The sequence below is a fragment of the Pseudorasbora parva genome, chromosome 2 (genome assembly GCF_024679245.1).
Source record: "Pseudorasbora parva isolate DD20220531a chromosome 2, ASM2467924v1, whole genome shotgun sequence".
Lineage (NCBI taxonomy): Eukaryota > Metazoa > Chordata > Actinopteri > Cypriniformes > Gobionidae > Pseudorasbora > Pseudorasbora parva.
The window spans coordinates 59,821,261-59,965,439 of record NC_090173.1 but is presented as its reverse complement, the minus strand read 5'-3'; the positions used below and the strand labels follow the sequence as shown (position 1 = coordinate 59,965,439).

General features: G+C 40.6%; 3 protein-coding genes across 6 annotated transcripts; all 3 read right to left on the bottom strand.

The window, feature by feature from the left end:
- Positions 1-32,329: 32,329 nt before the first annotated feature.
- LOC137047635 (gastrula zinc finger protein XlCGF8.2DB-like) lies at positions 32,330-56,394 on the bottom strand. 4 transcript variants are annotated; one of them, XM_067425462.1, is made up of 4 exons: positions 45,810-45,927; positions 45,355-45,470; positions 39,438-39,585; positions 32,330-33,298 (listed from the first exon to the last, which is right to left on the bottom strand). In XM_067425462.1, the coding sequence occupies exons 3-4, from the start codon at positions 39,520-39,522 to the stop codon at positions 32,562-32,564; spliced, it is 822 nt and encodes a 273-aa protein (XP_067281563.1). In that variant the 5' UTR covers positions 39,523-39,585; positions 45,355-45,470; positions 45,810-45,927; the 3' UTR covers positions 32,330-32,561. The 4 variants fall into 4 exon arrangements, with proteins under 4 accessions (XP_067281563.1, XP_067281554.1, XP_067281546.1 ...); XM_067425453.1 differs by lacking the exons at positions 45,355-45,470; positions 45,810-45,927 and adding an exon at positions 56,297-56,394; XM_067425445.1 differs by lacking the exons at positions 45,355-45,470; positions 45,810-45,927 and adding an exon at positions 48,564-48,839.
- Positions 56,395-58,801: 2,407 nt separating this feature from the next.
- On the bottom strand, positions 58,802-61,525 carry LOC137047543 (uncharacterized). Its single transcript, XM_067425306.1, has 2 exons — positions 61,100-61,525; positions 58,802-59,706 (listed from the first exon to the last, which is right to left on the bottom strand). Exons 1-2 carry the CDS (start codon positions 61,438-61,440, stop codon positions 58,812-58,814), a joined length of 1,236 nt encoding a protein of 411 aa, XP_067281407.1. The 5' UTR covers positions 61,441-61,525; the 3' UTR covers positions 58,802-58,811.
- Positions 61,526-66,553: 5,028 nt separating this feature from the next.
- Positions 66,554-143,912, bottom strand: LOC137089649 (zinc finger protein 850-like). Its single transcript, XM_067453217.1, has 14 exons — positions 143,854-143,912; positions 142,658-142,737; positions 138,845-138,990; positions 133,774-133,839; positions 124,776-126,284; positions 92,845-93,759; positions 91,985-92,061; positions 89,484-89,669; positions 89,073-89,153; positions 88,275-88,565; positions 87,868-88,038; positions 86,957-87,137; positions 81,810-81,953; positions 66,554-68,294 (listed from the first exon to the last, which is right to left on the bottom strand). Exons 3-14 carry the CDS (start codon positions 138,927-138,929, stop codon positions 66,712-66,714), a joined length of 5,289 nt encoding a protein of 1,762 aa, XP_067309318.1. The 5' UTR covers positions 138,930-138,990; positions 142,658-142,737; positions 143,854-143,912; the 3' UTR covers positions 66,554-66,711.
- Between the last annotated feature and the right edge of the window lie 267 nt (positions 143,913-144,179).

Genomic DNA, 144,179 nt, shown 5'->3' with positions numbered 1-144,179 from the left:
TCATGAATGTGACTGACTAATTGACATCTACACACATCTGACACATGTTTTAAAGTAGCCACTTTGCACATTTGTTAAATAAACATTAGAATTTATACATCTGTCTGAAAACTCTTGATTTTGTCTGATCTTGTACATTTTAGTGTACTTTTTAGATAGATTGGGGCCATATGGTGTTTTAATTAACACTTATAGTCCCAGTTTCACAGACAGGATTTAGATTAAACCTTAGCTTAATTAGGGCATTTAAGTAGCTTTTATGAACATGCCTTAGAAAAAACATTTTGGTGTGCATCTTGAGACAATTGCACTGATATATTTTACATATACATCAGTGCAAGTTGCTATAAGTTAAAACAGCTCAAATATGCATTTTAGATAAGCCTTGTCTGTGAAACCAGGGGTAAGTGGTAATTTAACACTGCGTTTTCTACTATGTAACGTAAAGCTTATTGCTATTTATGGGAGGTGTGCTGCAATGTTTTGTTTTTAGCAGGTGGCTAAAAAGATTCCTTGAAGATTCTTGGGATATGAGAATTGATGTTCATATAAATAAGAATCAAAATGAGTTTTTTTTTAAAAAGAAGTTATAAAATAGTTGCACTTAAACCAGACCCAGGCACTGAGAAGGTGTTTGACACGTAGTTTAAACATACTTACCAAACCAAAGGTACAATCTTAAAGGAGCCTTTGGACTGGTTTTAGCTGCTGTTGACACAAGAAATAGAAGAAACATATGAGTGTGTTTTGTATGAATTAAAATGTTCATTTGTTGTTCATAAATTAATAAAGAGTGGTGCAGGGATGACTTCAGAACCTGGAAGTCTAATTTGCCACTGGTTTCCTCGAGATTTTCCTATTTTTGCTAATATGGGCTCTTTTGTTCAGTGACAGTCTTTTGTTTCAGAGCCTTGTTCTTATAAAGAAATGTATTATTGACAACAACAACATTAGTAATTATAACTTCACTTTGTAGGAAAAGTAGCGCATTGTCTCTGCCCAACTTCAAATGTGCTGCACACCGCCAGGCGAAATGGGGTCTTGGGTCTTGCGCATCAACGCGCGCGACCGCCCACTCCCCGTTGACGTCATTTTTTTTTTTTTTTTGATGAGAGAGCTCGCGCGCTTGCGGCCAAGCCTGATAAGACATTGCGCTACAAAGTGAAGTTATTATAATTACTATTGTTGTTGTTGTTGTCAGTAATACATTTCTTTATGAGTAATAACAAGGCTCTGAAACAAAAGTGCGTCTCGGTCTGAGCACATTTGCTTTATTAGCAAAAATGACGTCACGCATATTTAACGGCATTTAACGGTAACTTACTGAATGGTTGCAAAAACAGACGGAAAGTCATTAATCAAGTGAGTGGAAAAGGAAGTCCGTCGACTTTTTCACCATGTAATCAGTTTCAAATGAGAGAACTACCTTTAGGCTATTTATTTTTAGTTGTTTATAATAGCTGAGGAAAACAACCTTTTCACATGACGTATCCTAATGTCATTTATTATTCATTCTGGTCATATTTTGAAGTGTCATGTTTTTAATTGTATATCTGCTGTTTTAAATGTGATTAAAATAAACATAAGTATAGGTAGCCAACTTTACCTCAGGGAAATCGCTGGTCGGTGGTCCTCTGTGGCAATCCAGTCAGAAGAGACGTCCGCTATGCGCGCGCTGGGCACCGGTCGCTGCTTATATACCCTCTGCCAGGTTCTTTCGCGGGCTTTTTTATAAACTGTAACTTTACAAAGTTTATATATATATATATATATATATATATATATATATATATATATATATATATATATATATAAATATATATATATTTTTTTTTATATTAGAGATAAATGTTATATTTAAAATTAGTCACGTAAGTTATATGTAGGCTATGGCATAATTAAAACATTTATATTTATATAAATATATTTCGTTTATTTATAGACGCAGTATAGGCATATTTACATATTTTAGCAAGCGTTTTATTATGTTACCAAATGTTCTAAAATGGGTGTAATAACGATTCGGTTTTGATTTAATTAAAGAGCAATGTTTGCAAATTTAAAATGATTCAAGAAATACAACTTATGATTATTAAATCTGAAATCAAACATTCTGTAAGACAACATTAAATATAGAGTTTAGAGTTTGCCCTTGCAAAAGTTTTTAAACATTTGATTTAATTTACCATTTGTTTTTAGGACTGCGTTTTTGTAAATTAATTAATTTAAAAAAAAAATAATTAGGAGTGCAAAACTTACAACAGAGTAAACACAGAACACAACAACAACAACAAAATAACGCAGCAGTAATAGTAACAGCAATAAAACAAAAACAAGCAGAACTGACAAAATAATAATGTCAATATTTATGTATAACAATGATCCTAAAGATGGTGATCAGTTGTGCTAACAGCAATAGTAATATCAATAATAATAACAGTAGTGGTACTAATACGGAAAAAAGGGGGGTGATTATGACAATTGTTTTGACAGAAAAAAAGTTAAAACCATCATAATAATAATAACAACAATTGTATCAATAATAATAATACCAACAGTAAAACTAATAATATGGCCATGATGATAAAATTTTGTACTGACAGTAATATAATATTACTATATATATATATATATATATATATATATATATATATATATATATATATATATATATATATATTACTATAATATAATAATATTTCCCCCCCCCCCAAAAAAAATCACTGACCCTAAATGCCTGACCCAACATCTTTTATATATATATATATATATATATATATATATATATATATATATATATATATATATATATATATATATATAATTTTTTTTTTTTTTTTTACTTTTTATTAATCAAAGTATTATAAAAAAAAGTATCACATGTTATGAAAAAATATTAAGCAGAAGAACTGTTTCCAACTTTGAAAAATGAATTCTCACAAGAGAATGATTTCTGAAGGATCATGATCACTGAAGACTTAATGAGCAGAAGAAACTTCTTTCAAAAACATTACAAATAGAAATGTATCCAAACTTTTGGCCTGTACTGTATGTTCAGTGTGGATTTGATTTAGTTATATTTTAATATTTTAGGTAATTATTAATATCACTTAGGACTGCGGTTTTAAATCTATATCTATCTATCTATCTATCTATCTATCTATCTATCTATCTATCTATCTATCTATCTATCTATCTATCTATCTATCTATCAATCATAGTATTTTTGGATTCCTACTAGACGGTAAATATATATATACGGTACCTTTTTTTTTTGTTTTTGTAACAGATAAAACTTGTTTGTAAAGGCACTGAGTATGCCGGGGGAAAATACTGCCCATTCCAAATCAGTACGACGTTCTTTCTGTAGAACATAAAAGAAAATAATTTGATCATGACGATCATTATTCTAATTATATGGCTATATTAGGACTATGTGGTCCGAGACAGATTGACGCGCGTCTTGGGCTACATTTAGACTAAATCAGACGGACCAAACTGATACCAATTTTCAATTTTGGGCTAAAAGATGGCCATTACTTCATTTCCGGAACATTTTAATGATTACATTATGAAAACTTTCAGAAAATACTAATAACATTATAAGAACGTTCTGAGAATGTTGTTCTAAGAACGTTTTCTATCAACATAATGAGAACATTCATTAAGTATACAAATAACGTCATAAAGACGTTCCAAGAACGTTATTCTAAGAACGTTTTCTCTCAACATTAAAAGAACGTTAATAACGTTGCTAACGTTATAATAACGTTCCAAAAACATTATTTTAATAACGTTTTATACTAACATTTACACAACCTTTAAAGAACGTTAGCCAACGTTCTGAGAACGTTCCCTGTTAGCTGGGCTGCCAGATTTAGAATTTGTGACCTATATAGGTGTTAAACGTTTTTTATTTTATATATAAAAAAATGTATATTATATATTGCGTTATAATACTAATAATTACGTTAGGACGAATCCTGCGTCCATAGCAACGCTTTGTTTTTTATGGCAACGGTGTGTTATACTACTTATACACATGATATGTAAAAATTGATAGCCTGAATGCACTGTAAGTCGCTTTGGATAAAAGCGTCTGCTAAACGCATTAATTTAATTTAATTTAATTGTCATTTTTATTTAATTTTAAATTTAATTTTAATTAATTTAAATAATTAATTTTAATTTATACTTAGCAGCGTCTGTTATCAAGAAATAATACATTAGAATTCAAAATATATAAATTAAATGAGTATAAATTAAAATATATATAATTTAGTATTATTTACTAATAAATAATTCATATTATAATAATTGTAATTTAGTATTATTTTTACAATTTATTTTAAAATGTTGAAGTGCAAATAAACACAATAGGTCATATTTCCCAGTTGTAAAATTGTCGTGTTTTATTCATCTTATAAATAGGCGAACATTTCTCATGAAAAATCGTTTATTATTGTAATGTGTAAGATAAAGATGTATAAACGTCTTACCTGTTTCTTCTTCTCAGATGTGCAGAACCTGACTCATCCGATTGATTTTTTTCTTCATGGTAAAAAATAAATAAATAAGTCTTTTCCCAGAATGAGGTTCAAGCAGCTGCTTTCCTGAATCGCTCACGCAGTTTTTATTTTTGTGTTTATATATATATATATATATATATATATATATATATATATATATATATATATATATATATATATATATATATATATATATATATATATATATATATATATATATATATATATATATATCAGAGTTTCCGCTAGAAAAACATGGTGCCGGTCAAAGTGACCGGCAGAGGTTTCGTTTTCCGGACATTTTGATGATATGCCGGTCAAAAATTCCTGAAAGCAGTTTGTGTAACTTAAAAAAAAACACATAATCAGGCCGTATATGCAACATGTTTATTAGCCTAACTTTCAAATAGACGAAAAAAAAAACATGAACGTCCGATTGGCGTCAATCAACCAATTTTTTTAACTCATAGGCGTAATTTGCGGGTGGGACAGGTGGGACATGTCCCCACCACTTTTTTATCTTGCTTCACGGATTAACCTAACTAATTCAAACAAAACATCTCTGGTTAACTAGAAGGGTATAATTTCATTCGTTTGTTAATAAGAGGCGATCGCTCGTTGCCGCTGTTATCAGTGCTGCAGATTTCTCTCGCGGCTCATGTAGTCTTCAGACGAGCGCTTTAATCTAACGCTTAACGCCGTTGCAGAGACTTTCTATTTGCTCCGGTCAGATCGCGAAACAAAATGCACAAAAACTGTCCCTGCTCTTGATGTACAGCCACTGATGATATTCGGTTTTGATGAGAGAAAAAATAGACCACGAGGGCAGATTAGAAACGAGAACTTCTGACAAGTTTAACAGACTAGACCAGGGATTAAGCAGTGTGCAAATCTATTTGCCTTTATTCACGTGAAAAATCTTGGCACAACACTATTGTGTTTAGATGCAATAATTAAACGCAATTAATAAATTTAATTATAAACTCAGTATGTCTCATTTAGTTGGTAACATTTCAATTGGCCACCGTGTGAAATGACAAAATCATATAATAGAATATAACAGTATAGCCTATACTGAACTGTAAGCAGGTAAGCACTACAAGATGTTTTTGAATGCATTAGAGAAAACGACAAAATTACTTATTCACAAAATTACGTGTGTGAATAGGTGCTACCTGTTTAAAATGTGCTTGCACCCGATCAGATTCAGTAGAAGGTTAAAAAATAAATAAAAAATCCCTTCAACTTTAACGTCCCCGCTCATGCCCATCGCCGTGATCATCTGTATCCAGCTGGTTGTTTACCGTGTGAGTTCTGAACACTGCACCATGTGCTAATTTAAATCTTTTCGTTTCTACACATATTAGGCTACATATTCCTCATGTCTGTGAGGCAAGCCTGCCGAGTTTCAGTTTATTTGAGACGCGCTTCAGTTCATGATGAAAGCGATGGCTTCCGCGACCTAGTCTACTTATTTATTTCGTATTTATTAAATACATGCAATTAACCGAAGAAACCTTTATTAAAATTAAGAGACAATTTGTACAAAACGAAAGAAAGGCTTTTTACAAAACAAAACTTAATATTAAACTAAATATAACCACCAAAATCATGTCTGACCCATTCGCATCTTTGCACTTATCATAATCAGATGAAATCTAAAAATAATATTATAATATTTAAACATAAATATGAAGAAAAAAAAACACTGTTTAAAGGCTACAACAAGTATAGTAAGCTACAGATGTATGTCATGTCTGAGCTGGATTTGAACGAACATCATTTTACCGGTGGGTTCATGAGCGCGCCTGCGGATTATTGAGCTGATCACGCCGGCTCCGCTCCGCTAATTAGTCTTTAAAGGCTCGTTCTCGATACTTACACGGGCAGGGCCGGTCTCTCCCCAGATAGCAAGCGGATGTGGGCCACTTCAGGCAATGATGCGGCACTGCAGGCCTTCTTATGGCCCGGATAAAATGTATGTGAGCCTGATGTGGCCCACAAGTAAAATGGCAAATATGGCCCAAATATTTTAAATCACATGTGGGCCTTTTTAGGCAAAGATGCGGCACTCATGGCAATGTGTAATCTGAATATGAGCCTAAAGTGGCCCATATGATAATTAATGAATATGGCCCAAATATCACAAACCAAATGTGGGCCACCTATGGGAAAAATCTGGCAAAACCGACAATGACTAATCTGGGTGTAAACCAAATATGGCCCGCATATGTTGCAGCAAATGTGGCCCAGTTATGTTATAACATATCTGGGCCAGTTTTGGCACATATGAGGGACAGTAATCACTGGCAAATCTGAATGTGAACCTAAAGTGGCCCACACTTGGCAAAGAAAATAAGGCCCGGATACTTTACATCAAATTTGGGCCACATTTGGCAAATATATGGCAAAGTCAGCACTCGCTAACCAGGGTGTGAGCCTAAACTGGCCCACACATAGTGCAGCAAATAAGGCCCAATTATGTTAAAACATATCTGGGCCATTTTTGGCAAAGGTGAGGGACAGTAGTCACTGGCGAATCTGAATATGAACCTAAAGTGGGCCACACATGGAATTTGCAAATATGGCCTGGATACATTATACAAAATTTGGGCCACATTTGGCAAATGTATGGCAAAGTCAGCACTGGCTAACCAGGGTGTAAACCGTAACTGGCCCACATATAATGCAGCAAATGCGGCACAATTAAGTTAAAAACACCTGGCCCAGTTTTGGCAAAGATGAGGGACATTGATCACTGACGAATCTGAATGCTAACCTATTGTGGCCCACACATGGCAGAGCAAATATGGGCCGAATACATCACAGCAAATTTGGGCCACATTTGGAAAATGTATGGCAAAGTCAGCACTGGCTAACCAGGGAGTGAACCTAAACTGGCCCACATTAAGTGCAGCAAATGAGGCCCAATTATGTTAAAACATATCTGGGCCAGTTTTGGCAAAGGTGAGGGACAGTAATCACGAACAAATCTGAATGTGAACCTAAGGTGGCCCACACATGGTATAGCAAATATGGCCCGAATACATTACATCAAATTTGGGCCACATTTGGCAAATATATGGCAAAGCCAGCACTGGCTAACCAGGGTGTACACCTAAACTGGCCCACATTGAGTGCAGCAGATGAGGCCCAATTATGGTAAAACCTATCTGGGCCAGTTTTGGCAAAGGTGAGGGATAGTAATCACTTTCAAATCTGAATGTGAACCTAAAGTGGGCCACATATGGCATAGCAAATATGGCTCGAACACATTACACCAAATTTGGGCCACATTTGGCAAATTTATGGCAAAGTCAGCACTGGCCAACCAGGGTGTGAACCTAAACTGGCCCACATATAATGCAACAAATGTGGACCAGTTTTCTTAAAAAATATTTGGGCCAGTTTTGGCAAAGATTAGGGACAGTAATCACTAACCAATCTGAATGTGAACCTAAAGTGGCCCACACATGGCATAGCAAATATGGCCTGAATACATTACATCAAATTTGGGCCACATTTGGCAAATATATGGCAACGCCAATACTGGCTAACCAGAATGTGAGCCTAAACTGGCCCACATATAATGCAGCAAATGTGGCCCAGTTTTGCTTAAAAACATATCTAGGCCAGTTTTGGCAAAGGTGAGGGATAGAAATCACTCGCAAATCTGAATATAAACCTAAAGTGGGCCACACATGGCATAGCAAATATGGGCCGAATACATTACACCAAATTTGGGCCACATTTGGCAAAAGTACAGCAAAGTCAGCACTGGCTAACCAGGATGTGAGCCTAAACTGGCCCACATATAATGCAGCAAATGTGGCCCAGTTTTCTTAAAAACATATCTGGGCCAGTTTTGGAGAAGGTGAGGGACAGTAATCACTAACAAATCTGAATGTGAACCTATGGTGGCCCAGACATGGCATAGCAAATATGGGCTGAATATATTACACCAAATTTGGGCCAGATTTGGAAAATATATGGCAAAGTCAACACTGGCTAACCAGGGTGTAAACTTAAACTGGCCCACATTAAGTGCTGCAAATGTGGCCCAATTATGTTAAACCATATCTGGGCCAATTTTGGCAAAGGTGAGGGACAGTAATTACTGGTGAATCTGAATTTGAACCTAAAGTGGCCCAGACATGGCATAGCAAATATGGCCCGAATACATTACACCAAATTTGGGCCACATTTGGAAAATATATGGCAAAGTCAACACTGGCCAACCAGGGCTTGAACCTAAACTGGCCCACATTAAGTGCTGCAAATGTGGCCCAATTATGTTAAAACATATCTGGGCCAGTTTTGGCAAAGGTGAGGGATAGCAATCACTCACAAATCTGAATATGAACCTAAAGTGGGCCACACATGGCATAGCAAATATGGCCCGAATACATTACATCAAATTTGGGCCACATTTGGCAAAAGTACAGCAAAGTCAGCACTGGCTAACCAGGATGTGAGCCTAAACTGGCCCACATTAAGTGCTGCAAATGTGGCCCAATTATGTTAAAACATATCTGGGCCAGTTTTGGTAAAGGTGAGGGATAGAAATCCCTCGCAAATCTGAATATGAACCTAAAGTGGGCCACACATGGCATAGCAAATATGGCCCGAATACATTACACCAAATTTGGGCCACATTTGGCAAAAGTACAGCAAAGTCAGCACTGGCTAACCAGGATGTGAGCCTAAACTGGCCCACATATAATGCAGCAAATGTGGCCCAGTTTTCTTAAAAAAATATCTGGGCCAGTTTTGGCAAAGGTGAGGGATAGAAATCACTCGCAAATCTGAATATGAACCTAAAGTGGGCCACACATGGCATAGCAAATATGGCCTGAATACATTACACCAAATTTGGGCCACATTTGGCAAAAGTACAGCAATATCAGCACTGGCTAACCAGGATGTGAGCCTAAACTGGCCCACATATAATGCAGCAAATGTGGCCCAGTTTTCTTATAAACATATCTGGGCCAGATTTGGAGAAGGTGAGGGACAGTAATCACTAACAAATCTGAATGTGAACCTATGGTGGCCCAGACATGGCATAGCAAATATGGGCCGAATACATTACACCAAATTTGGGCCAGATTTGGAAAATATATGGCAAAGTCAACACTGGCCAACCAGGGTGTAAACCTAAACTGGCCCACATTAAGTGCTGCAAATGAGGCCCAATTATGTTAAAACATATCTGGGCCAGTTTTGGCAAAGGTGAGGGACAGAAATCACTTGCAAATCTGAATATGAACCTAAAGTGGGCCACACATGGCATAGCAAATATGGCCCGAATACATTACACCAAATTTGGGCCACATTTGGCAAAAGTACAGTAAAGTCAGCACTGGCTAACCAGGGTGTGAACCTAAACTGCCCCACATATAATGCAGCAAATATGGTCCAGTTTTCTTAAAAACATATCCAGGCCAGTTTTGGCAAAGGTGAGGGACAGTAATCCCTCGTGAATCTGAATATGAACCTAAAGTGGCCCATACATGGCATAGCAAATATGGCCTGCACATAATACACCAACTTTGGGCCACATTTGGCAAAAGTACGCCAAAGTCAGCACTGGCTAACCAGAGCGTGAGCCTAAACTGGCCCACATATTATGCAGCAAATGTGGCCCAGTTTTATTAAAGAAATATCTGGGCCAGTTTTGGCCAATAGGGACAGTAAATCTGATTGTGACCCTAAAGTGGCCCAGACATGGCATAGCCAATATGGCCAGAATACATTACACCAAATTTAGGCCACATTTGGCAAATATATGGCAAAGTCAGCACTGGCTAACCAGGCTGTAAACCTAAACTGGCCCATAAATAGTGCAGCAAATGAGGCCCAATTATGTTAAAACATATCTGGGGCCGTTTTGGCCAAGGTGAGGGACACTAATCACTGGCAAATCTGAATGTGAACCTAAAGTGGCCCAGACATGGCATAGCAAATATGGCCCGAATACATTACAGCAAATTTGGGCCACATTTGGTAAATGTGCAGCAAAATCAGCAGTGGCTAACCAGGGTGTAAGCCTGTTAATAGTTAATAACATTTACAGCCATGTTTGCCAAATATACAGTACAGTTGACATGTAGCCTGACAAGCCAGACCCACATCAAGATGTTTGGTCTGGAAACTCATCATTGACAGCTCAATCAGAGGGGCGGATAAATGGCTGTCTGTCAAACTCCCTCTGCACGCGATAGGATAGCGCTACAACTAACCAGAGCAACGAAGGTGAAGCAGAGCTCGTTGATAGATTAAACATTCGCCGTATCCGATCGGCTAAACTCCGAACACATCATCCCTTCTTAAGAATGACTTCAGTGCTGTTCTTTGTTCTTTTCTCAGAGAAAAGCTTAACTCCAAGTCTTCCAGAGTCGCGGTCAAAGCTGATTCGAAAGACCGCCGTTCGCCAGCTTCTGTGTTTACTAGAAGCACGCAAGCGCAACTCTGGCGTCATTATTTTAAGCCCCGCCCACCAACTCTATACACGATGTGATTGGCCTGACCAGAGTTTGGCGTTTACAGCTCAGAAGGGTATTGAGAGTTGCTAGACGACACTCGCGGCAGATTAGATTTGCTGCCGCTAGGGTGTGTCTAGATTTCTAGGCTAGTTGACATGGAAAATATGCCATAAATATAATTACAGTTAATTTAGATGTATAGCTAAAAATGCCCACATTTGAAAATATGGCATAATACTTTGTAACGAAATTGGGCTATGTTTGATAGGATGCAACTCTTAATTGTACAGTTTAATCTGGACAAAAAGACTATATCAGTTGTGGATTGGCCTGCCTTGTGATAAAAAAAGTACATAACTTTAATTGTGTGTGTGTGTCTGTGTGTGTGTGTGTGTGTGTGTGAGGTGTGTGTGTGTGGGCATGTTTTTGTTAAATATCAGGACACTGATTAAATGTGTATTATGACATGGGTATGACACATGTGGGAGAGGGTGAAATATGAGGACATTACCCATGACCCCATTTTTCAAAATGCTTATAAATCACACAGGATGAGTTTTTTGTTGTTGTTGAGAAAATAAAAATGCAGAATGTTTCCTGTGATGGGTAGGTTTAGGGGCAGTGTGTGTGTGTGTGTGTGTACTTGTTTATAATTTATTGTAGGTACCAAACAATGTAATATAAACCTGAGATCACCAGCCAGCGGTCCCCACAATGTAAACGGATACATAAACATACTATGTTTTTGAAAATGTAAAACTGCAGCATGTTTCCTGTGATTAGGGGTAGGGGCAGTGTAGGGGGATATAATGTACAGTGTAAAATCCATTACGCTTATGGAAAGTCCCCACAATTCACAAAAAAAACAATGTGTGTGTGTGTGGTCTAGGTAAACCCTATGTTATGGGGACACAAAAATGGCAATATTTGAAATCCTTGTCCATGTGGGGATGTTTTTGGTCTCTATGAAGAAAACTAAATTAAAAATTATGCTTTTTGAAATTTTAAAAAAAAGTTTAGATTTCTCTGTGAAGGGTAGAAGTTTTAGGGGTAGGTTTAGTGTAGGGTGATACAATATACAGTTTTTACAGTATAAAAATCATGTTTGTGTGTATACTGTGTACACACAGACAGCTACAGGTTGAAAATATGTGTGTGTGTGTGTGTGTGTGTGTGTGTGTGTGTGTGTGTGTGTGTGTGTGTGTGTGTGTGTGTGTGTGTGTGCGTGTGCGTGTGCGTGTGCGTGTGTGTGTGTGTGTCTGATTATGAATTGTTTGCAACAGGTCAAATTTGTGAACTGTTTTTAATGGTCCTGACTTGAATATTTGGCTGAGATACATTTTGAGTTGCTGTATGTGAAAATCTTTGTCATGATTTTAAGTAGGACATATTCCTGGGTCAACATATGTATATATTTATCCTGGAACACAATTCCTGTCATGAAACATAGTCCTAACCCCCTAACCCTAACCTAACCCAGAGGGAAATGATAGGTAAATAACTAGCACCAAACCCTGCATTTAAACATAAACTTGACATAAACTTTAAGCTTGTCACTGAAATATGATTTGTTGATTGGAATGCAGGATTAACAATGTTATAAATATCCAGAAACAGTCTTGTTGAAATCACATTCACCTGTAAATGTATGGAACTGTAAGGCAGTGTCATTATAAACCGCTTCAAGTGACCCTGATATTCTAAATTATTATAAATAAAATACTCAATTTGTCTTTCATTTTTGCTAAATATTGACTTAAATATTGAATATTATCTGTATCATTTATGTCCTGTCCTATAACCTGTCAGTATATTGATTGAGGCATTTAAGAGTAGGCTAAATGAATGACAAATCAGCAAAACCTGCTATGAGAACATTTTATTGTTATTTTGAAGGCAAATTTTTTCAACCCTTTTTTTTGTTATGCTTTCATTACAAAAAACATTTTTTATCCCTTGCTAGAATATATATATATATTTAAAATCAACTGGTTCGAGTTCCTATTTCCGGCCCTTTAAATTTAAAAAATAGCCGCGGAAAAGGCGCCCAAAAGACGGAGCTGCAGAGGAGGATTTTTGTTTGGAGATTTGACGGTGGAAAACGGCAAAGAAAGTTAAGGTAAGATTTAATAAAAAAAATATTGCTTCGTTTTAGGGATTGCTTCGTTATATTCAGTTGGAGTAACTTACTGCATGTTATGTGATATTAAAACGTTAGCTAATGAAAGCTACAATTGTTAGCTATCAAACATTAGTTATTTTGTCAATTCAAAACTTTTGCCATTACCTGAAGGATTTTGTAAGTGACATAACGTTAGCAATTCAAGTTGATTATCGTTAGTTCACCTCTCTTTCATACATTTGTCACGTGATTTTTGATAATTACTAACTGCTAAATAAATGGTGATAAAATATTAATATCTGTCTGTTTCATTGCTGTACTAACGTTAGTCTATGCGGCTCTCACGTGACAAAAGTATGAACAAGGCCTAACGTTACCAGAATAACCTAAATGAATCATCTGTTTCTCATAATTTGTTATTTTGCCTGCAATATGTATAGTTTTTATTATCATTATTTTATTATTTATTTTAAATATGAAGTTGTTATCAAAGTTTGCGCTACTTGAGGTGATTGCTAAATGATTTAAAGATCCAAGTCAGTAAAATGATCTGATCTTCCCATCACTAACGTTACAAAGAAGTTCTTCGAACTGAAAATCACATTGTCTTCTGCTGAAAAAAAAGCATAGACCAGCATGATTTCACTTTCACTCACTGTATACCAACCTGCAGTCAGTTCTATATGGTCAACGTATTTTCCCAATTATAATGTTATAATTATAATGTATAATTTTGAAATTCATCTATGTATAAATTTGACATTAAACTGCACTAACTAGTTGTATTACAGAAACAACAGGATCATAGAGCAAGCGAGTAAGCTGTAGAATCCCACATCAACAGATGGCTTCAAATTGCAAGTGAGACAGAGGGAGAAGAGAAAAGGAGTAACGAAAATGGACACGCAAGTAATTTACACGGTCTATTTTACTAATTGTTTGTAATCATTTGGAGTAAATCCGGGACTACACTTCACTTCACTTGTTAGGTCTATCTCATCTATTTCATCTTTGTTAATAAAAATTAGAAGAAATATGCAATAAAAAACAGTAATAGAAACTATATATATATATATTAGGGATGCAACAATACAGTTAGTCCACGGTTCAATACATAACCTTACTTTGGTTTTTAACCATGGTTTTCCGGTTCGGGGTTTTTTTTTTGTGCTCTTCTATTCTTAGGTGACAGGAACAGAAAAAGGTTAAGGAGAAAATGGTTTTTATTGCAATACTCTTTCTTTATTTTACTTAAAAGACTTGAAAACCCTTACTTAAACTTAAAACTTTACATAAAAAAATGTATACACATTCCCAGTGTATTGTATTAAATAAAATAAATATATATAAAGATTTACAGTGGCAGCTCAGAGATGTACAGTAGCATTTAAGTATGAAATTGAATGAATAAATGTAGAGTATAAACGTAAATGCGGGTAAACACCCTTAACTTTAGTGCATATGATTGGATATTTGCTCAAATCAGCGCATAGACTCAGGCAAACCATTAAAAAAAGAGCAGAATAAATAAAGAGGAATATTCAAGGGGGTAATCTAGCGCTCGGAAAGCGTTCCACCCATAGGGTGTTTAAATATTTTCTCCCGTTGCTTTTGGCTCACTATGGGCTTCTCCCCATTCTTCTCCCTTGACTTGATCAGACCATTGCTAACCAAGCCATCACCGGCTGTTAGCATCCCATTGACTCCCATTCATTTTTGCGTCTCTTTGACAGTGAATAACTTTACATCAGAGGCGTTTAAAGACTCCATTTGTCCATTGTTTATTTCTAAAGAAACTCGACAATGTATAAAAGGCTCCATTACCTTGTATCTTACACTATTGCCCCGCAGAAGCTGTTTTTGTAAAAATAGGCTAACTATTGCGTCATAACCAACGCGACTCTGTCGCACAGTTGAGAAATTACCGTATAGACCTGAGGAGACGCTCGCAGGCAATCTTTTACTGTCTATGAGACAGTCAGGGGGACGAGGAGACATAAAGTCTGATAAAGTCAAGGGGGAAGAATGGGGAGAAGCCCATAGAGAACCAAAAGCAACGGGAGAAAATATTTAAACAATGTGATTCAGATTTCACTTTCCACATCTACTAGAAGACCTACAGCTGTCAGACAGGGGGCTCACGTCACGTCTACGTCGTCAAGCTCAGTCTGACCCTGCGCGGTTCGCTCAGCCATCAGGAAATGAGTGCTCCTTTACTGATCTCACTTTCCGCCATCGAAGTCAATGGGATAGCTCTGTCCATTTCTTTTACTGTCTATGGGAATATTTCAAACGGGGGGAAATGGAAATAATTAATTAAATGCAAAACCGGCGCATATTGAACCATGAATGCGTACCTAACGGTTCAATATTATATTGAGTATTGTGGCATCCCTAATATATATATATATATATATATATATATATATATATATATATATATATATATATATATATATATATATATACAGCTCTGGAAAAAATTAAGAGACCACTGCAAAAAAAACTAGTCCTCAGAGTTGGGGAACATTGTCAGAGCAGAAGGAAGCATGTTTTCTTCTACACTCTAAACACGCTGGGTTACTAACAACCCAAGTTGGGTTGAAAATGGACAAACCCAGAAATTGGGTTGTTTGAACCCAGTGAATGGACCCTTTCAAACAACTCAATGTGTGGGTTTGTCCATTTTCAACCCAACTTGGGTTGTTATTAACCCAGCATTTTTTTGAGCGTAGGACAACCTTGTACGTGGTTTAATTCATGCGTCCTTCACAAAGACAAGTCTGCCCAATTCAAGCATTGCTGAAGCACTCCCAGATCATCACCGATCCTCCACCAAGTTTCACAGTGGGTGTGAGACACTGTGGCTTGTAGGCCTCTCCAGGCCTCCGTCTAACCATCAGAAGACCATGTGTTAGACAAAGCTGAAAATTGGACTCATCAGAGAAGATGACCATACTCCAGTCCTCTACAGTCCAATCCTTATGGTCTCTTGCAAACCTCAGCCTGGCTCTTCTTTGCTTCTCATTGATGAAGGGCTTTTTTCTACCTTTCCACAACTTCAGCCCGTTTCGAACTGTTCTCGCCGTGAACTTCACCCCAGCTGCCTTTTGCCATTCTTTTTGTAGGTCACCTGAGGTCATCCTATGGTTGTTGAGTGACATTCGAATGAGTTGGTGGTCATTCCAGTCAGTGTAGAGTCGTTTTCGCCCTCTGCCAGTCTGTAACTTTGTTGTCCCCAATGTCTGCTGCTTGACGTTGTTCTTATGAACCGCCATCTTTAAAATTTTAAGGATGGAAGCAACCCGACGCTCACTGTATCCCTATGCCAGTAAAGCCAGAATATACTTGTAGGCTTCCATACTTGTAGAGATGCTGATTTAAGAAAAAAATTGCAGTGGTCTCTTAATTTTTTTCTCTCCCAGAGCTGTATAGATATTGTAGTGTTTTACTTATCTAAACTTTTTAGAAAGAAAAACAAATAATCAAATAAAATAAAAATCAATGTTTAGTCTTTAGTGTGTTTATTACAAATTAATTGTACATTATTAAAGCTACAAATGTAGTTCAGTTAAGAACAGTGAGTGATTACCTTTTTTCTTTTATTGTTTCATTAACATAAATATAAAGACCTAATTCACAGATCTAATATAATGTTAGACATCATTTCCCCAACTGCTCCCCAAATGTTCACTTAAAACTGCATTAAGTTAGCCTGACAAGCCAGAGCCACATCAGGAAGTTAGCTCTGGGAACTCACCATTGACAGGGCTCAGTCCGAGGGGCGGGATAAACGGTTGTCTTTCAAACTACCTCTGCATGCGATAGGATAGCGCTACAACCAACCTTCTCGGAACCTTCTCTGCCGTCATTATGTTAAGCCCCGCCCACTGGCTCTACACACAATGTGTTTGGCCTGACCAGAGTTTGGTTTTTACAGCTCAGAAGTGTATTTAGAGTCATGGCAAATTAGATTTGCTGCCGCTAGGGTGCGTCTAGATTTGTAAAAAATAGCATTATGTAACATTTGCAGTAAGATATCCCAAAACCACTAGGCCAATACTACATATTTTGTTCAGTTGAGAACCTTCAATATCCCAAATGTTTCCAACTATTTGTAAATCGTGAGAAAATTGCTATTTTAACCAAGGAACCGGGACGTGTGAGGGCGTCGCCTAACGATGTCATCATATCTCTTAACCCTCGGTTTCTGGTTTTATTCTGCTGATGCGCTTTACTCCGACTGTAGTGTTAACAAGTGTCACAGCAGCCGCTGAGTGAACGCACAGAGTAACGTCATAACATAATTTAAAACTCACTCAAATGTGTTATATGATAAACAGAGCTGCGTTACCTCATACTCATTACCAGAAAAGCAGAAATGGTGCCGGCGACTATGGCATAATCAACGTTTTTCGCGCTGCTCGTGAGGCTTTTGTTGTTCATCTCATTAACAATCACTCCAGCAGCCTTGCTCAGCTCCACAACACTCGCTCCTGCTCTGCTTCACACTGCAGTAACGTTAATAGGGATGTAATGATAAATTGTTATATCGCATTAATAAAATGTGACGATATGTATCGTTGATGGAAACAATATGATTTGCAATATAGTTGTTTTATTCAAGGCTCAACTTGCTGTAGTAAGCCTATTTATAAGGTATAATTTACCCAGACACAAATTTACAAATGTACCTCAAATGTAAATTCTGTCATAATTCTCACCATCAAGTCGTTTTTCGTTTAACTTCCAAACACAAATGAAGATATTCTTTATGAAACCCATTTTTAAAGTCCATTACTCTCAAACTTAAACGATGCAAAAAATAAAGTAATCAAGAGGTCTAATCCAAATCTTCTGAAATCTTCAAGTCTTCTGAATAGACACAATGGCTTTATGTGGTGAAAATATTTAAAGCTACACTGTGTGATAATTTCCCCCATCTAGTGGTGAAAAGGTATAAGACCAACCAGTGATTATTAGTTTCTGTTCCTCTCAATTGTTTTAACTCCTACAGTGGCCAATTTAGTCCAAGATTAACATGGCATCCAGTTCAACCTCGTCCATGAGTGCCATCGAGTGTTAAAACGCGAAAGGCGAAGCTTGAATTTACGGGTATGTCCCTCTTTGGCTAATGTACTTTAAGATGGAGGGGCAACATGACGACCGGCATTCGAACCCCTCACCCGTATGTATTTTCAATGGCATATTATAAACTTACGAGAATACTTTATTACTTGAAAGAAGTGCATTACATCACATTACATACATTAATGAGCACATATTTTTGAAAGAACTAAGTGTTTTTAGCTAAGAATAAACTAAAAAAGTTACACAGTGTAGCTTTAACACAGTGAACATTCTGTAGTAAACACAGACGTTCAAATGATTGCGGAACGTGCGAAAACAACATGAGAGTGAGTTAAAATTCTTGGATGAGCTAAACATTTACAGTTTGAGAGCGGCCATTTTGACACACTTTCTTGCGATTAGAACTGTGATTGATTGCATTGATCATCTGAAATGCATGCACTGCTGGAATGACCCTCTTCAAAGTGAGAGCGCAAAACATTATTTAAAGTGGCACTCTCCAAAGTCAAAGCGCAAACACCATTTAAAGCGGCAATCCTTAGTAAAAGCGCAAACATAATTTAAATCACCAGATCACATTTAGTTTTAGTAGTATGATTATTCAAAGCAGTTTAGATGGTTCATACTTATACTGCATTAATAGCAGGAACAGCAGGACATAGTGAGCATGAGCAATGCTGCCTGCATTGAAAGTGCGAGTAATTCGTGAGGGATTTTTGTTTTTTAATTTACAGAGTTTCAGTGACACTATTACATTAATAATCTCATTACATAGAATCATACAATGACAAAACATAATGTTAAATATAATTAATAATAATGCAATGGGGGAATATTTGTGGGTCCTGATAATAATACACAAATAATAATATAATAACAATAAAAAAGTACAAAATAAAAACAAAAACTTTATTTCGGCTTATCGGGATACATATCGTGTCGGGAGTTCAGTATCGAGATACATATTTAATCGTGACGAGTGTATCGTTAAACCCCTAAACGTTAATAATCACTCCCATGAACATGATTTCTGAGTCCTATCCCGATTTTTTTCCTACCGGCTGTGAGGTGAAGACCACATGTCCCAAGATCTTTCCCAAAACTGACCTGATTGTCGCTTGTGCAGATTAATATTAAGATCTGTTTGATCTTTCTGAATTGTAGAAATTAACCAAATGATACAAGGATCAGCAGTTGTTTCTGCACTGAAAGTAAATCCAGACACGATTAAAATCAACGTTTGGGAAGCCAAATTTTCAGTATTTTTTACACAAAATAATAAATCATGTCAATAAAACCCTAATTTTAGTGTTTAGGATGTTATAATCTATATACATAAAAGTGACATACACATTTTTATATAAATATGGCAGCGATAAGGTACAGTAATGGTTTTATTTGGTGCATTATTTGCTAACAATCTTTCATTCTTATCCCGAGGTTACCATTGTCAGCTGGATCTGCTCCAAATCCAGATCAGATGGTGGACCTGCACCTAGACATCAACGCAGCCCTAAATGTCAATAGATAACATGTCAACTAGACAACTCCTAGAGACGGATCCCCTGTGAGGAACTTGCTAACAGCCATCAACACAGATCCTCTGTCCTCTGCACAGACCCCTAAGGCCAGCTTCAACTCCATGTCGGCATGTTGTATCCTGATCTTCAAGCTGGTGGATCTAGATGAAATATTCTGAATTATTGCAATCCATAGTCTGACTTGTAATGCAGCCTGAATCATATTCACACCATGTTCGTTGGCCAGAGACAACTGGTCCCCCGACTCAGCCTGGTTTCTACCAAGGGGTTTTTCTTCTCCATTTCTGTCACCTGATGGATTTTGGGTTCCTTGCCACTGTCGCCTTAGGCTTGCTTAGTTTGGGACGCTTAATATTCTACAATAGGGGTGGGCTATATACTGGTAGATATGATTAACTGGTAGAAATGTATCAACTGCTACTGATTTTGGACCATCATCTCTATCGGAGTTACGTTGCTGTTCTGCTTGTGTGGTAATGAAATCTTATCATCTGCCTGCATTTTTAAGCATTATGGTTAAAAAACAAGGGATTTTAAACTGCTAAAGTGCAGTAAGCAGTGAAAGACACCTCATTTGACGACATGTGCACGCTGTCAGAGAGACTGTTTCTAAGCACAATTTTTTTGTATCATTGGCAGCAAGAATTACAAAATGTCTATGGTATTTCTAATGTCTATATAATATTGATTTAATTGCACTGATGCTATTGGAGGAGAACTGAACTGCGCTGGATCATGTTTTCTGCAAAGCTGCTTTATAGCAAATTGAACTTATTTCATAATTGATGAACCTTACACAGTTATTGAACAGAACTGAATCAACACTGACCTGACTTCAGCTGTGACACTATTTTCATTTTAGGGCTGCTTTACTGCAGAATTTAACTCTGTTTGAATAATTAAATAATTATTTTCATGTTTATTCCTGTAAATCTGCTTTGAAACTTTATAAAGCATTAACAAAGAAAGGTAACTTGAATTGTGCAATGGCCTGATTGTGGACCAGATTTGGCAAACAGCATGTGGGCCACATGAGGATTGTGTAAAAGACCAACTGTGGCCCACATTAGGGTCAGTTCTGGTTTATATCGGCCAAAGCAAGGTATTAGATCTGGGCCGGACCTAGGCCAGAATTAAATTTAACTGTGAGCCATATGTGGGCCATTTCGGCTTCATGTGTTTTGTTCATGGCTGACATGTGGCATTGCTATTGCTTGATTGTGGCCCAAATCTGGGAAACAAAAGTGGACCACTCAAGTGCCATCATTTCACACGGTATGTGGGCCAGAGCAAGGTATTAGATATGGGTCGGACCTGGGCCAGAATTAAATTTAACTGTTAGCCAGATGTGGGCCATTTCTGCTTCATGTGTTTTGTTCATGGTTGACATGTGGCATTGCTATGGCTTGATTGTGGCCCAAATCTGGCAAACAAGAGCGGACCGCCCAAGTGCTATTATTCCATGTGGTATGTGGGCCAGAGCAAGGTATTAGATCTGGGCCGGATCTAATACCTACACATGAAGCAGAACTGGCCCACATCTGGGCAACAGTTGTGGGCCAGTTCTGCTTCATGCGTTTTGTTCATGGCCGACATGCGGCGTTGCTATGGCTTGATTGCGGCCTAAATCTGACAAACAGGAGTGGACCGCCCAAGTGCCATCATTCCACGCGGGTAGTGGGCCAGATGAAAGTGTCAAGTGTGGGCCGGATCTGGGCCAGAGCAATTTTGCTATCTGGGCCAGATGTGGGCCAGTTCTGCTTCATGCGTTTTGTTCATGGCTGACATGCGGCGTTGCTATGGCTTGATTGTGGCCTAAATCTGACAAACGGGAGTGGACCGCCCAAGTGCCATCATTCCACGCGGGTAGTGGGCCAGATGAAAGTGTCAAGTGTGAGCCGGATCTGGGCCAGAGCAATTTTGCTATCTGGGCCAGATGTGGGCCAGTTCTGCTTCATGCGTTTTGTTCATGGCTGACATGCGGCATTGCTATGGCTTGATTGTGGCCTAAATCTGACAAACGGGAGTGGACCGCCCAAGTGCCATCATTCCACGCGGGTAGTGGGCCAGATGAAAGTGTCAAGTGTGAGCCGGATCTGGGCCAGAGCAATTTTGCTATCTGGGCCAGATGTGGGCCAGTTCTGCATCATGCGTTTTGTTCATGGCTGACATGCGGCGTTGCTATGGCTTGATTGCGGCCTAAATCTGGCAAACGGGAGCGGACCGCCCAAGTGCCATCATTCCACGCGGGTAGTGGGCCAAATGAAAGTGTAAAGTGTGGGCCGGATCTGGGCCAGAGCAATTTTGCTATCTGGGCCAGATGTGGGCCAGTTCTGCTTCATGCGTTTTGTTCATGGCTGACATGCGGCGTTGTTATGGCTTGATTGTGGCCTAAATCTGACAAACGGGAGTGGACCGCCCAAGTGCCATCATTCCACGCGGGTAGTGGGCCAGATGAAAGTGTCAAGTGTGGGCCGGATCTGGGCCAGAGCAGTTTTGCTATCTGGGCCAGATGTGGGCCAGTTCTGCTTCATGCGTTTTGTTCATGGCTGACATGCGGTGTTGCTATGGCTTGATTGTGGCCTAAATCTGACAAACGGGAGTGGACCGCCCAAGTGCCATCATTCCACGCGGGTAGTGGGCCAGATGAAAGTGTCAAGTGTGGGCCGGATCTGGGCCAGAGCAATTTTGCTATCTGGGCCAGATGTGGGCCAGTTCTGCCTCATGCGTTTTGTTCATGGCTGACATGCGGCGTTGCTATGGCTTGATTGCGGCCTAAATCTGGCAAACGGGAGCGGACCGCCCAAGTGCCATCATTCCACGCGAGTAGTGGGCCAAATGAAAGTGTAAAGTGTGGGCCGGATCTGGGCCAAAGAAATTTTGCTATCTGGGCCAGATGTGGGCCAGTTCTGCTTCATGCGTTTTGTTCATGGCTGACATGCGGCGTTGCTATGGCTTGATTGCGGCCTAAATCTGGCAAACGGGAGCGGACCGCCCAAGTGCCATCATTCCACGCGGGTAGTGGGCCAGATGAAAGTGTCAAGTGTGGGCCGGATCTGGGCCAGAGCAATTTTGCTATCTGGGTCGGGTGCATGGGCTCGGGTAGTGTTGGGCTTTATTTTTTTGAGCCGATCTACGCTCTAGTTCTGGCGAAAAATGTAGTGCTGTGCCGGCCTGTTGTCATAAATTGTTCTCGTGATGGAGCGGTAGTGGAGCGCTCTCGGAGCGAGTAAAAACCACAACACTCCGACTTTTTAAAAAATCGCTCCTCACTCCATTCAAAATCTCGCCGCTCCACTCCTCACTCCGCTCCGCTCACATAGGCCTACTCTGCTTCGCAGGCTGCCGAGAATTGCAATCCTCCATAGCCACGGAGCGCTGTCATGACAGCGAGGGCATCACGTCGCAGGCTTACGGTATCGATAAGAGGCAGTTTTAATCTGACAATTTGACCGAAAAGATTTCATTTTGTCGGACATTTAATTTTTTTCCCGGCCAATGTCCGGTAATTACCGGACAACGGAAACCCAGATATATATATATATATATATATATATATATATATATATATATATATATATATATATATATAACTCACTATTCTAATTCTATTCTTAAAAAAATCTAACTACCTTTCTAATTTTCTAATCTTTTTGTATTCTATTTTATTTTCATTTATTATGCAATTGTATATGTATGTGTGTGTGTATGTGTAAAGATAACTAGCTTGCTCTATTCTTTTTTTATTTTTTTATTATTTTATCTGTTTTCTTTTTATCTATTATATTATTTAAAATCCCATGCTACGTGTTGTGTGACCATATAATAACCACTTTGGGAACGTTCTGTTAACATCCCAAATGTCTTCTTTGTAACGTTGTTGTGTGACCATATAATAACCAATATCGAACGTCCCCCTAAAGTAATAACGGGAACGTCATTATATGACCAACAGAGAACCGTATGGGAACGTTCTGTTCACGTCCCGAATGTCCTCTTTGTAACGTTGTTTCATGACCATATAACAACCAGTATGGAACGTTCCCCTAAAGTAACTTTGGGATCGTTATTATATGACCAACAGAGGACCATGCGAGAACGTTCTGTTAACGTCTCAAATGTCCTCTCTGTAACGTTTGCTATGTGACCATAAAATGCCCCAAATAGAACGTCCCCCTAAAGTCATATAAGGAACCTTGAACTGCAGCACTTTCATAACCAAAGGAGGACGTTCCAAGAACGTCCCTAATGTTCTGTAAAGGTTCGGAACTTTCGTTACCTTTAGATAACTTTTAGGGAACGTTGCACAAGGTCGCGAGAACGTCCCCTCCTACGTGGGTCTCTAGGGCAAGCTAGCATGTTAGCTTAGCACACCAGCAAAACAACAATTTATACGATTAAAATCATGTTTATTGAAAACTTGCTTCATATCACTTTATAATTTATAATTCGAGTGTTTTATATAACAATATGTGATCTCATGTAGCTTGGGGTCAAAAAATCTGACAGAAAATATACAATGCTAAAAGCTATGTGGAATAGCATTGCATTATAAATATCATCTATTATGAAACCACCCAACATGGCATAAAGAACACAGACCAACCATATATTGCCGCGATTGTGTGTTTATTGTCTTAAAACGTGTCTATCTGCATAAAATAGCGATCTGACGATCTCATGAAGCTGTTGGTCATGTCAGATACTTCCTGAATGTCACATGGTGTGTCTGTTCTTCATCTATGCATATGGGAGTGAATTTTCAGTAGTACAGCTTTCCAGCGCCCTCCGGCTGCCAGAGTGAATTGAAAACACAGCATATCAGAGTCTACTGCTCTCATAATCATACATCCGCGGATTTTGGATAAAGATTGAATAAATAATACTTCTCTGTATAGAAATTTGACTCAAACATGTGAGAATCTATCAATATTTCTCCACATCTGCACACATTTGAAGTAAAAGCCCTGAGGGAAGTTGTTTTGTCGAGTGTCTTCATGACGACCAAAGAGCAGTATTTTATGAATGGGAGCAAATGACGCGCATATTACAATCAAAAGGTAGCGACGCCCAAGATCATATTCATAACTCCTGGCACATATTAACACATTACGGTCACTATAAGACTTTGAGAATAAAACAGAGGTACAAAAATTAAACTTTAGTCTTAGATCTTTTTAATGATGTATAGTTTGTCATGGTAATTACTTACATCTGATAGTAATTTTGAGCTAATTTAAGCAAAGAGAGCTTCAGCACGTCCTCGTCCTCGTGACGGTTAACAGGTTAAAGGATCATAAAAACGGTTCCGATCAGCGTACCAACAAGTGGTATGAACGCCTGGACACGTTGTTAGGACACAGGCCGGCTTTTTCTGGTGCAGCCGTAACAAAAGACTCGGCTACTGCGTTGTTGGAAACCATCCAGGAATCCGAGGACCAGTGGGTTGAAGGTAAATATCAGATATTTATATCATCTATTAAACTCGTTGCAGTCTTTAAACACTTTGCAGTAACTTGTTTTGTAACTTGTTTTTTCAGACGTAACAAGTGGCCCCAGTGAATTGCAGGCAACAAAGACCAGCGTGTTTTCCCCGGCTATCACCAGTAGCCCTCACCCATGTCTCCTGCCAAGCTGACAAAAATATATATATTTAAAAACTGACCTGTAACTGATTTGTAGTCCTTAATAGTTTAGAGTTGTTGCGTTGGTTTTGATTGTAAACTAAAAATTGCACATGATAAAAATGTGCAAGCTGGGCACGATTTTCAAGTATATACTTTATCGGTGTGTTTCTTTGGAAAACTTTTACTTCACTACATTCCAAAGCATAATATATAATGTCATACTTTTTACTGCACTACATTTCATAAATAAAAGTGGTTGTTTTTTTACCTTTAACTCCTTATTGTATTAAACATAGTACTTTCTTACTTGTACCCAAGTAAAGAACACCGATAAAGTACATATACTTGAAAAATTAAATTACTTGGAAAGTAAAAATACTCCACTACTGTCTGCTTCTGTTCAAATGAAGATTTTGTAGTGGAAACACTGTAAATAATTAATTGATGGTTTCTAGTGTTTCATGGTTTACTTGTGTATTTATTGCTATGTGTTTCTGTACACTTGTTCTATTTAGGGAAAAGGAAAAGGGATTCTGACTTTGTGGATGCACTGAGGGACATGAAGGATGCTAACCGGGCCGTCCTGCAGCGTGGACAAGAACATTGTGACCAATATATGCAGCTGTTACTTGAGAGCCAGGCTGAGGAGAGAGAGATGAGGAGTCAAGAGTTGGCATTCCTGCAGTCGGAGGCAGAAGAAAGCAGACAGCAACAGACGGACTTTCAGGCCGGGTTTCTGTCGGTTCTTGGACAGTTTGTCCAGTCTTTCAAAAAGTAGCTCCAACGACCAGCCGCTTGATTTTACACCCACCGTCTCTGATTGACCTTTAAAACACTATTTTCTATATTGTATAGTTTTGGCACAGGTCTTGGACAGTTTGTCCAGTCACTGAAAAATACACTTATTTCATATTGTTCCTTTCACATTTGTATTTTATTGCTGTAGTAATTTTTTGTCTTTGCACACTTATTGTACAACCCCAAATCAGAAAAAGTTGGGACAGTTTGGAAAACGCAAATAAAAAAAGAAAGTAGTGATTTCTAAATTTACTTTGACTTGTATTTCATTGCAGACAATATGAACACAAAATATTTCATGTTTTGTCTGGTCAACTTCATCTCATTTGTAAATATGCATCCTTTCCTGTCATTCAGACCTGCAACACATTTCAAAAAAAGTTGGGACAGGAGCAATTTAGGACTAGTAATGAGGTAAAAGGGTTAAATAATGATGTGATTTGAAACAGGTGATGTCAACAGGTGATTGAAATTATGATTTGGTACAAAAGCAGCATCCAAGAAAGATCTAATCCTTTAGGAGCAAAGATGGGCCGAGGATCACCAGTTTGCCAACAAATACGTGAGAAAATTATTGAAATGTTTAAAAACAATGTTCCTCAAAGAAAGATAGGAAGAGATTTGGATATTTCACATTCAACAGTGCATAACATAATTACAAGATTCAAGGAATCTGGAGGAATTTCAGTGCGTAAAGGACAAGGCCGCAAGCCTAAGCTGAACAACCGTGATCTCCGATCCCTCAGGCGGCACTGCATCAAGAATCGTCATTCATCTATAAGCGATATCACCACATGGGCTCAGGACTACTTTGGCAAACCTTTGTCAAGTACCACAATACGTAGTTACATCCACAAATGCCAGTTAAAACTGTACTGTGCCAAAAGGAAGCCTTATGTTAACAGTGTCCAGAAGCGCCGTCGACTTCTCTGGGCTCGGAGGCATCTGGGATGGACCATCACACAGTGGAAATGTGTACTGTGGTCAGGTGAATCAGTATTTTTTGGGAGGAATGGACGCCGTGTGCTCCGGACCGAAGAAGAAAAGGATCATCCAGACTGTTACCAGCAACAAGTCCAAAAGCCAGGGTCTGTCATGGTATGGGGTTGTGTCAGTGCCCTTGGCAAAGGTAACTTGCACTTCTTTGAAGGCACCATTAATGCTGAAAAGTACATAGAGATTTTGGAGCACAATATGCTGCCTTCAAGAAGATATCTTTTCCAGGGACGTCAATGCATATTTCAACAAGACAATGCAAAACCACATTCTGCATACATTACAAAGTCCTGGCTGCGGAGGAAGAGGGTACGGGTACTTGACTGGCTTGCCTGCAGTCCCGACCGGTCTCCAATAGAGAATGTGTGGCGCATTTTGAAGCGCAAAATGCGGCAACGAAGACCCCGTACTGTTGCCCACCTTAAGACTTGTTTGCAGGAAGAATGGGACAAAATTACACCTGAAACACTTCATCACTTGGTGTCTTCAGTCCCTAAACGTCTTTTAAGTGTTGTGAAAAGGAATGGGAACATTACAAAGTGGTAAATGCTTTACTGTCCCAACTTTTTTTTGAAATGTGTTGCAGGTCTGAATGACAGGAAAGGAGGCATATTTACAAATGACATGAAGTTGACCAGACAAAACACGAAATATTTTGTGTTCATATTGTCTGCAATGAAATACAAGTCAAAGTAATTTTAGAAATCACTTCTTTTATATTTTATTTGCACATTCCATACTGTCCCAACTTTTTCTGATTTGGGGTTGTATTTAAAATTTATAAGATCTAATTTGTGTAAAATAAAGTTGAATTTGTGTAAAATGTCATATTCCTGACAGTGTCTCTTCATTTTCATGATAATTTTAGCACTGATGTTAATGTTTCGAAGTGCATTACTAATACACTTTATATTCTATATATAGTATATGCTTCAAGATGTAGTACAACATGTATAAAGACACATACTGTTTGTTACTATGTTCTAATTTTATTTATAATGCAGGAAATAGTGACTGGCTATTTTTCCATTTTAAACCCCATTAAGCTTAACCCCTTACCTGTCATCTTCCGATACGGTATTCAGAGTATACACATAACCAATATATATTTTGAAAGCCAACACTTGAGAGTTTACAGCTGAATACTCAGAATTACTCAGACAGCTATTAATATAGAGATATGTATAGTCTGAAATATAAAAATAAAAACAATATTTTAAATACTTTTCTTCATGTATAAAAATATTATGTGAATGTAGTATAAGGACTTATAACTGCAACTAAATTGAAGGCACGTGTGTTCATGCTTTATTTAAAATCTGAGGCTGTCATGTCCAAAAATGTTTTTATGAAACATTTTCTAAGACCATGTCTGGACTGTTTTTTAGATGTCTTTTGTCACATAAGTTTGTTGGCCTGAAGACACGTTTGCACTCTTTTGTCTAATGTCTGGCGAGGAGAACAGCTCAATTAATGCTACATTGTGCTCACTAAAGCGATCGTTTCACACTTGAATGTCTGAGGCGTAATCCTCATTATTGTTTTGTTATGAATCTTTTGTTTTGTAACAGCCATTATTCAAAACTATTATAACATGTATGCCTTCTTAAATGGCCCATTATCAGCACAATATTTTATTTAGTAAGCTACAATTATCTAGAGTCTTTCTAAAAGAAACCAAATATAGCCGGATATGATCTTGGAATCGTATGGAGTTAATATTAAAACCGGGTGAAAGTGCACATTAAAATATGCAAAGTGCAGTTAATGTGTTTAACACTCTGATAAGCACTAATGGCGTTTTATGTTTATGACAAAGCCATGTAAAAAGAAATGCTAAAAATACAACGTGGCTTTATTATATAAAAATGTGTAATGTATTTGAAAATATTTCTATAATATAAATCTACAAATCTAAATCTGATACCTTGGTTTTGTGTGTTGTCACAAGGACATTTTCATTTTCAGAAGGTCACAATCATTTTAAAAGCATAAATTGGGGGTGACTGTTAACAGAACAATAATGAAAAAACAAACCATGATGCAGCAGTAAAAAAAATTATTAAAATAAAGTGGTACACCTTAAACAATGCATAACAGGTGTATACAGCATAGAAAATGTTTTTTTTAAGTCTTTTTTTTTTAAAGCCTTTAAAAGGTTATTTTTCGAATAAAAACAAAAAAACTGTTTATTCCTATAACTTGCGTTACTACATTGCAGTCAAAAACTTCATTAGGCCTGTACGTGCGTCAAGACCCTCAGCTTCTACAGTGGATGACAGAGCTCCGTCAGGGTGGTTTAAAGTACTCGTAACCCATTCTTCTCTGAACTCGTCACCATTCATTTCGCAGAGGTTATGCAGAATACAACATGCTATCACCAGGGACTTGACCTTGTGTGTACTGCAGTCATTTCGTTTTAGCAATGCCCTCCATCTGCCCTCTAGTCTGCCAAAAGCATTTTCAACCACCACCCTGGCTCTGCTTGTTTTCTGATTGTACACAAGCTGTTGGGGTGTCAGTCGTCCGTTGTCCGTAAAAGGTTTCATCAGCCAGCTCTTTAAAGGATAGGCTGCATCACCAAGGACATAGTACCTTTTTTGAATGGGTACACACTGTCGGTAGTTTGTGTCATGTCTCTCCAGTTGAGGTTGCAATCGACGACACAGGTACAGAAAAGTATCCTTAGACATCCGGAAATTCTTTATCCACTGAGCTTCTGTGAAAGTTGGAACCACGCTGTCCCACCATTCCGTTGTTCTATTGTGTAACCAAAAACCGATGGCGACACACGACGCATTCGATAGTACTCGCATATCTAAAACACAATGATGGCAAAATAAGTTGATGCAATTTATAATAACATTTTTCACAACTCTGGTTAAAATTTTGCTGTATTTTAGTTTCTTACCAGTCTTGCTTTTTCTGTCCGATGGCGCGCGTTCGTCTCAGCCATCTCACGTTCAATGACCGTAATAGCTGATAACATACATTGTCTTATTTTAAATCTAGCTTTACTAGCTTTCAGAATACGCTTTAGTATCAGTGCTTGTCTCTTTTACGCCGTTTTGTTAATTACCTCTTTAGTAAACCAATACATAACCAACAAAAGCAGCACAGCTTGAATCTCCTCCATACTTGTTATTGTTGCAGTGTCGCACAATAATGATTACTGTCCGTTAGTGACTGGGAGATTCAGTCGCGCGCAGTCCCACGTCACTGGGCTAATTTGCATAAACTTCACGGAACTTTAGACGGGTGGAAATGCAGACAGTAGCGGGGGGGGGGGGGGGGGGGGGGGGTTAGGAGGTGCCCCAGCGGCGGCAGCGACCCCCATTGGCTTAGGTTGTTCTCTGTCAGCCCATAGACAATCTCACCTGTGTCTAGGGTGCCTAGAAATCTAGATGCACCCTAGCGGCAGCAAATTTATCTGCCCGCAAGTGTCGTCTAGGAACTCTCAATACCCTTCTGAGCTGTATTCCTCACAATCTGGACGGGCCAATCACGTCGTGTATAGAGTCGGCGGGCGGGGCCATAATGACGACGGCCAAGTTGCGTTTGGATGCTTCTAGTAAACACAGAAACTGGCGAACGGCGGCGGTCTTTCGAATCAGCTTTGACCGCGACTCTGGAAGACTTGGAGTTAAGCTTTCCTCTGAGAAAAGAACAAAGAACGGCACTGAAGTCATTCTTAAAAAGGGAAGATGTGTTCGAAGTTTAGCCGACCGGATACGGCGAATGTTTAATCTATCAACAAGCTCTGCTTCACCTTTGTTGCTCTGGTTGGAGTAGCGCTATCCTATCGCGTGCAGAGGGAGTTTGAAAGACAACCGTTTATCCCGCCCCTCGGATTGAGCCCTGTCTATGGTGAGTTTCCAGACCAAAAATCTTGATGTGGGTCCGGCTTGTCAGGCTAACCTTCAACAGCATCAGATTTTTTCTGGAGCTTTTGGGAAAGTGCGTTCAAGAGTCACAAGAGCCATTTGGTCTACTTACTTTTGGTACAATATGGAGACAGGCTAATTACAACAAAACTTAATCACTAAAATCCATCGTACCTCTTCAAAGCTGCAACATAGCAGTGCTTAGAATTACTCTCAGTGCATCTAGCCATAACAATTTAATGTTCAACTACATCTGTGACCTCCAGGGCTGGCACACTGCATTCTCAAACGTTTCACTCTTCACACTATCCTAAGACTGAAATCACATTTTCAAATAATCATAATTTTATATTTCTCTTTTGCCCCCACAATGAATTTATATTTTCATGAATCTATAAATTTCCCCTAAGACTGAGTCTATGTAACTCACAGCACCAGCCAGAAATGACATGGTGGTGCCAGATTCAGATAAGCGAGTTGAATAATCTCCAGAAGTGACCAACACCTGCTCCGAGTTCAGCTTTGAGAATGTCTTTTGTCTGCAGTTCTACCATTTCACTTTCTACAGCAGCACGCTGAGTAGGGCAGAGCAGAGTGAGTTGGAGAGATGACACATCGATGTGGAAGGGGTTTCCAATAAAGTTGAAAATCTCCTCATTCACATCCTTGAATCTAGATTCAAATCCCCCCATCAGCTCTTCCAAAACATTCACATATCCTCTGTGGCTGAAGTGCTGTTGCAGAGATGGGTCATTTGTGATGACAGCTCTGAGTTTGGGGAAGTTAAAAAAATTCTCTGTCAGGTATGTACAGGACATTTATTTTGTTCTGAAATGCTCTGATTGCATTCGGCATGTTGCTTAGAAGCTTATCTCTTCCTTGAATAATAAGAAACTAAGGGATTAAAAATATTATTTTGCAAGAGTATTTGGGAAGGAAGAACAAACTTATCTGTGAAAATTCTACTATGGATAGACCCCAAACAGATTTTTATAATAAGTAAAAACAAAAACAAAAAAACAAGTCTTTTTAACCTTCGGGGGATGTCAGATAGGATTTTAAAGGAACCTCAACATTGCCAAAAGGTTTGAAAATCAATTTATTACATTTATTGTTGAATCAATTTATGGAATCCTCGATGAATGAAAGTAGGCTATCACTTACAAAAAGGAATTGTACCGACTCAAAACTATGAACTATAGTGTAAATACAACCTAATTATAATAAATACAATTTCAGGGAAGACAATTGGACTGCATTTTATATGATGGGGGGGGGGGGGGGGGGCTAGAGAATGGGTAAGGGGCGCTGGCCCATAAAAGGTTGAGAACCACTGCCTTAAATGATATCTTTAAATCTGAAACCCTTTCCCTTTCCACACTGACCACATATGAATGGCTTCTGTCCAGTGTGAAATCTCATGTGGTAATTAAGGGTTTGTTAACATCTTAAACTCTGTCAAACTGGATCACATGTAAATGGCTTTTCTCAAGTGTGAACGCTCATGTGGACTTCAAGGTTTCCTTTATGTTTGAAACTCTTTCCACACTGTTGGCAGGTGTAAGGCTTCTCTCCAGTGTGAACTCTCATGTGCCTTTCAAGGTTTCCTTTATGTGTGAAACTCTTTCCACACGGTTGGCAGGTGTAAGGTTTCTCTCCAGTGTGAATTCTCATGTGGACTTCAAGGGTTCCTTTATGTTTGAAACTCTTTCCACACTGTTGGCAGGTGTAAGGCTTCTCTCCAGTGTGAACTCTCATGTGAATTTTAAGGCTTTCTTTTCGAGTGAAACTCTTTTCACACTGTTGGCAGGTGTAAAAGCTCTCTCCAGTGTGAACTCTCATGTGGGCTATAAGACTCCTTTTTTCACTGAAACTCTTTCCACACTGTTGGCAAGTGTAAGGCTTCTCTCCAGTGTGAACTCTCATGTGACTGTTAAGATTTGCTTTATGTGTAAAACTCTTTCCACACTGTTGGCAGGTGTAAGGCTTCTCTCCAGTGTGAATTCTCATGTGGATTATAAGGTTTCCTTTTTCACTGAAACCCTTTCCACACTGTTGGCAGGTGAAATATCTTTTAGTTCCTGTCTTTTTAGCTCTTTTTTGCGAGGAAGTCTTTTTAGCCTGTGTCGATCTTTCTCCAGCCATGAAATCATGTTTATCATAAAGGTCTTTCTCTTCTTCCCTTTCATTAAGTTCATGACTTGCCTCTTTCAATTCCATGTGATCTAGGGCAAAAACAAACATAAAAAAATGACATTTAAAGCATTGATAGCAGGGTATAGGGTAGTATATTACACAGTGGGTACAGAAATTATTCAGACCCCCTTACATTTTTCACTCTTTGTTATATTGCAGCCATTTGCTACAATCAACCCAGCACCCAATATTGACAGAAAAAACACAGAATTGTTGACATTTTTGCAGATTTATTAAAAAATGAAATATCACATGGTCCTAAGTATTTAGTAGAAGCACCCTTTTGATCTAATACAGCCATGAGTCTTTTTGGGAAAGATGCAACAAGTTTTTCACACCTGAATTTGGGGATCCTCTGCCATTCCCCCTTGCAGATCCTCTCCAGTTCTGTCAGGTTGGATGGTAAACATTGGTAGACAGCTTTTTTCAGTTTTTAACAAATTTCCATGTGTGCGCTGAGGAGAGGCTTCCTTCGGGCCATAAAGCCCCGACAGGTGGGGGGCTGCAGTGATGGTTGACTTTCTACAACTTTCTCCCATCTCCTGACTGCTTCCCTACAGCTCATTTACCATTTACATTTAATCATTTAGCACACGCTTTTATCCAAAGCGACTTACAAAAAGGGGAGAGCAATAGAAGCAACGGAACAAACAAGGGCAACAACATGAATGTGCTGTAAGAAGTCTCAGTTAATCGAGCACAGTACACAACATTTTTTTAAGACAAACAAACAGAAAATTTAATTGGATAGTTAAGTTCTATTCTTTATTGGTCAGGTGCAGTTGGAAAAGATGTGCCTTAAGATGCATTTTGAAAATGGCTACAGACTCAACTGCACAAATTGAGATCGGCAGGTCATTCCACCAGGTGGAAACGATCCAGGAAAATGTTAACAATTCTGTGATTTTCTGTCAATTTGTGGTGCTGTGTGTACATTAATGAGAAAAAATTTACTTAAATGATTTTAGCAAATGGCTGCAAAGAGTGAAAAAATTAAAAGGGTCTGAATACTTTCGGTACCCACTGTATAACCTATCCTATCCTAGGGATCAGGAATGGGCAACTTTGGTCCTGGAGGGCCACTGCCTTGCAGAGTTAAGCACGTTCTCCTGTCTGTTTTCCCACATAGCCCACTCTGAAATTAGCCCGGAGGTCCTGTATGTTGGGCCTAAATGTCCTGTATGTGACTTTCCTTGAACTGTTTATTGACTGCTATGCTGATCTAACAACTGACTAAGGGTTGTATACTCAATTTCATTATTTAAATGTAGACACACACACAATAGAGCAATGTCGTCGTCATGTTCATGCGTTGCGGGACACTGTTTTCCCCAGGCATGTCTATGGGCAGTGAGATATAAACGCTTAGCAATGACAGTGTTTAGTTTGTTTTGCCAATCAGGTGTGTGTGAGTAAAACACCTTTAAATCTGTCAGGAACATCTGTGTGTATGCATCTGTAGATTATATAGCAAACAAATCATTATATTAACCTGTGATACTGTAATGGGAGATGCGAGTTAAAAACAGTAGTTAATTTTTTCAGGATTATTTGATGGTTAGAAAAAAAAAACAGCATTAATCTTAAATAGAAAGCTTTTGTAACTGTTAAAATGTCTCTCTTGACACGTTTACTGCATTGTTGCTGAAAAAAAATATTATTTTCCTAAAGGTGGGGTAAGTGCTTTCTGGTAACCGTTGTTGATATTTCAAATCACCAAAACAAACACGGCCCTACCCCCAAAAGGGTCTCGGCCCCATTTTGATAGCTCCGCCCCACACATACGTTACCCAGGCAACGATTAAGTCAGAATCTGTGTAACTAATACAGGTCGAATATTCAATGAATAAGTCACCCCTTCCATCACAAAAACACAAACCGTTCTTGTGAACAACTCGATAGAACATGAGCACGACACTCCAACTGACGACATATTACAATTATGACCAGATTAGAGTTATAGCGATCACAAAAACACAAACCATTCTCATGAACAACTCGATAGTACACAAGCACAATAGTGCAGCTAACGACATATTACAATTATGACCAGATTAGAGTTATAGCGATCACAAAACACAAACCGTTCTCATGAACAACTCTACAGTACACGATAACTACAGTCCAACTAACGAACATATCACAATTATGACCAGATTAGAGTTATAGCGATCACAAAACACAAACCGTTCTCATGAACAACTCTACAGTACACAATAACTACAGTCCAACTAACGAACATATTACAATTATGAGCAGATTAGAGTTATAGCGATCACAAAACACAAATTGTTCTCCTGAACAACTCTATAGAACACGAACACGACAGTCCAGCTAATGAACATATTACAATTATGACCAGCTAAGGGTTATATAGATCATGAAAAGAGGAAACAAACATATATTAGGAGTATAGTATCTTTACTTGTCAGACACATTATGTGAGCTGATGCTTGAAGCACACAGGGAGATTTAGATGCTCCATACGGTGTGGAAATGAACGGGTCTTTATCATCGCTGAAATGAGCCAACACAATATGATCGCAAATGGACAAACAAGCGAACATGATACACGAGCATATTCAAGTAAAAGCCAGCATATAATAGGCTAGTTCTCGCCTATTGTCCGTCATGTGTGACTCGTGTGTTTTGAATAATGACGTGCACAAAGCGAGAGCGAGCGCTCTTCTCACCATCATTAGTAGACACGCCCCTTACCTGCTGATTGGCTACAAGTTTGATATTGCACTCGGCCCTTTTTCTAAAACGGTTTTGAAATAACACTTACCCCACCTTTCACTTTTCTCAATTATTAATAAAAACTAATACCCCCAAAATTTGAATGGTAGTGTGTATAATTCTACAAAAGATTTAGATGGTTTGTGTGTAACAATTGACATTTATTTCTATGACGTTAAAATATTTTTTTACTAAATTGTGGATTAATGAGTTAAGCAAATCATATGTGTTTATATTATGGCTGTCAACATTAATGTGTCAGTGCATGTGATTAAGTCCTCAATGCGTTAAAATAATTTAATGCAAATAAATTACAGAAGTACAGGTGCTCGTCATATAATTAGAATATAATCAAAAAGTTTATTTATTTTACTAATTCCGTTTAAAAAAGCAAAACTTGTATATTATATTCATTCATAGCACAGACTGGTATATTTCAAATGTTTATTTCTTTTAATTTTGATTATTATAACTGGCAACTAAAGAAAATCCCAAATTCAGTATCTGAGAAAATTTGAATATTATGAAAAGGTTCAATATTGAAGACACCTGGTGCCATACTCTAATCAGCTAATTAACCCAAAACACCTGCAAAGGCTTTAAATGAGCTCTCAGTCTCGTTCTGTAGGCCAGTGGTTCCCAAACCTGTCCTGGAGGACCCCCAGCACTGCACATTTTGCATGTTTCCCTCATCAGACACACCTGATCCAACTCATCAGCTCATTAGTAGAGATAGCAAGACCTGAAGTGGGTGTGTCTGATAAGGGAGACATACAAAATACACAATCATGGGGAAGACTGCTGACTTGACAGTTGTCCAAAAGATGACCATTGACACCTTGCACAAGGAGGGCAAGACACCATGTGGTAGAAAAATGTGTACAAGCAATAGAGATAACCGCACCCTGGAGAGGATTGTAAATCACAAAACCCATTCAAAAATCTGGTGAGGATTCACAAAGAGTGGACTGCAGCTGGAGTCAGTGCTTTAAGAACCACTACACACAGATGTATACAAGACATGGGCTTCAGCTGTCGCATTCCTTATGTCAAGCCACTCTTGAACGACAGCCATAGTCAGAAGCGTCTCGCCTGGGCTAAAGACAAAAAGGACTGCTGAGTGGTCCAAAGTTATGTTCGCTGATGAAAGTAAATTTTGCATTTCCTTCGGAAATCAAGGTCCATGAGTCTGGAGTAAGAGAGGAGAGGCACACAATCCACGTTGCTTGAGGTCCAGTGTAAAGTTTCCACAATCAGTTATGGTTTGGGGTGCCATGTGATCTGCTGGTGTTGGTCTACTGTTTTCTGAGGTCCAAGGTCAACGCAGCCGTATACCATGAAGTTTTAGAGCACTTCATACTTCCTGCTGCTGACCAACTTTATGGAGATACAGATTTCATTTTCCAACTGTATTGGCACCTGCACTCATTGCCAAAAGCAACCAGTACCTGGTTTAAGGATCATGGTATCACTGTTCTTAATTGGTCAGAAAACTTAATCCCATAGAAAATCTCTGAGGTATTGTGAAGAGGAAGAAGCGATATGCTAGACCATGGCTATTCAAATCTTACCCTGGAGGGCCAATGTGGTGCAGAGTTTTGCTCCAACCCACACACACCTGTGATTTTCTAATGATCCTGAAGGACTGATTAGCATGTTCAGGTGTGTTTGATTAGGGTTGGAGCTAAACTCTGCACCGCATTGGCCTTCCAGGGTAAGATTTGAATAGGCCTGTGCTAGACCCAACAATGCAGAAGAGCATACACTATCAGAGCAACCTGGGCTCTTGTAACTGATCGACTCCATGCCACGCAGCATTGCTGCTGTAATTCTGGCAAAAGGAGACCCAACTAAGTATTGAGTGCTGTACATGCTCATACATTTCATGTTCATACTTTTCAGTTGGCCAAGATTTCTTAAAAAAAGAAAACTTTTTGTATTGGTCTTAAGTAATATTTAAATTTTCTGAGTTACTGATTTTGGGATTTTTCCTTAGTTGTCAGTTATCATCAAAATTAAAAGAAATAAACATTTAAAAATAAATAATATAATTAATAATTTAATATACAAGTTTCACTATTGCCAAGGTCCATGTGGAGGGTTGATCATGACCATTTCAGTGACCTGTTGCACAAAGCTGGTTTCAATTGTTACCCAGGTAAATTCGAGTAAGTTTGAGCAAACGCTGGTTTTTCGGGCTCAAGAAGGTGGATTGTTTTTATCAGTGTTCATCACCATGGTAACTGACACTACACAGCTAACCTGCTCTGGAGCAGGTTTTATTCTGGGTTAGAGATCGTAAACCCAAACTGGACCAATCAGCAGCAAGTAAAGATGCAATAAAGCCACACCCCCTGTATTACATAGAAGGGGGGAATCTCCTCAGCCACCACCAATGTGCAGCATCCACCTGGATGATGCGACAGCAGCCATATTGCGCCAGAACGCTCACCACACACCAGCTGATTGGTGGAGAGGAGACCGAGTGATGAAGCCAATCATTATATGGGGAATATTAGGAGGCCATGATGGACAGGGGCCAGTGGGCAAATTTGGCCAGGATGCCGGGTTACAACACTTACTCTTTATCGAAGGATATCCTGGGATTTTTCATGACCACAGAGAGTCAGGACCTCAGTTTAACGTCTCATCCGAAAGACGGTGCTCTTTGACAGTACAGTGTCCCCATCACTATACTGGGGTGTTAGGACCCACACAGACCACAGGGTGAGCGTCCCCTGCTGGCATCACTAGCACCTCTACCAGCAGCTACCTGGTTTTCCTAGCTGGTCTCCCATCCAGGTACTGACCAGGCTAAGCCCTGCTTAGCTTCAGCAGGAAACCAGTCTTGGGCTACAAGGTGATATGGCTGCTTGTTTATAATGAGAACTTTAGAAATAAAATTTTGCATCTTTTTCCCTGTAATTGGCTATTTGCCACACGTGTCACACTTTCAGGTGCATGCGCTTTAGAGTTAATCGCGAACTCTGGATTAAACCTGAGTTGACAGAGAAAGTTTATACCAAGCTTTGAGACACAGTTGAACTTGATCTAAACCAGGTTGGATTTATCTGGATTTGTCAACTCTAAACCTACTCTGAAACTCAGAGTTTGTTCAGCTAGCTTTATGCAACAGGCCTCAGGACAGACAAGCAGAACAAGACAGTGGATTCAGTCTATTAAAGGTGTTTGTCATTCCTGAAACTTTGCAGAATGAGTGCAAAAGCATGAATAAGACCATTCTTTCACATTGGGAATGTAGTTCAGACGACAGAAAGCGAGCAGTGCAGCCATTACAGTGTGATCGAAAGCAGGATTGAGGACATTCACAAGACATTCTTCAAAAATATCCTTTATTTCTGTAGAGATGGAGATTTGAATAAGGATCGAATGACTGAACTCGAGTTCAGCTTTGAGAATTAAACCAACCTGTTAGTTCCTCAGTTTCTTCTTGTTTCAAACTGAGTACATTTTCAATCGTCATTTCTTCATTCTCCTCTTTAATAAATGCCATCTTTATGGTAGTGAGTAATGTGGATCTCAGCCACTTCTCCAGGGGGTTTTCTGTGTGTATGTCCTGTTTAAAATGAGAATAATTAGAACCGAACAGAAAGAAAAAGTGAGTCTTAATCAGCTCTAGTTCAATATCAGCACAGTCTCAGTCACACACAAAGTCACACTCAAAACTAGCACTACAAATTAATAATGAACACAAATTATACAAACACTATATATTAGGGCTGTCAAACGATTAAAATATTTAATTGCGATTAATCGCATGGTTGTCATGAGTTAACTCGCGATTAATCACAATTTAATCGCAGATTTTTATATGTTGTAAATGTATCTTAAATTAAGTTTGAATTAAGTTTTTAATACTCTAATCAATATGGGTATATGGACAGATATGCACGCTTTATGCAAATGTACGTTTATTATTAGTGAAACCATACTTATTCAATAATTATCAACAATACAGCATGAAGACTAGATATTTATCGAAGAACTTGTTCATGTCTCTTAAGCCTAAGCTTAAAAATTCAGAATAAGCAGGGATTTCTCTCATTTAAAGAATATAAATAAAGGTAGTATTACTGGCAGTTTAGTTCAGAACAGGGCACAGTTCATATGCAAAACTGGTAATGTGAAAGCTGTCCTGTGGACCTGTGAGTGCACCAGAACCACACCATACCTGGAGGAGGTCCATATTCTACGAGTAGAAATATAGTGCGGCCCCTTTAAGAGATGCGCGTTCACTATTACACTGCCTGTATTTTGCGTGTGCGCGCCGAACAGTGCCGCGATTCACGTGAACAGTCTGAAGAACACAGACTCGGGAGAGCTCTTGTTCAGAAAAGTAACATGTGCAAGTAAGTGGTGATGGTGTCAATGATTTACCTCGGACATGAGCGAGAATGAGCTTCAGTGTATTCGCGCATTGCGCTCTGACTGAAGAGAATGTGCTCAATGTAAACACACTTTTCTTCCGACCTGGAGTCTAATATGGTTAAACAGAAAATATGGTAGCTTATAGGCAATAACTGCACTTTTGGTTTAGAATATTAATGTTAATCATTTCCCTATTAATGTTTGCTGCTGCATCCTTTACATCTTTGGCTTATCTCAATTCTCCAACTACGGGCTATGGATCAAACAGAAAATGCGCGCTGCTTTAATAAATTTAGTGTCGTTAAAATGCGTTAACATATTATTAACGTTAACTTTGACAACCCTACTATATATATATATATATATATATATATATACACATTATATATATGTCCTTCTAAAAAAATTAGCATATTGTGATAAAGATCATTATTTTCCATAATGTAATGATACAAATTTAACTTTCATATATTTTAGAATCATTGCACACCAACTGAAATATTTCAGGTTTTTTATTGTTTTAATAATGATGATTTTTGGCATACAGCTCATGAAAACCCAAAATTCTCAAAATATTTCATCCGACCAATAAAAGAAAAGTGTTTTTAATGCAAAAAAAGTCAACCTTCAAATAATTATGTTCAGTTATGCACTCAATACTTGGTCGGAAATCCTTTTGCAGAAATGACTGCTTCAGTGCGGCGTGGCATGGAGGCGATCAGCCTGTGGCACTGCTGAGGTGTTCTGGAGGCCCAGGATGCTTCGATAGCGGCCTTAAGCTCATCCAGAGTGTTGGGTCTTGCGTCTCTTTCTCTTTCTCTTCACAATATCCCACAGATTCTCTATGGGGTTCAGGTCAGGAGAGTTGGCAGGCCAATTGAGCACAGTAATACCATGGTCAGTAAACCATTTACCAGGTCGTGCTGAAAAATGAAATCTTCATCTCCATAAAGCTTTTCAGCAGATGGAAGCATGAAGTGCTCCAAAATCTCCTGATAGCGAGCTGCATTGACCCTGCCTTTGATAAAACACAGTGGACCAACACCAGCAGCTGACATGGCACCCCAGACCATCACTGACTGTGGGTACTTGACACTGGACTTCAGGCATTTCCTTCTCCCCAGTCTTCCTCCAGACTCTGGCACCTTGATTTCTGAATGACATGCAAAATTTGCTTTCATCCGAAAAAAGTACTTTGGACCACTGAGCAACAGTCCAGTGCTGCTTCTCTGTAGCCCAAAAGTGTCTTGACCTGGGGAATGCGGCACCTGTAGCCCATTTCCTGCACACGCCTGCGCACGGTGGCTCTGGATGTTTCTCCTCCAGACTCAGTCCACTGCTTCCGCAGGTCCCCCAAGGTCTGGAATCGGTCCTTCTCCACAATCTTTCTCAGGGTCCGCTCACCTTTTCTCGTTGTGCAGCGTTTTTTGCCACACTTTTTCCTTTCCACTGACTTCCCACTGAGGTGCCTTGATACAGCAGTCTGGGAACAGCCTATTCATTCAGAAATGTCTTTCTGTGTCTTACCCTCTTCACTTGAGGGTGTCAATGATGGCCTTCTGGACAGCAGTCAGGTCGGCAGTCTTACCCATGATTGCGGTTTTGAGTAATGAACCAGGCTGGGAGTTTTTAAAAGCCTCAGGAATCTTTTGCAGGTGTTTAGAGTTCATTAGTTGATTCAGATGATTAGGTTAATAGCTCGTTTAGAGAACCTTTTCATGATATGTACATTTTTTGAGATAGGAATTTTGGGTTTTCATGAGCTGTATGCCAGAATCATCAGTACTAAAACAATAAAAGACCTGAAATATATTTTAGTTGGTGTGCAATGAATTTAAATTATATGAAAGTTTAATTTTTATCATTACATTATGGAAAATAATTAACTTTATCAAAATATGCTAATTTTTTTAGAAGGACATGTATATATATATGGATTCTTAGTAGGACTAGTTGTTAAAGATCCCTAACTTTCAGCACAACAATTGAATGGGGATGTCAGCTTGTATGGGGTGAAATTTGGCACAGATCTCGTGGTCCCACCCGTGCGACACATCTTCAGTTGTGTGCCCGACCTCATTGGGTGTTTCGGCCACTTATCACAAGACACCCTCTGCCGGGGTTGGCCCACCACGGGTTGATCAGACCCAGGTGTGTGTCGCACGGTGGTGGCACCACGCGATCATTTGGCAGCCCATGTTGCGTCCATACGTTTCAGCCATATCCAGTGACTGCTCCGTTCCGCTGCAGTGGCTAGTTCTTTGATTGCCTTCCGTTGGGACTGCCCTCTGATCCCTACTTCCTTCAAGAGCCTTGTGGTAGAGCTGGCTACAAAACCTCTGCATCCCACCTCCACTGGCCACACCTTCACGTATATATATATAGGGTTCTAGAGTGTGACCAAAATTTGTAAGGGTGCAACTAAAAAAAAATGATCACGATTTCAATTCAAGTGTTCGTTCTTTAAATAATTTGTTTTAGTTAGTTATTTGATGTTAAAAAAACAGGGGGTGTGATGTAACGATTGACAACTGAAATCGATGGTTTCTCTGAGTGCAGTCACTGTGGCCCTAACAGACTTTTTTCTGGATTTTCAGGAGGAGATTGGAGCTTTAGCTTTAAATTCTACATTTTCATAACTGTTTATTTCACACCAACGTAATTAATTGTGACCCGTCACAGAAACTAGAGACACAAATTGGCAGCTCTAATTTCAAGCAAAATGAAAAATATCGCTTTTTTGCAGAATCTATTAGATGAAATCACCAAGAAGCCTCTCTGTGTTTGAGATAGTGGTATTGATATATTTAAAAGCGTACATTTTGAGGTTGAAATCGCCTTGTTTTTTCAGTGTGTATTTCTATAGTGGCTTTTGTTAATGCCCAGCCCTCCAAAAGACATATGGCTAATTATTTATGCAGCGCTCTGGGCGGCTCTAGAGACAATCTGAGCGACGATGAAAGCGGCATAATAAGACTGAATAACACCCCTAATCTACAACTGAGCGAAGATTAGGACGAGGGAGAATGTATCGGACTGGCGTCAGACGAGTTGGACCGTAAGATGTCACAGGCTATATCGATAGTAACATTTGACGGGGATAAAGACAGAGAAATGGGGAACATCTGTAACCATGGCTAAAATGCAGGTGTAAGGCCGCATTACATCAAGTTTGGGTAAGGCTAATGTCATTAAGTTTTGACGCAAATCGATCAGAGGTTTGAATCCGCCTTTTGCCACACTCTCTACTCCCTTTTCCCATCACATATCAGATCGGAAAGGTATTTATTTTCAATAAGAATTGAGAAAATATTAGAAAAGTGGAAATAAAGCATCTAACATGTTTAATAATAAGTGTTTCTCGGTTAGAGAGTGTGGCAAAAGGCAGATTCGAACCTCTGATCGATTTGCGTCAAAACTTAATGACATTAGCCTTACCCCTACACTATAGCCACGGGTACGGACTTCACCCATTTCTCTGTCTTTATCCCCGTCAAACAGAGGCACAGTATAGGAGGCAACGAGATCTGCATAAATACTTTTCTGTTTCTTATGGGGTGAGTTTCCATAAACACCATTGTTTGTCGTTTTGTGTTCATTCTAAGAACACACACACGTTCTCTCATGTTTAGACCTTCCGATATCGACCTATTGTTCTTATCTGTCGTTTTAATTGTAATCGTTAGAATTGTATCACTTTACTATAATGGCCTTTTAGATGGTAATGTTAGCATCTGCTATCCTTTATTATTAATATGCCGTCCGATTTATCCCGTTGCATCTGTCGTACCTAGCAACCATGCAGCTTTACAGGGGGTGTGGCTTATCTAAATGAGATGTAAATGAGCCCTATTGTCACTCCCAGCAGGTGAGAACCATAGACCGTAAAAAAATATGGACGACTCGACATCATCCGTTTTCGCTTGCCAGATTTGAAGCTTTTAGGCGGCCTGCACAGCGCGGACATCTTGGGACCGAGTCTGCGCAGTAGCGATTTCGGGACCGGAGTTGCGCAGTAGAGCGCAGGAAGTAGAGCAGGAAGTACAGCTGCAATATCAGAAGCCCGCCCACACTCTCACGGATGCAGAACAATTAATTATGTTGGTGTGAAATAAACAGTTACGGAAATATAGAAATTAACGCTAAAGCTCCAATCTGCTCCCAAAAATTTCGAAAAAAGTCTGTTAGTGCCTCAGTGACAACTTCACTCAGAGAAGACGTCGATCTCAGCTGTCAATCATGACGTCACAGCCGTCGTTTTTATAGCATCAAATAACTAACTAAAACTAAACTTATTTTAAAAACGAACACCTGAAATGAAATCATTGTGATGATAACTGCCTTCAGTGACATAAAAATTTTATATACAGAATTGTATATGTTTGCTTTGTATCTTTCTGAGGTAAGGCAGTATTCTTAACGCAATATGTAATCTGCTTACATACATTTATTGTGACTCTTATGCAAAAAAAAATTAGTTAAAATTTTTCTTCTTCAGGTTTATACATAATACAATAATTATAGCCAATTTATTACGCTTGGAAACAATATTTTGCATTTATAATGTCACACAATTTATCTAACAGTTTAAATGTTTCTTCATAAAAACATTTGGATTTTTGAAAGGGGGTCCCTCATAAAAGATTCATTGTATTTGGGGGTCCTTGGGATCATAAATTTTGAAAACCCCTGCATTAGAAAACACAGAGGGGCGGCTATACTGGGACCGGTCACCGGGGGGCGATCGAGGCGCGAAAGCTTGAGTAAATGAGAGGGAGACTGCAGGCTTGGTGAGAACAGCTGAGAACTGCACAATCTTTAGAGGCTGTTTTATCTTGTTCAAACTTTTCTAGATGCCTACATTCAAATAGCTGCAACTTCTCCAAATATTATCAGATTTCCATGTGTTACACATCATTGGAAAGCTTGGAGACCTGGTGAATAACTCAAAACTCACCAGAACCAACTTGTGTCCCTACTTTCTGTGATTGGTCACAATTGTTCTTCATCTGTGACAGTGTGGGCAGGATTTTGATACCGCGGCCCTACTTTCTGCTTTTAACAGCACAGACTCTGCGGAAGAGAATGAAGTTGCGTCGTCCATATTTTTTCTTACAGTCTATGGTCCTGAGCAGCAGAAAATCGGTTATGGCAATCAGCAAAATAAATGCAAGAATACAGACAACAAACAACGAAAAGACATATAGACATTTTTTTCCATTAAGTTGTCCGGTTCCTGGACAACTTAATATTCCTAACTGGATATAGTTAGATATCGTTAACACAGAGCATTTGACAGGGTAAGCTGCTTCAAACTATATGAGAGATAGGTTACTTGTACTGACAGACAGATAAATACTTGCGCTGTTTAATGCTTTTGAAATGTGGTGTTTTCCTCAGTGAATCTCTTACATTTCACAGGTATATTCTCCATCTGTTATTGTAAGAAAGTCATGCAAGTATGTCCATTAGCTGTTCGGAGAGGACCAGCCTTCTAAAAGTACATCTCTGCTAAACGCAGGATTCTGTGAATGAGTGCCAAACAGACGGAGCACAATAGAATAGGAACGCAATAATTCTGACTAAAATATACATGTTTCTAAAATACTTGTTGGACAATAAATGTTCCATATGTGGGACTTTAGACTTACAAGTAAGTATATTTGTATGAAAGTGACCATTATAATGGGGTATAAATATAAAATAGACATATCTAAAAATAAAACATCTAGAAACAAATCAATTGTTATTCATCAATTGCACAAAAGCAACAAATACAATTAAAGCTGCGAGCAGCATTTAGCGGTGTTCAAGCATTTAAGGCCTTTAAGCACACAAGCATCAAAAGACATTAAGTTTTATTTAACAAGATTTTAACCACTGAAAAAGATCACTGGAAAGTTAATTTACAGCCAATATAGGCAATTTACCATAGGAAAGCATGGTTTTTCAAGCTTTTTAAAAGTTATAGCGCCACCTAGTGTCCGAGGTCCATACTTTACATGCGTCATCAGCATGTTGTCACATATACCTAACAATTTTCGTGAACTTTTAGTTTTCCCTTAGGATTTATATTTTAGTCTATTTTGCCACACCTCTTTTCTAAATGACCCTGTTATAGTCATCCAAAAGCAAAAGTTCAACTTTTTTTCAATAATTTGATCTAGAGAGTCCAGAGAATTGTTGTAGACCGTTTGGTTTTTGATCGGGCAAAAGTAGGTTTCATAATCACAAATATTTAATTAATGATTTGATTGACAGCAATGGTTCTAGATATATAAAATTTTAAAATCTAAAGCGAGTACAGATTTCAAAGCGTTCACCAAAACCATGTGTTTTGCATTGATTTACCATATAACAAAGTTATCATAGTTGGTGTGCCACCTACAGGCCTTTTGGATGAAGTGTAGCTTGGTAAAGAACACGCAAAATGGCCATAACTATATTACTATTTTTTATAGAATAATCGTGATTAATAATCGTGATTACAATTTTGAGCTAAATAATTGTGATTATCAGTTTAATCATTATCGTGCAGCCCTAGCGGATATAACCTGTAAAATTAACGTTTTGCGCTGAGGACATATTCTTTGCGTACAGAGAGCAGACCCAACTAATCGATAATAAGAAATATTAATGATGTTCAGTATGGGCCAGTTCAATCAGAAACAAGGAATGGCTACTGGAGGGAGGTAAAGATGCGACAGGTGAGTGAAGAGTCAACCATTATATTCTGGTTCAGATTGAAGATTAAATTAACATTAAAAGAAATTGTTCTCTTTGTAATTTGTTTTAATCAGATAAATCACAGGTGTGTAAAATCTATTATTGAAGTCAGTAAAGCAGAACATCAGTCAATTCTTTTCTGTTGCTTTTTCTATGATAAAATATTAACAGGTTAACAGCTCTCAATTTAATTTGATGGGGTTTTACACTTTTCACACAATGTATAAAGTAGATTCTCAAAATAAAACACACTGTGTTCTCTCTTTCAATTTGAGAAAAGTAATTTACAACAAACCCTCAAACTAAATATAATATTCAATATAATTCAAATGTAAAATTAAATTAAAGTAATTAAATATTTGATTTGACAAAACATAGAATATAATTTAAAATTTGTTCCAATAAATCACTTTCCTTTCAAAAAAGTAAACGGCACATTTAACAATATGAATTGGAAATACAGAAACAAAATGAATCGACTCTGTTGAACGAATTAGCGAATGAGTTTGCAAATCAAATGCAAATCAGTTCAAACTGTGCATTCACACCGCCGTCGGCGAGAGCGGCGCGGCGCGTCTTTGACAATTTGGGCGTCGAGGAGAGTTGAAATCAGCTCAACTTTATGGTAATGAGTTATGACGTTGTTCGGCGGCAACCGATTTGAATGTAGAAGTGCTGCGCTTGAGAGAAATCCAGAGAAGGCAGGCATATAAACTTTGGTTCCAATCACATTAGTTCCCAAGCAAAATGTAAGAGAAGTTGACAATTGCTGTGCGAGTTTCCCTATCATTTATGATGAGATCATTCATAGTGATGTGTAATTTGTTAACAAGTCGCACAACACTATTTTATAGGCGCTAGAACGCTCATTTTTCAGCGGGAATGCAATTCATTCTTACTTTCACATTATAACGATTTCATGAGGAAACCTATTATAGATTATACCCTACTTGTGGTCAGTCTATCCATCAACATGCTTGTTTGATTTGCGGCGTCTTTAAAGGGGTACTTCAGCGCTGGGAAGATGAATCTGTATTTAAACTGGGTCATCAATGTAGTAGAAATGTGAAATTATTTTTGTATTTGGTGCCTTCTAGACTGAGAAAAGACAGAAAATGTATTTTTGTCTCATGGGGATGAAAGACTACAATTCCCAGAATGCTTCGCTGCCCTGTGAGGTCATTCCCAAAGCCACCTGTACTTTGGCTGAGTTGAAGAAACTACAATTAAAACCTGAACGTGTCTGTTCAATATAATGAGTGAGTCACCGCGCGAGTATCACAGCACTGAGCACTGACTGCACGAGTGATGAGAGCTGAGGTAATCGCGACTACACTCGCGGCATACATTCGCAACGCGAGTTCAGTCTGGCGCTTTTCAGGTCATGCCTTTGCAAGCTTAACTTTCATAGAAATTAATTTGAGAAGTTAAAACACTTACATTGCTTACCACAGCTCCGTTTAAATGAATGCCTGTAGCTGCAAGCTGAGCTCTCCCTGCAAGCTGAGTGTTATCTCCATCCCCCATGCGCGAGTTCAAAACATGCGGAAATGGCTCCCTCTGCTGGCTGTAGTCTTTAGCCTTATTCCAAACATTCCTCCTATGATGCAAATATCGTCAATTTGCATCATAGGAGGAATTTTTCCAGAAATAAAATGCATAAATCTCTTGTCTCAGGGGGATATGAGGGGGGAAAGCACAATCATTTGAATATACTCCAGGGTTTCTACTGATACAAAGCCATTTGCTAATCGCTGAAGTAACCCTTTTAAAAAAAAAGTTACAGTTTTAAAAAAAGAAAAAACATTCAATCTACATCAGAGCGGCAGCGCGTCCACGAAGCTTTCTACAGTGTTGTTGGCAGGGCGGCAAGAGCGAATTTTGACGCTCTCGCCGGCGGCGGTGTGAACGCACGGAAAGAGTTGAACTCTTTCAATCAGTCAAGTTCAAAAAATAGTCTCTCCTTTTTGAAAGCAAAAGTTAAACAAATTCAGCGAAATTAAGTTTTTTGTATCCAAAAAAACATTAAAATGTATAATTCTCCTACCAGTTGCCTGAGCCTGTCTACAAGCGACTGCACTGGCTGATAAAAGGAGACAGGTCTGACTGCTGACAGTTTTACCTGCGCATTTCGTCGTGAGAGTTTTATGTTGTCGAGATCCTTGATATGGTGTTGAATCGATTTGTCCTACTTTGTCAGATTCTTCTACCTCCCATTAAAACAGTAGGTAGCACAATTCAACAGTGAAAAATGCTACCTATTATGTGCTACCAGCAGGAGTTACAGTGGCCCAGAACGGTTCGGAACTGCATTCCGGCCCCTCAGATAAATTATTACAGAAATAGATCCAGCAGTCACAGTACGAGAGCAGCTGGATCTTTTCACACAGTGCTGACAAACTAGTTAATTAATTAAAATTAAAAACTAATTAACCAAACTAATTAATTTGAATACAATCGCAACATCGTGTGTACAGTAAAGGCTCTGTGGCGAAACTAGCTGAACCAGCCCGAATAGCTCAGAACGTGTAAAGTGAAGTGTTGAGGTAAACTGTAGACTGCCTACACAACTGTAATAACGGTGAGCTATGAGTTCACCAAGGTCTGGAACTCAGTAAAATAATTTCAACCAGATTAGGCATAAAGTAATGAATGTGTATGTACATATTGTGAGTAAATTTATTAAACTCATTTATAGTGTTCGTATCGTTCAATCAATCAACTGTATTTATATAGCGCTTTTACGATGAATTTACAATTGTTTCAAAGCAGCTTCACACTGTCAAACAGGACAATATTGCAACAAAATTAGATTTGGCTGTAGTCTTTCTGGAGAAAACAGTTATGTTATCAGCTTATTTTAATTTATCATAGAGTTAGCAGATCAGTATTATAGTTTATATATTTAAATAAGACCTAACTGATTAATTTTATTTGTATATTTAGTTAAATAACTTAGATCATAATTTTAGTGTCCCCAACTGAGCAAGCCAAGCCAAAGGCGACAGATATCCTTCAGTGAATTATCTTGTCCAAGTATAAAATATAGGCTAAATGTCAGTTAACCACCCTGTTTACTTTCTTCACTGACAGATGAAAATGAAAAGACTATCCGCCAGAGTTCAGCTGGCAAGAGGAGGAGAGAGAGATAAAAAGAAAAGAGTGATGGAAATGAGTGATTAAAGGGATGCTTCACTGCTTTTTTAAATTAAACTCTGTTATTCCCTTAACTAAGCCGAGTTGATACACAGCCCTCTCGTCTCAGTGTGTGCGCTTAATCCCTCTGACGCGCAGTGACGATCTGATAGCATTTAGCTTAGCCCACTTCATTCACTATGGTACTAAACAGAGATCAAGTTAGAAGCGACCAAACACCTCCACGTATTCCCTATTTAAAGGTGCCATAGAATGAAAAATGTAGTTAACATTGCCATAGTGAAACAATAAGAGTTCAGTACGTGGACATCACATAGTGTGAGTCTCAAACACCATTGCCTCCTACTTCTTCAAAAACTCCACAGAAAAAAAAATCCTTCTTAACATAAACCCAACGGTGACGCAAGCGTTGAGGATCATTTATATGATCCCCCCAACATTAGCATATGTCCAAACAAGCCGAATCTAGTGATGGTAAACAAGACACTCGAAGATAGCAAAAACGGCTCTCATGACACCTGGTTGAGGTTTATTATAATCGGATACCACAACAAATCGTTCGTTTGTTCGGCCCATTTCAAGCAAGCTTCACTCAGCGTCTTAAACTGAAGAAAGGGGCAATTACAACTCTATTACTGCAAACAGTAATTTATCCACTTATTGACTAGTAATTAAAATAATTTTTTAATTTAGTAATTAAAGTAATTTATCCACTTATTGACTAGCTGTTTAAACAATTTCTGATTAAATTGAAAGTTTCTTAGAGATCGCATTGTCTAGATGACGCAAGATGCTAGTACAGTAACAAAAGAGAACTCCAAGTACGATACAAAACTAAATAGTGTGTCTAATGACAAAGGTTAATATTATTTTGTATTACAAAATACAACCGTAGATACAGTTCACTCGATCCTTCCTAGCAAACGTCACCTTTTCCACCATATAAGTTAAAACGATAGTCAATGGAGATTGATAAAACGTAGCTTACTTGTTTATTGTTTTCAGATCATGCGCGTGAGAGAGAGCTTGCGTCCCAGATTGCATGCGATCACAGCTCCATTGATTGGCACAGATCGCAGCTCCATTGGTTGCCAGATTGGACATGTTTAGGTAAAACACCAGATAGTATACGTGTTCTTTTCACAGAAAAGCTCTGTTTGGGGGATTTAATTACTGAAATCTGGCAACCGCAGGAACACAAGCTCATTCTCACACACGGATGATCTGAAAACACCAAATAAACAAGTAAGCTGCATTTTATCAATCTCCATTTGAGATGTTCTGCTTAAAGTGTCATTCAGTCAGTCTGTGTTCTGTCAGGACTCACGAGCCGCTTCGATGGAGACAGGGGTAGCTGCAGCTTGGAGTAATGGGCGTGGCAAGAGGTAGGGGCGTGGCAGGAGGTAGGGGCGTGGTGAGAGGTTTCTCATTGGTCAAAGGAGCTTCCTCCTGGCGACTGCGTTGGCCAATCAGCAGTAACCTTAGTTTTACTATCGTATGAATCAGTGGAGGTGGAGGAATGAGTTTTGACTTGAACACAAGCCTTTGATGACAAATTCAACTGACATTTTAAAAAACTTAATTGTAAAAATGACTATTGAATAAATGTTTTTTGGATAAAATGTTGTTTGTTTTGCTTACTTGATTAATGTCACTTAAAAGTAGTTTATTAAACCGGTTTTACTTCATTTTATATTATATGATGAGTGTTTGATCAAACACGTATGTATATGTATGTATATATATATATATATATATATATATATATATATATATACCTTTATACAGCAAAAAGCAAAAACATTTGCTTTACCATTATTATAAAAATAATATTACTTTTAGTTTGTATGTAGCCTACTTTAAATGAAAGTACAAAATTAGTATGACTTTAATAGTGTCAGGAGACATTTTTATCTTTAAAATAATAATTAGTTTTTTAATAATTTTTTTAATTTATTATTTAGTTCAAGTACAGACATTTCAAGTTTAATGCAATAAAAACGATGAATACAAAGCATTGTAAATACAGCTCAAAATGTGTAAATCAGAGAATAACAATAACAAGTATAAAATGAACAATACAAATAAATACACAAATATAAGTTTATGAATTAAGGTAGAAAAATTATTGTCTTGTGATCTCATGTTTGAAAGCGTTTCAAAGTGTGAGATCAGTCTTCTAAAAGGTAATATAGGAAGGTTCTTTCATTTGTGTCATGCTTATAAAACTTCAGCAAAATAATTTAATTATATTTTAAAAAATCCAGAAAAATACGGGTTTAGGAAACAAAGTAAAATGCCATGAAGTTCTAAAATCTAATACTTGGAAATTCTATTTTAGGAATATCTATTTTAAAGTCAGTCCCAATTTGAAATAGAAAAAGGGCAATACAAAAATAAATGTTTAATATATTCAAGTGATGTGTTAAAAAAGTGCATTTATCACAAACAGTATGAATGTTTTTTTAATGATTGACTAAAAAAGTCGCGGTGGTGATGACGTCACGTAACCCGCGCCATACAGAAGGTTTCGAAGGTAACATACCCTGCGTCTCAATCAGCTCCCTAGTTAACTAGAGTGAAAGAAATGTATTTTGTCTTATATAATTATTTGTGTAGTTATAGTGATTCAGTTTATGGCTCGCTTTTATGCGGATAAAGGAAGCTTTTCGCGTCCTGGTCATAGACTGTAAAAAGACGAGAAGACCTCGCGGCACGCCCCATACCTCGCGGCACGCCCCATTTCTTTCCGACCTCATGGCACGCCCATTGCTCCAGTCTGCAGTTACCTCTACTTGCTTCGATGAACAGCTGCACCGCTGTGAGCTGCTGAAATAAGCCAATCAGAGCAGAGCTCATCATTAATATTCATGACCCTTCCAAATAAGGCAAAAACAGAGCATTACATCCTAGGGGCAATTTATAGGTTTGTAAATGGACCTGTAAAACTGTATCTGGACAATTTTTGCCCTTAAATAAGACACATACCCTCTATGTATATATCAGAGAACAATTTAACATATTGTTTCAAATCATTCTAGGGCACCTTTAAATACAGTTACAAGAATAGTTGAACGATCAAGTATGGTGACACAAAATAAAACGTGGTGCTTTTCTAAGTGGATTAAAAAGAAGAACTATAATGTATGGCAGAATAGCACTTCTGAGAGTACTTTGACTCGACACAGTAAAAAGTCCTGGCTGAAAAATTCTCCCTCACATCTCCCCTCCCCCCTATTGACAGAAATGAGAGAGGGAGGGCCTACGAGTTCTTATATCGGGTTTTAATCATTTTAATGCCTCCCATTTAAATGTTTGAATTTACATTGTGAAAAATATGGTTGTGACGCAGACGTGCATGTTATTTTAACATAGTAACGGTTTGCGTGCTCACAAGGTTTGCAAAAAGTAAGCAGGCTAAAACATTCGAGGTTAGAGCCAGGCAGACGACAGTATGAAGCATCATTCCGCATAAGATGGGCTTACATTTGGAAATATATTACATCTACATTTTAGTGGTAATACATGAGGTGTTGATCATCATCTTTCTTTTTTATTGTTAGCACTACCTCGAACTAAAGTGGCGTCTCTTCGGAGCTGTCATTTTCTTAAATGAGCTGCGGCAACGTTTCAAATGAGCTTCTTACGCTAGACAAATGCCTTTATTTTCAACGCGATCACCTTGTACCCAAACCATTTCGAAAACTAAGGAGCCAACCGGCTAATGAGGCTCTGTGGTCAGTCAAGAAAATGTTTAGTTTTCGCCATCCCTATCCTGAATACCTGTTTGTAAACGACTGCCTCATTCTTTAATGAATCAAGTCGTTTGAATGAATCATATGAATTTATGACTCATTGACTCATTAAAGGGGGGGTGAAACACTCAGTTTTTTATAATTATATAAGAAAGATGCGCTGTTCCGAGTCTTTCCGAAAAAAGCCGAGCGGGTGGGGGCGTGTCGTGTGAGCGGAGCTAAATAATGACGTGTGCAGCAGCGCGCTGCAGTGAGGAAAGTGATTCGCTCTGTGAGGAAAGTGATTCGCTCAGTGAGGAAAGTGATTCGCTCAGTGAGGAAAGTGATTCGCCCGCCGCGTGAGGAAAGTGATTCGCCCGCCGCGTGAGGAAAGTGAGTCGCTCTGTGAGGAAAGTGATTCGCTCTGTGAGGAAAGTGATTCGCTCAGTGAGGAAAGTGATTCGCTCAGTGAGGAAAGTGATTCGCCCGCCGCGTGAGGAAAGTGATTCGCTCAGTGAGGAAAGTGATTCGCTCAGTGAGGAAAGTGATTCGCCCGCCGCGTGAGGAAAGTGAGTCGCTCTGTGAGGAAAGTGATTCGCTCAGTGAGGAAAGTGATTCGCTCAGTGAGGAAAGTGATTCGCTCTGTGAGGAAAGTGATTCGCTCAGTGAGGAAAGTGATTCGCCCGCCGCGTGAGGAAAGTGAGTCGCTCTGTGAGGAAAGTGATTCGCTCTGTGAGGAAAGTGATTCGCTCAGTGAGGAAAGTGATTCGCCCGCCGCGTGAGGAAAGTGAGTCGCTCTGTGAGGAAAGTGATTCGCTCAGTGAGGAAAGTGATTCGCCTGCCGCGTGAGGAAAGTGAGTCGCTCTGTGAGGAAAGTAATTCGCCCGTCGCGTGAGGAAAGTGCTAATACAGATCGACCGCCGGCCTATCAGTGGGTAAGTCAGTAGCTACTGGTTATATCACCTGTTTAGCATCCTACAAGCCAGCGCTTTGATGGGCGTAGCCTGTTGCTTTCGCTCTCTCCCTCGCTCTCTCTCACACGCTTCCGGTAGAATTGTCCGTAAGGCCCATACAAGGAAATTCCGCCCCCGTTAACGTCAAAGGGGACGCATGATCTCAAAAAACTTGCCGAAACTTATGACTAACCGGAAGTAGTATTTTTGACAAAGAAATACTCCCATCAAACGTCCACCTTAACTTTTGAAACTTTGTCTATGTTTAGTATGGGATTCCAAGTCTTTAACAGTGTAAAAAGATCAGTATGCATGAAACAGCATTTCACCCCCCCTTTAAGACTGACCTGCTGCCACCTACTGGTGGTTTAGTTTCGCATACTTTTTAACATTTATTTTCTTTATTCAAAAATACAAATCTCATAACCTTACTTAAACCAGTTGTATTTTTTCTGTGTAAATTATTTAATTTGATTGGTAACAGCCCTATAGTGTCTTATTTTAATTTAATGTACAAATCAAATTTAATAATATAATATGAAACCTGAAGCATAACTTATATTTAATAAGATTAGGGGGGAAATACCCTTTATAAAAGGTAAAATATCACAAATATGCAGATTTAAAATATGTCAAAGGTGACTGAACACTGGTGAGAATATTACCTCAGAATAATTAACAACACACACACACACACACAAATCCATTTACTTGTCCGAAGGACAAGCACATAACCATGCTTAATGACGAGCCCTGACTTGGTGCCCCAGGGACACTCTTGTCCCCAAAAGTATTGCTATACCACGATACTCAATATGTTGTCCCAATGTGAGTCTTTTCCCTGTTACACCTACACAAAATTTGAGGTTTCTCCCACCTGCCAAATCCCACTTTAACCTCTGGCTAACAGCATCATATTCATGTGGTTTGAGGCTTTTTTTAAACATCCATACCCACCCCTACCCTAAAACCGATGCAAAAAATAAATAAATAAATAAATAACGGCAGGAACAACAATAACCGTAAGATTCTGTTTTAGGACAGAACAGTCGCCAATATTTAAAAATTAAATGTGACAGCACAGATTTTACTGGATAAAAGGGGGAAACAGTGGAACAGCCGAGTGGAACAGGAGCGTAGGCAGTTTACACACAACACTTTATTCATTATTAAAAATACAATTCAACCTCGTAAAACACATTATCCCCCTTTTATCAGCCAGTGCAGTCACACGTAGACGGGCTCACGTCAGCAAGGTGAACATTATGATGTTTAATATGAAATATTAAAACGTTGAAGATGTTTTCTATCGCTACAAACAAACACAAACCTTTGCTGAGGCGAATATCACAGCAGACGGAAGAGCGCGACGCAGCCTTATGACGTCACATCACCACACCAAAATAAAAGTCCCGTTCACACACTGCTGAGTCTACATTCACAGAAGTGCACACACTTACAAATAATAAAAGAGATGACATAAATTCAGAGTTGAATGTATTGGTAAAATACATGTTGTTCCATGATGTGCTGAACATATTAGGAAGTAGTAAATACTGTTCAAGGTTAAACATTTATATAATATAAATTATATATTTAAATGCATAAAATGTCAGTGTTTTTTTTTCTCCTGGGTCTGAAAATAAGTGTAACAAGTGTCTTACAAGAGTAAAGTTTGTAAAGTTAGATGTAACACATATACTGCAATGGTAAATTAGAATAGTAGACCAGTATCAGAAAAACTAAATTCAGCTCAGGGAGGAAAATTTTGTGTTTAAAGGTGCCCTAGAATGAAAAATTGAATTAACCTTGCCATAGTGAAAAAATAAGAGTCCAGCACATGGACATCACATACTGTGACGCCCGTTTCGCACATACTCCGTCTGCAGTGCGTGTGCGTGTTGCGTGTGCGTTGCAGGATCCGCCTGCCCTTTAGTGCTTTCACATATGCTGCCTTTGCAGTCTGCAACTGATCCGCTGTTGCATACCACAAACAGCATTTATTTATTATTTTTTATTTAAAATCCAAAAGTTGTTACTGAACATGGCTCGTCAGAATTGCAATTCTCTTTGTTTACTCTTTCATAGAAGTCAGGTTAACGTACTACATTTAAACAACATTTTATTCAATTAATTAATTCATAGGCCTATTTATATAGCCTAGTACTTTAGATTTAGCTCACACAAGTGGCAAAACATTTAAACATAGGTTATAGCCTAAATCACAAACATTTTAAATTAGAAACTTACAAAAGGCTATTCAAAAACAGCCGACTCTAGTCTTTTCTTTCGTTTTTAAACCCTTTTAAAAGAAATCCAGGTCATAAAGAACTTTTTATTTTTTCCTCCAAGAAAGGACGAGTGCTCTCCATTATGGCACTTTTTTTTACCTAAATGCCACGTAAGGTGTCGTTTTGTTGCATAACTTGAGAAAAGAGCCATGTGTTGACTTTGAAACAAGAGTATATTTTAAATTATATGCATCTGTGGTGAAATTACTAGATTTTCGCGTCAGTACATGTTTATTTTAATGTGAACAATGTTCTGTAGCTTTAATGCAGCACAGCAAAAAATAGACTCGGTACGAAAACGATCCGTGCACTGCTGCAGACGCAACGTTCCTGGAACGGACTGACGGACCGCATCCGCGTGCAGTGTGAAAGCTGTAATCCATTAACATGGGTACGGAAAAAAAATACGCACCGCACACGCACTCCAGATGGAGTATGTGTGAAACGGGCGATACTCCGTCTGGAGTGCGTGTGCGGTGCGTATTTTTTTCATTACGGCTGCGACGCGGCTACCGGAGCTGATCGCGCCCATTCCAGTCAATGCTTGTGTTTACACCGGCCGCGGCGCGGCGCGCTTCAGAAGATTCCCAGAAGCGGCTCTCTGCGCCGCTTCGCTAAATATAGGTGCCTAGCCTATTTTTGACAGACGCGCGTCCAAGTTGAACCGGAAATACAAAATAAAAGTCAAAAATCCCTGTCAATTTCAAAATAAACACCCTGTGCAGACTCCCAAACATATTGCATGCATATTGGCAATATATCCTTGGTAGGAGACAAGAAATGGACGACGAGAGATTAATTCTGGAAGTTGAAAAACACACAGTGTTATATGACACCACAAATCCTTTTTACAAGGACAACTCCTAAAAGGACAAGGCATGGAGTTTGATTGCACAAGTTTTAGGAGTGGAAGGTGAATACAATAACCTCCTAATTATCTTCCTACTACATGATTTTGAAAAGTAGCCTATGTAACCATTATTTATATATCTGGTTATTTATATAACCAGTAGTTATGCATCTTGAAAACCAATTAAAATGTCAAGTAACTTTGCATTACACAGGACACTATGAGATATTAGTACAAGTACATAGAAGTAAATAGACCTATGTAGGCTATGAGGTTTTTTAAGGTAGGCCTAGTTTAATGTAAAAACAAATCTGATTTTAACATTTTGTTATTTACCTATATGTTTTAAAATTATGTTACTATAGAAGAACTTCACTAATGGTATTACAGGAGCCTATACGTAGCCTACTGCCCTGTGTAAATACTGTTCAGATACAGTACTGTTGGGAAGGTGCTTGGACTTGCACTCTCGAGCTTTTCAAATGCTAATGTAAATTTGCTTGGAGTGACATTACCTCTTTTCAATGGAATTGATAGTTTAACACACCAAAGTTCTCAAACAAAAACTTTATTTTTTTATTTCTTGGCCAAAACAGCTTTTTACCAATACAGCATACTTGTCTTTTGGGATCATAATCACTTTTCAGCTTTTTACAATCCTAGCATGATACTTCAATAAGCTTTGAAGTCATGCTTTTTTTTTATCACACCATCCTTTTCTGCCATGACACACTGCCTTCAGGAGAGGTAAAGTAGGTGCAGAAGACCTCCCTCACATTACAGGCCTCTGTTGACGCCCTGTTTCCTACCATGTTTCTTACTGGTGCCATGTGTCTCCCCAGCTGCTCTGCCTCATCCAGCAATCTGTGGTTTTCGCTGGGGACAAGCAGGAAATTGTGAAGGATGCATGCAGCCATCACAAGTGTGTCAACAGTTTTTGTTTGCAGGTTGATTCTGTTAAGAAATATTCTCCACCTGGAGGACAGAATGCCAAAGGCATTTTCAACCACCATCCTTGCTCTTGAAAGTCTGTAGTTGAAAATCCTCTTTTTGTAACTGAGGTTTGCTCCGGGGTATGGTCTCATCAAGAATGGTTTGAGTTGGAAAGCTGCGTCACCAACCATGACGAATGGCACATCACCCAGGTGGGCAGCACCAGGTAGAGAGGTACTGGGTGGCACATGCAATGTGTTGGTATCCATTCCCCTCCCCAAATCTGAACTGGCGTACACACCACCATCGCAGGTTCTTCCGAAGTCCCCCACTTGAATGAATCGGAACCTGTAGTCAGCATCCACAAGCGCCAAAAGCACTATGGAGAAGGTCTTCTTGTAATTGAAGAACTGACTTCCAGACAGTGGTGGTGCTTGTATTATATGTTTGCAGTCTATTGCTCCCAAACTATTTGGGAAATTCCATTTTTCACAGAATCCTTGGGCCACCTCTTTCCAAGTGTCTTGTGTTGGCCTGGGTAGGAACCTCTCCATCATCACCTTTTCAATGGCTGCACACACCATATGGACAGAGTTCATGACAGTTGCGTGCCCTAGGCGATAGCTGAATGCTAAGCTGACCATTGAATCTCCAGAAGCCAAGTACCTGTGAGGGAAGAAACAAAGGAAAAGTATTGTATTCATCTGTGTGTCTTCTTTGTTTCAGTCGACATGTGCAGGGCGAGATGGAAGACATTAAGAGATGCTTTTGTGAAAAACAGAAAAAATAAGAATCTGCCTAGTGGATCAGCAGGTGGAAGTCAAAAGGACTGGAAATATTCAGAGATAATATCCTTCCTTTTGCCCCACTTACAGCCAAGAAGGTCTGTATAAATTTCAAACATGTAATTTACATTAAAATTTAACAATGATAAAATCTTGTTGACTAAAGCAACAGTGTAATTTTTCAATTATTATTAAAAAGGTGGTAAGAAAGTATACCTTAAATTTATAATGTTCCTATGGAATTTTTTTGCATGGCATAAAGACATTGCAGTAACTAACTTGATGGGTAAAGTTAGTAGACAAACTTTAAGTTGGCTTGAAAAAGCCTAGCCAGAAAGTTTTAAAAAGTTTTAAAAGCTTTAAGTTTTACATAGATAGATACATAGATACATAGATAGATAGATAGATAGATAAGTACGTTTTTGCTGTTGCTTTTTATACAGTTCGAAAAGCAACTTGACCTCGCAAACAGTCTATGGGGAACACAGTGTAAGATCTGCTTCCCCACTGTCATCATTGGGTACAGATGAACGATCCAGTACCCCTGGTATTACCATACAGAGGTCCATATCTGCATCTCTGGCCCAATCACTTGCTGCACCAACAACCTCACAGGAGAGGCAAAGGCCCTCTAGGTCCCGTAGCCCTAGAAAGTGGGCATCCTCACCAGTAGTGGTACGTAATTCACAAGAAAAAAGGAGCCACAGAACACAGACATTGGGGAGAGGCTGATGTCTTTACTTCCAAGAGCCTATTCCAAAACCACACATGCCAGATGCTGAACTAGATGAAGCGTATCACTTTGCACTAAGCCTTGTGCCAATGTTGCACAGATTGGATAAGGACAGGAGGCAACAAGCCAAAATAGAGATCTTGACTACACTACACAACCTAGAAAAGGCCCAACACCACCAAACTGTCCCCCCACAACATGCAGCTGGTTGGCATCCCCCTACTCAGAATATTAGAGGGCACTCCACTCACATCTCCAGGCCATCAGGATTTCAGAATATTCCCTTCCCTCCACAGGGTACACAATGGGAAGACGAGAGCAATGAGGGGTCTTACTACAGAGACATGTAGCCAGTACAGGGAAAAACTATCTTAATTGTTCGTTAAAAAAAAAAAAAAACATGCTTATTGTTACTTTTCCTGTTTAAAAAAGTTGAATGTTTATTAATAATAAAAATATACTTGTCTGAGAATTTGGTATATAAAAAAACTTTCTTGAGTTTGTGGTCAGCAATTTGTTGTCTATGACATTATGACCTTACCTCAATCCAACAGCCAGTCTCTGCTTGGGTTCTATGGCAGCTCTGTAATTGGTTGATTGTCTGGTCAGTTCAGGGCCAATGATGGACAGAAGTTCATCCATCTGCTCTGCACTCATCCTAAAGTACAAATGATGGCATTGGCTGTCCAGCCTCAGTTCAGCCACAAGATGATAAAAATCACATTGTTGTCTCCTTCGCTGGTTGAGAGGATGCACCCAACACCGTTTCCTTCTCCTTCTTCCCCTCTGTATTCTTTCAAGTAGGAAAACAAATATCAGTGTCCTCCTCCTGCTCACAGGCATTGTATGTGAAATATAGATGTGAGATAATTGAGGATGCATTTTAAAGGACGAAAACACAGCAACAAATATTTTATCCTTGTCATTCCTTACTACCCTAGTAAAAAACCCATTTCTTTATTGCAAAATGCACATTTCTTAATATTACATCTTAAACCAAATCAATATTTTAATTAATTAATTTCAAAAATATATTTAATTTAATATCTCTATTAATAAGGATTGTGCAGTATATCTTTAAATGCAAAATATTTTAAATGTACCTAAAGTATACTTGCAATACACACACACACACACACACACACACACACACACACACACACACACACACACACACACAAATATTTCCAATAGGCCTACATCAAATTAGTATTTTTTTTTACAGCGGATCAGTTGCAGACTGCAAACGCATCATATGTGAAAGCACTACAGGGCAGGCGGACCCTGCAACGCATACAGGGGGGTCGCCAGGGGGGTCGCCCTTTCCCCCTCTGGCGTTGCTCCCAGGAGTGCTGGAGAGAGTCCGCCGGGACGGGGCCCGGCTGCTATTGGTAGCCTCGTTCTGGCCGGGCCGAGTGTGGCTATCGGACATCTTGTCTCTCCCCGTTTTTGACGGGAATTTCTCCCCTGGGAAATTCCCGTCAGGAGGGACCTTCTCTCCCAAGCGAGGGGGTCAGTACTGCACTTGTTGCACAGTACTCGGTTGTGTCTTGTCGTGAATGTCAGTTGGTAAACCCACCGGCCCAACCAAAAGCACCATTGTGTCCCCTTCGAAAGAATTGGTATGGACCTTTAGAGTGGTCAGCCCGCGGACATCGCTTTGCATTAGTCCTGGTGGATTATGCAACGCGATATCCCGATGCAGTGCCACTGCGTAACATTTTGGCGAAAAGTGTTCCCGAGGGGAATCCCGAAAGAGATTCTCACCGATAAATGGCTAGAACCTCTCTTGTTTGCTGTCCGCGAAGTCCCCCAAGCCTCCACGGGGTTTTCCCCCTTCGAGCTTCTCTATGGCCGCCAGCCCCGAGGGGTTTTGGATGTCGTTAGGGAAGCTTGGGAGGAAGGACCATCCGCGAGTAAAAATGAAATTCAGTTTGTGTTGGACCTGAGAACAAAACTCCACACATTGGGGCGGCTTTCAATGGAAAAATTTGTTACAGGCCAAGACAAACAAAGACAGTTGTACAACAAAGGCGCTAGATTAAGACAGTTTTCACCGGGAGAGAAAGTACTTCTATTACTCCCCTCCTCGAGTTCAAAATTACTCGCCAAGTGGCAAGGACCGTTTGAGGTCACACGAAGAGTAGGGGATCTGAACTATGAGGTAATTCGGTCAGACAGGGACGGGGCATGTCAGATATATCACCTCAATTTATTAAAAAAAATGGGTTGAGGCAGAGGCTGTGATGCTGGTGATGGTAGGGAGTGGAGAGGATGATCTCGGACCAGAGGCGGTTCAAAAGACACAATCTCACGCTCTGGTCCCGGGGGGAGATCACCTCTCACCCTCCCAGCTCATAGACCTCAAACAATTACGGGCGGATTTCGCCAACGTGTTCTCGCCCCTGCCGGGTCGGACAGACCTCATCCAACACCACGTTGAGACCGAGCCGGGCGTGTTTGTACGCAGCCGACCATATAGATTGCCTGAACACAAGAAAAAAGTGGTTCAGGCCGAATTAGATGCAATGCTAGAGATGGGGGTTATAGAAGAATCCAACAGCGACTAGGCGAGCCCGATCGTTTTGGTTCCAAAACCTGACGGCTCAGTCCGGTTCTGCGTGGATTACAGGAAAGTCAACGCGGTGTCGAAATTTGATGCTTATCCCATGCCACGGATTGATGAATTGCTTGATCGGCTGGGTACTGCTCGTTTTTATTCGACACTGGACTTGACAAAGGGTTACTGGGAGATCCCCTTGTCTCCAGTAACCAAAGAAAAAAATGCTTTTACCACGCCATTTGGATTGAACCAATTCGTTACGCTTCCTTTCAGGCTGTTCGGGGCACCCGCAACTTTTTAGCGTCTGATGGACCGAATTCGTCGGTCATATGCAGCATTTGCGAGCAGTCCTCAGGTCGCTGAGAAGGGCGGGGCTCACGGCCAACCCGAAGAAGTGTGCAATTGGGCGGGTGGAAGTAAGATATCTGGGCTTCCACTTGGGTCATGGGCAGGTGCGTCCCCAAATTAATAAGACCGCAGCGGTTGCAGCCTGCCCAAGACCAAAAAGGAGGTTAGACAGTTCCTTGGGCTGACGGGATATTATAGGAGGTTTGTACCTAATTATTCGGACCTCGCCAGCCCGCTGACTGATCTAACTAAAAAGGAAGAATCAGATACAGTTCAGTGGACGGAGCAGTGCCAGCAGGCTCTCACCCAGTTAAAGGTGGCTCTGTGTGGTGGGGCGCTCCTACAAGCTCTTAACTTTTCTCTCCCTTTTTCTCTGCAGACTGACGCCTCGGACAGGGGATGAAGGATACCAACGCGCGGATCACCCGTTGGTATCTAGCTTTACAGCCTTTTAAGTTCAAGGTGATCCACAGACCGGGTGTTCAGATGGCTGCGGCTGACTTCCTCTCCCGTAGGGGGGGGAGAGGCTGCAGGCCGGATGTGTCCCCGGCCTGAGTCGGGCGGTGGGGGTATGTGGCGAAGGGGGCGTGGTTCTGCGAGGTCTGCAGCGGGAGAGAGAGCACAGAGAGGAGCGGCAGGTAAGTAGGTCAAGCACAGATGACGAACACCTGTTTCCGATTGCAGTGATTGGCATGGAGAGAGCGCATTTAAGCCGTGGCCGGGAGAGAGAGCAGGACTGGGACTTCGCGGGTGCTTACTACACAGACTGAGTGATATACAGAGACTGAAAGATACCGAGACTGAGTTTATACAACGGTGCGATCCATATCGTAGAGACCCTGAGACAGTGGCGTAGCACCACATTTTGGGCCCTGGGTACAAACCATCTTGCTGGGCCCCCGTACCATGTATGTGTATGTATAGAAAACGGACTTCCCTGCCTCGGGCCCTGGTTAGTCAGTACCCTTTATCCCCCCAGTCCCACGCCCCTGACCTGAGATACCACACTGAGAGTGTGTTTTTGTTTATTTTTGAAAAGCTGAATAAAGAAAGCGAGTCCCAGTCAAAGCCGACCCCTGTCTTCTTCCTTCCTTAACAACGAACTTTACTACACTGCGTTACCCTCAGTTTCAGGTTTTATTTGGCAGAAGCACTTTTCTCTTAGCAGTGTGAACAAGTGTCACAGCAGCCGCTGAGCAAACGCATAGAGTAACGTGCGTTCAAATTTCATTTTAAAAGCACTAAAATGTATCTAATATGATAAACAGAGCTGTATTACCTTCCAATCATGACCGGAAAAGCGGAAATAGTGCACGTGCTTGGTGACTGTGTCCCGTCCTGTCCCAATAAAAATGCCGGTGTTCGCGAGGCGGGTGTTTGTGTAAAAATCGCTCCAGCGGCCGTAATTAGCTCCACAACACTCTGTCCTGCCCTGCTTCACACTACAGTAACGTTAATAACCGTATCCATCAACATGATTTCTGCCCGAGTCCTATTTTCCACCAGCTGTGAGGTGAAGTCCACATGTCCTCAAACTTGGCATCATCAAACTACATCTTTGATTTGAATTGGCGACCCCTAGTGGACAAAAAGTTGCATAGTGCACCTTTAAGAACAGATACTCTGCTTGTCATGACTTCCTCAACAAATGGACAGTTCTTGATCTGCGGTTCAAAGTCCTTCCTCATGTGAATGATGCCTGTCGTGACAGAATCTACAACAACCTCATCAAAGAGATTGCAACCATGGAATAACAGGTATTTTAACAGTGTCCATTTGTGTGTAAAAATGTCTTCATGATATAATTCTTCATGGTATAATTTGAAATACTTGCTGCTTTGAAACAATCTGCATTGTTAAAAAAGCTTATATAAATATATAAATAAAGATGACAGAGCCAGTAGTAGTTAATTAAAGTTTTGTCATTTTATTTTGCAGAGTGAGGAGGCCACAGCAGTTAGTTCATCCCCAGTGACAGGACACCTAGAGGCTTCATCTCTCCTCCTGTGAAGAAGTCAGCCATAGCTGAACAGTTTGGTGAACTCTTCAAGACTCAGGTGGGAAACAAGCCTACTTTGCAGCCGGTTGAAACAAGAGGTTAGCTTATACAAGGCTGTGGACTACATTTCACTGGATTTAAGCCCACTTGAATGGTGGAGGACCAATGAGCCAATATATCCTCATATTGCCAAGTTAGCAAAGTGCTACCTTGCTGTACCTGCTACCTCAGTCCCTAGCGAGAGGGTATTTTCTACAGCTGGAGACATTGTAAATGCCAGCAGATCTGCCCTTTCTCTAGACAATGTGGAAAAGTTAATTTTTTGTTGATTGAATGAGGTTGAATGAATCTGAGCAGGCCTTCAGCCTGGAGCTTTAGACTGGAAAAGTTCTTAAAAATCTAAGCAGGTCTAAAAACTGAAACTGTTGATGCTGCACTTTACACTTTGGAAAAGTTATATATATACATTTTAAATATAAGCAGGCCTACAAGCTGGGATTGGTAATGCTGCACTGACTGTAATCATAGTTATTTATTTATATTTTTCATTATATTTTATGTGATATTGGTTTGAGACAGAGTATTTCATTTAGTGGATAACTTTGCAGCAGTATTTTATTTCTTATTCTTTTTTTAAATTTGATATATATTTTATTATATTTTATTAAAAAGTGTTTAAAAACTATAAACAAATTGTTAAAAAAAAGTTTATAGTAATTGTGGCAAGCAGCGAGGCGAGGGACCATGAGAGCGGTGACGAGTGCTAATGAGTGCCAGCTGCACGCCACAACGGTCTCCTCTCGCGGCCGAGTGACGGGAGCATAAAAGGAGAGGACCAGGCCAGAAATTTATGTTATGTTTTGTTTACATTTTTTTATTAAATAAATATAAACAAAACAAAAGTAACGCCGGCAGCCCGACTGCCTGCACACACACAACAAAATGTAAAAAGAACATAACATAAATTCCAGGCCTGGTCCTCTCATCTTCCACTGTCGTCGCTCCTCCTTTTATGCTCCCGTCACTCGGCCGCGAGAGGAGACTGGTGTGGCGCGCAGTTGGCACTCATTAGCACTCATCACCAGCCCGCTCTCACGGTCCCTCGCCTCGCTGCTTACCACAGTAATAAACAACCTGCAGTTTAATGTTTGCATTTCATTCCCTTACTGTACCGAAAATGAACCAAACCGCGACTTTAAAACCGAAGTACATACCGAACCGTGATTTTTGCGTTCATGTAGCGTTACACCCCTACTACAGCGTGAACTATCATGTGACTGTCAAGGTTTCTTTTATGTTTGAAACTCTTTCCACACTGTTGGCAGGTGTAAGGTTTCTCTCCAGTGTGAACTCTAATATGCCTGTCGAGGCTTATTTTATGTCCGAAACACTTTCCACACTGTTGGCATATGTAAGGTTTCTCTCCAGTGTGAACTCTCATGTGAACTTTAAGGTTTCGTTTATCAGTGAAACTCTTTCCACACTGTTGGCAGGTGTAAGGTTTCTCTCCAGTGTGAACTCTAATATGCCTGTCGAGGCTTATTTTATGTTTGAAACTCATTCCACACTGTTGGCAGGTGTAAGGTTTCTCTCCAGTGTGAACTCTCATGTGACTGTCAAGGCTTATTTTAAGTTTGAAACTCTTCCCACACTGTTGGCAGGTGTAAGGCTTCTCTCCAGAGTGAACTCTCATGTGACTGTCAAGGGTTCTTTTATGTTTGAAACACTTTCCACACTGTTGGCAGGTGTAAGGCTTCTCTCCAGAGTGAACTCTCATGTGACTCTCAAGGCTTATTTTATGCCTGAAACACTTTTCACACTGTTGGCATGTGTAAGGTTTCTCTCCAGTGTGAACTTTCATGTGACTGTCAAGGCTTATTTTATGCCTGAAACACTTTTCACACTGTTGGCATGTGTAAGGTTTCTCTCCAGTGTGAACTCTAATGTGCTTGTCGAGGCTTATTTTATGTCTGAAACACTTTTCACACTGTTGGCAGGTATAAGGTTTCTCTCCAGTGTGAACTCTCATGTGAATTTTAAGGGTTCCTTTATCAGTAAAACACTTTCCACACTGTTGACAGGTGTAAGGTTTCTCTCCAGAGTGAACTCTCATGTGACTGTCAAGGCTTATTTTATGTTTGAAACTCTTTCCACACTGTTGGCAGGTGTAAGGTTTCTTTCCAGTGTAAACTCTAATGTGCCTGTCAAGGCTTATTTTATATTTGAAACTCTTTCCACACTGTTGGCAGGTGTAAGGTTTCTCTCCAGTGTGAACTCTCATGTGCCTTTCAAGGGTTCCTTTTTCACTGAAACTCTTTCCACACTGTTGGCAGATGTAAGGCTTCTCTCCAGTGTGAACTCTCATGTGGACTTCAAGGTTTCCTTTATGTTTGAAACTATTTCCACACTGTTGGCAGGTGTAAGGCTTCTCTTCAGTGTGAACTCTCATGTGGACTATAAAGATTCTTTTTTCACTGAAACTCTTTCCACACTGTTGGCAGGTGTAAGGCTTCTCTCCAGTGTGAAGTCTCATGTGGACTTTAAGGATTCCTTTTCTACTGAAACTCATTCCACACTGTTGGCAGGTGTAAGGCTTCTCTCCAGTGTGAATTCTCATGTGGATTATAAGGCTTCCTTTTTCAGTGAAAGTCTTTCCACACTGTTGGCAGGTGAAATATCTTTTAGTTCCTCTCTTTTGAGCTCCTTTTTGTGAGGAAGTCTTTTTAGTCGATTTTTCTCCAGTCATGAAATCATGTTTATCATAAAGGTCTTTCTCTTCTTCCCTTTCATTAAGTTCATGACTTTCCTCTTTCAATGCCATGTGATCTAGGGCAAAAACATACATAAAACAATTTAGACATTTAAAGCATCGGTAGCAGGGTATAAGGTAGTATGTTATATAATCTATCCCATCCTAGGCTCAGGAATGGGCAGCTTTGGTCCTGGAGGGCCACTGCCTTGCAGAGTTAAGCACGTTCTCCCATCTGTTTTCCCACATAGCCCACTCTGAAATGGCAACTGTCCCGTATTAGCCCGGACGTCCTGTATAATGGGCCTGAATGTCCTGTACGTGACCTTCCTTGAACCATTTATTGACTGCTATGCTGATCTAACAATTCACTAAGGGATTGTATACTCAAGTTCATTATTTAAATGTAGATACACACAAAAAAAATAGAGCAATGACGTCGTGATGCTCATGCGTTGCGGAACATGTTTTCCCCAGGCATGTCTATGGGCAGTGAGATATAAACGCTTAGCAGTGACAGTGTTTAGTTTGTTCTGCCAATCAGGTGTGTGTGAGTAAAACACCTTTAAATGTGTCAGGAACATCTGTTTGTGTATGCAGAAACAGAAAAAAACAGAAAGCTTTTGTGACATCAAAATATCTCTTGATGAGTTTAAAGGTCCCATTCTTCATGTGTTTTAAAACTTTGATTATGTTTACAGTGTGCAATATAACATGAGTTCTTGTTTCGTGTGTAAAAAAACACAGTATTTTTCACACAATTTACATATCTGTATACCGCTGTTTCCACTGTCCTAAAAACGGCCTGATGATTTCCTTGTTCTATGAAGTCCCTCCTTCAGCAATACCTAACAAGTTCTGATTAGGCCAGTGCTTCCTGTGTTGTGATTGGACAGCAGCTTAGCGCACTTTGCTCGGAAAGGTCCCGCCTCTGACCATAACGGGTAGATACGCGCGCTCAATGTTTTTGCAAAAATGTCTATATTGCCTTATCAATTTGAGCCGGAATCAGACCCGGACAATAACGAAGAGGATCGATTACAACTTGCTCAGGAAAGACTTTTGCTGGATGTTTCAGAATGGTAAGCTGTCTATTCAGTAGTTTAAACTGATCATTACAAACACCAACAATCGATGGTGTCTGAATGAATTACTACACTTTTATATGCTAAGTTTTTCGGATTAGTTTCAATTACCATCTAACGTTAGTTAACAAAGCTAAACAGCGTTGCACTTCGTGTCATGAGTTACTGTCAGGATAACCTGGAAGAAAGGCAGAAGACCCAAGTGCAAGTGCAATAGAAGTTTATTTAACAGATACTCAGGAACCTCCAGCACTATGCGGCAAAGCCGAACTCAATCTCAATGAAGACACAATCACAGTCCGCCTGGATTCGCGCACCGGCGAAGATGATAGACTCGGGCAGGTAGGTTCGCTCGCCGGGGAAGACTGAACAGGCACAGGCAGGCTGGCAAAGCATGGACCACAGTGGACAGGAGAAGGCAGAGAACAATCCTCCTAGAGCGGATACAGAAACCTCAGGAACACCGACTAGGAAGCCGGAGAGCAGAGAGCAGAAGACCAGACAAGGCCAGCGCCTGCAATGAACTGACAAACAGGACACGCAAACACATACGTTAAATAGAGCGCTAATGACACACAGCTGACGCTGATAATGCTCAGCGCTCAACCTAACCACGCCTCACAACAAACACACGAGGGCGAGTCAATGAACCCATGAACCGTGACAGTACCCCCTCAGTGGACAGGAGAAGGCAGAGAACAATCCTCCTAGAGCGGATACAGAAACCTCAGGAACACCGACTAGGAAGCCGGAGAGCAGAGAGCAGAAGACCAGACAAGGCCAGCGCCTGCAATGAACTGACAAACTGGACAGGCAAACACACACGTTAAATAGAGCGCTAATGACACACAGCTGACGCTGATAATGCTCAGCGCTCAACCTAACCACGCCTCACAACAAACACACGAGGGCGAGTCAATGAACCCATGAACCGTGACAGTACCCCCTCCCCTACGGAAGCCTCCTGGCGTCCCCAGAGGAACCTACCTGTAGATTGTAATCATCTATCAGGGAGTGATCCAGAATGTCCCTGGCAGGAACCCAACTTCTCTCCTCCGAACCGTAACCCTCCCAATCCACCAAGTACTGGAATCCTCGTCCCCTCCGCCTAGCATCCAAAATACGACGAACCGAATAAGCTGGTTCCCCATCTATAAGACGCGGCGGTAGGGGTAACCGGGACCGGCGGATTAATATGAGAATGAATAACGGGTTTGATTTTGGCCACATGAAAAACGGGATGAATTCTCCTGTACGCCAGAGGGAATTTGAGGCGAACTGTCACTGGGCTAAGGATCTTAGTGACAGGAAACGGGCCAATAAATTTGGGTGCCAACTTATTACAGACGGATCGGAGCGGAATGTTCTTAGAAGAAAGCCACACTTTTTGACCGACGACGTATACGGGAGGTTTCAGCCGGTGGCGGTTGGCCTGAGCCTTGGTGCACGCTCACACCTGAAGAAGAGTCTCACGGGCTCTTCTCCATGTGTGACGTCACCTCTGGATGAAGGCGTGAGCGGAGGGAACCGCGACTTCAGATTCCAGACTGGGAAATAATGGTGGTTGGTAACCTATACTACACTCAAAAGGCGAAAGACCCGTGGAAGATACTGGTAACGAGTTATGCGCGTACTCAACCCATGAAAGTTGTTGGCTCCAGGAGGAAGGATTCTGAGTAACTCTACATCGTAACATTCTCTCAAGGTCCTGATTAGCTCTCTCGCTCTGACCGTTAGTCTGGCGATGAAACCCAGATGACAGACTTACAGTCGCTCCCAATAATCTACAAAACTCCTTCCAAAATTTAGAAGTAAACTGAGATCCCCTGTCGGAAACTACGTCAATCGGGAGGCCATGGATACGAAAGACGTGATCTACGACAGCAACTGCTGTCTTCTTGGCTGACGGTAATTTGGGCAAGGGAATAAAGTGTGCCATCTTCGAGAATCGGTCCACTACGGTTAAAACCACTGTATTGCCCTGAGATGGCGGGGGACCAGTGACGAAATCTAGCGAAATGTGGGACCAGGGTCTTGAAGGGACAGGCAGCGGTTGAAGCAGACCCTCAGGGGGGCAATTGGAAGTCTTACCACTAGCGCAAACCGAGCAAGCCAAGACAAAATCTCGGACGTCACGAGCCATATGGGGCCACCAGAATCGCTGCTTGACCAAAAAACTAGTACGAGAAACTCCCGGATGACAAGCCACATTGGAAGCATGACCCCACCGAATAACGTCTGACCGTAATCCCTCTGGTACAAATAATCGGCTCGGTGGACCTCCGGGCGGAGGCGTTACCCCATCTAAGGCCGTGCGGACCTTCGACTCGATCTCTCATGTGAGTGAAGAGATAACAAGGCCTTCTGGTAAAATGCACTCGGGAGTAGACGGGCGTTTGGAAAAATCAAAGATACGAGATAACGCATCGGGTTTGATGTTCTTAGAACCCGGACAGTAGGAAAGGGAAAAATCGAAACGACCGAAAAAAAGAGGCCACCGAGCCTGCCTGGAGTTCAAACGTTTGGCGGATCTGATGTATTCCAGATTCTTATGATCGGTCCAGACGATAAAAGGTACCCCCGACCCCTCTAACCAATGATGCCAATCTTCCAATGCTAGTTTTACAGCCAACAACTCTCTGTTAGCAATATCATAATTGCGTTCGGCCGTCGATAAGCGATGAGAAAAAAAACGTGCACGGGTGCATCTTATCGTCTGCGGCGGTGCGCTGGGAGAGCACTGCACATACCCCCACCTCTGATGCGTCAACCTCCACCACAAACTGACGTGAAGGATCGGGGGCTACAAGGATGGGAGTCGAAACAAAGCGGCTCTTCAGGTTAGAAAATGCAGTTTCGGCTGCATTAGACCACCTGAACGCAGTCTTGGTGGAGGTTAAGGCAGTCAGGGGCGCGGCCAGTTGGCTCAAATTGCGAATAAAACGCTGGTAAAAATTAGCAAATCCCAGAAATCTCTGCAGGGCTTTACGAGAATCTGGGATTGGCCAATCCACCACAGCCTTAATCTTGTCAGGATCCATGCGCACCCCCTCAGACGACACGATGTATCCCAGAAACGGAACTGACTGTGCGTGAAACGAGCACTTCTCCGCCTTAACAAAAAGTCCATTCTGAAGCAACCTCTGGAGCACTCGTCTGACGTGTTGAACATGTTCCTGGAGAGAAGAAGAAAATATCAATATATCGTCCAGGTAGACATATATGAACTGATCGACCATGTCTCTCAACACGTCATTGACGAGTGCTTGAAAAACGGCTGGGGAGTTGGACAGGCCGAACGGCATGACCAAATATTCAAAGTGTCCCCTGGGGGTGTTAAAAGCCGTTTTCCACTCATCACACCCTCTCGTATCCGTTGATTCTGGGAACCAATTGGCCAGCATTCCATATATTATTAGGGCAGTTATGTGCGGATGCCTCTTGGGGGAAGGATATGCAGTGGAGGGAGGCGGTCGCTCAGTTGGGAGAGGTGGATTCGGGTCCACGGGAAGCTGTTTCAGGGGAACCGAGTGGTCTGGAGATGGCTCCTCTCACAGATCGCGATGACTTTCCCCTGGAACAGTCCCAAGATGAATCGCTTAAACATGCATTTGAGCAGGTCCGTTTCATCGACGGCCACCTCCTCCAACCGGGACAACCGCTCACCTATCCGTATTTTGCAGTTTTGAAAGATAGGTTGTATTGGGTGACCCAAGATACCCAGACAAAAATGGATACAACCCAGTTGTTAATACCTAAAAGCGGTCGGGAAATGCAATTCCAGGCGGCTCATTGTAATCCGATGGCAGGGCATTTAGGACACAAAGCAACAATTAACCGTCTAATGGCCCGCTTCTTTTGGCCGGGCATTCACGAGAACGTGCGCAGGTGGTGCGCGTCTTGTCGGGAATGTCAGTTGGTGAATCCACCGGCCACCCCAAAAGCACCATTGTGCCCCCTTCCACTAGTGCAGGTCCCCTTCGAAAGAATTGGTATGGGCCTCATCGGGCTATTAGAGCGATCCGCACGAGGGCATCGCTTTGCATTGGTCCTAGTGGACTATGCAACGCGATACCCGGAAGCAGTGCCCCTCCGCACTATTTCGGGTGTGGCGGGCGCACTGTTTTCTTTAATCTCCCGGGTGGGAATCCCAAAAGAGATTCTCACCGACCAAGGCACGGCGTTCATGTCACGGACGGTCCGCGAACTATACGAATTATTGGGCATTAAATCGATTCGCACCAGCGTCTACCACCCACAAACAGATGGTCTGGTGGAACGTTTTAATCGCACGTTGAAGACCATGATTCGTAAGTTCGTTCACGAGGACGCAAAAAATTGGGATAAGTGGCTAGAACCTCTGTTGTTTGCTGTACGCGAGGTCCCGCAAGCCTCCACGGGGTTTTCCCCCTTCGAGCTTCTCTATGGGCGCCAGCCTCGGGGGGTGCTGGATGTCCTTAGAGAGGCTTGGGAGGACGGACCTTCCGCGGCGAAAAATGAAATTCAGTATGTCCTGGACCTGAGAACAAAACTCCACATGTTGGGGTGGCTATCAATAGAGAATTTGTTACAGGCCCAGGACAGACAAAGGCAGCTGTACAACAGGGGAGCTAGCAGTGATTGGGCGAGCCCGATAGTTTTGGTTCCAAAGCCTGACGGCTCGGTCCGGTTCTGTGTAGACTACAGAAAGGTGAACGCGGTGTCAAAATTTGATGCGTACCCAATGCCGAGGATTGACGAACTGCTTGATCGGCTAGGAACCGCTCGCTTTTATTCGACACTGGACTTAACAAAGGGCTATTGGCAGATCCCCTTGTCTCCAATGTCTAAAGAAAAAACTGCTTTCACCACGCCGTTCGGATTACACCAATTCTTCACCCTTCCTTTTGGCTTGTTTGGGGCGCCCGCAACCTTCCAGCGTCTGATGGACAGAATTCTCCAGCCGCATGCTGCATATGCCGCTGCGTACTTGGATGATATCATCATCTACAGTACAGACTGGCAGCGACATATGCAGCATTTGCGGGTTGTCCTGAAGTCGCTGAGAAGAGCGGGGCTCACGGCAAACCCTAAGAAATGTGCAATTGGGCGGGTGGAAGCAAGATATCTGGGCTTCCACTTGGGTCATGGACAGGTGCGTCCCCAAATTGATAAGACAGCAGCGATTGCAACCTGTCCAAGGCCCAAGACCAAAAAGGAGGTTAGACAGTTCCTGGGGCTAGCGGGATATTACAGAAGGTTTGTGCCTAACTATTCGGACCTCGCTAGCCCGCTGACTGATTTAACTAAAAAGAAAGTACCAGATACGGTCCAGTGGACGGAGCGGTTTCAGCAGGCTTTCACCCAGATAAAGGCTGCTCTGTGTGGTGGGCCGCTCTTACAAGCTCCTAATTTTTCTCTCCCTTTTTCCCTACAGACCGACGCCTCGGACAGGGGCGTGGGCGCAGTCCTGTCTCAGGAGGTGTAGGGGGAGGAGCGGCCGGTGCTGTACATCAGTCGTAAGCTCTCTAAGAGAGAGACGATGTACAGCACCATAGAGAAGGAGTGTTTGGCCATCAGATGGGCTAGTAGCTAGTAGGAGTAAGTAGGTCAAGTGCAGATCACTAACACCTGTGTCTGTTTGCAGTAATTGGCGTGGAGAGACAGCATTTACACCCCAGCAGTACAGAGAGAGAGAGAGAGAGACCTGGACTGGGACTTTGCGTGCACAGCAGAGAAACTGAGAAAGAAAGTTAAATAGAGAAGGAGCGATCCATATCGTGGAGAAACTGAGTTTTGCACACACACACACACACGTGTGACTGTTATTTGTTTTTGAACAAGACTGAATAAAGAGAGCGAGTCCCAGTCAAAGCCGACCCCGTCTTCTTCCTTCACACCCCCACGAACATTCGTTACATTTCGAATTTCAATTTTTAATTTATAATACAACACATAACATATCAAATGTTTAAACTGAGAAAATGTATACTTTTAAGGGAAAAATAAGTTGATTTAAAAATTCATGGCTTTAACACATCTCAAAAAAGTTGGGACAAGGCCATGTTTATCACTGTATGGCATTTCCTCTTTTTTATAATGTCTCCACGTCTGGGAAATGAAGAGACAAGTTACTCAAGTTTAGGAATAGGAATGTTGTCCCATTCTTGTCTAAAGCCCCTTTCACTCTGCGATTCCAGCAAATACACGGATAATGCGACCCGGCATTTGTTCCCGGGCCGCTAGATTTGGCCCAATCACACTGCCAGCGAAATACCGTAATATGTGCGCTTTCACACACAACACTTAACGGTCCCATAACGAGTTGACACGTGACATCCTGATGTGACGTATAACGGCGAGCGATCTCAGCTTCAGCGCGGATAGTAAGGAGCTCCGTGGTCTCGACTTGTGTCCAGTTTGCGCACATTTCTGCTTATTTAGTTTTAGTTTCTTTTGTATACGAACACTCTCTGCGTTTAAAACACAGACTAGCTCTTCTGGCACTGCAGGGTTGTATTATTGAAAAAACAAGCTCTAGGAGTCGCACGATAACTACGTACACGTTGCGGCATTAGTTTCGGCTTTTGTTCACACAGCGCTCGTCCCCGGTCGAATACCGCAATATTACTAGGTCCCCGACCCGGGTCGAATTCGGTAATCAATTCCGGGACGTGGTTGCTTTGCGTGGTCTGACAATAAACACACAGAAAGAAAGAAATTCGGTGCTTTTACTTCCAACATGTTCTCATTCATGGCTGTTTTGTTTCATTCATGTGAAGTTACGTCTTTATTGTGACATAACGGATTACCTGACGACTCTGTCAGTGAGTCGTCTCTACAGTGCCAAGTTTAAACTATATAATATCATCTCATAACATCTTATTTGTGCATATCTCAATTGTGCATTAATTTTATGTCAAACAAAGTTTATTAATTAAGGGATGCAGGTTATTTTACCTTTAAACACTGTTGTTGACTCATCTCCCCTCAGACAGTCCGTTAATGGCGCGCTTGTATGCAATTCTCAAAACGTCCACAAGATGGCGCCATTTATCGGGAAATCTGATATTACAAAACCGATACCCGATTATGGGAAAATGCTTAAATATCAGGAAAAATATCGGGAATCTGATATATCGGTCGATCACTAGAATTAAATTATGTATATATTATAACTATATGCTGGCATAAAAACAGAAACGATAAACAAAAGCACGTGGTGTCACAGGCAGTGTTCTTCAGAGTGCACCTGGAAAGACAGCCATGGATGACACTCGTCTCATCGTGGAGGTTGAGAAGCACACAGTTCTCTATGATCCACACAATTTGCTTTATAAAGACTTGCAAGCGAATGAAAAGCATAGGAGGAAGTTGGTGAGCTTGAGCGGCTCTTGGTGCTGATGGTAAGTCATTTTAAAGTGTTTTTGACAATCTTTCGTTGTCTCACGAACGAACAACTAAATATGGATAGGTAAATAGAATATACACATTAATATAGCACACATACAGTATAGACATGTAGATAAACTATGATGTGCGTTATTTTGTCATTTAAAAAAAAACGTTTTTAGATAATTTGTTAATTTAGCCTACAATAAATCATTAAGAAGTTTCCTCTTAGTTATTACAGTCATTTATGAATTATCTTTAAGAGGTTTATGATGGGTAATGCATGTTAATTTGATGCCTATCCAATATTTCAAGACAATTTCCTGAAGTTTCTCTTTTTAGCAGTGTGCTTTTCATGGACATATAGTGCGATGGCCTTTCTTCTATCAAAAACTCGCACTAAACGAAATAAAAAAAACATCAGAAACAAGTGAAATTATTTTTAAAAAATAAAATTAGCTTCATGATAAATCTTTGCTTTATTTCCATTTCAAATACATTAAAGAGAAATGCAAACTTATCCATTATAGAGTACTCTGTACACAACTGCGCGTGACAAACGCTGCCTGTGTGAAAGCAAAAAGTGCGCGCGCTGCTACTGCTTTACACACGCGCTGCTTCGGCGCTGCCTACGCCCTGCTTACGCGTGCAGTGTGAAGCCGGCGTTAGGTGTTCTTTGTCGCATCTTCCTCTTTATGATGCGCCAAATGTTTTCTATGGGTGAAATATCTGGACTGCAGGCTGGCCATTTGAGTACCCGGATCCTTCTTCTACGCAGCCATGATGTTGTAATTGATGCAGTATACCTGTCCCAACTTTTTTGGAATGTGTGGCTCTCATGAAATTCAAAATGAGCCAATATTTGGCATGACATTTCAAAATGTCTAACTTTCAACATTTGATACGTTATCTATATTCTATTGTGAATAAAATATAAGTTTATGAGATTTGTAAACTACTGCATTCCTTTTTATTCACAATTTGCACAGTGTTCCAACTTTTTTGGAATCAGGTTTGTTTATATATCCTAAATAAATTCATTATCAAAGCCTTAAAGGTCCCATGGCATGACATTTTAATGTTATGAGGTTTTTCAAAATTAATACCAGTTTCCCTAGCCTGAATATTGTCCCCAAGAGGCTAGAAATGTTGATCAATGTAAACCGAGTTCTGGCTGTCTTTCTCTGCCTTTGAGAAACTGAGAGCTCAGACGAGCTGATCTTGAATTCTCCTGTTATGACGTCATACCAGGAAAGGTTACCTCCCCTTCCTCTGCTTTGCCCGCCCAAAGAATTAGTAGAGAATGGATTCAGTTTATCAGTGGATGTCAGCAGCACAGGCTTTACCATATGGATTCAACAGCACCGCCACAAACAGTGAGTAACAGTGTTCATTAATCCCTGATCTGGGATCAGTGATGTGTAGATAATCATTCAAGTTCACACAGACGTTCTTTCTAAATCGCTTAATACTGTCAGTCTGGCCGTCTTCGTGCATCAGTAAATCAAGCCAGTGACTAAAACAATCAACTTCACATCTTTTCTGTTAGCAGCATAAAACAAATCTGTTATTTAAATGATTAAACCACAGACAGCGATCAAAGAACACTCTTTATAATGTTCAGATCTGTCAATCACATATAACAGAAGCTCTCAACAGAAGCTCTTACTGTATTCTTGTCGATATCGTGTTTCTTTGCGGTGTTAGCTGCGGTGAAAGAATTTTGTGAAAGAAATAACATTGCAAAGTTCATTTGTGTTTATTCAGAGTTCTTAGATACAAACAAATTAAATTTGCCCACGCACAGCGCTCTCAACAACTCGGTACTATAACACTTCCTCAGCAATCTTTCCTCAGCTCTCCCTGTCTCTGCCTGGACTGGCAGTAGTGATGTGTGACTGATAAGTGACTCGGGACTACAGAGTTGTCTCAGAGAGTGATTCAGTCATTTTGTGTTGACCGCAACATATGGGTTCTGAATCTCTGAGTCTTTCGATCTTCTGTCAGTAACGGAAACAGAAAAGATTAGTTCTTTTGAGTCTCGGGTTTGAGTCTTTCGTTCGTCCTGTCAGTCCTATAGAGTCTATGCTGTCAGTAACGGAAACAGAAAAGATTAGTTATTTCAAATTCGGCCGGTTTCGAGTCTTTCGTTCTTTCTGTCAGTCCCATAGAGTATGCAGTATATATGCTATATTATATATTATAAATATATATAAATATATATTCCTTTTCTCTGAGCCAATCAGAATCATTCACCTTGCAGTAATGACGTGGATAGACCTTAATAACAGCATAACTGTTGAGAAATGGTATGTACGAGAGACAGGGCGAGAGGGAGTGCGGGCTACGAACTCCTTGTGAGACTTGAAGAGACTTGAAGCTGGCTTTTGCTGATAAGACTGCAAACTATTCTTCACTAAATTTCTTCTTCATGACTGGTCTTGAGTCTTAGGTCGTTTTCACACCTGAAAGTCCGCACCAAGGTCCGAACCAAAGTTTGTGTTTGGACATTTGGTTCTTTTTGGTTTGCTTTCACATTGCAGTTATGTCAGTGCACCAAAGAACTTTACATCACGCACTGGCGTCCTGTCGTCATCATCTATGTGGGCTGCATCTTAACATTGATTGGTTTGTTAGCGGACGAGCGTCTGACGTCAGTGTGTTGTCAATTCAGCGGGTAACTTTGACAAGAATGAATGAACAGACGCATATCGTTGCCAAATACTCTTAATATTATGGGATTACTATCTGCAGCACCAACTATACTGGAGGCAAATTCACCAAATGAACGTCGTCGTTGTGCAAACATTTTATCGGCGCCAACAGGAAAGGGGGAGCTCCTAGAAGATATGCTTTTTAGCCAAACAATGTATTTTATTTTATAGTTATGTTTAAATATTATAATGTTATTTTTAAATTTCATCTAGGCTATATTGATTATGAAACGTGCACAGATGTGCAATATATGTCAAAGACATCGAGTCAGAAATAATTTTGACCACTTCATTAAGATTTGTTTTGTAGAAAGCTTTGTATTTTGTATCTAAATTTTAATAAATGTTTTAATAAATAATTTGCCTGAATTTAATAAATAAGCTTAAATAAATAATATAGCAGACATCCTGTAACGGAGCGATCATTTGCGTTGCACATGAACTGGAGCGGTCTCATAAATAAACCGAAACTCAGCATACAGGCTACTTCTCACAGACATTAGAAATATATATATATTTGTATATTTGTATATATATATATATATATATATATATATATATATATATAGAGAGAGAGAGAGAGAGAGAGTCAAGCAGAGCACGCTGTTCACGCGAGCTGACTGAGCGGTTCTGTTTAAAATGCTCCGCGCTCCATCACTGCATGTGCTGTGAGTTTAATCTGTGTTTTTTCACTAATCCTACACCAGAACTTCCTGTAAATGGTCTGATAGTCCGAACTATACAGAAAATGCTTTCACACAAGAAACGAACCGAACCTTTGTTCAGTTTGGTCCGGACCGAGACTACCTCTTTTCGTCGGACCAAATTTCGTCTGTTTGGTCCGGACCATGGTCCGAGGGAGGTTTCACACCTGTAATTTTGGTTCATACCAAACTGAAAAGTCCGAAAATCCGGACCAAACAAGGTAAGTGTGAAAGCACCCTTAGACTGTTACCTCTAACAGAACAGTATTCAATGCTTCAGTGTGATTTCACGATAAGTGTCCATATTTTATTCTAATCCAGTTTTTTCAATAATCTTTTATAGTAAGAGGTTGTGTTAAAAAGTCCACATTAATGTGTTAACTTTAGTAACCCATTTGTGTGTGTAAATTTGCCCCCAAACTCGTCAAATCCTTACGCTTGCCCATTTTTCCTGCTTCTAACACAACTTTGAGGACAAAATGTTCACTTGCTGCCTAATATATCCCACCCACTAACAGGAGCTGTGATGAAGAGATAATCAGTTTTATATAAATATAAATGAATAAATACCTGATTATATTAAATAACTGCTAGATGTATTGTTTTATAAGCATGCTATATGTTTTTTCTATAGTCTGATAAATTCCGCTTTAAGAACGGTCACATCACACCGTAACATTGATTAGTCCTCCGAAACTGAAATAAAATAGATGTTTTATGTTCTGTAAACAGCCAACTCTTCTCCGTTCGGCTGATATTGTTGCTTCTGTCTACAAAATATATTGTCTTCGAAAAACGTTCGTCTTTTTTAGTCACGTCCGTAACGCATGTGTATTTGCCTCATCTAAATATAAAACATGTTTATGTGCTGATATTTTAGTTTTATTTGTTTATTTTCGAACATGAGAGAAATAAAAATACAATAATGTTCAGACATTATTAAAAGAAACAAATAAAGGTGAAAGATAAAAAAATTAATTAATTCTATCTCATGAACGAAAAAGGAGTAGGATGAAGTAAAACTTATATACTTCTACCCCTTTAATTATTATTTTTCTTTAAATAACATGCATATGCCTACGCCTACTCATACACATATATACATCAACACATATACATACTCATGTACACATTTGTATTTATACATACATAGACCCATTTTGCTGATATGAAGTCAGGACTACTCAACTATTTTCGTGGGTTTATAAAAATATGAACAGATGATACAAGTCTGGTGAGTAAACTAGAAAAACAACTAGCCAATGGTGATTCTCTTGCCCAGGTGTGTGTGGAGGGTTGATCATGGCCATTTCAGCAGTGACTCGCAGAACAAGACAGTGGATTCAGTCAATTAAAAGAGTTCGTCATTCCTGAAACTTTGCAGAATACGTGGAAAAGCATGATCAAAACCTTTCTTCAAATTGGGAATGTAGTTTATACGACAAAGCGAGCAGTGTAGCCGTTATGGTGCGATCAACAGAAACTCCCTCTATAATCAATAACGGCACAGCAAACTCTTATTTACATCGTGCATAAGCTTTGCTTGTTATAATGAGACAATCTGTGAGCGAGTAGACTTGACGAATGACACGTTTACTCCAGCCAGCAGGATTGACGACATTCAAAAAATCAACTCATTTCTGTAGAGCTGGATAATGATCATCTGAATAAAGATCGGAAAAATGAGTTGAGAATGAAACTTTGAGAATGAAACCAACCTGTTTGTTCCTCAGTTTCTTCATGTTTCAAACTGAACACATTTTCAATCTTCAGGTCTTCATTCTCCTCTTTAATAAACGCCATCTTTATAGTAGTGTCACGTGGATCTGTCACTTCTCCAGGAGTTTTTCTGTGTGTTTGTCCTGTTTAAGATAATTAACAGAAAGAGAAAGAGTGAGTCTCAATGAGCTCTAGTTCAGTATCAGCGCAGTCTTAGGGCGTTTTCACACCTGAAACTCCGCACCAATGTCCAAACCAAAGTTTGTGTTTTGATACATTGTGTCCGTTTGGTTAGTTCTGGTTTGCTTTCACATTGCAGTTATGGAAGCGCACTAAAGAACTGTACATGATGCACTGGCGTCCTGTCGTCATCATCTATGTGGGCTGCATCCTAACATTGATTGGTTTGTTAGCGGACGAGCGTCTGACGTCTGTGTTGTCAATTCAGCGGGTAACTTTGACAAGAATGAATGAACAGACGCATATCGTTGCCAATACTGTTTTTGTTTGCAATTACAGAGGTCAAAGTTTCCCGTAGTTTTTCACCAGGTTTGCACACACTGCAGGAGGGATTTTGTCCCACTCCTCCACACAGATATTCTCTAGATCAGTCAGGTCTCTGGCCTGTTGCTGAGAAACATGGAGTTTGAGCTCCTTCCGAAGATTCTCTATTGGGTTTAGGTCTGGAGACTGGCTAGGCCAAGCCAGAACCTTGATATGCTTCTTATAGAGCCACTCCTTGGTTATCCTGGCTGTGTGGTTTGGGTCATTGTCATGTTGGAAGTGTTAGGAGTTGACAGTTTTGATCCATAGACCAGATATGCGCAATGAAGACCAGAAATCAGGATGTTCAATCATCGGAGAGAATTTTACTGAAAAATAATTTGCAGTTTCATCGGTAGAGTCAGCTTCAGAGTCTCTCAGGGGGGTGGCAGGCCAAACTCTACCTTACACAAAATTACCACACCAATTATACCAATTTCAGGGGCACGATTTACATCATTACGGACACGTGGAATATTACTGATTGGCATTAAGTCTAAACAATGTGTCATGCAAGCATAGATAGGAGATGTTGTTGTTGTTAATCAGGATGTATACATCAGACAATAGTGTTGACTTCAGGGGGAGTCCTAGAAAGACGCCAAGAGGTCTAGGGTGTGAGAAAAAGTGGTCCAATCCAGTCAGATGACCTGCACAGAACATGTAACACACACACACAAGACTCTAGGGCACATCTCTCCTCCAAGGTTAGTGCGTCCTGTGAGCTTATTAATAGGACAAGATATCAACACCACATGACAAACACATCTCCAGAAAGAAAAGCATGACTAATATCATCTACCTCATTCTATAAAGAAATATAAAGACAAAAATGTACTTCTTTCAATGCCAAAAAAATCACACTATATAAATGGGAAGAAATTGGGAGATTGGGGAATTGGGAGACTCAAATCCTCCCACCCCTTCCTGTCCTGGGGTTACTAACAACAGGCAGGTTCACCTCTTGGAAGTTCTAACTTTCTCTCCAAGGCCCTGTTGGTCAGGACCCAGAGATAGAGGTCAGGCTATCTATGTCAGGGCACATAGATAGGGGTCAGACTGTCTTTGTCAGACCGTCTCTGGAAAGCAGATTAGACACCATACACAAGACATAGAGTCTAAATCATATTAAATAATAGTTAAATGTATTAATGATCACATAAAATTGATTGTCAATAATTATTCATTTTGAAAGAGTAATAACTGATTATTTAATTCATGTGGTTCTTAAAAATCACTCAAAAGGTTAAGATGCATATGATGACGAGGCAAGGGTGTCGGCCCACTCCCCTTCAGAAGACCCAGCCTCGACCCATCTTCAATGCTCTAAATGAGGGAAGGAGTTTGTTCCCCAAAATCTCGCAATACAAGGTCCCGGTCATCCTCTCCTTCGCCCTGTCCCATGTGCAGAAAAACACCCCCAAAGCATGATGCTACCACCCCCATGCTTCACATCCCTACGGATGGTGTTCTTGGGATGGTACTCATCATTCTTCTTCCTCCAAACACGTTTAGTTGAATTACGAAAAAAAGTTCTATTTTGGTCTCATCTGACCACACGACTTTCTCCCATGACTCCTCTGGATCATCCAAATGGTCCTTGGCAAACTTAAGATGGGCCTGGACATGTAATGGTTTAAGCAGGGGAACCTTCCATGCCATGCATGATTTCAAATCATGCCGTCTTAGTGTATTAGCAACAGTATCCTTGGAAACGGTGGTCCCAGCTCTTTTCAGGTCATTGATCAGCTCCTTCCGTGTAGTTCTGGGCGGATTTCTCGCCATTCTTAGGATCATTGAGACCCCACGAAGTGAGATCTTGCATGGAGCCCCAGTCTGAGGGAGATTGACAGTCATGTTTAACTTCTTCCATTTTCTAATGCTTGCTCCAACAGTGGACATTTTTTCACCAAGGTGCTTGGCAATTTCCCCGTAGCCCTTTCCAGCCTTGTGGAGGTGTACAATTTTGTCTCTAGTGTCTTTGGACAGCTCTTTGGTCTAGGCCATGTTAGTAGTTGGATCCCATTCCTTGAACCACATCACTATAGTCAATTAAGTCCAGTACCAACCTAATATTATCATGAATTGACCTTCCACCCAGAAACCGTGATTATGTTTCACAAATTATACACAAATCCGCCGTAAACTTTATGGGTGCCGCCATCTTGCCTGCAGCCATTACTGCATGCCTGCGAAGTGCGTGACGATGTGACACTTGCCGGTGTCCTCTAATGACATTTTAATGAAAGCGGATTCTGCACATTAAATAAATTGTCTGGTGAAAGGGAACATTGGGTAGATGATGTCAGGCAGTGGCCAAAACTTACAGATAAAGGTCATTTATTGACAAGAGGATGTATAATGTAAAAATGTGTCGCAGCCAAATGTAATGTAATTGAGACAGCAATAACACAAACACTGTCATTACTAGCTGTGTTGCTAATATTAGGGCCCTGATTTCCGCGATCACAGAATTGTTTTACACAAACACGTTTTAAGAACATGAAAGAATAAATAATGTTCCTGAAGTAACAAACAGTTATGAGGACTTATGCTGCACTTAGAGCAGCGCGCTGCAGTAATGCACCACGCGCTGTAAATGATTAAGGATCAGATGAACGTAAAGAAAACCACTTAAAGACAGAAAATTATTTAAACATACGTGCCCATTAAAAAGGGACTTTAAGTCACAATTACACAAATTTAACTTGTAGTTTTCTCTATTGTTACTGACATATTATGGTACGAGTTCACTGCCTGTGAAAACCTCACAACACCTGTGATTTATACTCAAGCGGCTGATCTGTGATGGTAGATGCAGTATCTGGCCAATCCATCCGGAACTCATGCCCTGTAGTTTCGGTTCTGACGCTCATTGCATGCCAGATGATTAATAAAATAATATTGAATACCTGTAGGGACATGTATTCTATTGCTACAACTGGTCGTGGCTATTTACAGTCTTGTTCAAAATAATAGCAGTACAATGTGACTAACCAGAATAATCAAGGTTTTTCATATATTTATTATTGCTACGTGGCAAACAAGTTACCAGTAGGTTCAGTAGATTCTCAGAAAACAAATGAGACCCAGCATTCATGATATGCACGCTCTTAAAGGGTCATGAAACCCCCCTGCTGCAGCGGTGTTTTTTCACACCTTCGATTTGAAAAAGCTTGTTAAAAGGGGAGTGGTCGACTGTGAAAAGGTGGGATGGTATTGTGTGGAAAGAGGGAATGTTTGCATAAATAGGGGAGTGTCAGTAGGTGCATTAAGATTAGCGATACCAACAGCAGCAGTTACAGCGGTTCTGAGACGGTGATGTTCTTGGTTCACGTTGGCATTGTTTACCACAGTGAGATTAAATGAGGGATGAGTACAGCGAATGAGAGAGCTATGAGTGGCATGCAGCAGAGATCGCAAATCATTCAGCTCTTTAAACCAGCATAATTCAGTGAGAAATGAAAACAAATGTTATTCTGCATGACGAAATATTTTGCAAACGTGATAAAACTATATTTGTCCAAATATGCACGCTGTTTGGCAAGATGAACAACGCGCCGACGTGATAAGAGAACGTGAACCACCCAACATGCGATGAGATAGAGATGTGTAATTCTAGATCGGGGTAAAAGCGAAGGTGTTTGAGGCTTCATAGTCTCGACCGCGCATCTGAAGCAGAGCGACGCGCGCTGGGTTGCCGTGACGATCCGCGCTGTCTATCACTCGGCAGCTAAATCTATATTTGTCCAAATATGCAGCACGCTGTTTCACTAAGAGCCCGAACACATGCGGTTTAGTGCATGGCTGTGACGACAAATAAAACGGAGAGGACGTGGCTTTTGTTCAATAGCCTACAGATTACAGATTGGTTATTTGGCACTCCTGACATAGATAGTCAACGCTTGCAGGTTCGGCGTGCGATTGCTCAAGTTAATTTTACTTTACCGAGTCTTTGTAGCAAAGGCTTCCACAGACGGCGCCGGTTACAGCTCGCTCGCCGCCCTTTACGTTACTTCGTTTCAGCACAACGCCCAGCTTTCCTCCGTGACTTTTCCGCACGCTGCTTCCAAAACTTCCCCACCATATCTCTACAATAATGATGTAAGACGAGCCTGACATAAGTGACTGTCTCATGCATATTAACTAAATTATCTTGTATGCATACTACAGCGCAGGGATTGGACTGAATGAGCTTTATGTCATGAATATATATCGAGAATCGCTCGGAGCGGTCGACGTCAGCATGTGCCCAGCTGCCCATACTTGGGTCGAAAAGGCCGCGCCGACGTCAGCATTTGTGACGTTGCTCCGACTAAGCTTTTCAAACCGGAAGACAGAAATCGCTCTGAAAAATGCAAAAATAACTATTTTCACATATGAATACCATTAATAAGTACCCTTAGTGTTTTCAATGATGTGCAGCCTATACATATCTGTTTACATCTCAAAAAAAGTGTTTTGGGGTTTCATGACCCTTTAAGGCTGTGCAATTGGGCAATTAGTTGAAAGGGGTGTGTTCAAAAAAATAGCAGTGTCTACCTTTGACTGTACCTTCCTCTTACAAGAGTCAACCGTTAAACACAGTTGTGAACCTTATTACTGCCGATGTCTCCCTGCCAGTCTATGCCCTCCTCGACTCCGGATCCGCTGGGAACTTCATCTCCGGCACCCTCTGCCGTCAGCTCCGCCTCCAGACGACTCGCACTCCTTCCACCTACCAGGTTGAATCGATAACTGGCAAGCCCCTCAGTCGGCGGAAAGTCGATCTCATCGCCGGGCCCCTACAGCTCCAAACCGACATTCTTCATGTTGAAGAGATACATCTGCTGGTTCTGGAGGATTCCACCGCTGACGTGATCCTAGGGCGCCCATGGCTGGAGCAGCATAACCCTGTCATCTCCTGGAAGTCCGGTGAGGTCCTAAAGTGGGGCGATCAATGCTTCTCCAGCTGTCTGTCTGCACTGCCTGTTCCTCCCATGTCATCTACCAGGAAGATTCCCGTCTGTGCTACTTCCATCAAGAGCCCCATCAAGCAGCAATTAGTTAAGATTCCATCCTGCTACGCCCCCTTTAGTGACGTGTTCTGCCCTCACCGGGCATCCAAGCTGCCTCCCCATCGGCATGGGACTGCGCCATCGATCTGCTTCTGGGTGAGCCAGTGCCCAAGGGGAAAATCTATCCCCGCCGGAGGAGAAGGCCATGGAAGACTCCATCCGGGAGGCACTCGACCAGGGCTATATCTGACCATCGACATCACCTGCTGCATCGAGCTTCTTCTTTGTGGCCAAGAAGGAGAGAGGATTGCGGCTCTGCATTGACTACAGAGCACTCAACAAGATAACTGTCAAATTCCGTTATCCCCTTCCTCTCGTCCCAACAGCACTGGAACATCGCCGTGGTGCCACTGTGTTCACCAAGTTGGACCTCCGCAGCACCTATAACCTCATCCGATTACGTGAGGGGGACGAGTGGAAGGCAGCTTTCGTGATCCCTACTGGCCACTACGAGTACCTCGTCATGCTCTACGGACTCGCCAACACCCCCTTCGTTTTCCAGGATTTTATCCACGAGGTGCTCTGGGAGTTTCTCCACAAGCCGGTTCTGGTATATATAGATGACATCCTGATCTACTCCCGGAGCCTGGCCGAACATCGCCACCACGTTGCGGAGGTCCTGCAACGCCTGAGGGAATTCCAGCTCTTCTTCAAAGCCGAGAAGTGTTCCTTCCACCAGCCCTCAGTGCAGTTCCTTGGCTATAACATCGACCGCAGTGGCATCCGGATGGACGAGGGGAAGGTGGAAGCCATCAGAACCTGGCCACTCCCCTCCACAATCAAAGAACTCCAACGTTTCCTGGGCTTTGCAAATTTCTACCGCCGTTTCATTCAGAATTACAGCATCATCTCCGGTCCACTTACCCACCTCCTGCGCAGCAAGCCCAAGTCTCTGTCCTGGACCCCTGCGGCCACACAAGCCTTTGAAGACCTCAAGGATGCCTTCTGTACCACTCCCCTCCTGGTGCATCCTGATCCCAATCTACCCTTCGTCTTAGAAGTCGACGCCTCCACCACCGGAGCGGGAGCGGTCCTCTTCCAACAGCAGGGGACGCCCAGCCGCCTCCATCCATGTGCCTTCTTCTCCTCGCTATCAAACTCGCCCTGGAAGAGTGGAGGCATTGGCTGGAGGGAGCTAAACATCCATTCCTGGTTCTAACCGACCACAAGAACCTCGAGTACCTAAGAGACGCCAAGAGACTAAACCCGCACCAGGCCAGGTGGGCACTCCTCTTCACGAGGTTCAACTTTCAGATCTCCTAACACCCTGGGTCCAAGAATGTGAAGGCAGACGCCCTCTCTCGCCTTCATGCCCCTAAAGAGTCCCCTGAGAAATCTGAGCCAGTCCTACCAGATAAGATCTTCGTGAACCCCATCGCCTGGTCTGAAGAGACCCTTCCCTCCTCCAATGCCGCCGCTCCGCCAGGTTACCCATCAGGTCATCAATACATCCCATGGGCACAGCGCACACCCCTTATTCACTCCGCTCACTCATCACTGGACACTGGCCACCCAGGGATCTATTAAACCCTCTCGCTGCTACGAGACCGCTTCTGCTGGCCCAACATGGCAGAAGACATCAGAAGAACACCGCTGCCCGTTCCCAATCGCCCATGGTCACACCTAGGAGTAGATTTCATAACAGATCTGCCTGCGTCTGACGGCTTCACTTGCATCCTGGTGGTAGTAGATAGATTCTCCAAGTCCTGTCGGCTCATCCCCCTGAAAGGTCTGCCCACGGCCCTAGAAACAGCAGAAATAATGTTTAATGTGATTTTCAGATACTATGGAATCCCAGAGAATATCGTGTCAGACCGAGGCCCACAATTCATTTCCCGGGTATGGAAAGCCTTCCTGTCCCTCCTAGGTGTGACCGTAAGTCTCTCGTCTGGATACCACCCGCAGACGAACGGGCAGACGGAACGGAAGATCCAGGAGATCGGAAGGTTCCTCCGTACCTTCTGTCACAGCCACCAGTACTCCTGGAACCAGTTCCTAGGATGGACTGAGTACGCCCAGAACTTGCGACAACCCCCCACTGGACTCACGCCCTTCCAGTGCGTGCTGGGATACCAGCCCCCCTTGGTCCCATGGTCGGGGGAACCATCTGATGTCCCAGCGGTCGATTACTGGTTCCGGAAGAGCGAGAGGGTCTGGGACTACGCGCATCATCTCCAACGAGCTCTCCGCAGACGTAAGATGACAGCTGGCCTTCGTCGAGCTACCACTCCCATCTTGCATCCGGGACAGAAGGTCTGGCTGTCCACACGAGACATCCGCTTACGTCTGCCCTGCAAAAAGCTCAGTCCCAGACACGCCAGGCTCCCACGTCACAGACAACCCACGATCACTCTCACCTGAATATTAACCACGCATACCTGCAACCCATCATCACCCCATCACTCACAGTATAAGAGTCACGCACACAAACACTGTTGGCCGGTCTCGTTTGCACAAGGTACTAACCTGCTCTGCTTACCTTAGGACTCCCTCGAAGTGTATTCCCTGTCTCCAAGTCTGCTTCCTAGTCTCCAGCATTCTCCAGTGTCCGGTGTGTGTGTGTTCCGTGTTCTCCTTCGTTCCCTCCTGAGTCTACCCAAGTCCATCAGAAGTTCACCGAAGAAGCCCAGTCACCGTCACTACATTCACTCTGTCACTGTTTACTCTACTGGTGTCCATACAATAAACCCCGCTAACCATCTCTTGTCTCCGCCTGTCTGTACCCGTAACAATTTCATCATAAACACATAACTCAGAAACTAACTTTGTTTACTACTACTGTTTAGTTGCTTACAGATTGCTTACTCGAGCCTTATACAGGGTTCGTACACCTTTCCAAATTCAATTCAAATTCAAGCACCTTTTAAGCACTTTCAAGGTCCATTTTAAAAATTTTTCCAGCAACTAACACCTGTAAATTAAATACCAATATACCACACGCTGTAAATTAAATACCAATATATTGTCAAAATTATTATTTAGTGTTATCATCACATTAAAAAGATAATAATGCTATAAACAGCCAAAATTGTGTTTCGTAAAGCAGAAGGATCAGATATTTAACCAAATCATAAGTTTTATTTATTTTAAATGTATCACTGTCTAAGTAGACTTTGCTTACTATCTAACCTGCCTTTGGGGTAATTGTAAAAACAATTACCCTAAACAAAATCACTCGACGGGTTCACTTAACTTTCAATTCATTTACTGAAAATTTTAAAAATGCAAACATTCTTCTTTGAGGTAGACAGTCAATAAGATTCAGCTCATTGACCTTTTCTATTTTTAATTAATTTCTTTTTTGTGTGTATGTCTATTAAAAGTCCAGGCAATCAAATATTTCTTCTGAAGAGATCACAAATAAATCAGGTAGGCCTAAGTCTAACTGTAATCAGGTGAGACAATGAATAAAAAAAAAAAATAATGTTCCTGTTACTCATTCTTCCTGAACTGTTTATGACTGCATTTACGTTAATACACAACCAGAAGAACATTGTGACACTTTTGTGTGTATTTGACCAGTAAAAAGCTGGGAAAAGGAGCTATTTTGGTATTTACTTGTATGTCAGAGGTTGGCTTTATTACGGTATGTGCGCGAAATCTGAGGGAATTTGTAGAATTATGTGCAATCCCGTGCGAAATCCAGATCGATCACACACTAACACACTGTCATAAAGAAAAATCCAGCAGAACTCGTCGGCACGGTAGTGTTCAGAGGGTTAAAGAGTGTAAAGAGTACTGATGGGCACTGAATCCACACCTTCAGTATCAATGATCCTTCCTCTCCAAACCACAGTCCTCAACTCTATGGCACCCAATGAGGAAGACAGTCCAACTGTGAGAGAAATCAAGGCTGCCATCACAGAAAACCTTAAAGGTGCACTATGTAGTATTTTTGCAGTAAAATATCCAAAAGACACCAGGCCAGTGTTATATATTTTGTTCAGTTGAGTACTTGCAATATCGCGAATGTTTCCAACTATTTGTAAATTGTGAGAAAATTGCTATTTTAAGCAATGACCCGGGACGTTTCAGCATAGTGTTTGAGGGAGTCGCCTGTCAATTGCGTCATATCTGCGTTACCCTCATTTTCCAGTTTTATTTGGCAGAAGCACTTTTCTCTTAGCAGTATGAACAACTGTCACAGCAGCCACTGAGCAAACGCACAGAGTAACGTGCGTTCAAATTTCATTTTAAAAGCACTAAAATGTATGATAAACAGAGTTGTATTACCTTATACTCATGACCGGAAATGCGTAAATAGTGCACGTGCCTGGCGACTGTGTCCCGTCCCGTCCCAATAAAAATCCCGGTGTTCGTGTAACAATCGTTCCAACGGCCGTGCTCAGCTCCACAATACTCGGTCCTGCCCTGCTTCACACTACAGTAACGTTAATAAACGTATCCACTAACATGATTTTTGCCCGAGTCCTATTTTCCACCAGCTGTGAGGTGAAGTCCACATGTCCCAAGATGCTGCGCTCAAACTTGGCGTCATCAAACTACACCTTTGTTTTGAATAGGCGACCTCTAGTGGACGAAAAGTTGCATAGTGCACCTTTAAGAACAGATACTCTGCTTGTCATGACTTCCTCAACAAATGCACAGTTCTTGATCTGAGGCTCAAGGCCCTTCCTCATGGGGATGATGCCTGTCGTGACAGAATCTACAACAACCTCATCAAAGAGATTGCAACCATGGAAGAACAGGTATTTTAACAAAGTGTTCATTTATGTAAAAATGTCTTCATTGTATAATTTGAAATACTTGCTGCTTTGAAACAATCTGCATTGTTAAAAAAGCTTATATATATATATATATATATATATATATATATATATATATATATATATATATATATATATAAAGATGACAGAGCCAGTAGTAGTTAATTAAAGTTTTGTCATTTTATTTTGCAGAGTGAGGAGGCCACAGCAAGAAGTTTATAGTAAGTGTGGCAAGCAGCGAGGCGAGGGACTATGAGAGCGGGCCGGTGACGAGTGCTAATGAGTGCCAGCTGCGCGCCACAACGGTCTCCTCTCACGGCCGAGTGACGGGAGCATAAAAGGAGAGGACCAGGCCAGGAATTTATGTAATGTTTTGTTTACATTTTTATTAAATAAATAAACAAAACGAAAGTAACACTGGTAGCATTCCAGGCCTGGTCCTCTCATCTTCCACGGTCGTCGCTCCTCCTTTTATGCTCCCGTCACTCGGCCGCGAGAGGAGACTGGTGTGGCGCGCAGTTGACACTCATTAGCACTCGTCACCGGCCCGCTCTCACGGTCCTCGCCTTGCTGCTTACCACAGTAATAAACAACCTGCAGTTTAATGTTTGCATTTCATTCCCTTACTGTACCGCCAAAAAGAACCGAACCGTGACTTTAAAATCGAAGTACATACCGAACCGTGATTTTCGCGTCCATGTAGCGTTACACCCCTACTACAGCGTGAACTCTCATGTGACTGTCAAGGTTTCTTTTATGTTTGAAACTCTTTCCACACTGTTGGCAGGTGTAAGGTTTCTCTCCAGTGTGAACTCTCATGTGAACTTTAAGGGTTCCTTTATCAGTGAAACTCTTTCCACACTGTTGGCAGGTGTAAGGTTTCTCTCCATTGTGAACTCTCATGTGCCTGTCGAGGCTTATTTTTTGTTTGAAACACTTTCCACACTGTTGGCAGGTGTAAGGTTTCTCTCCAGTGTGAACTCTAATGTGCCTGTCAAGGGTTCCTTTTTCACTGAAACTCTTTCCACACTGTTGGCAGGTGTGAGGTTTATCTCCAGTGTAAACTCTAATGTGCCTATCAAGGCTTATTTTATGTTTGAAACTCTTTCCACAGTGTTGGCAGATGTAAGGTTTCTCTCCAGTGTGAACTCTAATGTGCTTTTCAAGGGTTCCTTTTTCACTGAAACTCGTTCCACACTGTTGGCAGATGTAAGGCTTCTCTCCAGTGTGAACTCTCATGTGGACTTCAAGGTTTCTTTTATGTTTGAAACTCTTTCCACACTGTTGGCAGGTGTAAGGCTTCTCTTCAGTGTGAACTCTCATGTGGGCTATAAAGATTTTTTTTTCACTGAAACTCTTTCCACACTGTTGGCAGGTGTAAGGCTTCTCTCCAGTGTGAATTCTCATGTGGATTATAAGGCTCCCTTTTCCAGTGAAACTCTTTCCACACTGTTGGCAGGTGAAATATCTTTTATTTCCTGTCTTTTGAGCTCCTTTTTGTGAGGAAGTCATTTTAGCCTGTGTCGATTTTTCTCCAGTCATGAAATCATGTTTATCATAAAGGTCTTTCTCTTCTTCCCTTTCATTAAGTTCATGACTTTCCTCTTTCAATGCCATGTGATCTAGGGCAAAAACATACATAAAACAATTTAGACATTTAAAGCATCGGTAGCAGGGTATAAGGTAGTATGTTGTATAATCTATCCTATCCCAGGGATCAGGAATGGGCAACTTTGGTCCTGGAGGGCCACTGCCTTTCAGAGTTAAGCACGTTCTCCCATCTGTTTTCCCACATAGCCCACTCTGAAATGCCAACTGTCCCGTATTAGCCCAGACGTCCTGTATATTGGGCCTAAATGTCCTGTATGTGACTTTCCTTGAACCGTTTATTGTCTGCTATGCTGATCTAACAGCTGACTAAAGGGTTGTATACTCAAGTTCATTAAATGTAGACACACACAAAAAATAGAGCAATGCCGTCGTGATGCTCATGCGTTGTGGGACACTGTGTTTTCCCCAGGCATGTCTATGTCCAGTGAGATATAAACGCTTAGCAACGACAGTGTTTAGTTTGTTCTGCCAATCAGGTGTGTGTGAGTAAAACACCTTTAAATGTGTCAGGAACATCTGTTTGTGTTTGCATCTGGAGATTGTTCAGTTTTTCAGGATTCTTTGATGAATAGAAAAAAACAGAAAGATCTCTCTTAACACGTTTGATGCATTGTTGTGTTCAACTATTATTATTACTATTATTAAACTATTATTTTCTCATGGTATGAAATTATGACTCTTACACGATTACGACATTATAATATGGTGTTGTTATTATATTGTTTATCTCGTCTTCATAGGCATGCCAGCCTTGGTAATACATTTTTAACAAAGCTGCCGAGCACTTTACACAAAGGTGGACAATGAATTTTCCAAGATGACAGGTGGGAAAGACGACATGTTTAACAAGAAAAGGGAAAGGGAGATGATCTCAAAACAGACCATGTGTACCTGTCCAAAGTGCTTCAAATATCAAACTATATCATATTAAGCTGTGGTGATTATTTCTTTGAAATTTGAGTTCAATATTAGATTGATCTATTTGACCGTAGTTTTTACAGTACCTAACAGATATGAGTTGTATAATATTTGATGTATGTTGTTATTTAAAGTGTTTTCTATGATTAATGTTCTGAAATCAGGGATGCAAACACATTTATGCTCAAAAAATTGTGAGTGAATAATCGAAGCCCTCACCCCGTGGGAAATATCCAGAAACTTGACACCAACCCCTGCCATCCCCGGCCCACCCCTAAAGGCACATACAGTAAAATTAAATTCTGGAAATGTGTTGAGGTGGCAGATACCATAGACCAGTGGTCTTCGCTATTTTTTTCAGGAGAGCCACACTGCTGAAAGTGGCCCCTATTGATTTTGACCTACCAAAGTGTAAAAAGTTACATCCAATAGCATATCTGCTTATCAATCTGTCATCCCTGAACATACAATATGCAATGCAATAAATACAAAAGGCAGATAGATAGTGGGTATGCATGCATTGTATATTTTTAATGTAAACTCTCTTTTAATGCCTTTTTCTGCAGCCTAGAAATCTAGACGCACCCTAGCAGTAGCAAATCTAATCTGCCGCGAGTGTCGTCTAGCAACTCTCAATACCCTTCTGAGCTGTAAACGCCAAACTCTGGGCGGGCCAATCACATCGTGTCTAGAGTCGGTGGGCGGGGCTTAATATAATGACGGCCAAGTTGCGCTTGCGTGCTTTTAATAAACACAAAAACTGGCGAACGGCGGTCTTTCCAATCCGCTTTGACCGCGACTCTGGAAGACTTGGAGTTAAGCTTTTCTCTGAGAAAAGAACAGCACTGAAGTCATTTTTAAGAAGGGAAGATGTGTTCTGAGTTTTGCCGACCGGATACGGCTAAAGTTTAATCTTTCAACTAGCTCTGGTTGGTTGTAGCGCTATCCAATTGCGTGCACGTCGTGCAGAGGGAGTTTGAAAGACAACCGTTTATCCGCCCCTCGGATTGAGCTGTCAATGGTGAGATTCCAGACCAGACATCTTGATGTGGGTCTGGCTTGTCAGGCTACTTTTTCTGTGATTAATCACAAATAAATAAGGATAAAACAAAGACTGTATATTTGAAATATTTGTTCAACGGCATATTTCTATGAATATGAATGAAGGCCAGTATCAATGAAACAGATGTCTCTATGAAATATTTTCCCACCAATTTTAAACATTGATTATAGCCATTCAAGTTTACAGAGTAACTGAAAACTTTTTTACATTTATTAGGCTTTAAACTTAACAAGAATCCTCTCATAAACCCATGTCATATTAACCTATCCTTGCTGTCTCACAGGTACAAATAGGCTATGGAAATTGAACAAAGTTATCAAACAGTCCGCACTGCATAAATTATGAATTAAATATAGATTAATCCTTATTAAAGCTACAAAAGTTCTTTAGTCAAGAGCAGTGAGTGAATAACATTAATCACTGGCTGCTGTCGCTTTAAGATCTACCGCGCTGTCCCACGCACCCTTTTTTCCTCACAACTCTTAAGTTCGTTTAAGACGTTATTTGATATGTGAATACTCGACAAAACTGACATTTTGGCATAATTCTTTCTGTGTTATTATAGTTTTTCAAGCGCAAAAGAGAACTGGATTCTGGCACGCTGTCTGCTCATGATGCTGGCGCGTAACCCACGAATCCTAGTTGGCAAAGCACATCATATGCACGTGAAAAGTAATTTTACCGTATAAATCGCATGATAAATACAATTCATGTTCAGTATAGATACGAATTTCATGAGAACGTGTTCGGAGTTGAGAGCAGGAAAGACAGCTGGCAACTCCGCAGTGAGTCATGGACATAAGCAGAGCTAGTTTACATTTTCTAGTCTATATTTCCAACTTTTGTAATGCTGCTGTTTGGGGTATTTAAAAATACTTATTACAAATATTACAAATAACTTATTTGTAATAGAGCAGGCAATTTGAGTTTTTAATGGGTTACGTTATAGTTCTGCTTGTTTTGTTTAAATATATGTATCGATTGCATGATAATTTTTCAACGTATTATTTACTGCCATGCGAGCCGCAAATTAAGCTGGGCGAGCCGTGCAATGACACTGCCATCCCCCACCTCTTAAAAAACTTGTCGGATCTGCACAAGTCACACAAGTCACCCAAATTGACGTGAAAAAAGTGGGAGGCGCCGAAAAGCTCACTGTTTGCATCCCTGTGAAATGCTTATTTTTCTATTAACACTATGTTTTACAGTTAATTACGTGGTAAAACAATGAAAACAATGCTAAATAAACATGTGCACTGAAGGGGGATTTCTGAAATCCACTGCCGGTTTAATTATGTAATATACTTATGTAATAAAAAGTTGGGACTGTACAACTTGTGAATAAAAAAAAGAATTTAATGATGAGGAAGTTTCGAATTTCAATTTTTAATTCAGAATACAACACATAACATATCAAATGTTTAAACTGAGAAAATGTATACTTTTAAGGGAAAAATAAGTTCATTTTAAAATTCATGGCTTTAACACATCTCCAAAAAAAAAGTTGGGACAAGGCCATGTTTATCACTGTATGGCATTTCCTCTTTTTTATAACGTCTCCACGTCTGGGGACTGAAGAGAGAAGTTACTCAAGTTTAGAAATAGGAATGCTGTCCCATTCTTGTCTAATACAGGCTTCTAGTTGCTCAACTGTCTTAGGTCTTCTTTGTCGCATCTTCCTCTTTATGATGCGCCAAATGTTTTCTATGGGTGAAATATCTGGACTGCAGGCTGGCCATTTGAGTACCCGGATCCTTCTTCTACGCAGCCATGATGTTATAATGGATGCAGTATACCTGTCCCAACTTTTTTGGAATTTGTAGTTCTCATGAAATCCAAAATGAGCTAATATTTGGCATGACATTTCAAAATCTCTCACTTTCAACATTTGATACGTTATCTATATTCTATTGTGAATAAAATATAAGTTTATGAGATTTGTAAACTACTGCATTCCTTTTTTATTCACAATTTGTACAGTGTTCTAACTTTTTTGGAATCAGGTTTGTTTATATATCCTTAATAAATTCATTACCTTAAAGGTCCCATGGCATGAAATTTTAATTATGGGGTTTTTCAAAATTAATATCAGTTTCCCTAGCCTGAATGTTGTCCCCAAGAGGCTAGAAATGTTGATCAATGTAAACCGAGTTCTGGCTGTCTTTCTCTGCCTTTGAGAAAATGAGATCTTGAATTCTCCTGTTATGACGTCATACCAGGAAAGGTTACCTCCCCTTCCTCTGCTTTGCCCGCCCAAAGAATTAGTAGAGAATGGATTCAGTTTATCAGTGGATGTCAGCAGCACAGGCTTTACCATATGGATTCAACAGCACCGCCACAAACAGTGGGTAACAGTGTTCATTAATACCTGATCTGGGATCAGTGATGTGTAGATAATCATTCAAGTTCACACAGACTTTCTTTCTAAATCGCTTAATACTGTCAGTCTGGCCGTTTTCGTGCATCAGTAAATCAAGCCAGTGACTAAAACAATCAACTTCACATCGTTTCTGTTAGCAGCATAAAACAAATCTGTTATTTAAATGATTAAACCACAGACAGCAATCAAAGAACACTCTTTATAATGTTCAGATCTGTCAATCACATATAACAGAAGCTCTCAAAAGCTCTTACTGTATTCTTGTCGATATCGTGTTTCTTTGCGGTGTTAGCTAGGGATGTAACAATATTGACGATATCGCGCTTTCGCGATGGTAAACATGTCTCAATTTCGTCGTGGTTGGGTTACAATATTAAAAGGACAGATGTCGGTCAAAAAGCAAGAGGAATAAACACAGTCCTGCAGAACAAATCATTGTTAACTACATAGACCAAGATCGCTAGCGACCCGGATCTATATTTAACATGGATGGACCTCTACCTGTCATGATAATGTATAAAACTCCTGATGTTAGTTACACTTACAGAAGAATAAAATAAAACCTATTTTGTTACCTTTTGGAGCTTGGAAGGATTCAATTTGAGCAGATGTTTAATACCATCATCATCTGTCCTCGTCAGAGTTTACCAGTAGATTCAGCATCTGCCTCATATTCGCGATCTCGAGCATATTCTCCAAACTCATTTTCAACGTCTTCAAAATCAATATTTTGATCACTGACAGCTTCTTGACCACATCCATTATCAAGAGACAGTGACACTAATATTTGATTGTGTTTATTAGCCTACTTGCTCTCTGCAGTAAATCACTAAGCCATTTAAAGTTTTGCAGATTATAATTATTGTTTCGTTTTCTGTCAGAGGTAACTATGAGTGAAACGTCACTTCATCATTGCGTATCAGACATTGCCACCTTGTGGAATAAAGGTGAATAGCGCCCTATTTCCTTATTATAGATTAATTTATCAGTGTGCAAAATTTTTTATATATATATATATATATATATATATATACAGGGCTTGACATTAACTTTTTTGCTCACCAGCCACCGTGGCTAGTGGTTTTCCAAAGTTACTAGCCACTCAGCATTTTCACCGGCCACAATTTGCAGTTTGGAAATTACATTTTGTATGTTTAAAGTTTACTTTGACATGCCTAAATTACTTGATTTTGAGTCATTTTACTTGATTTTGAAGATTTAAAACTCTTTCAAACTTTCCCATGCAGAGTGAGATAGAGTAGGCTATGTTAAATTAAGCTTCACCACTCTGAAGCTACCCCCCTATAGGAAATGTAGCAAGCTAAGCTACAGCAACTTGGCAAAAGTAGTTTTCTATATCTAATCTAGTTTTTATTTATTTAATTTTACATTGAACCAACTTCATTCCAATCAACGCTATCTCTGTGATCAATAAAATTCAAGCAGATAGACATGCATACTTTTTCAGTTAGGCTATTCAAAAATTGTCGAAATCGATTTGGCAAAGAAAAACATGTGATCCATAATATTAACAAAACCAGGTGTTGAGAGTGTGTGTATGCTCATCTGTAGCCTATGTGTATGATATGTGTTTGCATTTATGCTCAACTTAGACTTGGGCACTTTTGCAGGAAACTAAGTTAATTTACAACTCAACTCAGCTCAAAGTAAGCTACAATAGCAAAATAATTAAGACCTGCTCCAAACAGTACCAACATGGCAAAAAACAAAACGTGCCTATATTTGTGTGTGTGTGTGTGTGTGTGTGTGTGTGTGTGTGTGTGTGTGTGTGTGTGTGTGTGTGTGTGTGTGTGTGTGTGTGTTCTCCATGGAAAAGTTTCATTCGTTCATATCAAGAGGTGGCCAGGCTGGACCCCGATGATTTTAATAAGAGGTGCTTATTCAAGAGACACAATAGATTATTTTAAAACTTGAAGACGATTTCTCTTTTGTCACCGGGCGGATGACGCGCGTGCAACAGCGAACTGAGCGCTCAGAAACAAACGTCAACTACTAGACAGTGCGCGTATCCAGTGCACGCGACGAACCCGTCTTTCCGCGCTCATTGCCAAAGGAGTCCTTTAAAAGGCTTGCGCGCATCTGTGCGCGTCTGCGCGAGGCAGAAAGGAACGTAGAAAGTGAAGTATATCCGTGACTTGGCAGTTGGTTTCCAATTTGAGCTTGATCTTCAGAAATGTAGCGATGCTACTGCCCAACACTGACAAGGAGAACTGATTGCGTGTGTGACAGAGCTTGCACGCTTCTGTTGTCATTCAGCGCGATTCCACCTATCCCTCCTTCACTTACTGCAAGTTGATCGATAAAGAATTGTAAGACAATTTTAATTTTGTGATACGACGGTCTTCGCATTTCATTTAGCTGTTGGCTGAAATTATATTCAACCCGCCAAAGTGGCTAGTGGGAGTGGCTGCCTTACCCGCCACAGCTGAAATCTACCCGCATTTGGCGGGTTGGCGGGTGTTAATGTCAATACACACCTCGGGTCGTTAGTATTTTGACAAATACTAGTGAAAAAACAGGCATTCAATTATAATTCTATCATTGTTTTCTTGTTATATTGTTTAAAATGAATTGATTGAGGAATACTAAGAATGTTGATGTCTAACTTAAAAAAATTAATGAGGAGCAGGGTAGTGAATGGCGCGACCCGAGGTATGCATTTAAGGGTTAAAAGCACTGTGATCAGCGTTTTATGTTGTCATGGATCCATGAATACAACAATAAATTGCCTGGCAAAAGCAGAATAAATGTCAGTATTTTTTCACTATTATAATCACAAACACTATCTAATTAACAATACCGTGAGCTTTTTCACAATATTGCAATAAATATCGTACCGTGAGGTCAATATCGAAATTGTATCGTACCGTGAGATTTTGATATCGTTACATCCCTGGTGTTAGCTGCGGTGAAAAAATTGTGTGAGAGAAATAACGTTGCGAAGTTAATTTGTGTTTATTTAGAGTTCTTAGATACAAACAAAATAAATTTGCCCACGCACAGCGCTCTCAACAACTCGGTACTATAACACTTCCTCAGCAATCTTTCCTCAGCTCTCCCTGTCTCTGCCTGGACTGGCAGTAGTGATGTGTCGTTCATGAACAATTCGTTCATTTTGAACAAATCTTTAATATGACTCGGGACTACAGAGTTGTCTCAGAGAGTGATTCAGTCATTTTGTGTTGACCGCAACATATGGGTTCTGAATCTCTGAGTCTTTCGCTCTTCTGTCAGTAACGGAAACAGAAAAGATTAGTTCTTTTGAGTCTCGGGTTTGAGTCTTTCGTTCGTCCTGTCAGTCCTATAGAGTCTATGCTGTCAGTAACGGAAACAGAAAAGATTAGTTCTTTTGAGTTCGGCTGGTTTCGAATCTTTCGTTCTTCCTGTCAGTCCCATAGAGTATGCTGTATATATATATATATATATATATATATATATATATATATATATATATATATATATATATATCTCACTGTTGGTTAGTGTTATTTTAGTGATTTTTCTTTTAGTCACCTAAAGTTTGAAATCTACACCTTTGTAACAGCTTATAGGCCTATATATATATATATATATATATATATATATATATATATATATATATATATATACACACATATATATACATATATAAATATACATATATATATATATATATATATATATATATATATATATATATATATATATATATATATATATATATATATATAGTGCCTTGCGAAAGTATTCGGCCCCCTTGAACTTTGTGACCTTTTGCCACATTTCAGGCTTCAAACACAATGATATAAAACTGTTAGTTTTAACAGTTAGTTAAAACAATTGTTTGTGAAGAATCAACAAGTGGGACACAATCATGAAGTGGAACGAAATTTATTGGATATTTCAAACTTTTTTAACAAATCAAAAACTGAAAAATTGGCCGTGCAAAATTATTCGGCCCCCTTAAGTTAATACTTTGTAGCGCCACCTTTTGATGCAATTACAGCTGTAAGTCTCTTGGGGTATATCTCTATCAGTTTTGCACATCGAGAGACTGAAATGTTTGCCCATTCCTCCTGCAGAACAGCTGGAGCTCAGTGAGGTTGGATGGAGAGCGTTTGTGAACAGCAGTTTTCAGTTCTTTCCACAGATTCTCAGTTGGATTCAGGTCTGGACTTTGACTTGGCCATTCTAACACCTGGATATGGTTATTTCTGAACCATTCCATTGTAGATTTTGCTTTATGTTTTGGATCATTGTCTTGTTGAAAGACAAATCTCCGTCCCAGTCTCAGGTCTTTTGCAGACTCCATCAGGTTTTCTTCCAGAATGGTCCTGTATTTGGCTCAATCCATCTTCCCATCAATTTTAACCATCTTCCCTGTCTCTGGTGAAGAAAAGCAGGCCCAGACCATGATGCTGCCGCCATGTTTGACAGTGGGGATGGTGTGTTCAGGGTGATGAGCTGTGTTGCTTTTACGCCAAACATAACGTTTTGCATTGTTGCCAAAAAGTTCAATTTTGGTTTCATCTGACCAGAGCACCTTCTTCCACATGTTTGGTGTGTCCCAAGTGGCTTGTGGCAAACTTTAAACAATACGTTTTATGGATATCTTTAAGAAATAGATTTCTTCTCGCCACGCTTCCAGAAAGGCCATATTTGTGTAGTATACGACTGATTGTTGTCCTATGGACAGAGTCTCCCACCTCAGCTGTAGATCTCTGCAGTTCATCCAGAGTGATCATTGGCCTCTTGGCTGATCTCTGATCAGTCTTCTGCTTGTATGAGCTGAAAGTTTAGAGGGAGGGCCAGGTCTTGGTAGATTTGCAGTGGTCTGATACTCCTTCCATTTCAATATTATCGCTTGCACAGTGCTCATTGGGATGTTTAAAGCTTAGGAAATCTTTTTGTATCCAAATCCGGCTTTAAACTTCTCCACAACAGTTCCTCAGACCTGCCTGGTGTGTTCCTTGTTCTTCATGATGCTCTCTGCGCTTTAAACGGACCTCTGAGACTATCACAGTGCAGGTGCATTTATACGGAGACTTGATTACACACAGGTGGATTCTCTTTATCATCATTAGTCATTTAGGTCAACATTGGATCATTCAGAGATCCTCACTGAACTTCTGGAGAGTTTGCTGCACTGAAAGTAAAGGGGCCGAATAATTTTGCACGCCCAATTTTTCAGTTTTTGATTTGTTAAAATAGTTTGAAATATCCAATAAATTTCATTCCACTTCATGATTGTGTCCCACTTGTTGTTGATTCTTCACAAAAAATTACAGTTTCATATCATTATGTTTGAAGCCTGAAATGTGGCGAAAGGTTGCAAAGTTCAAGGGGGCCGAATACTTTCGCAAGGCACTGTATATATAGTATAGGCCTATAAGCTGTTACAAAGGTGTAGATTTCAAACTTTAGGTGACTACAAAAAAATCACTAAAATAACACTAACCAACAATGAATGACTCAAAAATATGCATGAATCCCAAATACATAACAGTTCATTTGAATTTTTTTTACTGATTTTTATTCATTAATAAAACAAGGACAACAAAATTATTTAACAACTCAATAGAGAAAAATAAAATACAGTTGATTAAAAATTAGTATTAGTCCCTCTATGGGACTGACAGGAAGAACGAAAGACTCTGAACCGGCCGAACCCAAACTCGAGAGACTCGAAAGATGAACTAATCATTTTTGTTTCCGGACCTGTGTCACATGGTCCGACGGCCCAGCCCCAGATCTGATCAGTCAGACACAGAAGAGTCGACAACTAACATCTCGAGGAGTTCGAAGACGAGAGGCGGAGAACAAACGTGATAAATATGCAGTCGCAAAAGAAAGAATTTCTCGGATCAGGAGGTGAGGTGAACTAACAGAGTTAGACTGCAATAGCCTGACCCAACAACTAATCAATTAATTAAACATTTCAGTTTCTTAAAATTTTGCTTTGGTTGCAGTACCCTATAGTTTATTGTTATTTAGTTTTACAAATGTAATCAACATTTTCATAAGTACTAGATGTGTTGGGCTATTTAACATGTCATTTTAATTATATTTTGCTGAAATGAACGGAATGACTCGAAAAAAGATTCGTTCATTTTGCTGAACGAGACTCAAAGATCCAAGTCAGTAAAATGATCCGGACTTCCCACTACTAACTGACAGGCAGGAAGCGCTGCAGCTGCTCGCGTCTGACTAAACCACTCCCCCTCCGCACGTAATCTCATTTCAAATGCAGATGTCAGCCAATCACAAAAGTGGGTGTTTTCACTGCTGTCTCACAGCAGACACGCCTGTTAAAACAGAGCATTCAAGCCAGAGGGCTAATTTCAGTATAGAAAAAATGCCTTTTATTTTTAAATTATTACTTTTTTGATGGAAAAAACATACTAACAATATAAGTACACCCCAGGAAACATTATAAAATAATAAAACAATCCATGCCATGGGACCTTTAATCAATAGTTATGATATTACTAAATCAGTAGGACCTCTGATTGTTTCTTCATATGTTTTCAAAAGTGTGTATTTGGTCTCTGAGGGGTGACTGAGGGTCTGGCCTAGGGATGTGTGATGTGTCACTAAACACTTGATAGCAACATTATGTGTGTTTGGATTTTGGAGGTATCCCAGACCCCTAACATGCCAGGAGTGTATTATTATCTTTTATTCATTGTATATGTCCTTTTACTGAAACACTAAAGAGTCAAGATGAATATTGCCAGTACTATTGTCTGTACTCTCACTGAGAGAAAGCACGTTATCACTATGTTTTGGAGAATATTCTAGTTAGAACTGGAGCTCAATCAGCTCCAACCTTGGAGAGACTGTGTATCTGTGAATGTGCGCAATATTCTGTGTTATAGATCAGTGTTGGAGGTGGATTACAGGCATCCTAAGAGATGGTGAGCTTTTGTTCTGGGCTCCAGGTCTGGAAGGTCACTACGGGCCTAATTCTGAGGTGAAAGCGTCAACAAGTGATTTATGGACACGTGAACCTGATTAACTGACAATTTGTGGAAATTTACCATGACTGTTCATTTTCTCTGAGCCAATCAGAATCATCCACCTTGCAGTAATGACGTGGATAGACCTTAATAACAGCATAACAGTTGAGAAATGGTATGTACGAGAGACGGGGCGAGAGGGAGCGCGGGCTATGAACTCCTTGTGAGACTTAAAGAGACTTGAAGCTGGTTTCTGCTGAGGAAACTGCTATAGTCTGATAAATTCCGCTTTAAGAACGGTCACATCACACCGTAACATTGATTAGTCCTCCGAAACTGAAATAAAATAGATGTTTTATGTTCTGTAAACAGCCAACCCATCTCCGTTCGGCTAATATTGTTGCTTCTGTCTACAAAATATATTGTCTTCGAAAAACGTTCGTCTTTTTTAGTCACGTCCGTAACGCATGTGTATTTGCCTCATCTAAATATAAAACATGTTTATGTGCTGATATTTTGCTGATATGAAGTCAGGACTACTCGACTATTTTCGTGGGTTTATAAAAATATGAACAGATGATACAAGTCTGGTGAGTAAACTAGAAAAACAACTAGCCAATGGTGATTCAGGTGTGTGTGGAGGGTTGATCATGGCCATTTCAGCAGTGACTCGCAGATCAAGACAGTGGATTCAGTCAATTAAAAGAGTTCGTCATTCCTGAAACTTTGCAGAATACGTGGAAAAGCATGATCAAAACCTTTCTTCACATTGGGAATGTAGTTTATACGACAAAGCGAGCAGTGTAGCCGTTATGGTGCGATCAACAGAAACTCCCTCTATAATCAATAACGGCACAGCAAACTCTTATTTACATCGTGCATAAGCTTTGCTTGTTATCATGAGACAATCTGTGAGCGAGTAGACTTGACGAATGACACGTTTACTCCAGCCAGCAGGATTGACGACATTCAAAAAATCAACTCATTTCTGTAGAGCTGGATAATGGTCATCTGAATATAGATCTGAAAAATGAGTTGAGAATGAAACTTTGAGAATGAAACCAACCTGTTCGTTCCTCAGTTTCTTCATGTTTCAAACTGAACACATTTTCAATCTTCAGGTCTTCATTCTCCTCTTTAATAAACGCCATCTTTATAGTAGTGTGTCACGTGGATCTGTCACTTCTCCAGGGGTTTTTCTGTGTGTTTGTCCTGTTTAAGATAATTAACAGAAAGAGAAAGAGTGAGTCTCAATGAGCTCTAGTTCAGTATCAGCGCAGTCTTAGGGCGTTTTCACACCTGAAACTCCGCACCAATGTCCGAACCAAAGTTTGTGTTTTGATACATTGTGTCCGTTTGGTTAGTTCTGGTTTGCTTTCACATTGCAGTTATGGAAGCGCACTAAAGAACTATACATGATGCACTGGCGTCCTGTCGTCATCATCTATGTGGGCTGCATCTTAACATTGATTGGTTTGTTAGCGGACAAGCGTCTGACGTCAGTGTGTTGTCAATTCAGCGGGTAACTTTGACAAGAATGAATGAACAGACGCATATCGTTGCCAATACTGTTAATATTATGGCATTACTATCTGTAGCACCAACTATACTCGAGGCTAGTTCAAATTCACCAGCTGAACGTCCTCGTTGTGCAAACATTTGATCTGCGTCGACAGGAAAGGAGGAGAAGAATAGGCTACTTTTTTAGCCATTAAACAATGTATTTTGTTTCATAGTTATATTTAAATATTATAATGTTATTTTTACATTTCATCTATTAAATATGAAACGTGCACAGATGTGCAATATATGTCAAAGACATCGGGTCAGAAATGATTTTGACCACTTTAAGTTTTGTAGAAAGCTTTGCATAAATTGTATTTTAATTTTAATATATGATTCATCATCCATTTGCCTGGATTTAATAAATAAGCTTTAATAAATAATAAAGCAGACAAACCATAAAGGAGCGATCATTTGCGTTTCACGTGAACTGGAGCGGTCTTATTTAAACCAACATGAGAAATATCTATCTATCCATCCATTTATCTATCCAGTACAGGCCAAAAGTTTGGAAACATTACTATTTGTAATGTTTTTGAAAGAAGTTTCTTCTGCTCATCAAGCCTGCGTTTATTTGATCAAAAATACAGAAAAAATAATAATATTGTGATATATTATAACAATTTAAAATAATTGGTTTTCGATTATACTTTAAATTATGATTTATTTCTGTGATGCAAAGCTGAATTTTCAGTATTATTCCTCCTGTCTTCAGTGATCATGATCCTTCAGAAATCCCAAAAAAAAATCAAAATCCAAAGTTGGAAACAGTTCTGCTGCCTAATATTTTTTCATAGCCTGTGATACTTTGTTAGGATACTTTTATGAATAAAAAGTAAAAAAGAAGCAAATGTTTTAAAAATAGAAATATTTTGTAACAACAATACACACTACTGGTCAGTCATTTTTTTTCATTTCTTTTTTTGAAATAAATCAATTATTTTATTCAGCAAGGATGTGTTCAATTGATAATAAATTGTTAATAATTGATAGTAAAGGAGATTTATATTAGTTGAAAATATGTTTTTATTTTGAACAAATGCAGTTCTTTTGAACCTTTCATTCACCGAATATATTAGGCAGCAGAACTGTTTCCAACACTCATAATAAATCAGAATTTAGAATGATTTCTGAAGGATCATGATCACTACAGACTGGAGTAATGATCCTGAAAATTCAGCTTTGCATCACAGAAATAAATGATAATTTAAAGTATAATAAATTGAAAACCAAATATTTTAAATTGGAATAATATATCACAATATTAATAAAAATGATCAAATAATTGCAGGCTTGATGATTAAGAAACTTCTTTCAAAAACATTACAAATAGTAATGTGTCCAAACTTTTGGCCTGTATATATATATATATATATATATATATATATATATATATATATATATATATATATATATATATATATACAGTCCCTGACAAAAGTCTTGTCGCTTGTGTACAAATTGACCTAAAGTGCCGCTGAAATATATTTCTAATCAAGATTTTTTTTACAAGAAATGGCTCATTTTAATCCCACCAGCTTTTGTGATAATGTTTCAGTGAAAAACTAAACTTTCAAAAAGTATTCTAATATTCACAGCTTGGTAAAGCCCATTGAGTCAATTTTTGCAAAGACATAAGTGTTGTCACCTTGTCATATGAGCTTCACCTGTGACTAATAATGGATCAATAAGGTCTCAAGTGTGTATAAAAAGAACCCCAGTACGCTAGACCTTCACATCAACTGCAACTAGACCTCTGCAAACATGCCTAAGATTCACCCTGAGACTAAAGTTTTGATTATCAAGAGGCTGAAGACCAGATCCACTGCTGATGTGGCAGACACCTTCAATGTGTCTCAGCGTCAAGTACAGAGGATAAAAAAAAGATTTGAAGAGACTGGAGACGTTTTTGACAAGCCCAGGTCAGGCAGACCCCGCAAGACAACTGCTCAAGAGGACCGTTTGTTGGCTCAAAAATCCAAGGCCAGCCCATTTTCCACTGCAGCAGAGCTCCACGAGACCTGGTCACCTGAAGTCCCTGTGTCAACCAGAACAGTTTGTCGGATTCTGTCTAGAAATGGCCTCCATGGTCGAATCAGTGCCCAGAAGCCAGCACTAAACAAAAGACAATTGAAAAACCGTGTGGCATTTGCCAAGGCCCACAGCCTGCTAAAAGGATGGACGCAGGAAAAGTGGCAGAAGGTGGATTTTTCAGATGAATCTTCTGTTGAATTACACCACAGTCGCCGCAAATATTGCAGGAGACCTACTGGTGCCCGAATGGATCCGAGATTCACCCAGAAAACAGTGAAGTTTGGTGGCGGAAAAATCATGGTCTGGGGTTACATCCAGTATGGGGGTGTGCGAGATCTGCAGGGTGGAAGGCAACATCAATAGTCTAAAATACCAAGAAATCTTAGCTACCTCTTATATTCCCAACCATAAAAGAGGCCAAATTCTGCAGCAGGACGGTGCTCCATCGCATACTTCCATCTCCACATCAAAGTTCCTCAAGGCGAAGAAGATCAAGATGCTCCAGGATTGGCCAGCCCAGTCACCAGACATGAACATCATTGAGCATATGTGGGGTAGGATGAAAGAGGACGCATGGAAGACGAAACCAAAGAATATTGATGAACTCTGGGAGGCATGCAAGACTGCTTTCTTAGCTATTCCTGATGACTTCATCAATAAATTGTATGAATCCTTGCCAAACCGCATGGATGCAGTCCTTCAAGCTCATGGAAGTCAGACAAGATATTAAATTTGGATCTCACAGCACCACAACTTAATTTGCTGACATATTTTTGTATTTGCAGTTAATTTGTTCAATATCTGTATAGGCGACAAAACTTTTGTCTTGCCAAAATTTGACCTTTCTGTCTTGATTAAATGATAAATATTTTTTCTATGAAAATTATTTATTTCAGTGCATTAAACATCATTTGGGAGGGTTTTAGCTTTTCATATGAGCTATTTCTAACACCAATTAATTAATTAATTAAAAGTCAGGTTAATATCAGGTATTTCTAGAGAATAGATAAGCGACAAGACTTTTGTCAGGGACTGTGTATATATATATATATATATATATATATATATTTATATTAGAGGTCGACCGATTCATCGGATTTGCCGATTAATCAGGATCAATGGTTGGTGGATACATATGTTGTTATTTTGAGGAGAGACCCCTGACATCAGTGTGAAGCGCTTTGGGTGTACAGTAGTCCATTTGAAAGCGCTATATAAATGCCTCATTCATTCAATCATTTTGATAAGAAAACCGTTGTGTTCTAAAAAAGCGAACTGTTTGGATTTATATGAAATGATAACAATACAATAATATTCAATTTGTAACATTAAGTAAAGTTAATAAATGCTGTAGAAGTATTATTCATTGTTAGTTTATCTGTTAATCTTTTTTATGCACTATGAACTGTAAAATGTACATTACATAATGCATTTAGTTCATGTAAGCCAGCTAAATAAATACTTCTTTGTTAACAAATGGGATTTGCAGTCTGTTACCTGACATTTACATACATGTTTCTAGGTTATAGCTAAAGAAACATTTATTTGTAATATTTTGATGTTTTAGTTATTTTCTGTAGAATTTTTTTTCTGTCAGAACTCATTTTAATATATTTACATATGAAATTTAACACATTTTCATGGTTCAGTCACTTTTTTAAATTTCTTGTAATAAAGTTCAGCACTGCTTTTTTACCTGTTATTTTATGTATTATTATTATATTTTAATCTAGTATCTTTTTAAAAACTATCGGTCGATTAATCGGTTATCGGCAAGCGAGGTCCAACCTAGCTATCGGTATCTGTAAAATCCACTATCGGTCGACCCATTTATATATATATAGTATATAAAGCTTGAAAATAAATAGTCAAGCAAAGCACACTGTTCACGCGAGCTGACTACACAAGCGGTTCTGATTAAAATGCTGCGGCTCCATCACTGCATGTGCTGTGAGTTTAATCTGTGTTTTCCCCCTAATCCTACCACCAGGGGCCGGTTGCAAACCACTTAGACTAGACTTTCACATCTCTAGTTCGGTTAATTTGGTCTGAACCAAGGGCAAACAATTATACATTGTTGCATTTTTCAGCTTTTTTGGTTCCTTTTCACACCACACTGATTGCTTTGGTCCGAACCAGTTGAAACGAACCAAATCGCAAGCACGTGACAACATCCACATCACTCATTGGCCATGGCGTATTTGCTAAACTGCTTTTCGATTGGTCAGAATTTTTGGTGGGGGAAAATTCCAACAGAAGAGGCAAAGCCAGCAAACTATAACACTATGAAGAGACGACCAGTGTTGCCAACTTAGCGACTTTGTCGCTATATTTAGCGGCTTTTCAGACCCCTCTAGCGACTTTTTTTTAAAAAGCGACTAGCGACAAATTTAGTGACTTTTTGTACAAACGTTAGCTACTTTAGTTTACAAATGTCGCCAGTACTTTCCTGCGAGCGCGAGGTCTTTTTTTCACCCTCTGCCGTCACACACACCTCTCGCTGCGTCTGCCCTGTTCAGTGAATGGCTGAGGGGATCTGCACGCATGCCGGTGAACGTACACAGACAGCAGCTGACAGACGTGAATGAGCGAGCTACACATGAGCACACAGGGATGCCACGGATTTCTCACTTAATGATATCTGCTTCTTTTGTTTTATATTTAAAGAAATTAGTTATGATGAGTTCCATTATTCTCTTGTGCTTATTGCTTATATTACTCACTATCACAGAGCTTTATTTCATCCAGTTTCTGAATTCAGATTTTACACATATAAAACTTTTTTAATTCACTACATCATCATACTCCAATTGTATGCCAAAAGTGTATAGGAAATGAAAACATTTATTGGACAGTCGACTGTATTATATTATTTTAAAATACAGTAAATGAGCACGGATTAGGAGAGAAAACACGTTAGGCAGGCTGAACGCAAGGAAGGCGTGATGACGTCACGGGTATGCTAATTAACGCATGACGTCATCTAGCGACATTTAGGGACATTTAGCGGGCCAGTTTTGTCCCTGGCCATAATCTACTACACTGTGTGTATTTACCACAGTATGCTAATACCTTTCTATAATGAAGCGCAGATGCGACGTGAAAACAACGTTCTAATGCACTGCAGACGGCAACCGCTCATCTCTCGTCACTTCAAGAGGAGGCGTGCATTAATTATTAACTCTTGACATGCTCATCTTCTGAAAATATTGCCAACGATCTATCAGGTAATAATATCATGCACACAATGTCAGCGCTGCTAACTACGGCAGCTGGTTCAGTCCAAAAATTATCCGTACTTTTGCAGTTGGTTTCTTTTCGAGGTCGGATCACGTTCTCACCACAAACGAACCGCTCCAGAGTTCGTTTGAAATCGTACCGAGACCAGCTCTTCAAGGAGGTCTCGGTACGCTTGTTTGGTCCGCTTTTGGTGCGCACCCGAGTGCGATTGCTGCTTTCAGACCTGACCAAACGAACCGCACCAAAGAGGGAAACGAACTCTAGTACGATTCAACCGAACTAAATGAGGCAGGTGTGAAAGCACCCTTCAAAGTAAGTCATATAATATTTTTCTTTAAGGCTGGTCCTAACTTTTTAAAATCAGTTATATAAAATGGTAGATCAATGGTAGGTTTAACCCCCCACTTGGCTACTTTTGCTCTCGGGGTCCCCCTACAGTTTGGAAAAAAATAATGTCCTCAACTACTGTCGTAAGAGCTGTCATCCTACAACAGGGGACGCCATCGCGCGTGCATTTGTTGACATGACAACCCTGATAGCCCTGAACTAGTGATGCATGGGTCGTCTCATAACCCGCGGACCCCGTATGTCTATGTAATGGTCGCGGGTGCGCGGCGGGTTGTAAAAATATATACAGTGGTGCGGTGCGGGCCAAATAACTTCATAAAAGCGTCCCGCGGGTCGGTGCAGCACTAACAGTTCCCCTGAACGCTGCAAGAGGAGTTCAGAGTTCTTCTGGCGTCGCGTGTGAAACGTCTTCATCCCAGGTAACGTTACAGTCAGTGGCATATGCTTCAGCATGTCATGAATATAATTTCATGGGTTTTATTTTTTTCAAACGCCAAATAATCACGATGCTCACGTTTACAAGCCAGCGTCATTATAGTAGTCTATTGGTTAGCGTTTTACAGAATCTATATGATACTTCAGTTCAATGTTTGAGTGGTAGCTCACCGTAACAAGCATGACAGCATCGGTCGGGCTCGCCTCCTTCAGCTCACGCCGACGAGCAAACGCTGGTCACATGTTGATCCTCGTCCTGCCTTTAATCTCATCACTTTTTCATTTCCTCTTATTGCTTTCCTCCAACAAAACCTTTTCTTTCTTATTTGTCTCTGCTGCTTCGGACATGACTATATTATCCGACGAACAAAGTTGGGCTCGCACGTCCGAATGTAAGGAAGTGTGTGTGTTGGTGGAAGTGACGTATATGCCGTAAAGCAGTCGAATTTTGTAGTTCTTTTTTTTTCTCGGGTTACTACCCGAAACCCGAAGTTTAAAAGTACGATTAAAAACGATACAGACCCCATCAGGCTATGGCAGACGTGTCATTCAACCTATTGTAAGTCGATTTATCATCACAAGAGTCTTAAAAAAATATATTATGAAGGTTGAAAAGTTACCTAGTGCTGCTTTAAGTGACGAATGAGATCTAAATGTATAATTTAAGCCATTTCTTATAAATAGGTGACTCATTTTATAAAAAATTTAAGTAAGTCATAGACAGAAAAGTCACTGTATAACAGGAATGACCCACCTTCCATTAAAACAGTAGGAAGGACAATTCATCAGTGAAAAATGCAACCTATTGTGTGCTACCAGCATCATATTCTTGTGGTTTGAGGCTTTTTTAACACCCATACCCACCCCTACCCTAAAACAGATGCAAAAAACGGCAGGAGCAACAATAACCGTTAGATTATTAGATTAGTTTAAGGACAGAACAGTCGCCAAGTTTTAAAAATGACAGCAAAAGTACTGTAGTGAAACTGCGGCTCTGCAGACAGATTTTACTGGATAAAAGGGGGAAACGTGTCAGTGGAACAGCCGAGGGGAACAGGAGAGTAGGCAGTTTACTCACAACACTTTATTCATTATTAAAAGTACAATTTAACCTCGTAAAACACATTATCCCCCTTTTATCAGCCAGTCCAGTCACACGTAGACGGGCTCACGTCAGCAAGGTGAACATTATGATGTTTAATATGAAATATTAAAACTTTGAAGATGGTTTATATCGCTATAATCAAACAAACATACCTTTTCTGAGGCGAATATCACAGCAGACGGAAGAGCGCGGCGCAGCCTTATGACGTCACATCACCACACCAAAATAAAAGTCCCGTTCACACACTGCTGAGTCTACATTCACAGAAGAGCACACACTTACAAATAATAAGAGATGACAGAAACACATGCTGTTTAATTATGTGCTGAAAATAGGAAACTAATAAATACTGTTAGACTTTGTCTAAAGGTTAAAACTGTATTGTTTAGGGGAATACATTATTTATATAATATACATTTTATATTTAATTATGTGTACATGTGTGTATGAGCACTGAAATGCATAAAAAAGTGTTTTTTTTCTCCTGGGTCTGAAAATAACTGTACAATGTCTAGCAAGAGTAAAGTTTGTAAACAAACTTTGAAGTTAGCTTGATGAAGGAGGGGGGTATTCCAGAAAGCAGGCTATGTGACATACCCAGGTATGTTTAAGAGTAAGTTAGCAGATAACCTCAACTTTCGGTTCCAAAAAACGGAGGTAACTTTCAGGGTATGCAAGTAACCATGGCAACGCAACACACTCTCTGAACATTACCTGCTCCAGAGCAAGTTATATTCCAGGGTTAGTTTGCTTAAGAGGTATTTAGATGTGTTTTATATAATTAATATAGTTATTAATATACAGTGAGGAAAATAAGTGTTTGAACACCCTGCTATTTTGCAAGTTCTCCCACTTAGAAATCACGGAGGGGTCGGAAATTGTCATCGTAGGTGCATATTCACTGTGAGAGACATAATCATAAATAAATGAAAATCCAGAAATCACAATGTATGATTTTTTAACTATTTATTTGTATGATACAGCTGCAAATAAGTATTTGAACACCTGAGAAAATCAATGTTAATATTTGGTACAGTAGCCTTTGTTTGTAATTACAGAGGTCAAATGTTTCCTGTAGTTTTTCACCAGGTTTGCACACACTGAAGGAGGGATTTTGGCCCACTTATCCACACAGATCTTCTCTTGATCAGTCAGGTTTCTGGCCTGTCGCTGAGAAACAAGGAGTTTGAGCTCCTTCCAAAGATTCTCTATTGGGTTTAGGTCTGGAGACTGGCTAGGCCACGCCAGAACCTTGATATGCTTCTGACAGAGCCACTCCTTGGTTATCCTGGCTGTGTGCTTCGGGTCATTGTCATGTTGGAAGACCCAGCCTCGACCCATCTTCAATGCTCTAACTGAGGGAAGGAGGTTGTTCCCCAAAATCTCACAATACAAGGCCCGGTCATCCTCTCCTTAATACGGTGCAGTCGCCCTGTCCCATGTGTAGAAAAACACCCCCAAAGCATGATGCTGGCACCCCCATGCTTCACAGTAGGGACAGTGTTATTGGGATGGTATTCATCATTCTTCTTCCTTCAAATACGTTTAGTGGAATTACGACCAAAAATTTCTATTTGTGTCTCATCTGACCACACAACTTTCTCCCATGACTCCTCTGGATCATCCAAATGGTCCTTGGGAAACTTAAGACAGGCTTGGACATGTAATGGTTTAAGCAGGGGAACCTTCCATGCCATGCATGATTTCAAACCATGACGTCTTAGTGTATTACCAACAGTAACCTTGGAAATGGTGGTCCCAGTTTTTTTCAGGTCACTGACCAGCTCCTCCCGTGTAGTTCTGGGCTGATTTCTCACCATTCTTAGGATCATTGAGATCCCACGAGGTGAGATCTTGCATGGAGCCCCAGTCCGAGGGAGACTGACAGTCATGTTTAGCTTCTTCCATTTTCTAATGATTGCTCCAACAGTGGACATTTTTTCACCAAGCTGCTTGGCAATTTCCAAGTAGCCCTTTCCAGCCTTGTGGAGGTGTACAATTTTGTCTCTAGTGTCTTTGGACAGCTCTTTGGTCTAGGGCAGTAATTCTTTAAGTGTGGTCCACGGACCCCTAGTGGTCCGCGAAAAGATGACCTAAACTAGGCAAGTGTTTATAAAATCGTCACTTATTTAAGTAGATTTTTAATGTACTTGCGAAACAGTTCTTGCCATTCTGTTTTAATAACGTAAAAATGGATCTAAAATCCACAGATCTATTAGTTTTGTAATGTACTAGTTTTTGTTTCATGTGTAAAATCCCAGTCATTTCAGTGATATTGGACATTAAAGGCCCTTTCACACCGGACGCATAACGAAAAAGCGAAACGAATAAGCTAATATTTCGCATGCGAATACTATGCGTCAAAACCATTCACATCTGCCACGACACGAATTTGCAACGTTCAGAGCTCCAACATTCCAAAACATTTGCTGCGTCAGCTGAGAAAACACGGATAGTGAAGATGAGCTTTATATTTTATATAAAAGACGGTTTCGGGTGCAACCCAGTCTTGAAGGACAGAGAGTCTGAAGGGGAGTATGCAAATCATGTACAGGAGCTAAATCTTTATCATGGCTGGTTCTGCACTTAGTACTTTCTTAAGTCTGTGGGACAATTTGAGGATCTCATCCCGAGACAGCAGTGCATCTGACGAGACCGCGCTCTTCAGAAACCAATCCATCCGGTCTGTTTCCAGTTCAGTCACAATGTAAACATTTAAGTGCCACAGACATACTGATGGCAACAGATTCACTTTCCATAATCGCAGACATAAGGTTAAAAAAAAAACGATATATAAAAGGTTAACTTAGGTTATTGCTGTCTGTAAACACAGTAGTAAACACAGCTGCAGATGCACAGCTTTGACTAGACCTACAGCTGTAATCTCATGAGATATGCCATACCTGGCAATGGTTAATGTTGAGTGAATAGCACATGACATCAACTTGACATTTCGTCACCTTTGTTTCCTTGTATGTGATTGGTTGAAGCCGTTTTTGCTAGAGTAAAAAAAAAAAATCGAAACTGAAACGAAAAAAATAAATGCCGTTTTTTTTGCCGCAGCACATTCGCGTTCAGTGTGGAAGCGCTCATTACACAAACAGCTGACCAAAAAATAAAACCATTGTGCGAATTATTCCTATGTCAAAATCACGTGCAGTGTGAAAGGGCCTTAAGGGGAATATTCTTTTCAGCATTTTATTGTTACCATAGTTACAACCATAGACTTCCTATACCCAGCACCTCAGTTTTAAACTAATGGCTCTTTGGAATGGCATTAAGTGGGACCTAGGCTGCTACAGTATGTTTAATTGCATTTTTTTTCCTCCACATGTGCAGTTTGTTGTTCATATTAAGCTGCAACTCATTTCACACTTACTTTTTCAAATTAAATAAAAATGTATACAATCATTTCTGATCATATTACTGCATTTGTGTTTGAATACTTAGTTTTTGACTTGAAACAGTTGCATATTAAACTTAAATTTAGCTTATCCTTCCTATTTTGATGGTTTTTGGGGGCGTGTTAGAGTGGGATTCTGTAGGTGGTCCTCAGAAAAATATTGGAAGATATAGTGGTCCTTGGGCTGAAAAAGTTTGAGAAACACTGCTCTAGGATATGTTAGTAGTTGGATTCTTACTGATTGTATGGGATGGACCAGTGTCTTTATGCAGCCAACGACCTCAAACAGGTGCATCTAATTTAGGGGAAAAAAAATTGAGTAAATTTATTTATTTCACAAATTAAATTTTGTTCATATTCTCTTTTTTCTTTGTTTAGTTTCTTAGAGAAACGTATGGAAAATTCCCTAATTAATTTTTTTTTAGAAATTCCCATTTACTTATATTACAATCCAAAGAAGCATCCCTGTCTATAGCCCTTATTAATTCTTTGATTTTCTTGCAAATTTCTTCACTATGTAAAAGAAAGGCATTGAACTTCCAGTAGCCTTTATTTCTAAATTGCTTAGAATTGGGTTCTAAAACCAGATCTATAAAGCAACAGATTGTTGCTGTCTGGTTTCATTGTTTTGTTAAAGTTTGGTTTTATTTTGGGGTTGACGCTCATTGGCCTCTGGAACCGGAGCATAAAACTGTTTGCTCTGCCCGATCTTGTCTCCCCTGTGTTTTGACTTGAGTTAATGTGGTTTCTTTTTTGTTTGAATATTTGTATATTCTCTGTGATTTTTTTTAGTTTTTGTTATTATTGTTTGAAACCTTGTTTTTAAAGTAGTTTTACTTATTTTTGACTTTCCTTTCAAGAGCTGGGGTCCCACGGGTGAAGGATCTCTTGTGGTGGTGGTGCTCCAACATTTGCCTTGTGACACTTTTGAAGTGTTTTGGTTGTGTGGTCTGAGTACACGGTCGGCTGTAGGTTTAAGCCTTTTTCCGCTGGAGTTTTACACAGCGTTGAAGGAAGCGACCCCTTACCGCTTTATCTTTTATTTAACACAGTAACCTCCATTGCGTAATCGTGATCCGTTTCTCCAGGCTCATCTTTCCTTTAGGGTCTAATTTCAATTTGGCAGTTTAATCAGTTTTTGAGCAGACATCTTGACATAAACAGTTGGAATTAGTCACTTTTTAGTTAAACTTTGGGAACAACTATCACGAGGTTCACAAAACACAGCTGCTCATCCTGCCATCTTTGCACCGCCCCCGTTTGGAGCATTTAAAAAACTTCACTAGCAGTTGGTTTGTTTCCGGGGTAATCGCTGCATTCTGCAGTTCCATCAGCGCCCTCTGCTGTCATTGAGTGTGCAATTCATTCAGTGAGTGCGTCTCCTTCACTCGTTCAGTCATGAGCAAATGCACATTGGAATTGTTTACATCTGAGCGTGTCTCTGACGCAGAATACAGCGGTGTTGAGCATTTTATAAGGTTGATGGGCAAAGTATTCTTAAGTACATTATAATTTTTTTAAAATAATTGTTAATAAGTTATTTACGGTATTTTGAGGTGCCCACAATAACAATATCGTATATATATATATATATATATATATATATATATATATATATATATATATATATATATATATATATTTATTTATTTATTACCATGATATAAAATATCGCATTACCTAAAATCAATTCTACTAATTGGGAGAGGTTAAAAGCTAAGCAGCTAGCTATTTAGCAGCTCTTGTTTAAGCATCAATAAAATAACATGAATAATTTAATCTGCTTGTTTTTCATTTTAATCTTAAATAGAATAGAATGCACCCACCAGACGATCCATTATAGACGCAGGATCACACACTTCCCGTTTATACTAAACCAACCTTGAACTCTTATGTGGATTAAAGAGGGTTTTTTTTTTTTTTTTTTACAAATGCATGCAGATATGCTGCCTTTTTTCACTCACACATTTTAAATAAAGTAAAGGTAACACCCTAAAACAGTGCTTGGCTCCAAACTCAGTGATCCAAGCACATTATACTGTAGATAATGCAGATCAGGTCATTACACTTTTTAGGTGGTAACACTGGTGTAATTTCACGATAGCCTATATTTTATTATTTGTTTATTTATAAAAATCTATGAAATTCAATTAGAAGACAAGGGAATTAGCCATGCTATAATTTTAATTATATAATTCCACTAAAAAAGTGGCAAAATTGGTCAACCACCAGACTCTCAAAAATCCATCACATATCTTGAAAACATTCACCTTTTAAATCAGCACTGCTCATTAGAAGTAGTTTGGTAGAATAGTCTTGTTAGGTCTATACACATTTCTTTTTGCTACTACGGCTGCAACTAACAATTATTTTTATTATTGATTTCTTGATTAATTGATTAGATGCTTGATCTATAAAATAAATTGTTCCGAAGACGAACGGAGGTCTTTCGGGTGTGTAACGACATTAGGTTGTCATTAATGACATCAATTTCATTTTTGGGTGAACTAACCCTTTAAGCTAGTGTTGCAGCACCGCACAAAACAAAACACTTTCTCATCTATGAGCAGTGGTGGAAAGAGTACTGAAAAAGCATACTCAAGTAGAAATACTGTTGCTTGTCAAACAATGTAGTTCTAGTAGAGTAAAAGTACCTGTCCTAAATATTACTCAAAGTAGGAGTAAAAAAAAGCCTTTTTAAAAGTACTCAAGAGTAGTGAGTATTATATTATGCATGTTATTCCACCTTATACCCTGCTAATACATTTTTTTTGGCTTTCAGAAAAGCAGAAAGAAAGCAGGTTAATGCGTTTACATGTTAAACGAAATCAATGTAAGGGAAACAAATCTAGCCGTGACTTTCGGTTAATGTCTAATGCACTTTGAAGCCTGGCAAACAATCAAGAATGAAATGAAGTGTTTCCAGCAGAAGGCACAGCGAGCGCTAACAGAATACGTACCATTTGTGCTTGTATTAGAAAATGTTATATGCTGCGGTCAGTTTTTAGTAATTGCATTTTCACAATTTCAGTCATCATACAGTAACCAGCCACAACCCTCTTTCATAAAGCGTGCGTGCTCTTATACTTGGTCGCTATGGTTGATTTGACGGGAGTCACACGCGTGACGCATGGAGACACAAGACTGATTATTCGTCTTAGCCAATCACTTTGAAAGGAAAAAAAAAAAAACATAATGTAGCAACGGCAGGTTTAGGGAAAATAGCGGGGTAAAAGTACCGATACAGCACTTAAAATGTCCTCAAGTAAAAGTACACTGTTTTTAAATTACTTAAATGTGACCTAGAATTAAAAATAGAATTAACCTTGCCATAGTTAAATAACAAGGAGTTCAGTTCATGGACATCACACACAGTGAGTCTCAAACACCATTGCCTCCTCCTTCATATGTAAATCTTTTTTTTTTAAAACACGACGGAAAAACAGGCTATTTTCAAAACAGAACATTACATCCTAGGGACAATTTCTAAGGTTGTAAATGGACCTGTAAAACCGCATCTGGACAATTTTTGATCTTGAATAAGCCACATACCCTCTAGTTAGATATCAGAGAACAATTTAAAAAATCATTCTAGGGCACATTTAAAAAAGTACAATTCCTAAAAAAAAAGTCAATTGCTGTAATGAGAGTATTTGTAATAGTATTTGAGTATTTGACAGAAACCTGGCTTAAAACTGACGAATACATAACATTAATTGAGTCCAACCCCTGAGATTATTGTTATAAACACGAGCTGCATCTGAAAGGTAAAGGGGGAGGTGCTGTTGTAATTTATAATAAAAATGTCTCTGTTACATATTGGATAATGCTGGGAAAGCATGACCCGAGGGCCGCTTACGTAAGCCACATATTACACCCATTAAAAGATATCATGTGGAAGATACACATATGGACTGGCCATGTGGGCAATACAACATACAAAGTGCCAGGGGTGGCCCAGGCCAATAAGGGAAAGAAACAGGCTCGCCATACCGTGGAAGAATATACATATGGGACCACCATAGAGGTCAAAACATATGGATTCCCAACCTAACACAAGTTCCACCAATGCACGAAAGTGTTAGACATGGCGTCGGACGCTCCTCCACGTCTGACCACTGCGGGTTACGGAGGAACTTTATAGAGAATATATGCGCGCATATCAGGTCCATGAGGAGGGGAGTGGCGCAGCAAGCTGACACTAGTACAGGCATTTTGTTATTACTGGCTATTTGAAGCGAGCACATGGGAAGAAACCGGTTCTACATGGAGGCTATAAAATCTAGCGAACGTTTTAGGTGTTTCCCAGCCCGCAGCTCTATATCTGTCAGCGAGGCACTGTGCTCCGACGCCTAGGAAGAGGCAACACTCCTAATGGAGTGTGGCTTCAATCCGAGCGGGCAAGGCACGCCTTGGGTCTCATACGCCAAGACTTTGGTATCCACCATCCACTGGTCTATCCTCTGCTTGGAGACAGCCTTTCCCTTTTGCTGGCCTCTGTAACAGATGGAGAGCTGTTCTGAGGTTCTGAAACTTTGCGTTCTGTCCACATAAGCGCGAAAGGGAAAGAGAAAAAGCCAGGGGGCAGCCGCTTGCAGGTTCACAACCTGGTCCCGAAGGGGAGTGGTGAGAACCGTGGGCTCATATCTGGGTCGCAGTCTCAGGATTACATGAAAGTTAACTGGCCGGAACTCCAGATACGATTCATCGACCGAAAATGCCTGCAGGTCCCATACCCTCTTGATGGAAGCCAATGCAGTGCGGTTAACAGCAGAGACAAGTCCCAAGAGGAAATAGAGGGAGAGCGAGGCAGATTTAATCTCCTCACTCCCCTCAGGAACCTGGCTGTTGACTAGTGCCAGTTCGGAGTTGGTTTGACTGACGAGCCTTCAAAGAACTGGTTTGGCTTTCCACAGGCTAGAGAGACAGCACAGAGCCAGGTCTTACGTCACTGTATACGTCTCATCTTTCTCAAAAACACTAGCGAGGCAACGGGAAATACAAACACACCAAGCTTGTTTGAGATGCATCGGCTCTGCACAGAACGATCCACGCATGATATCAAAATACCGCACGAGCGATTCAAAAGCATAAGGAGATGTATGCTCTCACTGCACTTTGATATCATACGACGATCGGTCTGCGCAGCACCAATGCATCTTAAACAAGTCTTACATCAACAATGGCAAATGTTGCGCTACTATTGATGCACATAGCTTTATGATCCTACATCGGCATCAAAACACAGCAAATCCAACGCATTCGTGCAGCTCACCGTAATTTGTATAAACAGAGATTACAATCGAGCAGCTATTAGCTTGATTAGCTGCTTTTTAAAAATGGGGGATCTCAAGTTTGTCTTGTTGTCTTGTTGGTCACGGTAACCCCGCCCCCAGCCACTGCGTAATCGGTGCTTACTTCTAGACCACCAATGTTTTGCTGCTACTTAAGAACCACTTTTCCTGGCTCGGAGCTGGTGCTTTGGGTGTGACAAAAAGACAAAGAACCGATTTTAAACTAGGTTCTGGCTCCACACCAGCACTGCCTTGGTAGAAAAGGGGTAGTAAAGGGAGATCTAGCCAAAATGATGGTGTCTACCACAGCCTGTGGAAGGTCACCTAGAACCTCCACGAGTCAGAAGGTCCTTCCTCAGAGGAATGGGCCAATACGACGCAACCAACAAGACCTGCTCCTCGTCCTCCCTGACTTTGTACTGTGCAAGAAGGCTCACTGGGTGAAACGAATACTTGAGTAGATCCCAGAGCCAGCTGTGTGCCAGCGGTTCTCGGTCAGGGAATAAAACAACTGGCAGTGGGACGTGTCCGGGGCAGCAAACAGATCTACCTGTGACCAACTGAAAGGACCTGTGACCGACTGAAAGGGAACCTCCAGTTTTGTTTCCTTCCTGCTGTGCTCCATTTTTCTGGCTGCTGCTGCCTCCCGGGTGTGATCGTTGTACCACGGCATTGGACTATTTTCTTCTTTAATTGCAAAGAAGCAACTCTGTCTAAAGTGCTGGGAAAGAGAGAGTCAATAGTTTCTGTTGCAACATCGTGTTTCTCTGGGCTTTCTGGGATGCTGTGGAGATGAAACTGATGAGGAAGATTTACAACGCTATCTTTAGTGGCAGCGGTGATAGTCCTGCTATATTTGAAATGAGGGGACTTCTTTGCAGCCATAGCTAAATTAAGTATACATGATAATAGTAACTACAGTTGTAATGATCTGGGGCTGTATTCACGTAACATTCTCTCTTTTAAGGCAGTAAAAGTTCTTAGTTATGAGTTTTTTCTTCAAATCTGTTCTGACAAAGCTTCTGAGAGCAACTTTTACTAAGGAATAGAGAGAAGTCTTAAGTTAAGAGTGAAGGCGGGTTGAGCTCATTGCTGTGGATGATGTCATCACGCTTGCTAACTATGACCACAGTGATTAGCTGATAGGGGAGGACTGGAGTCTCTGTCAGTGATTAAAATATAGAAATATTTTGATGAACGAGGTTCCATGTTGCTATATTCAAATAAAATATTTAAAATAAGATTGTTGGCATATTCAAATAAATATTTTAAATTAAAAATGCAGCCATATTCAAATAAAGATTTTTAAAAAGTAGGCTAAGTGTCACCAAAATATGTTTAGCTAATTGTCCAACTCAAGCATGTCTTCATCTTGAGAGATTGCAGAACTCAAGCAACAACTGAGGTTTTATAAACAAAATTTGTGAGGCGCACGTTCAAACTGTCGAGAGCCGACTAACCTAACATTAGATAACGCCACAGACTTAGGCTTAGGAGTCTTCTTGACTACTCCTAGCGTTTCATGGATTTAGGAGCTAGATTAAGTGCCAAAATGCTTTGTGAAATACTCTTAGAGCAAAACATTTAGGAGTCCTAGAAATAGGAACGACACGTAGTTTCTTCTAAATCGGCAAGTTAGGAACAACTTTTAGCCTTAAGAAGTTTTGTGAATAAGGCCCCTGAGATGTCATCGTTCTGCTGCAGAATTTCAACAGTATCAAAATGTATTCAATGTGACAGTATTAGATTTAAAGTATGATTACGGCAATGAATGGGTCCTGACACGTATCGCATAACTTCAACGGAGTTTAGAATGCAAACAAAATGGCGCCGCCCATTGTCCAAATAGGTAATGGATTTTTTAAATAACTTAGATCTTTCATGGGTTTTCTATTACATATTTAATTGAGAATCATAATTTATGTTATATTAAGCTATACAAGTCTTAACACCAGGGGATCCCGTAAAGCAGGGGTGTCCAACCCTGGTCCTGGAGAGCTACCATCCTGCAGATTTTAGCTCCAACCGGAATCAAACACACCTGAACCAGCTAATCATGATAATCAGGGTGCTAAATAATTACAGACAGGTGTGTTGGAGCAGTGCTGGAACTGAAATCTGCAGGACGGTAGCTCTCCAGGAGCAGGGTTGGACACCCCTGCCTTAAAGGACATCTTTAAATCTGAAACCCTTTCCACACTGATCACATATAAATGGCTTCTTTCCTGTGTGAATTATCATGTGGTAATTAAGGGTTCATCTTAAACTCTTTCAAAATTGATCACATGTAAATGGCGTTTCTTCAGTGTGAATATTCATATGTCCCATAAGGCTTACTTTCCGTGCAAAGCCAATCCCACACTGTTGGCAGGTATAAGGCTTCTCTCCAGTGTGAACTTTCATGTGACTGTCAAGGGCTCCTTTACCAGTGAAACACTTTCCACACTGTTGGCAGGTGTAAGGCTTCTCTCTAGTGTGAACTCTCATGTGAATGTCAAGGTTTCTTTTATGTCTGAAACACTTTTCACACTGTTGGCAGATGTAAGGCTTTTCTCCAGTGTGAATTCTCATGTGACTGTCAAGGTTTACTTTTCCACTGAAACTCTTTCCACACTGTTGGCAGGTGTAAGGCTTCTCCCTAGTGTGAACTCTCATGTGCCTGTCAAGGTTTCCTTTTTCACTGAAACCCTTTCCACACTGTTGACAGTTGTAAGGTTTCTCTCCAGTGTGAACTCTCATGTGCCTGTCAACGTTTCTTTTATGTTTGAAACACTTTCCACACTGTTCGCAGGTGTAAGGTTTCTCTCCAGTGTGAACTCTCATGTGACTGTCAAGGCTTATTTTATGTTTGAAACTCTTTCCACATTGTTGGCAGGTATAAGGCTTCTCTCCAGAGTGAACTCTCATGTGACTGTCAAGGTTTCCTTTTTCACTGAAACTCTTTCCACACTGTTGGCAGGTGTAAGGCTTCTCTCCAGTGTGAACTCTCATGTGACTGTCAAGGTTTACTTTTCCACTGAAACTCTTTCCACACTGTTGGCAGGTGTAAGGCTTCTCTCCAGTGTGAACTCTAATGTGCCTTTCAAGGTTTCCTTTTTCACTGAAACTCTTTCCACACTGTTGGCAGATGTAAGGTTTCTCTCCAGTGTGAACTCTCATGTGGACTTCAAGGTTTCCTTTTCCACTGAAACTCTTTCCACACTGTTGGCAGGTGTAAGGCTTCTCTCCAGTGTGAACTCTCATGTGAATTTTAAGGCTTTCTTTTCGAGTTGAACTCTTTCCACACTGTTGGCAGGTGAATAATCTCTCTTCAGTGTGAATTCTCATGTGGGCTATAAAGCTTCTTTTTTCACTGAAACCCTTTTCACACTGTTGGCAAGTGTAAGGCTTCTCTCCAGTGTGAACTCTCATGTGACTGTTAAGATTTGCTTTATGTGAAAAACTCGTTCCACACTGTTGGCAGGTGTAAGGCTTTTCTCCAGTGTGAAGTCTCATGTGACTGTCAAGGTTTCCTTTACCTCTGAAACTCTTTCCACACTGTTGGCAGGTGAAAGGCTTTTCTCCAGTGTGAACTCTCATGTGGATTATAAGGTTTGCTTTTACAGTGAAATTCCTTCCACACTGTTGGCAGGTGAAATTGCTTTTATTTCCTGTCTTTTGAGCTCTTTTTTGTGAGGAAGACTTTTTAGCCTGTGTCGATTTTTCTCCAGTCATGAAATCATGTTTATCATAAAGGTCTTTCTCTTCTTCCTTTTCATTAAGTTCATGACTTTCCTCTTTCAATGCCACTTGATCTAGGGGAAAAACATACATAAAACAATTTAGACATTTGAAGCATTGTTAGCAGGGTATACGGTAGTATGTTATATAATCTGTTTTATCGTAGGGATCAGGAATGGGCAGCTTTGGTCCTGGAGGGACACTGTCTTGCAGAGTTAGGCCAGAGACACTGCAAGCGTGGTCTGAGTGTGGCGTTTCTGTTGCGTGTCAGCCGCGAGGCGGCTGGGTGGCGTTTTCTCTGTCTTTGCAAACCCGAAGCGTGTCTGACGTGGCGCTGCTGCTGCTATTAATGTACAGGGAAGCCCTATACTTTATGTTAAATATAAATATATTGCCTATTAATACAGCAAAGACAACGTCGGCAGTAGCCTATTGACCATACATATTTATGATATTCACGGCAAAATAGTCTATAGAATATTTCGTTCTGCATTAACAGGTTTAAAGGGTTACTTCACCACTTTTTCATATTAAACTATGTTATTCCCTTAACTAAAACGAGGTGATACCTATCTCTCTCGTCTCAGTGCGTGCACTTAATCTCTCTGACACGCAGTGACGATCTGAAAGCATTTATCTTAGCCCACTAAGCCCAGTTCATTCACTATGGAACCAAACAGAGATCAAGTTAGAAGTACCAAACACCTCCACGTTTCCCCTATTTAAATACAGTTACACGAGTAGTTGAACGATCAAGTATGGTGACAAAATAAAACGTGGCACTTCTCTAATCGGAATAAAAAGGAGAACTATAATGTATGGCGGATTAGCACTTCTGAGAGTACTTCGGCTCGGCGCAGTAAAAAGTCCCGGCCGAAACATCTTTCCTCACACCTCCCCCTCACTCTCTCATTTCTGTCAATAGGGAGATGTGAGGGAAGATGTTTCGGCTGGGACTTTTTACTGCACCGAGCCAAAGTACTCTCAGAAGTGCTATTCCGCCATACATTATAGTTCTCCTTTTTAATCCGATTAGAAACGTGCCACGTTTTATTTTGTCACCATACTTGATCGTTCAACTATTCGTGTAACTGTATTTAAATAGGGAAAAGATGGAGGTGTTTGGTACTTCTAACTTGATCTCTGTTTGGTTCCATAGTGAATGAACTGGGCTTAGGGAGCTAAGCTAAATGCTATCAGATCGTCACTGCGTGTCAGAGAGATTAAGTGCACGCACTGAGACGAGAGAGGTATGTATCAACTCGTTTAAGTTAAGGGAATACCATAGTTTAATATGAAAAGGCAGTGAAGTACCCCTTTAATATTTCAAAATCGATAAATGTTTTTTATTTTTACAATTAGGCCTATATCTGCATTTATTTTAACCTACAGACTTTTTTCAGACATGTGACGCAGGCAGTGTGCAAGCTCTAACCGGTTAACATAGGAGCCGAAATACAAACGGACATGCCACGCAGCCGAGACGCTCACGGCACGCTTGCAGTGTGTCCCCGGCCTTAAGCACGTTCTCCCATCTGTTTTCCCACATAGCCCACTCTGAAATGCCAACTGTCCCGTATTACCCCGGATGTCCTGTATATTGGGCCAAAATGTCCTGTACGTGACTTTCCTTGAACCGTTTATTGACTGCTATGCTGATCTAACAACTGACTAAGGGGTTGTTTACTAGTGATCGACCGATATTGATTTTTTATTACAGATTATTTGGATGTTTGTGTGCCGATAACCCGATATATAGAACCAATGTTTATTTATTTATTTATTGTGTTATTTCTGTTTTTTACAATTACAGCAACAGCACTGAACTGAGCTTTTTTAAACATTGTAATTTTTGCGGTTTCACTCCCTTACATACAGAACAAAAGACATCTATATCAATAAATAGTCTGAAAAAATTAGCTTTTTTTAAATACAGTGCAGTCGTTTTAATAGGGGTGTAACGATTCGTTTAACAACGATTCGATTCGTATCACGATTTGAGGTTGTCGATACGATTTAAGGACGATATTGGTTCATTTAGAACGATATGATCCGTAACGCTTCAGTGACTTGAAATCGATTCAGTAACTTTTTAGCCAAAAATTTAAATCAGTGTGACTGTTTTATTTCAACCGAATCGAATCGTTGTTAAAACGAATCGTTACACCCCTACTTTTTAACATTAATGCTGTTTCACCTTTTTATTTATAAATACAGCCATATTAACAAAAGGCAAAATACATTTATAAAGTCTAACATTTTCAAATGAAAAACAGAAATGAGAGCTGAGTCAATCAAATCCCCATAACTGATCATAAATATAAGCATTCATTTTAAACTACAGTTTTACAAGGTTTATGTGTTTAATAAAGTAGAGATTGAATATTCTTTGTAATTGTAATAGCTATGATGTATTCGCGGGTTTGTTTGTTTTTCTTCTTATCTCATCTAGTACGGTATCAAAATAAATGTCTATGAAATGCTGACGACAGCGCTGTTTAAATCTCTGCGTTTAACTTACGTTAACGTCTCGCGGAGATAGGCATAGTAATACATTTTCACAGAGCTGTAATTAATTAGATATTTATTATATAAATGTTATATAGCAGACGTTATTATAATTAGGAGTTTTAAACGAGTCGGTCTTGTTTACATACAGTGGGTAGCCTATATGCTGGAGCAGCAGCTCAGTGAGAGAACGGCTGAAGGCGACAGAGCATTGTGGCAAGGGGGGCGTGGTTTAGCGAGGTCTGCAGCGGGAGAGAGAGCCGTGGGACGAGCGGTAAGTAAGTGGGTTGGACGCAGATTAATAACACCTGAATCTTGCTCCAGTAATGGGCGTGGAGAGAGGATAAAACGCCAGTGGAACCGGAAGCCAGGGAGAGAGAGAGCAGGACTGTTGACGCGATCCCCCAGAGACTGAGTTACCCCGGAAGCCGGAAGTGCCGACCCGGAAGTGATCGTTGTGTTAAGAGAAACCACACTATTGAGTGTGTTGAAAGTGTTTTGAGTATTCTAAATAAAGTAAAGCGTCAACAGTCCAGCCGACCCCCGTGTCCTCTTCCTTCCACACCCACGAACACGTTACACTGGTGCCGAAACCCGGGAGGAAGTAGGACAGCGCCGCCGCCATGCAGACGCCCTCCGCCACGCCATTTGAGGACATCATAACATCCCTCGCGGTCCTCCACCGGGACCAACATCAAGCCCTGCTGGACCTTCGGGCGGATCAGGAACGCCGCTTCGCGGCCATCGTCCAAGGCCAGCAAGAGGACCGCGAGAGGTTCCGGAGCTGGATTGACCGGGAGGTTCGCACCGAGGCCGCCGGGCCGGCCGGCGCACCGGTTCACGTGCCCCTTCACAAGATGGGGCCACAAGATGATCCCGAGGCCTTCATCGACCTCTTTCAAAAGGCAGCGGAGGCCTGCGGGTGGCCCCGGGCACAGTGGCCGGTGCGTCTGATACCACTACTGTCCGGAGAAGCCCAGGCGGCCGCCCAACAACTGCCGGTGGCGAACCTGCATTCTCGGCGATATTGGGGTCGTTATGTGCGGATGCCTAGGAGGGGGGCGGCGCGAGTGCAGCTTGGGGAGACTGAGACGGGACCCTTGGGGACGGCTTCAGAGGAAACGAGCGGGATCGAGAAACTGATTCTCTCGGACCGCGATGACTTTCCTTTGGAGCAGTCTCAGGATGAGACTCTCAAAAACGCCTTCCAGCAGGTCCGCTCTATCGACGGCCAGTCTCTCCAACCTGCCTTACCTGCCACCTATCCATATTTCGCCATAATAAAAGACCGGTTGTATCGAGTGACCCAAGACACTCGGACAAAAGTAGACACAACCCAGTTGTTAGTTCCGAGGAGCCGCCGGGAAATGCTTTTCCGGGCGGCTCACTCTAATCCAATGGCGGGCCACTTGGGACAAGCGGCCACGTTGAATCGCCTTATGACCCGATTTTTTTTGGCCAGGCATTCATGACTGTGCGCAGGTGGTGCGCGTCTTGTCCAGAATGTCAGTTGGTGAATCCACTGGCCGCTCCAAAAGCGCCATTGCGCCCCCTTCCATTAATGCAGGTCCCCTTCGAGAGAATTGCGATGGACCTCATCGGGCCATTAGAGCGATACGCACGCGGCCATCGTTTTGCGTTAGTTATCGTGGACTACGCAATACGATATCCGGAGGCAGTGGCTCTCCGCAACATCTCTGCGAAGAGTGTTGCGGACGCACTGTTTCGACTGATCTCCCGGGTGGGGGTTCCGAAAGAAATCCTCACTGATCAAGGCACGGCATTTATGTCACGTACGTTACGCAAACTGTATGGATTATTGGGCATTAAATCCATTCGAACAAGCGTCTATCACCCACAAACGGACGGCTTGGTCGAACGGTTTAATCGCACACTTAAAACCATGATCCGTAAGTTCGTGCAGGAAGACGCCAAAAATTGGGATCGGTGGTTAGAACCCCTCTTATTAGCCATGCGAGAGGTCCCACAAGCCTCCACGGGGTTTTCCCCCTTCGAGCTTCTCCACGGGCGCCAGCCCCGAGGGGTGCTGGACGTCCTGCGAGAAACTTGGGAGGAGGGACCTTCTTTGGCGAAGAATGAAATTCAATATGTGCTGGACTTGCGAACAAAACTCCACACACTGGGGCGGCTATCCAGGTAGAATTTGTTACAAGCCCAGGACCGCCAGAGCCGGTCATATAACAGGGGTACGAAACTACGCAAATTCCCACCGGGAGAGAAAATGCTCATATTACTCCCTACGTCGAGCTCTAAATTAATGTCAAAGTGGCAGGGGCCGTTTGAGGTCGCACGACAGGTCGGGGATCTCGATTATGAAGTGATACGATCCGATAGGAACGGGGCGCGTCAAATATACCACCTCAATCTACTTAAAAAATGGAATGAGGTCGAATCAGTGTTGTTGGCCACGGTGATGGGGGGGAGGATGATCTCGGGCCAGAGGCGAGCATCAAGGCACAATCAGTCGCACTGGCCCCTGGTGGAGATCACCTCTCACCGCCCCAACTCACTGATTTATCAAAATTACAAGGCGGAGTTCGCCGACGTGTCCTCGCCCCTACCGGGACGAACCGACTTAATTCAGCACCATATCGAGACCGAGCCGGGCGTGGTAGTTCGCAGCCAGCCTTATCGATTGCCTGAACACAAGAAAAAGGAGGTTCAGGAAGAATTAGGGGCAATGCTGGACATGGGAGTAATAGAGGAGTCCAACAGTGACTGGGCGAGCCCGATAGTTTTGGTTCCTAAAACCGACGGCTCGGTCAGGTTCTGTGTGGACTATCGCAAGTTGAACGCAGTGTCGAAATTCGACGCTTATCCAATGCCGCGGGTTGACGAGTTGCTTGATCGGCTGGGCACGGCTCGATTTTATTCGACATTGGACTTAACAAAGGGCTACTGGCAGATCCCCTTGTCTCCATTGTCCAAAGAAAAGACAGCTTTCACCACGCCGTTTGGATTGCACCAATTTGTCACGCTTCCTTTCGGTTTGTTCGGGGCACCCGCTACCTTTCAGCGCCTCATGGATAGAATTTTGCGTCCCAATGCCGCATATGCTGCTGCCTACCTAGATGATATCGTGATTTACAGTCACGATTGGCAGCGGCATATGCAGCATGTCCGGGCGGTCCTGAGGTCGCTGAGAGGAGCGGGGCTCACGGCCAATCCGAAGAAGTGTGCGATTGGGCGGGTGGAAGTAAGGTATCTGGGTTTCCACTTGGGTTATGGACAGGTGCGTCCCCAAATTGATAAGACTGCCGCGATTGCAACCTGTCCGAGACCCAAGACCAAAAAGGAGGTAAGGCAGTTCTTGGGGCTGGCGGGATATTATAGAAGGTTTATACCAAATTACTCGGACCTCACCAGCCCTTTGACTGACCTTACTAGAAAGGGGCTACCAGATACGGTCCAGTGGACGGAGCCGTGCCAGCAGGCTTTCACCCAAGTTAAGGCTGCTCTATGTGGCGGGCCGCTTTTACACTCCCCTGACTTTTCTCTCCCTTTCTTGTTGCAGACTGACACGTCGGACAGGGGGCTGGGCGCAGTCCTGGCCCAGGAGGTGGAGGGGGGAGAGCGGCCGGTGCTGTACATTAGCCGCAAGCTCTCGAAGAGAGAGGCTAAGTACAGCACCATCGAAAAAGAGTGCCTTGCCATCAGGTGGGCCATTCTCACCCTCCGCTACTACCTCCTGGGGTGGGAGTTCACCCTCTGTTCGGACCACGCTCTGCTCCAATGGCTCCACCGCATGAAGGATACCAACGGCGCAGATCACCCGTTGGTATCTAGCTCTTCAGCCTTTTAAGTTCAAGGTGGTCCACAGGCCGGGTGCTCAGATGGCTGTGGCCGACTTCCTCTCCAGAAATGGGGGGGGGCTGCAGGCCGGACGGCTCCCCGGCCTGAGTCGGGCGGTGGGGGTATGTGGCAAGGGGGGCGTGGTTTAGCGAGGTCTGCAGCGAGAGAGAGAGCCGCGGGACGAGTGGTAAGTGAGTGGGTTGGACGCAGATTAATAATACCTCTATTTTGTTCCAGTAATGGGCGTGGAGAGAGGATAAAACGCCAGTGGAACCGAAAGCCAGGGAGAGAGAGAGCAGGACTGTTGACGCGATCCCCCAGAGACTGAGTTACCCCGGAAGCCGGAAGTGCCGACCCGGAAGTGATCGTTGTGTTGAGAGAAACCACACTATTGAGTGTGTTGAAAGTGTTTTGAGTATTCTAAATAAAGTAAAGCGTCAAAAGTCCAGCCGACCCCTGTGTCCTCTTCCTTCCACACCCATGAACACGTTACAAGCATAAACAACACCGAGAGAGAAATAAGTTCAGCGCTTTCCAACATGCTCTCATACATGATTGCCTAATAATTCATTTTCACAGAGCTGTAATTAATGAGATATTTATTATATAAATGTTATATAGCAGACGTTAATATAATTTAAGGAGTTTTAAACGAGTCGGTCTTGATTACATAGGCTACGGTAACGTTAGCCTATATGCTGGAGGCCTGGAGCAACAACTCGGTGAGTGAACGGCTGAATCCGACAGAGCATAAACGCACAGAAAGAAAGAAATTCGGTGCTTTTACTTCCAACATGTTCTCATTCATGGCTGTTTTGTTTCATTCATGTGAAGTTACGTCTTTATTGTGACGTGACGGATTACCTGACGACTCTGTCAGTGAGTTTGTCTCTACAGAGTTTGTCTTAGCTATCAAAATCCAGTGTTCGGCACTTTGCGGACGTGAGTTTTTGTTGTAGATGTCTGTCTTTATTAAAAAAAAAAAAATTGTGTATTGTGCTAATTAATTGAGATTTCTTACAGCTCTTACAGGTTTTTGGCCTTGTCTGTTCCGTTCCTTCTATTACTCTCCCCTTTTTTGTAAGTCGCTTTGGATAAAAGCGTCTGCTAAATGATTAAATGTAAATGTACAGCGCCTAGTTTAAACTATCATCTCATAACGTCTTATTTGTGCATATCTCAATTGTGCATTAATGTTATGTTAAACAAAGTTGATTAATTAAGGGATGCAGGTTATTTTACCTTTGAACACCGTTGTTGACTCATCTCCCCTCAGACAGTCCGTTAATGGCGCGCTTGTATGCAATTCTAAAAATGTCCACAAGATGGCACAATTTATCGGGAAATCTGAGATTACAAAACCGATACCCGATTATGGGAAAATGCTTAAAAATATCAGGAATATAATGAATAAATTCATTATTTAAATGTAGACACGCACAAAAAATAGAGCAATGCCGTCGTGATGTTCATGCGTTGTGGGACACTGTGTTTTCCCCAGGCATGTCTATGGGCAGTGAGATATAAACGCTTAGCAATGACAGTGCTTAGTTTGTTCTCCGGATCAGGTGTGTGTGAGTAAAACACCTTTAAATGTGCCAGGAACATCTGTTTGTGTATGCATCTGTAGATTATATTGCAAACAATTATTATATTCATCTGTGATACTGTAATGGGAGATGCGTGTTAAAAACAGTTGTTTATTTTTTCAGTATTCTTTGATTTATAGAAAGAAATGGAAAGCTTTTGTAAGATCAAAATGTCTCTTGACACGTTTAATGCATTGTTGTTTTAAACTATTATTATTACTATTATTAAACTATTACTATTTTCTCATTGTATGAAATTATGACTCTTACACGATTACGACATTATAATATGGTGTTATTATATTGTTTATCTCGTCTTCATAGACATGCCAGCCTTGTTAATACATTTTTAACAAAGCTGCCGAGCACTTTACACAAAGGTTGTTTCATAATTAGTTCATATTAATATTGTGTTGTTTCTGTTTTATGCACTGCAGGTGGACAATGAATTTTCCAAGATGACAGGTGGGAAAGAAGACATGTTTAACAAGAAAAGGGAAGGGGAGATTATCCCAAAAAGACCATGTATACCTGTCCAAAGTGCTTCAAATATCAAACTATATCATATTAAGCTACGTGTGTGGTGATTATTTCTTTGAACTTTTTTTCAAGTTCATTAGTAGATTAATCTATTTGACTGTAGTTTTTACAGTACCTAACAGATATGAGTTGTATAATATTTGATGTATGTAGTTATTTGAAGTGTTTTGTATGATTAATGTTCTGAAATGCTTATTGTTCTATTAACAATATGTTTTACAGCTAATTCTGTGTTAAAACCAGAAAAAATGCTAAATAAACAGTATGTGTACTGAAGGGAGATTCTGAAATCCACTGCGGCTTTAAAGGGATAGTTCACTTTAAAAGGAAAATTCTGCCATTCTTTACTCACCCTCAATTTGTTTCAAACCTGTATGAGTTTCTTTCTTCAGCTGAACACAAGGGAAGATATTTTAAAGAATGTCAGCAACCAAACAGTTAACTGGAGCCATTAACTTCCATAGTATTTTTTTTTATTCTACTATGGAAGTCAATGGCTCCAGTTAACCGTTTGGTTGCTGACATTCTTTAAAATATCTTCCTTTGTGTTCAGCTGAAGAAAGAAATTCATACAGGTTTGAAACAACTTGAGGGTAAGTAAAGGATGACACTTTTCATTTTAAAGTGAACTATCCCTTTAATATACTTACAAACCCAATTCCAAAAAAGTTGGGACTGTAAAAACTGTGAATAAAAAAAGAATGCAATGATGAGGAAGTTTCGAACATCAATATTTCATTCAGAATACAACACATATGACATATCAAATGTTTAAACTGAGAAAATGTATAATTTTAAGGGGGAAATAAGTTGATTTTAAATTTCATGGCATCAACACATCCTTAATTAACACATCTCCAAAGAGTGGGGACAAGGCCATGTTTATCACTGTGTGGCATTTCCTCTTTTTTTATAATGTCTCCACGTCTGGGGACTGAAGAGACAAGTTACTCAAGTTTAGGAATAGGAATGCTGTCCCATTCTTGTCTAATACAGGCTTCTAGTTGCTCAACTGTCTTAGGTCTTCTTTATCGCATCTTCCTCTTTATGATGCACCAAATGTTTTCTATGGGTGAAATATCTGGACTGCAGGCTGGCCATTTCAGTAGCTGGATCCTTCTCCTACGCAGCCATGATGTTGTAATTGATGCAGTATACCTGTCCCAACTTTTTTGGAATGTGTGGCGTGGAATCAGGTTTGTTTATTTATCCTAAATAAATTCATTATTAAAACCAAATCAATAGTTATATTACTAAATCAGTAGGACCTCTGATTGTTTCTTCATATATGTTTTCTAAAGTGTGTATTTGGTCTCTCAGGGGTAACTGAGGGTCTGGCCTAGGGATGTGTGATGTGTCACTAAACACTTAATAGTAACATCATGTGTGTTTGGATTTTGGAGGTATCCCAGACCCCTAACATGCCAGGAGTGCAGTAACAGTGTTTGCTCATTTAGCCAGGCTTCCAGATATGAAATATGGATTTCCATCCATCATCTTCCGCTTATCCGGGGCTGGGTCGCGGGGGCAACAGTCTAAGCAGAGACGCCCAGACTTCCTTCTCTCTGGCCACTTCCTCCAGCACCTCCGAGGGTACCCCGAGGTGTTCCCAGGCCAGCCTGGAGACATAATCCCTCCAGCGTGTCCTAGGTCTGCCCCGGGGGCCTCCTCCCGGTGGGACATGCCCGGAACACCTCCCTGGGAAGGCGCCCAGGAGGCATCCGAAATAGATGCCCGAGCCACCTCAGCTAGCTCCTCTCGATGTGAAGGAGCAACGGCTCTACTCTGAGCTCCTCCCGAGTGACCGAGCTTCTCACCCTATCTCTAAAGGAGCGCCCAGCCACCCTGCGGAGAAAGCTCATTTCAGCCGCCTGTATCCGGGATCTTGTCCTTTCGGTCATGACCCACAGCTCATGACCATAGGTAGACCATACCCCTCTTTGAACTGTCACCTTATCGTGGTGGAGGGGTTTAAGTACCTGAATGATCCTAGGAGCTATGTTGTCCGGGGCTGTAGGGCCTCCCAAGGCAAACAGGTCCTTGGTGACGGGCCAGACTAAGAGCAGTTCACAAGCCCATTATGATGAAATTAAAAACAAGGGCCGAGACGTCGCCCGGCATGGCGCAGCCGGGGCCTCAACCTGGAGCCAGGCCCGGGGTTTGGGCTCGTATGCGAGCGCCTGGTGCTCAGCCCGAAAGAGCGACGTGGGGCCGCCCTCCTGTGGGCTCACCACCTGCAGGAGGGATCATACGGGGCCGGTGCATAGTGGATCGGGCGACAGTCGAAGGCGAGGCCCCCAACGACCCGATCTCTGGACACGGAAACTGGCTCTAGGGACGTGAAATATGGATTTGTCTTTCATTTTTATTATTATCTTTTATTCATTTTATATGTCCTTTTACTGAAACACTAAAGAGTCAAGATGAATATTGCCAGTACTATTGTCTGTACTCTCACTGAGAGAAAGCACATGTTATCACTATGTTTTGGAGAATATTCTAGTTAGAACTGGAGCTCAATCAGCTCCAACCTTGGAGAGACTGTGTATCTATGTATGTGCGCAATATTCTGTGTTACAGATCAGTATTGGAGGTGGATTACAGGCATCCTAAGAGATGGGTGAGCTTTTTGTTCTGGGCAAGCTGGCACCTGCTCCAGGTCTGGAAGGTCACTACGGGCCTAATCACGGGGTGAAAGCGTCAACAAGTGATTTATGGACACGTGAACCTGATTAACTGACAATTTGTGGAAATTTACCATGACTGTTCATTTTCTCTGAGCCAATCAGAATCATCCACCTTGCAGTAATGACGTGGATAGACCTTAATAACAGCTTAACTGTTGAGAAATGATATGTACAAGAGACGGGGCGAAAGGGAGCGCGAGCTATGAACTCCTTGTGAGACTTGAAGAGACTTGAAGCTGGCAAACTATTCTTCACAAAATTTCTCTTTAATTAATTGCACTCCTGACTCTTGGTCTTCATTTTTCACTACTGGTCTTGAGTCTTAGACTGTTACCTCTAACAGAACAGTATTCAATGCTTCAGTGTGATAAGTGTACATATTTTATTCTGATCCAGCTTTTTCAATAATCTGTTAGATGTATACAAAAAGTACGCATTAATTTGTTAACTTTAGTAACCCATTTGTGTGTGTATATTTGGCCCCAAACTCGCTCAAATCCTTACGCTTGCCCATTTTTCCTGCTTCTAACACATCAACTGTGAGGACAAAATGTTCACTTGCTGCCTAATATATCCCACCCACTAACAGGAGCCGTAATGAAGAGATAATCAGTTTTATATAAATATAAATTAATAAATGCCTGATTATATTAAATAACCGCTAGATGTATTGTTTTTGAAGCATATTATATGTTTTTTCTATAGTCTGATAAATTCCGCTTTAAGAACGGTCACATCACACCGTAACATTGATTAGTCCTCCGAAACTGAAATAAAATAGATGTTTTATGTTCTGTAAAGAGCCAACCCTTCTCCATTCGGCTGATATTGTTGCTTCTGTCTACAAAATATATTGTCTTCGAAAAACGTTCGTCTTTTTTAGTCACGTCCGTAACGCATGTGTATTTGCCTCATCTAAATATAAAACATGTTTATGTGCTGATATTTTGCTGATATGAAGTCAGGACTACTCGACTATTTTCGTGGGTTTATAAAAATATGAACAGATGATACAAGTCTGGTGAGTAAACTAGAAAAACAACTAGCCAATGGTGATTCAGGTGTGTGTGGAGGGTTGATCATGGCCATTTCAGCAGTGACTCGCAGATCAAGACAGTGTATTCAGTCAATTAAAAGAGTTCGTCATTCCTGAAACTTTGCAGAATACGTGGAAAAGCATGATCAAAACCTTTCTTCACATTGGGAATGTAGTTTATACGACAAAGCGAGCAGTGTAGCCGTTATGGTGCGATCAACAGGAACTCCCTCTATAATCAATAACGGCACAGCAAACTCTTATTTACATCGTGCATAAGCTTTGCTTGTTATCATGAGACAATCTGTGAGCGAGTAGACTTGACGAATGACACGTTTACTCCAGCCAGCAGGATTGACGACATTCAAAAAATCAACTCATTTCTGTAGAGCTGGATAATGATCATCTGAATAAAGATCTGAAAAATGAGTTGAGAATGAAACTTTAAGAATGAAACCAACCTGTTCGTTCCTCAGTTTCTTCATGTTTCAAACTGAACACATTTTCAATCTTCAGGTCTTCATTCTCCTCTTTAATAAACGCCATCTTTATAGTAGTGTGTCACGTGGATCTGTCACTTCTCCAGGGGTTTTTCTGTGTGTTTGTCCTGTTTAAGATAATTAACAGAAAGAAAAAGAGTGAGTCTCAATCAGCTCTAGTTCAGTATCAGTTAATATTATGGCATTACTATCTGCAGCACCAACTATATTCAAAGCTAAATTCACCATTTTATCAGCGCCGACAGGAAAGGAGAAGACTTCATTAAACAATGTATTTTGTTTCATAGTTGTGTTAAAATATTATAATGTTATTTTTAGATTTCATCTAGGCTATATTAATTATGAAACGTGCACAGATGTGTAATATAGGTCAAAGATATCGGGTCAAAAATAGGGTTGGGCATCGAGAACTAGTTCTAACTTGGAACCGTTTAAAAAATAACGATGCCATTGGAATCGTTTAGAAAATTTGTTTTCGATTCCGATCATCGGTTCCAAACGCGCAAGTTTTGGTTTCCATAGTGGCCACCTGATTTCCGGAAGTGCTTTCCGCGCCAGCTTGCTCTTGCAGCCATGGAGCATGGTAAGCGGCGCTCTGAAGTGTGGAATTATTTCACTTTTAAAAGGCCTGGGTCGGCACAGTGCAGCTAGTGTTGTCAAAAATATAGATTCTGAAATGTCTGAAAGGATATGATACTCAGTTTCTACAGTATCGATACCAGCTGCGCTCTCCTCTCCGACCGACAGCGAGTTGACACACACCAACATATTCTCATTCAGCCCGGTTAACCCTCCGAACGCGCGCTCTGCTGGATTTTTCCTCATGACAGTGTGTCAGTGTTAGCGTGTGATCGGTCTGAATTCCGTGCGGGATTGCACATAATTCTACTAACCTAATCCCCTCAGATTTCGCGCTCACATCTGAAGCGCACACACATACCGTAATAAAACCGCCTCTGACATACAAGTGCAAACATTTGCTTTTTTCCCCAGCTTATTATTGATCAAATACACTCAAAATAATTCTCAGTAGGGTTGGGCATCGTTTTGATTTGAACGATTCTGAGTCAAAACGTCACATCGATATTCAATGCTATTTCCGATACTACGGGGGAAAAACTGCTGTATATACTGTCAAATAGATATTTTCAATATAATAATTCTTTTGTCCGTCTATTGAAAGTCTAGGCAATCAAAATTTCTTCTGAAAATATCATTTAAATGATAAAGCTTTTTCTCATATATAAACATTGATCATTACTATTAAAATTCTCACAAATATTTGCTAACTCAATGTATTTTTTACAACGAGGTAATTGTGTTGCAATAGCTTACACACAGCACAAGGAAGCTTGATTTCAAACGGTAAATTGAATTTAAAAAGACGAGTAAACAGTAATAAAATAAGAAAATATAAACAGATTACAAACAATAGCACAAATAAATATAATAGAATAAAAGATACAAATGAAATAGACTGCTTTATTTTTTCAGGTAGGTCTAACATTCTGGTAAGAAACTGAATTAAAAAACGCAAAGTAATTAAATTTAAAATAATATTGAATAATGTTCTTTGTAAAAAATTAAATAGCCTACAGATGAAACCATTAAAGTTACACAAGTTGATCAGTCAAGATCAGTGTGATTGTTTGTCTTTTTGTAGTTTGAATAACAAATGACTGCTGTCCCTTTAAGAACTGCCGCACTCATGGATCCTGAACACTGGTCCTGTTACTCATTCTTCATTTCTTCCTGAACTGTTTATGACTGTGTTTACGTTAATACTCTTCAAGATGTTCACTGAGAATCAGAGTCAAGAGCAGGAAGAGCCGCGATATCAAAATCCCGCTCACTCGTAGATGCCGAGCAATTTATTACGTTGGTGTGGAATAAATATATATAAAAATTAGGGGTGACCCCTAATAGTCGAAGATTCGATGCATCGATATGCAGGACCGGATTCGACCACTGATCTCATCGTCGAATCTTTGCAGGTGTTATGAAACGAGGATTACACCCTTTTGGCAATAAGGGGGTGCTCAATAATAGTGTTATAGACGTGTCGCGGCGCTGAGCGATCGCCCCTTTAAGGACACTGAGCTTCGCAACGGATGCGCCGCTCCTTTAAAATTTGAACACGTATACACCGACGGCGGCATTCGATGTCTGTCCGCGGCGATTAAATGTATATTTCCCTCAAATCGTGAATGTACATACTGATTTCACCCTGTGCTACAAGATACACTCATCGTGCAGCTCTTCTGTCAGAAGTCGATTCAAAATTGAGCTCGCGGGAATATAATGTTCACGTCTGCCTGGTGTGAGATATCTGAGACACGGCGCTGAGCTTCAGTCCGGTGTGAGATACCGGAGACACGCCGCTGAGCTTCAGTCCAGTGTGAGATCCTGAGACACGGCGCTGTGCTTCAGTCCGGTGTGAGATACCTGAGACACGGCACTGAGCTTCAGTCCGGTGTGAGATACCGGAGACACGGCACTGAGCTTCAGTCCGGTGTGAGATACCGGAGACACGCCGCTGAGCTTCAGTCCAGTGTGAGATCCTGAGACACGGAGCTGAGCTTCAGTCCGGTGTGAGATCCTGAGACACGGCGCTGTGCTTCAGTCCGGTGTGAGATCCTGAGCCATGCTGAGCTTCAGTCCGGTGTGAGATCCTAAGACACGGCGCTGAGCTTTAGTCCGGTGTGAGATCCTGAGACACGGCGCTGAGCTTCAGTCCGGTGTAAGATCCTGAGACACGACGCTGAGCTTCAGTTCGGTGTGAGATCCTGAGACACGGCGCTGAGCTTCAGTCCGGTGTGAGATCCTGAGACACGGCGCTGAGCTTCAGTCCGGTGTAAGATCCTGAGACACGGCGCTGAGCTTCAGTTCGGTGTGAGATCCTGAGACACGGCGCTGAGCTTCAGTCCGGTGTGAGATCCTGAGACACGGCGCTGAGCTTCAGTCCGGTGTGAGATCCTGAGACACGGCGCTGAGCTTCAGTCCGGTGTGAGATCCTGAGACACGGCGCTGAGCTTCAGTCCGGTGTGAGATACCGGAGACACGGCGCTGAGCTTCAGTCCGGTGTGAGATACCGGAGACACGGCGCTGAGCTTCAGTCCGGTGTGAGATACCGGAGACACGGCGCTGAGCTTCAGTCCGGTGTGAGATACCGGAGACACGGCGCTGAGCTTCAGTCCAGTGTGAGATACCTGAGACACGGCGCTGAGCTTCAGTCCGGTGTGCGACCCCCTTTAGGCACAATCGTCTTAAGAGCGTGCATATAAACGCACTCAAAGTGTTCTTTTCCTCTCTAGGCAGGTATTTTTTTAGGTTTATTTATCAAAATGTTCTTTTATATATTTGTGTGATGTTCTGTGTTTCGATCGCGGCTTTTAAATGTTATGAGAGAACAGTTAATTTACGAATGTGTAGCCTAGTTTTGATCACTTTATTAAAAGTGGTGGCTGTGTGTCGTGTGTAAAGTAAAATAAAAATAGTCTTAGCCTCCTGCTGACTAGTGTCCTGCCCTTCCCAACACGTTTATACCGTTTAATTTTTCCGGTCTATGGTTTACACACACATAGGTGATTCGACTATCGGTCGACCATAGAGAGATTCGAAAATTCTGATTCGAATGTGTAAATCCTTAGTCAGGGACACCCCTAATAAAAATATACATTGATTTCTGTGTGTGTGTGTGTGTCTGTATAATTTGTGCTCATTTTTAGTTTGTAGTGCTAGTTTGAGTGTGACTGAGGGCGTTTTCACACCTACCTTGTTTGGTCCGGATTGTCGGACTTTTCAGTTTGGTCTGAAATAAAATTACAGGTGTGAAATTTCCCTCGGACCACGGTCTGGAACAAACAAGACGAAATTTGGTCAGACGAAAAAATCCAGGCAAATAGATGATGCAATTTATACAAAGCTTTCAACAAAACAAAACTTAATTAAGTGGGCAAAATCGTTTACAGAAGATGTCAGCACCATATTCAGACCTCTGGAGGCTTTAGTTTCTTCAGCGGAAGAGAATGAAGTTGCGTCGTCCATGTTTTTTTAAGAAAACTGACGACGAACAATAAAAAGAAATAGACTCATAGAGTTTTTTCGTTAAGAAAAGTTGTCTGGTTCCCCCCAACACTTTCCCCGGTCAATGCTCCAACAACAGCCCAGACATGGAGCTGCTTCAGCCACCAGTCTCCCCATCCCTGGTCTAGAGACCTGCACTCCTGCAGGACTAGATTTGAGTGTAGTTTAGTTCATCACATAATCTAAAAATATTTTGAGATATTTATCATTTGATGTTTATATAAAAGGTGTGTTAAATACAAAAGTATTTTTAATGTCTTATCTATTTAAGTGACAAAGAAGATCTAAATGTATAATTTAAGCCATTTCTTATAAATATGTGACTCATTTTATAGAAAATTTAAGTAAGTCATAGACAGAAAAGTCACTGTATAACAGGAATGACCCACCTTCCATTAAAACAGTAGGAAGGACAATTCAACAGTGAAAAATGCAACCTATTGTGCAGCATCATATTCTTGTGGTTTGAGGCTTTTTTAACCCCCATACCCACCCCTACCCTAAAACAGATGCAAAAAACGGCAGGAGCAACAATAACCGTTAGATTATTAGATTAGTTTCAGGACAGAACAGTCGCCAAGATTTAAAAATGACAGCAAAAGTACTGTAGTGAAACTGCGGCTCTGCAGACAGATTTTACTGGATAAAAGGGGGAAACGTGTCAGTGGAACAGCCGAGGGGAACAGGAGAGTAGGCAGTTTACTCACAACACTTTATTCATTATTAAAAGTACAATTTAACCTCGTAAAACACATTATCCCCCTTTTATCAGCCAGTGCAGTCACACGTAGACGGGCTCACGTCAGCAAGGTGAACATTATGATGTTTAATATGAAATATTAAAACTTTGAAGATGTTTTCTATCGCTACAAACAAACACAAACCTTTTCTGAGGCGAATATCACAGCAGACGGAAGAGCGCGGCGCAGCCTTATGACGTCACATCACCACACCAAAATAAAAGTCCCGTTCACACACTGCTGAGTCTACGTTCACAGAAGTGCACACACTTACAAATAATAAGAGAGATGACAGAAACTCATGTTGTTTAATGATGATCTGAACATAGCAAACTAGTAAATATTGTTAGACTTTGTCTAAAGGTTAAAACTGTATTGTTTAGGGGAATACATTATTTATATAATATAAATTTTATATTTAATTATGTTTGTGCATGTGTGTATGAGCACTGAAATGCATAAAAACGTGT

What these genes read in the sequence shown, in the direction of transcription:
- LOC137047635 (XM_067425445.1), bottom strand. Translation starts at nt 48,650, where the DNA reads ATGGGGGATGGAGATAACACTCAGCTTGCAGGGAGAGCTCAGCTTGCA. An exon ending in ACGGAGCTGTGGTAAGCAAT is followed by an intron (nt 39,586 to 48,563) that starts GTAAGTGTTTTA and finishes CATTTTAAACAG; the next exon opens with GACATACACACAGAAAACCC. An exon ending in AGAAACTGAGGAACTAACAG is followed by an intron (nt 33,299 to 39,437) that starts GTTGGTTTAATT and finishes TTTTTGCCCTAG; the next exon opens with ATCACATGGAATTGAAAGAG.
- LOC137047543 (XM_067425306.1), bottom strand. Translation starts at nt 61,440, where the DNA reads ATGCATCCTCAATTATCTCACATCTATATTTCACATACAATGCCTGTG. An exon ending in AGACTGGCTGTTGGATTGAG is followed by an intron (nt 59,707 to 61,099) that starts GTAAGGTCATAA and finishes CTTCCCTCACAG; the next exon opens with GTACTTGGCTTCTGGAGATT.
- LOC137089649 (XM_067453217.1), bottom strand. Translation starts at nt 138,929, where the DNA reads ATGGCGTTTATTAAAGAGGAGAATGAAGACCTGAAGATTGAAAATGTG. An exon ending in GTCAACAACGGTGTTCAAAG is followed by an intron (nt 126,285 to 133,773) that starts GTAAAATAACCT and finishes TTTTTCCCCTAG; the next exon opens with ATCAAGTGGCATTGAAAGAG. An exon ending in CATGGGACCAAGGGGGGCTG is followed by an intron (nt 89,154 to 89,483) that starts GTATCCCAGCAC and finishes TGCTGTTTCTAG; the next exon opens with GGCCGTGGGCAGACCTTTCA.